The sequence below is a fragment of the Ixodes scapularis genome, unplaced genomic scaffold (assembly GCF_016920785.2).
Source record: "Ixodes scapularis isolate PalLabHiFi unplaced genomic scaffold, ASM1692078v2 PGA_scaffold6__148_contigs__length_123643588, whole genome shotgun sequence".
Classification (NCBI taxonomy): Eukaryota; Metazoa; Arthropoda; class Arachnida; order Ixodida; family Ixodidae; genus Ixodes; species Ixodes scapularis.
This window is the reverse complement of record NW_024609881.1, coordinates 119222654-119366832: the sequence shown is the minus strand read 5'-3', so window position 1 is coordinate 119366832 and position 144179 is coordinate 119222654. Positions and strand designations below refer to the sequence as shown.

General features: G+C 43.9%; 3 protein-coding genes across 4 annotated transcripts; 1 reads left to right on the top strand and 2 right to left on the bottom strand.

Annotated features, from left to right (window-relative positions):
- Positions 1-64750: 64750 nt before the first annotated feature.
- On the top strand, positions 64751-80351 carry LOC120844544. 2 transcript variants are annotated; one of them, XM_042286110.1, is made up of 10 exons: positions 64751-64909; positions 65065-65111; positions 68849-68887; positions 70809-70844; positions 72360-72453; positions 76064-76209; positions 78144-78191; positions 78283-78318; positions 78843-78981; positions 80258-80351. In XM_042286110.1, the coding sequence occupies exons 1-10, from the start codon at positions 64837-64839 to the stop codon at positions 80260-80262; spliced, it is 663 nt and encodes a 220-aa protein (XP_042142044.1). In that variant the 5' UTR covers positions 64751-64836; the 3' UTR covers positions 80263-80351. The 2 variants fall into 2 exon arrangements, with proteins under 2 accessions (XP_042142044.1, XP_040072303.1); XM_040216369.1 differs by lacking the exon at positions 80258-80351 and having other exon boundaries at positions 64782-64909; positions 78843-79066.
- Positions 80352-94310: 13959 nt separating this feature from the next.
- Positions 94311-105360, bottom strand: LOC120844543 (beta-1,3-galactosyltransferase 5-like; the record flags this gene model as incomplete). Its single annotated transcript, XM_040216368.1, has 2 exons — positions 94311-95378; positions 105322-105360. Coding segments are annotated over 2 exons (1107 nt in total), but the record flags the coding sequence as incomplete, so codon positions are not given.
- Positions 105361-134700: 29340 nt separating this feature from the next.
- On the bottom strand, positions 134701-135798 carry LOC120844539 (beta-1,3-galactosyltransferase 1-like). The gene has a single exon (XM_040216364.1). The coding sequence runs from the start codon at positions 135796-135798 to the stop codon at positions 134701-134703; it is 1098 nt and encodes a 365-aa protein (XP_040072298.1).
- Between the last annotated feature and the right edge of the window lie 8381 nt (positions 135799-144179).

Genomic DNA, 144179 nt, shown 5'->3' with positions numbered 1-144179 from the left:
CACGCCCGACCTTTTGTGGATTGTGCCACAGCGGTGGTATACGAGATTCCGCTTTCGTGTGGGCAAGTATATATTGGTCAAAATGGACGCTGTGTTAATGACCGCGCACGGGAACATGAATTTTCAATCAGGAATAAAGGCAATACACACTTGCCAACTCACTGTGCCGACTGTGGGTGTGAGGCGCGATTTCAAGAGATCAGGGTCTTGGGTAGAAGCATAGATAGCACAGCCAGAGAATTGATGGAAGCTTTTTATATAAAGACGGGACGTGACTGTGTTAGCGGGGATACGCTCCATTCGTCACATGCGCACTCGTCACAGGACGATTGGTCACAGGACGATTCGTCACACAGGAACATTCGTCATAGGATGACTCGCCACGCGGCCAATCGGTCCCAACAATAGTTCGTCCCCCCAATTATGTATTGTTCAATTTGGTTCGGGCGGACAAAACGGCTCACCTTATATCTTGCTATTTCTTTGGCTTCTCAAAGGCGAAGAATTGAATTTGTAACAAATGTTTGAGCTTCTGGTTCGGTCCCGAATATTGAATGTTGGTTCGGCCTGACAAAGTGGGTCACCTCTTATCTCAGCACGTCTTTTGCTTCTCAAGGTCGAAGAATTTGTAACAGACGTTTTAGCTTCTGGGTCTGTCCCGTACGGTGAATGCGGAGGCCATATAAGAGCGACTATTGTTGGACTCAGGCTACACTCAAAAGGATGGAGGTGATCGCAACAGAGAGAGGTAGAGCCATGCAGCTGCACGAGGGGTACTCGTACACATGCAGCAGAAAGAATTCCGATACTTATTGGTTTGCTCGAAGAGGTGTATGCAAGGCCAAAGCAAAAACTGATTTGGCTGCCAGTCGGATTATTGCTCGTTCAATCCAGCAACTTAGATCAACCTGCTGAAGACTCGTAATATGGTGAAAGGAAAAGCAAATGAGTATTGTAAGATTAGTTTTTCTGATCATTGGTTTATGTCACAGTGGGAAGTCGTGAAACTTCTCTCTTACTATCGTCCCCTGCCCGATCGATGTGACCAGTTGCCCACATGACGAGTCATCCTGTGACGAATGTTCCTATGTGACGAATCGTCCTGTGACCAATCGTCCTGTGACGTCGTCCTTTTCTATTTTTTTTTGTTTCCTTTTTCTTCTGTGTATCGTGCTGCGCATGTCCCTTCTGGATGTTCGTGGTCGATCAAGCACGAATAAACTAGTTGATAGTTTGCGCTTGTCCGTGTCTACTCGCTTGTGATTGTCCCTTGTGTCGCGCAAAAAACCTCTAGACTGAACCAAGTCTCCGCCCCTGGCACCCACGTCCTTGAAGTGTCCCTGCTGGTGCGCGCTTGCATGTTTCTCTCTCTGATGAGGAACATCTTCTTGCTACTCTGACAAATGACGTCTCGTTGGTTCACGTTGGACTCCCGGGAGCGGGCCTCGGGTGGGCTTCCTCCGGAGCCTGGCTGAAGTTGTCTCTGTCGTTCACCGGACCAGCGCTTTCTCGTTCCTTCGATACTCGTTCCCCTCCTCCTCTTCCTTTTTTTTTTCACACAACACGCCTCGCTCATCCCCTTGTCTTCTCTTTTCCTCTCCGATTCACAATCGTGACAAGGGCATACCCTCCCCCCTCGTACCCTCCCGTCCTCCTCCTCCTCAAGAGCTGCGCTCTAGTTTCAAATTACAGAGATTTGTAAACGTTTTTAATTTTTTTCATCAGTCACTTTGTCTTTCTTCGGCATTTCTTTACAGCGAACCTGTTCACGGCTAGAGTTCCGCGGATTGTTCGTGTGCAGTGACTAAAGACTCTACGCTTGCACCGCCGCACGCGCCGCACGCGCACGCCTTTCTCGTATAAAAGATTCCAAGTAAATAACCAAAATAAAGCGTTGACAAACGCACGTAAATATGCCATTTCTTTTAGGCTTTTGCTTTAGAACAGTTACTGCTGCAGTGGCCGTCACGTGCGGCGCACGGAACAACATGCTCTGCATTCTCCTTCATGCTTGGGTATTTTAGCAATGGGTCTATTCAGTAGACTAGTTATCAATAGTCCTCCTGCGCTGAAGCTTTGAACTGCTCTATACCTGCTCTATGCCAAAGGTAAACGTTCGGCAGCCCTCTGCCTGGTTAGGAGTAGACATGAAGCGAAAAATAGGAACTCTAACCAAAAATTTAATAAACATTTACCCGACGTTTCGGGACCAGTTCGGTCCCTTGTTCACGGGTCTGCTCTATGCAACACTCAGTTCGTAAACGAAAATCTAGATGGCGCTTCGAACGACGGGAGGCGTACTGAAATGAGTGATGGGGGGTACTCCCTTCCGGGCGGTAGTTCCACAACTGAGGTAATCCAGTAACGTTGTTGGCGGCCCAAAGATCCTAGAATGATGTCACAACTGGTCGATTGTTTTTCGTGTTTTCTCGCGTTTAGCTACATCTTCGGAGACAACGATCGAGATATTAGGGTGTTTTAGCGAGTCGTTTTTCGAGCACACGGTTCCAAAACCACGAACGGTGCAGCTGGTCCGTTCCGTGAAACTGTACGTGAAATTTGCCATATTTTAGCGAATCGTGAAACTGGCGCAACCGTGTAAACGATGATGATTATTGCGTTTGAGTGGTGGCGCCATCTTCTGGCAAACGTGTGAAACATTCTGATGATTGTTTGACCGGTGGCGGCATCTTCTAGTAAACATGTGAAACATCCTGCAACGTGTAAATCCGTTGCGGCTCGTGTTTCCGGCGTACTACTGATGTAAACAAGACGGCCGATGTAACATTTGCAGGTCGGAATTTCAAGAACTGTGAAGCTAGATAGGGTAAAAAGTATCTGAACGACCGTAAAGGTATGTGGTCTGTCTCCGTCATCTTGAACTTGAACGATCGTTAACGTTGTGTGCCGTCAAACCAAATGATTTCGTCTGCTCGCGGTCGCCGCGGCAGCTAGTCTGCCCGCAGATCTTAAATATTTACTAGCATGCGCAGTTTACAACGTTCACGATCGCTTACCATTGCGAGCGGTCCTCGAAATGATTTGGTTCAACCCCTCAAATGAAGCAGATTAACAGGAAGGCAAATCGCCTCCCGCTGTACTAAGCCTAACGCTCGGCTGGGTCGGCGAAGTCAACCGCCGAACCGACCGCCATCTTTTTTTCCCCCCTGAGTCGTGAACGGTGCTGGTTGCGTTGCGATGACGACTCCAGCGGCCGGAATGGGAGAATCGAACCAGAAGAGCTTCCCGACGCCCCGAACGACTCGCGCGCGCATGCGCAGTGGCGTCGCCGATGCGTTCCACTGCAGGGCGAAATGTTCGTGTGGAAACGACCTGCTAAAACTCCCTATTCAGATTCACGGGACAGAAATACACCAAAATTATCCTCTAACTCGCTTTATTTTTATTAAGAAGTGTTTCAGCTTCCTCTAAGAAACGCGAAACGTGTTGTATTCCGAGCGATCCTGTCTAGTTATTGCTTCGAAGCAAATGGGATCGCGTAATTAATTAATAAAAACATCAAAGAACCAATCAGAAAGCAAGAAGTTCGAAGATAGTAAGCCGCACCCTGAATTTCTTAAGCTCTCAGCAACTATACGAGCATGTAGACCAAATCAGCTCTTTGACGTCATGTCGCTGGGGTGGTGCTGCTGTCAGTACTGCGCATGCGCGCAAACACTTCACTTGTCCCGGATCTGGTTTGTGCGCAGGCGCAGTGCCGGGTCTGGGCAAACGCGGGCTTGTTTGTCTGAGCACTGAGTCTTCGCACACATGACGCGGATATATATATATATATATATATTCTGGTAATTAAGTATTTTTCAATCGCACGTCCCTGGCGTTGTAACGTGGTTTAGCTTGCGAAACATATATTGAGCCCGTCATAAAGTTACAGAGAACGGTCCTTAGGATAATGCCTTTTGTGCCCCCTAGAGCCCCACCCAAACTTTTGTTTACCTCTAATAGAATTCCCGTGTACAATCTACAAAACTAGTAACAGAGAGCTCAATAAGTTAACAAAGTAATTTGCAACGAGGCTCCCTTCCAGCAGAGTATATTCGGTACTTCCCAGATTAAATTTCACTCTGTTTTTAAAAGTAAACTCTTGATATCAATATATGCCAACGGTGTTTCAATCACATAGGTTTTAAACTATGGAACGAGACTCTTGATATCAATATATGCCAACGGTGCTTCAATCACATAGGTTTTAAACTATGGAACGAGATTCCTGTCTCTATTTTTCACTCTTGCAATAAAGTTACCGCCCTTAAAAAAACACTGAAACCCCCAATTTGTTTGTTCTTTTTGCTTGTCGATTTACAAATAGTGTCAGAAGACACCACTTATAAATGGTGTCTTCTGACATTATTTATATTTCGCTACTGCATTACGTAAATTTTTGATAAAGTCGAAAAACGTAACTGCTCGAAACCAAAATCGAAACTGGACTGGGGAGGAAGACGAAATTTATAGGTTGAGAAAGATACCGGAAGTCACGTGGTTGTGCAACTTTTTTTTTTTTCAGCCAACGTTTCGGAGATTTTTAGAAGTCCCAAATATGGGCATCCTACTTCCCGTCCATTTCTAGTATAGAGGGTGTGCCTTCGATGACCCACGACTTTGATTATCTTTGGCGGTTGTGTCTAAGCCATAGAAATCGGCACGTGACCACGAAGAACAGAGTGAGCGCGACTCCAACCGGCCAGTTCATGATCGGCGGTTTTCGGGTGGAAAAAAAACGAATTTTGAGTCGCAAATTGTGTGTTCTTGGTAGTTGGGTTCTCATGTGTAATGTACAAATAAAAACCTTGATGAGCATAAACACCCTGTCAGTGTCCCTTTAAAAATGTTTTCTTACATCGAAAATCTAAAAGTGAAAAAATGTATGGAATATGTCGTCAGTTAAATTTTTGAAAAGTGGGTATTTACTTGTATGAGTGTTAAACTAGAATGGCATCTTGTGTACTTGGGTTGTGTAAGATGTATTCTTTATGAAGGTTCGCAAATTATGTTGTCAGGTAATGTAAACATTTGTAGATTATTATGTGTGTGTATACTGTTTGTAGATACTATATTGACTATAGAGAATATTAACCTTTAAAAAAATTCAAGTGTTTTTTTGTGTATTTTGTGAATGTACTGAAATGTCTATTCGATTTGTATTTCTTTAGAGAGGATCCACGACTACCCACTGTGCATGGATCCTGATGAATGTACATATTGTTACGTATTATTTGCAAAAAAGGAACGAAAGAAACACTGTGCTGCTGTGATCATGACGTCACGTTTATTTCCGGGAGGTCCTTGCGTGTGTAGGAAAAATTAAGGAATTGAGTTTAGACATTCAATGACTGGATTTTTTCCCCCTGCACTCCGTCGTAGATAATAGAATGTTTGTGAACCGCTTTTCGCCTGGCGTTGCTTATGCTTTAGCGTAGAAAGACACGTGGAGAACTTTGATTTCACTTTGTCCAATCGCGCAAGGGTATCACTGGCACTGTCACTTTTCTTTTAGTACTTTACCTCTACTTTCCATTAGCACCTACTGACTAGTCGCTGACAGCCTTAGAAATGCGGGGCGTGGCAAACATCTCATTAACGCTCCGCAACCATTGGGATTGAGCCATTTGCCGAGAATAAGAAAGAGGAACGAATCCCTAAGCAAGAAGGGTGAACATGGCCTGACCGTGCCCCCGCGTTTCTTCAACTGTCACTCATAGATACGCGAATTCATAATAAATCCTTGTTCAACCTACAGCCTGACAAAACGCGGCGCGGGCCAATGGCTGCAATCTATACAGAAGTTGTGTGGAACGACTCGGAAAAGTGCAACGTCATTTTTGTCGGACCCGTGCAGATGACGTCTTCCAGGCAGGCCACTTTTGAGCCACGTCATTCGGTGTACGCTGTCTCAAGATTCTAGCGAATGACCAACCGTTTCCGTGGGATTTTGTTTTATTATTATTTCGTGTATACTCGCGTGAATTTATTTGCTTAGTGTAATTTAGGCGTCAAAATTATTGTTATTTTTTATTTATTTAGCAATGCTGGAATCTCCACAAGGGGCACAAGCAGGATGGTTTTTATTACACAAATAGGGCAATACAAAAAGAAAAATAACACTACAGACACACTACTATTTATTAACAAAATAGTCCTTCTGAAAATTACCTAACTACCAAAGAGAATGTAGGGTACCTAGGTTGCAGCTTATTTTTTTCTTCTGAACTCTTTCTCGTGTTACTCACCTGTACGACACTCCTACTATTATGCTACAAGCGCCAGCTCTTACGATGCACCTCGACTGCACGGAATCATGCCCAGTGGGAGAAACGTTCATATATAAAGCTATAAATTCGAGTTTGTAGCTGCTCAAAAGTGCGCAATATATATATATACCGGGTGTTTCTGCGAAGACTTTCAAAAATCCTAAAAATTAGGGCGATTGAAAAAAGAAGAAACTCTCTTCGGGAACAAACTACCAGCCACGGCGGACGTCAGGAATTGCCAAAAACCTACTAATTAGCCAGATAATTAATTAAAATGTGTTAATTAACTTTTTAATGAGGGGAAATAGACATATGATTCCAATTAGAAAGTTGCTGAGGGTTATCGAAAACCACTAAATCAGTCATTTTCAAAAAGACTTTCGGCCCGTGAGAAGCGTAGTATTGTACTAAAGTTACCACTCGTGGAGCAGGTACAAGGCTGGGGCTAGATAAGAGACGGAAAAATCGCGCGGGCGCCTTATCGCAACCGCTAGCTTTGTACCTGCTCAAAGAGCGGTAACCTTAGTGCACTACTACGCTTCTCACGCGCTCAAAGTTTTTCTGAAAACGATTGATTTAGTGGTTTTCAATAACGCTCAGCAACTTTCTAATTGGAACCATATGTCTATTTCCCCTAATTAAAAAGTTAATTAACACATTTTAATTAATTAGCTGGCTAATTAGTATGTTTTTGGCAATTCCTGACGTCCGCCGTGGCTGGTAGTTTGTTCCCGAAGACAGTTTCTTCTTTTTTCAAACGCCCTAATTTTTAGGATTTCTGAAAGTCTTCGCAAAAACACCTGGTATATATATATATATATATATATATATATATATATATATATATATATATATATATATATATATAATGTTGCTACGATAAAACTTGCCAGAGAAGCAAAAACTGCCGTATGAAGGATTTTAGATATCTTGAACTTGATTAATTTTCGAGAACATTGAGTAACACGGCAACGACAGTGTGCTTGTTTTTTATCATTAAAAAGTGCAAGCACGCTCGTGGAGCGGTGTTACTTTCAACCTTGTTTTCACATCAGAGATGGTCCCGAAGTAGTCACATAAAGAAAACGGCGAATCTACGAAAAGTAGGGAGCACGGAGTCCCTTCTGCAGGAAATCTCAAATGTGCCGCTGAGATACTCGGCTACTTTGAAGCGTGAAAACCACTATTATTTTCTTATTTTGTGGAAATCATAACCCCCCCCCCCCCCCCCGCCCCCCTTCCAACCCTGTGTCGGCCCTCGCCCTCCTGGAGGTGGGCTGAGGTCCCCACGCCGATTGAGTTTGAAACCCCCGGTATAGGAGAAAGAAAGGGCATCATGAAGATTCTCTCAAAGAGCAGTTCGATTTATAGTATTTGACATCAAGTACATTGCGCCCAGTGTACTTGTTGCTTTACTTAAAGTATTTTTAGATGTACTCTAGCCAACAGTGGATAGACCTAAAGCTAGCAGCCTTTGTCTCCACTGCGATCGTCAAATGCATTAGATCGCGGAATTCGTCGAATGCATTAGATCGCGGAATGCATTAGATCGCGGAATTTGACTTCCGCATTCGTACGCGTTCGACGAGGGAAGCGGAGACAAAGGCAGCAAATTTTACATCTACCCACTAATCACCCGAACCAGAGCTCGGTGTTCTCCTCCTCTCCCTCGCTTTCTCGGCGCATTGGAATACGACTATTGTCACTCTAATACTCTCGCAAGCCACCGAAAACGATTAGTTAACAGTCACCGCACATAGAATGCTCATGAACGACCAAAACATTTCAGCGTGGAAAAAAACAATACAAAGATCTACCTGATGAAACGTACTATTCACTAAGATATGCGCTTGACTTTAGCGAACGTGGTTAAGAATTTTGATGCACTAATTATTCGATTAGCTGATTTCCTGTGCCTAGCATGTTTAATAAGATGAACCATTATTAGGGAAAGGGTAGCTTCATTCGTGTTCAACCAAGATTGTCACGGGACGTCTTGAAGTTTAAAGTGTTACCTGCAAGATTTCCCGGTTGTGGCTTTTGAGTGTATTAAAAAAGTAAAGCGACCATATGAATGCTCTAACAAGTCATCATCGCTGCACAATCAAAAATAAGAACGACCAAACCACGCACCCTAAATTTAAGCCTCAGTTTTAGAGTTACATGTGGTTCTCGTTAACTTAATTATCTAACATTCTCGCTAACTGATTTCTAAAAGATTTACGTTTTAAATATAAGAAAAAAGCTTTCATTGAAGGTGTCCTCAAAAACTGCATCAGCCAAAAGTACGTTTCTTGGCAAAAAGCGATGGTTTATGGCATTGACGTGGTAAATGGCGTGAAACTATTTCCGGCTGAATAATAATAATAAAAAAATAATCAGAGGCATTGAGAGTTGAGTCATATCAGGAAATGTAAGTATCTTTATTTATTTATTACAAAAACGATAATAGTTCAAAATGCTCGTACATTAACAGGGATTGAAGGACAACCAGTTTTTTAATGGTGCTCGCCATTTAAAAATGTACAAAAAAGATCTCAATGCCTCACGTAAGATCCGCCTAACAATATGTTTGGACATATGGTAGAAACGCTCATGAATTTAAGGCATATACTTTAACATAAATTAGGACTTTTAAAATATCGTGTAATACATATAAAAATCAACATGCCTGCAATAGTTCCACAGCAGATTTTTATTTTAATTATTTAAAACTTTGTTTTTCGTTTTCCTCGTTGGTCTACCAAGTATTTTTCTAATACTTGTAATACAATATTAGAGCAAGTCAATCTGGTTTTTACGCAAGCACAGTGCCCAGACCTGGCGTGCAAACGCTCATTTGTGTGCAACGAGCGTGTCGGTCTAATCAAAGCATCATTAGTACACAAAACATATATTATATCTTCGTGTTTGTGTCTTTATCTTTCTATAAACTGTGAGCAAGCCAGGTAATCTATGTGATCGATTTAGCCTTAAAGGGGCATTAAACCACTTTTTGCGAGAGTCTAATTATGATAAAATCTCAAACTGTGGGGTTAAGCCTCCTACAAAATCAAACATTACATTTATGCGTGACCGTCATCTGTATTAAAATACGTATCAAAAGATCAACACCAGGTGGCACCATCGTATGAGGAGGGCAGAGCCCTGCCCTTCCTCGTGCAGCGGGGCCGTCTGGTTTATACGTTGGCTCCGATGTAATCGATCTTTTGATACCGATTTGAATAGAGAAATCATCCACACAATAATGTAATGTTTGGTATTTTTAAGGATGCTCAAATTTTATAGATTAAGTTATGACCTTACATAGATATAGAAGAAAGTGAGTGCGGCTTTAAGATGAACTGCATGCAGAAAGGACGCCTCAAATCTTCAGATCCAATCGTGTGTCGCGCGAGTGTTACGTGGGCTTTGGGAGCGCTACAGTGACGCACCGGGCGCGTAGTGAAGGGAAACGTTCAAAACATTGAATTGGCTGGATTCGCTTGCAGCGTTCGCTGTGGGTCAGCCTAAGGTGAAAGGGGGCATAGCAGTACGCATTACCTTGTCGTAGTGCAAGGCCGTAAAGCGGGATTGCATTGCATAGGAGCAATCTAAACTTTCAGAAGGTCACTCTTTGATAAGAACGAAATTAAGCCCTCAGCGACAGTCAGAGGAGGGTATTTTTAGGTTCAAAGCCTCAGTGCCTCGTTGGAGCGCTAGAAACGTACCCCAAGCTAAGAACCTTCATATTGCGAGCACACGTTTCTGACCGGCAAACTTGAAAAACAAGGCAATCAAAACAGTTTCAGGGTCACAATTAAAGTCATTTCCGATCGCCATCTGGCCCGCGTGCGTATTTCCGATTTCTTGTTTTCGTTGCGTTTTGCACAGAATGTCTGACAAAAAAGCTGGATGTCGTTCAGGTACGAACGAATACGACAAATATTTCTTAGGGTCACTTTTTATTTAGCTTTTATCACGATGCGCTGAAACGAATTCTCATTGCTTCATTTTATTTCTGCGCGAACCAGCAACGGCTGTCATAAAGACCAAATTATGTTTCAGCAGGAAATCAACATGTAGATAATAAACGTCCCATGCAATTATATTCCATGATAGAGCTATATATATTATCACCTAGCTTCTACTGACTCAAGTAGTAGCCTTCACTGGAGGCGTTCATTAATCTAGCGAGCTTTTGATGAACTAAAAGAAAAGAAAGAAAAACAAAATTTCTTCATTTCCACGTTAGTAATTTCCCTTATATGAACGAATAGATAACCAAACATTTTTATTGTATATAAAAAGCGGTCAATGAGTGAAAAATACAACTTTATTCAGTAGATGCGTAGCCATGATTTCTAAATGTATGTGGTTGGTTTTACTGGCCTCCGCCTGTCTCATTGCGGTCGGCGTTGAGGGAGCGGCTCATAGCTTCCACGCAGCTTCGCGGCGACATTCTGCGACAGCTCATTACAATAACATTAACCCACGTGGCCCACCCGCCACGCCATTTGGGGCGACAATCTGGGGTTACTTGTTTCCCCAAAAAATGCTAAACATACCTGTCTGTAAAACAATTTACCGATAAAACAGCGTGTCAATGAAATGATCTGTCAATGAAACGTCGTTCGATGAACTGTTTGCCACCGCCAATGCGAGGCGCCTGCCAGTAGAATTTCGTGGATAATGTTTTCCACCTGCGGGGAGATTAGACAATACAGTCTAGAATCACCCCGGTTCTTGCTTGCTTTGTAGTCTTCTGAGCTGTATAAAAGCTTAGAAGTACGTCTTTATATTTCGCAGATCGCTTGCACGTTTGTACTTGTCTACGGACGATGTTATGTTTGATGAACATCTAGGCGATTTAAAAACAATATTTTGTGTATGTTTTCCTGCCTGTTTACAAACTGTGGAGTACATTTTCTTGTTTTAAATAGTTTAATTCAAATTGGGATCTCTTAAACAAGTTTGAGATATCCAACCTTCTAGACGGTACCCATTGCAGGCTAGCGAATAACTTGCCTGGGTGCCAGATGCTAGCTTGAGAGCGATTAATTACGACAAACATTGGTCAGCGAAGGTAATGCCGGGGCTATGCTTCTGCTAGAGCAAGTGAGCCAGCCCTGCCTTTGGTGGCTTGATCGAGTTTGTCTATTTGCTTTTGCGTGATATATTCATTAGCATACTTTAAAAAGAGCTAATGGTGGCCAGTTATCTTGAACTTCACGACGACTTGGTTGAGGTTGCGGAGGAACTTCTAGCCCATTGTGAGCATAGCTCTTCAGTACATCGCGATGCTACATAAACGAGTGAACGTATATAGAGTCTTGAACGTCGTCAACTAACGCGGAAAAGACTGGAGTCGTCGCTATAGTTTGATTACAGAGAATGTTCGAGAAAGAGCGGTATGCGTGCGGGGGGCATATCTTTTTCAAATAGCAACTCGCAGGCGGATAATTTTGCATAGATAAACGGGACCTTTGGTAAGTGGTTTTTAAGTACCGCTAATCATTTGAGCAATTGCATTCATTTTTGTTTTGTTTAAACTTTATTTAAAAAAAACTGGAAGCAGCCCTTCATTCCAACAGTCTTTTAAACTTTTTCGTGCACGAGGTGCTGCTATAAAGGCATTTGTATTGTAACAACTTGTATTGCCCTCTACCAGTTTATATTGCTTCAAGCTGTACCACTTGCGTTACGATTTTGAAAAATAACGGCAGTATAAGTAAAAAAAGGAAATAAATAAAGGTGCTTCGATTTAGTTGAGAATAAAGTGAACCCTTTCTTGACCGACCTTTTTCCTTGTTTTATTTTGGAATAGTACAAAGACTAAGTCAATGCACAGGTGTTCTTCTTATTATCTAATGGCAGCGCGTGCAGTGTTTGGAAGCTGTGCAGATTGACAAGGCATTGAATGGAAATATTGATGCTGAAATTTTGTTGCGTTTCTTCTATTCGGATTATTTTGACGCATTCGTTTCGACTACATTCCGGCAGCCTCAGACTCCGCACCGGAAGTACTCAAGGCTTCTCATCCCATAAGTGCCACTAAGCTTGTGTAAAGTAAAAAAAACAGCAACAACAATAAAATAACAAAAAAAGCACACTGTAACTGAACATTGTTGCACTATCCGTTCAACTAAAGTTACTTTTTTTTACAGCTGCAGTCTGGGGGATTTTAAGTGTGGGACCACGGACCACCCATGGTTCCACGGACGACTGAAATGGTGGCCGGAACCAGCGTTATCAGACGTATTACTCAGAAAGTCAAATAAATATTGAGCAACCTTACAGCAGCTTCCCTTGGCTATAATATATAAAAGATTTTGAGGTCGAGTTCTCAAACTTGACCTTCCTCAAGTCTTGAGAGTCTTCTAAGAAACACCCAAATTTCTTGTGAAAATGTATGTATAAAGTTTATAACTATAGCCAATTTTAGCCAGTGGCTGGCCGAAAGTCCATGGCCGGTGGCTAGCCAAACGTGAATGGCAAGGGGCTGGTCAAAAGTGAAAGGCCACTGGCTGGCCTAAAGTGACTGGCCAGTGGCTGGCCAGTGGCTGGTAAAAAATAAATGGACACTGACTGGCCAAAACTGAATGGCCACTAGCTGGACTAGAGTGTCTGGCCAGTGGCTGGTCAAAATAAATGCGTATTGACTGGCCAAAAGTGAATGGTCAGCGAGTGACTTAAGGTAAATGGCCAATCACCAGACAAGGACCAAAGCACTGCTATTGCCAATCACTTTGACCAACCTTGGGCCATCGAAAATCTGGTTGGCCATAGTGCACTTTCCAGCAATGGCCCATTCACAACGTGCTGGTTGAGATTACTGTTGTTTTCTTTTCGAAAAGATAGCACTGAGAATACGTCAATGCACACTGGTTTATTATTATTATATTATATAACCAGATCATGTAGAGCGTTTTCAAGTGGTCTAGATTGAGAAATCATCGAAGGAAAATATTGTGGGCAAAAAGTTGCCGCCTTTCAATCATTTCGGGTTTATTTTCGCCTGTCCTCAATTAACATTTTGGCCGTTTCAGACACTGAACCAAAGTTACTTTACAAAACTTGCACGTTGGAAGAAAAGTTCTTGTCCTCTGATTCCAATTCCGATAAGTGTTGGAAGTCTCAATCGAAAGAGCCGGCACTCCGGTTGCCACTGGCACTCCGGTTGCCGCTATCAATGGAGTGCCGACACGCGAAGCGACGTCTCCCAGCGTGTGACTTGAGCAAAATATCGAATTTCAAAACTATAAATAGCCCCATCTAAGTGAGCCATGGTGCGAATAAAACAAGTAGAGTTTTCCAAAAACAGAAAAGACAACAAGAACTCCTGCGTGTACGTAGTTTCGCGTATAGGCGGAAACTTTTAAATGTATAATCGCCGCCGTACGTGTGTGGCGGCGTCCGTCAGAGTTAATGTCCCCTAACCTGGAAAACAACCCAGTCATTTATAATTCTAAATACTCATTCATAATGAAGCGCGTCTGGCATTAGGATAGTAAAATACTGATGGGGCTGAAGACGTTGGGGTGCGTTAGAGGCGATAGCATATTTTTAGAAGCAGCGACCTCCAAATAGATTAGACCTGTTACACGAAACGCATGCGCATGCGTGGAACGACAGAAATCAGAGGTTCAATAAAAAATAAAAAAAGTTAACATCCATGTATCATCGAACCGATGACCTAAATATTTTGAACCCGTCACTCGACCATTGTCACCATCTACTAGTTAAGAAAACTAAAGTGCTGAATTTTGCTGCGTCACTAAAGATGGCCACCGTACAACACATATTGAACACGACTACGGCGTCAGCGTTCGGCTAGGATTCGTGTTTTCACTGATTCGACACGACTCCTAGCCGAGCATGGAGTCGTGTCCAATCCCTGTCCTAGGGTGGCCTGTCATTTCATATTAGTGTATTTATTACTATTAGTGTTCGCATTGAATGTCGGGATAAAAATCCTATTACTTGCATTCTCGGATCACCCCTTATGTAACCAAGAACAACTTAACAAAATACTTGTTTTCGGAATTTTGCTTCCATTCGTACAGGTGAGGAAAACATGTCGCCCAACGCTTTTAAAGTGTAGTAGGCGAAGAAGTGTATGGATTGGCTCAGGCGAATTCATACCGACTAGTTAGCCTGAGCTACATTGAAAACAGCATAACATAAAGCATGAAGCAATACAAAAAAAAAAAATGCAGTCCAACACAACGCAGAGATTCTCAATGATGTACGTCTTCGTCCATTCTCTATCCAGAAACTAAATTATGTCGAAACTCATATTATGTGACTGATCACTACCACCGTTACTTCTGACATTCTCATAAACCCTTTCCTTCCTCAATGACCTAGCCAAAAACTGCTAGCCACCTAAAGGCCACGAATCACCATTTTCTGTCATCTTTTCTTAACCAAAGAATGGAGCGTTTATCGAACTTGGTAATGCGGTTCTGGTAAATTCTTAGTTTTGGGAGGTATTTTTGGACGTGATAACGCGATCGTGATAGTTAGCTGGAGTCAGTCTTGTACACGTTACTAAAAAAAAAGTAATCGATTACAATTACTATTACTCTTGGCTAAAAAGTATTCGATTAGATTACTTGATTACTCGACGGCAAAAGTAATTGGACATTACTTAAAGAAGTAATCGTTACTTTTCAGATTACTTTATTGTGTGAAGACACATCTTTAGCAGAGCTCTGATCTTTAGTGCTCATAACAATAAACTACTTCCAACCTATAATTCATATTTGCACAAGTACTGAAGAAGAAAAACTGGCTCCCTCTTCGTGGTCGTTCCAACTTCACAATACGGACACAAGCATAGAATTCGTTTGAAGACGTTTAATGATTTGGGCGTTCGCCAGTGTGTGCGTGTGTGTGGGGGGTGGGGGGAGCGGAGGGGGTTCTAGATCTTGTTAAGCTTGAGCAAGGGTTGTCGCTCAAAGTTTGCGTCGCTCATTTTATTATTCACATGTGGATGAGCTCGCATGTTATACAAAAGAGCAGCAGCTCCGGGATTTGAAACGGATCATGTGTAGTATCCATTAGCGGAAGAGATCGCCCCGACCACTTCTCAACTCGAAACATTGCTTGTCACAAGGACCACGTAGGGGAAATGGGGAAATATTTCAACTGCCTTTGTTATATTTTACATCCGCTTTAGGCTTTCTTCGGTTCTGGTTCTTCTACGGGCTGCGAGTTGGTACCCTGAGCAGGATTTTTTAATTCTTTTATTTCTGTGTGTGTGTGCGTGAGGGGGCTAGTTTGAAGGAAGGACTCACAAAGCTACATTCTGCTTCCTCAAACTTCGCCCTGTATGGCCTTTGTCACGCGCTGTGGCTTCCCTGGGGCTTCCCACTCCCAGTCCCAGCTCGAAAAAAAAAAAACGGACATTCCACAGAAACTATACATAGAAAGAGATTGACCTCGTTTCCTACAGCGCCGCAAAAATCTTCCTTTTTTTTCCGTGCGAAAAAGAAAAGCAAATTTTATATTTGTCATTTTATAAAAAAAAGGCGTGTGCCGGGGGGGGGGGGTCCCGTAGACAAATTGTAACGGTTACAAGTAATTTTATTACTTCAAAAAGTAATCAGATTACTCTTGTGATTACTAACTAATAAAAGTAATCAACTGATTACAAAATTACTCCAAAAAGTAATCGATTACAAGTAATTTGATTACTTGTAATGCGTACGGTACAAGTCTGGCTGGAGTACAGTCTACCCAGGTAGCACAGACCTTCGGGCCAACATTTCGTTGTTGTCTGCCGAGGTAGAAAATTATGGTGCGGGAAAGGTAGACGCAACAAAGCTGCGCAAAGGAGCAACAGTTTTCTTGCAATCGCGCGACAATGTTGTAGCAGCAGTCATACCACTGCAGAAGTCCCCGTTTGTGAAGCCCTGCAGCGGTGTGGCTCTACCGTCAATTGCGTCATGTTCACAACAGTTACCGATACTGAAAAAATCTATATAAGCCCATATGGCAAAACCATTAGGCTTAATTTGGATTTAGATGGTTTCATATGGCTTAATCATACCGAGCCATATACTATACCCATATGGTTCTGTATGGTTGCATATGGCTGAACTATACCAAGCCATACCATACACGTATACTTCCGTATAGTTATATATCGCTGAACCATAACCAGCCATAAGATACACATATGGTTCCGTATAGTTGGATATGGTGGCCCATACAAAGCTATATTCATTCATATGGACGCTCATAACAGTACAATGCTCAAACGTATACGTCCATATAACTGGAAACATTTACACCATATAACCGGTATGAGCTGTATCTACCCATGCAGCTCCATATAGTAAGACCACAGAGAACCATATAACCTCTGTGGTACGTTGGCTTCAGTAGCAGTGGCGCTACGGGCGCTTCGAAGGAACTCCCGTTTTCGGTCAAACGCTGTTCCTCAGTCATGGGCGTTGAACTTCAACATTTTGGTAGTTAAATGGGTGCACGTTTTTTATCACTTTAAAACACAACTCCAATAACGCACCGATATGTTGCGTCGTGGGCAAGTTTTACTCTGGGGAACCGGGAAAGCAGTTTTGACGAAAGCAGTCAGTTACAAACGAGAGGAATCGCAGTAATGTCGCCGCTTAAATCACTTTCACTGGAAAATCTCTCTGAATTTCTTGGTTTATAAATATTTTGAATATTGCCATATTTGAGAGGGATGGAGGATATATGTATATATAATGGGAGTTTATTTTTCCAACAAAGTACAGGTTGGAGGGCGGCTTGGAAAAAAAGCTGTTAGCACAGCTTGACTGGTCCCAAGCCCCCACGACATCACGACATCAGCAGCGGCAGAACAGCGAAAAAAAAAAAGAAAAAAAATCAACATTATTTTACACGGAAGAATCATTTGCACGTATATTAGAAACAAAGTCGAGCTCTATAAGAGGACACGTCCGCAGTGTTTTCGAACGCAAACACATGAAATACACCCACAAGAAAAACATAACCGGGGTGACGTAATACAAGCCCCTGCCAGGAAGCCTTTAGCCTCAAACGGACCGGTTTAATCGGGAAGCTTCGGCAGTCGCTGCCAGTGTTGTCAGGTCTACTGATTTCTCTGTAGATCTACAGATTTTGGAAGCTGTCTGCTGATTCACTGATAAAAAATAAAATCTACCGACATTTTTTTTTTAATATATAAGAACACAATTTTTAAGGGCATACCCGTAGAAGAACGGTCAATTGTCGCGAAGTAGGTTGCAGCGCACTTTCGTTGACAATGCCGGTTTTGAAATATGCGATCCGAGATATATGTTGAGACGGGCACTGCAGAATAACCCCTGAAACCCACGAACGAGAAGGAAGGTATTTGTGATGATTCAACATGATGTGACACTAGCTTTCATTTGTCTAACCGAACACTAAACGCATCACAAGAATCTTCGGGCTTCTTTGAAGAAATCGCTTGTTGCTGGCCTTTATGGGTAGGACTTCTCGAACGAGATACCATTTACCACAGAGCCCGCAGGCCGCACCACACGCCAAACAAGTTCCGGAAGCAGGCATTCCGAAATTGTCAACGGCTGATGCGTCATCCGTCAAACCGCGCGAGCACGCTTCTGTCATTCGGGAGTTTTCGTAGACCGCGTTTCCCCCCCCGCTAAGCGCTCCGCCACGAAGGAGTGGCTACTGCGCCTGCGCACCCATGGGCTTGACTGTAGAGTTCCGGGTATGGTAGCGCGTTGCGGAGAGCGTTGCGGGACGGCGAAAACGCTCTACGAAAACTCCCTAGTAACGGAGCAAAGAAAGCGGAGTCAAGCGATAAAAAGTGTACGGTTGGTTGGTCCGGCGAGTGCTCATCTTCTACTACACTTTTCGTTTAGGTAGAGAGGGAAAAAAGGGAAGGAGTAGAAAGGCAGCAGCTCCTTCAAGGCCAGAACGGGGGTGCGCTCAGAAATCAGGGCCATCCCAAGAATAAACACAACGAGTGGATTTGTCACTTGTTTCCAAGGCTGATAGAGCAGTGGACGCTATGTGTGACCTTGGGCTTCGGGTAGGTGACGTGTTCTGCCTTATCACCAGCTTCGAGACTGTAGTCACGTGACCTTAACCGGAGGCACGATTGGCCTAAAGCACGAATAGCGTCTACCCTGCTGTCAATACTGAGTGAACTGGATAGCTTCGTGAAGGCCAGCTTTTGGACATCCAAAGAAGGTGTCCAGCTTAAAAATTATCCAAAATGCGGCAAATTTGAAGATACTATGCTTTACGCTATTGCTGGTGCGAGAAGTAGCCGCGGCAAAGCCGTTCCAGGATTGGAAAAGGTAGCGATTTATGGTGGTCAGGCTAAATACGGCCACGGAGTAAAAAAGGCTTCGCAATGCGTGGTGCTCCGAGCAAAATGTGCGGCCTCCTTCTCGGCCGCTTTTATCGTGTGGACAGAGCCGACCAAGGAAGCGAGCCAGCAGGCGGATCTGAGGGATTTCCGAGGTGTTTCATTTTCGATGAACTGTCAGAAAGAGGAAATAAAAAGCGATAGAGCGACACAACAGAAGAGCTACGATTGTTGTTATTTCTTTTTTGAAGATTTCTCTCGGCTGCTTAGGGGCTTGACTCGTATCGTACTGGCTTAAGCAGCTTGGCCGTCAATTGTATTTAATTACATTCATAATTATAATTTACTTAGAAAAGAAGCAAAGATTAGTCTTTTATTGGATAAAGAAAGGACATTCTATAAAATTAGCTACGGTAATACAACTCTGCCGGGGTTTATTAGTAGAAAAAAATTGTAATAAAGTAATACCAGTTTTTTTTTTTTTTTGCGTACGCTCGTTTTCTCTAATGGAGCGAATTACTTTTCAAGCCTTTATGGGGGTTTGAGACTGGAGAACATAATTGTCGGATACGAATACCTCGTCTCCACTCGCTTTCTTTCTAGCGTTCTATGTGCTACAATAGATGGAATGGAGGGTTATGTGGGAGGAAGTTATTCTGATGATCTTTTGAGGGACCTTTCTTCAAACTACGTTTGTTTTGTTGTCGTTTTGATTTGTTTTTAACCGTGGTGTCTGTTTACGTCTACGAGGTAATTAGGATTCCGCTTGCCTGGGAGGTTATGTGACAAGTCGATAATATAAATTCTGTAATCCTTTGCCTTAAAAAGTGAAGTTTTTTAGTTTATCGCAGAAACACAACAGTTCATTTTCGATAACAAATGCAACCAGATACAGTGTTGAGATAAAATCAATACATCGTAAATGCATTATACAACAGAGATACAAAAGCATGTTTGAAGATTTATCTGGATACAGAAATAGAAATACTAGAAAGTGTCTCGCCATACATTTGTATCGCGATAGTTGGCAGCCCTGACCAAAAATGATATCAAAACCGACAATATAAAATGTACCTCTCGCAAGCTGAACCATTCCGATTTCCACGTCTTATTTCAGCTGCAACATAGAAAAAAAATGACTCACATCCTGAAAACTTTTAGCAATTCTGTTTATGGGATAGCTCTTTCACCAAGTTTACTGAGCTTTTCAATGTATAATCGCGGCCTTTCATTCACACTTTCTCGCCGCCATATACGTGCATGGCGGCGTCCGCGAGAGTTAGTATCCACTAACCCGGAGAACAACCCGTTTCTTTTTAACTTTAAATACTCGTCTATATTGAAGCACACCTGTCATAAGGATAGTGAAATTGTAATGGGGCTGAAAAAGCTCGGGTGCTTTAAGTGCGATAGCATTTTTTGCGGCAAGCTCCTCCAAAATATGTCAATCGGTAACACGAAACGCATCCGCATGTACCAAAAAACAATAATTAGTGGTTCAATTAAAAAAAAAAAAAAACATTTAAAGACAACCGAACCAATGACCTCGTTATTTCGAGCCGGACCCTTGAACACTGTCTCCATTTCTTATATCTTTAATCGGACCCTCGAACCCTGTACAACCGGGGAGACCTCTGAAGCCATAGTTATTCTGTGCCGTTCTCCACTTCTTATCGCGTCCATGAGCAGGATCAGGCACTTCCAAGACATGGCGAAGTCTTCAGAATGCCTCGGAAGAGGAAGGAGCGGACGGCGATAGCTCGAGAGAGGAGGCAGTATTTTATGGAATAAAAATATACTTTTAATGTTGATTTGTCCACTATCGGGTGCGTCGCATTTCGGTAAACGTAACATAGCCTTCATAGAAGACAAGCAATACTATAGCATTTCGACGTAACCTGCAGGGAGGCACGGCAAAAGCTCTGGCATACTTTTTTTTATTAAATTTTATTTTTACTATCTAACTGCAGTTTGTAACGAACGTGCCCTGTTGAAATTGCTCTCGGTGCAAACAGGAAAAAAGCCCCTCAATTCGGCTGCTCTTCAACTAATAAAATGTTCGCCAAAAACGTTTGAAAATGTCGCTAATGTTTATCGTTCTACTTCCGCTATGTAACGACTAAATACAAAAGACAAAAGATAGGGCACGTGGGTCTCCTTCCATGGATGTGTCGGACTTTTAGTCCCGCCTGTTTCTTTCTAATTATAACTTAGAAACTATGGCTATTGTCGTTTGCGTCATAAATTTCATCACGTGAAATTTCAAACAGAACCCGATTGGCTCCATGCGCACGTCACTCAATGACGTCTTCTGACGTTTTTCTGTGCTTTGTTTCGCGTTTGGTAGAGCCTGCCTGATAATTTTAGTATAAATAGGAGAGAACGTTTTTTGCGCTTAGCAGCGAAAAGGAACTATATTTTTTTTTTCAGGAATCAACGTTGAACGTTTTATTCTTGCCACCGAGAATGAATTCTGTCGAAGTCGCTATTCTTTGCCTTCTCTTCATCTGCGTAAATCGCACCTCGGCTGCTGGAGACGGTAATTCTGTCTTATCTTAACTCCCTTGACTGCTACCCTATCGAAGGACGAAAGATTTTATGCCTGATTAGTTCCAGAAACAAATTAACACTTCTAAAAGTAATATAGGGTGGACATATATTTGTTGCTCGATATTTTAAATATATCACTAGAGGCAAGAATGGAAGAACGCAGTAGTTTTACCTACACATAAATCTGGCCGCACTAGAAAGAAGACAAAATACTCACAAGGTTTCAATAGAAACTAAAGCTAAATAAAATGCACACGTTTAAATGCAATATACTACGCTTTCCCAGTTTATTAAAACCAGATTTTATGCCATTTCTTTCAGTGCTTGGGTCCAGCAGGTGATCTCTGTACTTCAAATACCGTGAGTAAAAGACCATTATACAAGTGCTATGAACGTTGGAGAACATAATAGCGCTTCACGACAGGGACGAAGGGTAGGAACGAGACAACACAATGCGCTAACTTCAACTGGTTTAATCGTCAGAAAATCAAAGGTGTAAATACTCTGCATCATCGCGCCATTCAACCAATCCCAAGCCACGCCACTGATCGCAAGAACTGTATCTCTTTGTCTGCCAAATCGATCGACGCCACGCTGACACATCGATCCCCGTAGTTTCTTATCAGGTCCGCCTCTATAATTTCCCTTACCGTCTTATCTCTATGTTTTCTAATGACAGTGCACAAATTAAATTCAGGTTTGCACCCACAGTCATGGCAGTGCATCGGCAAATGACCGTCACGCTGTTCGCTCACTTTTAGGTTGTGCTCGCGCAATCTGTCATTTAGACATCTTCCCGTCTGTCCAACGTACGTTTTACCGCACGTCAGCGGGATCTCATAAACGACGCCTTCTGCGCAATCTACAAATGGGCTGCGATGCTTCTTCACGCAGCCAACCGGTGGCTTGCGGTAAGGGTCCGTCATTTTGCACAACTTGGCAAGTTTTTCGGGTGCAGAAAAAACCACCCGAGCGTTTAGGCGGTTTGCTATCCTTTTGAGATTGCGTGCCGTTTTGTGCATGTAAGGCACAACCGCCACTCTTTGTTTCTTTTGGGCCACATCCTGGTCTGGACTCGCTACTACTCGTAGCTTCTTTAAAACCTTTTCTGCAACCGACACCAGGAGCGTTCCCGGGAAACCGGCAGCCACCAAGCGTTCTGACTGCTCCTTCAGACCTGAAGGCATCGCATGATGACACGACCTTCTGATGGCGTTCACAAAGCACAAATTTACAATTCCTCTCTTGACAAGTTTTGAATGGGATGAATTGAAAGGCAACAGGGGCTTATTTGCTCTTGTTGGTATTTATAACACACATGTTGCTCCGAAAGTGTGAGCCTGATATCTAAAAACTGTATGACGTTGTCCACAGGTACCTCGTGCGTAAGCTTGAGAGGATCTAGGACGGTACTAAAAACTGTTAAAAGGCTGTTCACCACCGAGGGAAAGTGAGAAACGTCATGGGGAAGAAAAACTAAATAATCGTCGACGAATCTAAAAACCTTACTACCATTAAAGTCATTCAGGCGTTCCGAGAGAACCCTGTCATGATGGGCTAAAAATATATCGCTTAAAACTGGAGCTAGACACGAGCCAATACACACCCCTCGTTGAAGCGCTATTATGTTCTCCAAGTTTCAGTACCAACTCGCCCAAGAATCCGCATTGCTATGAACGGTTCTCATTTTGCTGCCAACGTGCACATTATCAAAACGCTTCACATAATACTACAGAAGGCAGAATCGTCTACATCCTATTATAATCTGTATTTACATATGTGCAAAAGAAGGACCTAATTAGAGAAGATGCTGAGCGCGTCTGGTCGTTGGCTTGTTATGCTGGTGGACATGCTGCCGATCTTCTATTCGCGTAACAAGAAAGCATTCTGCTCTCAGTGGCTCGTGGCACGCTTGTAAGGGGGCACAGGACCCCCCCCCCCCCCCCCCGCCCCCATCCCTAGGGGAATCTGTGTTCTTCAGGTTCCCAGAAGATGAAGCGACGATAGAGTTTAGGGAGTGGCGTTTGGTGTATGGCAGGATATGGATGGGATGAAGGCGGTAACGGTTTAGGTTTCTCTACCCTGGCAAATTGCGAAGGTTCCTGTTCCAGGTGTACTGCCTTGAGCCGGTGTAGTGAAACAGTGTCTAGTCGATTTTCGATATAAAAGACAAAAAGTTGTTTTTTTGTTCAAGGACCTCAGAAGATCCGTTGTTCGATCTTTGGGGAGTTGTATGTACTGCACCATGGCGAACAGAAACGTGTGTCGCAGTGCTTAGGTCTTCGCGGACGCAGGTTCAAACGGGTTCGTATGGTCTGGTGAGAGTAGCACGATTCTCTTTAATGAGGTCGCGGAGCTGTTTGGCGTAGCTAGAAGTGTCGGCAATGCGAGTGACTGCAGGTGACTGGAAAAACTCGGCCGGAAGGTGAAGTGTGGTTTTGTAAACTAGGTTAACTACAGTGCACCTGAGGGCTTGCTTTAGTGCAGTGCGCAAGCCAAGAATTACGATAGACAAGAATGCACGCTAGTAACCTGAGTCGTCCTCCTTTTTAAGGGATATCTTTCGTGATCAATAAAAGCGCTCGACGACACCGTTGACGTTGGGGTGGTATAGTATTGTGCGAATTTGCAATAAGCCCCATAATTTCAAGGTGTCTCGGGACAAAGCCAATTCAAATTGTGCTTCTCTGTTTGTGGTGATGGGGGACGGCACACCAAATCGGGCGATCCAGCCTCCTACGAGGGTCTTCGCAATAGTCAGAGATCGATTTGGTAAGGATATACCTGTACCCATCTGATATAGGGAGGTTTCCCAAGAGACATGAATGATGACAAAACGGGTGGTGGGTGCTACGAATGAGGCAAACGGGTGACTCTATGGCGATGCACTTTGGACGTTGGCACTGCAGGCACGTGCGTGATAAATCTAAGACATTGTTTATCCCATGCCATAAAACGTTGGGAAATAAGGTTTTTAGTTGCCTAGATGCCTGGATGAGAAGGGTAGTGCAGCGAGTCGAAGACAAGGCAGCGAAAGTTAGAGGGAACTAAAGAACGAGGCAAGCCAGTGTAAATTTGGCCTACGACTGCGGAATCACACCTGGGGTATGAACATCCTGAATAACCAAATTGATATTGCACGTATTTCGGGGTCGCCCAGCTGTGCTTTTGGAAGATTGTTGTGATCCGCGTCAGAAGGGATGGCGTTTCAGCCGGCGTTGCATGACAGCGCATCTGCAGTGCGTTCTCGCGTCCCATGAGGTTCCTGATGACGCTAGTAAATTCAGCAATGAAAGATAGACACCGGCTTTACCATGTGGAAAGTTGACTGGTGGTCGCTTTCAGTGTGTAGGTGATTGATTGCCTTGTGGTCGGTCAACATGTAAATTTGACGATATTCAACAATGCCTGAAATGTTGGAAGGTCCAGTAAAATTCTAGCAGCTCGCGACCAAACGTATCGACGCGCAATTCAACTTGCGCCAGCTTTTTGGAGAAGAACCCAAACACCTGTCACACCCATTCCACCCGCTGTTGTAGAAATCCGCTGATAGCGACGTCGGAGGCGTCGGTCATGACGGAGAGTTCCGAACGAGCAAACAGGTCTACCAGAAGAGCAGCGTCAACGAGAGACTTCTTGATTGCACCGGATGCACTTGCCGCGTCCGGCGTCTATTGCAGACCGATGGATTGGGGCTGGCTGCCTCGAAGAAGATCACTGAGAGGTCGGAGGACGGACGCGAAATGATGAAGAAAATGTTGATAGAAATTTACGATGGTCAAGGAACACGCACTACTTCAGACGCGAAGATGGCGTGGGGAAGTTTTTTACGGCCCCTACACACACAGCGAAAAAATACACCCCTGGACGTGTAAACCGTTGTCCCAGGGCGGACTCCCCAAATGGTGTTCGTTTTACACGCGAGGCTCGGTGTATTTCGTTTGCACCCGAGGTCTCGTGTAAAATGAACATCTTTGAACGTGTACTTCGTTCTGCGATCACACGACTAGGGGTGTTTTTTTACAATGGCGGCCGTTTGACGCAAGACGGGTTCTACGAGCGAGGCCCAGCGCTTTACACGGCTTTTCGCCGCAGCGAAAGCGTAGTTTGCACGTGTTCGTTCGTAATCGTCCATACGTGCTGAACTACCGCAAGCATTCACCCCCAAGCGCCGACGCCGTATCCATTACGGCGATTACGCGACAGTGGGAGCGACCATCGACTGCATCCAGCAGCGTGCTTCCCCATCAAGCAGGTCTCGTTCGCGTGGCGATTCAGCCGATCGCCGAGGCCTCAAGCCGGTTGCATTGTCACCGACGCCGGGTAATTTCCACAGCAGTTATCTTTTCGCGACCACAGACATGAACTTTATTGAAAAAGCCCGTTTGCCGCGAGCGACGACGAATAGCTCCGACACCGACCCTACCCGACCGGCGTTACCGACGTCCCGCTCACCTCTTTACCGCGAGCAAAGTTGTACGCGACGTTTCGACGTATCCACTCATATCTCGTGTGTACGCAAATTTTGCGGCTTTCCGGGTACGAATCGGCTACCGAAACGGCCAGCGAACGAAGACGAACTGAACGCCGGCGCTATGCGCCATTTAAACACGCGGTTACTTTTCTACTAGACTGTAGCTATGTGGTGTGGTTCCTAACACATACATGGACTATGTACAAACAAAGCTAAAATAAAATTGGGCGGCTGCTTGCGCCACCTAGTGAGTATGCGGAAAACTACAAAAATGAAGGACATTTTGGCATTTGAGGAAGTGACACGCTCGAACACGGACGGCAGCATACCAACATATACATCACAGCACATACCACAAATCAACATACAAGCATCTACATACACAAACAACGAACAGAGACACTGACAACCCGACACTCCTACTCGATTACGAGAGAAACCCACTCGGTATATATAGCAGACTTTTTGTTTCAAACGAAGGTCCGGTGACCCCCCCTGTATTTTACATGAACGTAACGATATTACACAATTATTACTTATATAGTACGGCGACATAAATATAATTTGGGAAGGTACAGATTTCTCTTAGTCTAGATTATAGCTAAAAGACACCCTATATTAAAAAAAAAAAAATGTTTCGAGCTAGCCAAAATGTAGCAAAATCTGGTTTCGTTTTCGGAAGTTCGAGCGCTCAAGGCTGGAATGCGCTAGCGAAGTGTGTGCTTGCTTCTGTCAAACTATAATGCGTTGTATGACGCTCTCAAAGCTGCTGGCTGCAGCCCCCGTCTTGGTTTAGGGTTTGATTTACACGCGCTCCCGTGGAAATGAAATTATGCGCGCTCGAGTCGATATTATTGACAGCGTGAAGTATAAACCGAATGTAAACGATTTTGCGAGCGACGAGAACAGCGACGGCGACCCGCTTCGCTGACGATCGGTCACTCGCGCGACGACGCAAGCCGCATGAAAGCGGAACGATGTTTTCTAGAAATCCAAAAACCGAGTGACGCGACGAGCGATAGTAAGAAATCTTCGTAATACGTCGCTGACTCGTCGCTGTCGCCGTCGCTCGCTAAATCGCTTTATGCAGTTCAGCCTTTATACTCACGCTAGTGCCGACCTGCATTACCCGCTGAGCCCAAGCAAGCGATAAGGATATTCAAATATGTCACAACAGTGGCGTGCATTCGCTAAGAAAACATATATCTCAAATTCCTGTAGTTTGACGTCGGGATCCGTTACTTGTTCTGCTGTCACCTTGGCGAAACGGTCACTAAAGAGAAACTAGTCAGTTTGTTTTATAAGAAATTATAAAAACCTTATCTAGCCACTGTTATGCACAAAGGCACTCTGGAATTTCATATAATTAGTTTAGAATAAACTGAACACAATCGGTAACTTAATTTTCCAAGCATAATAATAAAAAAAAATATTAGAAAACAATGTATTTTTAAGGTGTTTCAAATAAAAAAATTGAAAAAGGAGCCTTATTTCAGCTGCACTATCACGTAAATACTTTGGGAAAAAAATATCTATTGAGAAGTAGGTTTTGCAATCTCTAATTTGCTTCTTTCAACTTTCCAGTTACTTTATGCATACTTGCAGATTGTATCCTGACAAATCTAGACAAAATTGTATAAAAAGTAACAGTCTATATAAAATTTATAGCTTAATTAAATTCACATTTGTTTGATAATGTTCAATCTTAGATATGAGTTTTAAATTTCACATCTATTATTACAAATGATTGAATTACATGCTGCTTGATGCATGCTGTGCCGCCCCCCCCCCCTTTTAAATATATATATCCTGTATATTTGCTGGTTAGTTGTTGTAAACCTCTTAATGTCGTGTTATTTGTTTGTTGTTGTAGGTGTGTGAATGCATATGTTGTACCCCACTCCTACTTGGGCCTTCAATGGCCAGTAGTATCCTCTAAATAAAATTAAAAAAACAAGTGAGCAGTAAAAATCTGGAAGACAAAAGTAAACACAGAGCCGTGCAAAAAGGCATTCAGTATATGAAACAGATACAGATATGGGCCTCTGGCGGTCCATCGGTTCAGCCTCCACACCGCCTAAAGACGGCAGTGTTGCAATATTACGAACCAGCGCACAGGTAGACAGTTACCAAAAATCCAAACACAAAAAACTCACATCAGCGCTGTGCGAGTGCATATTTTTGTGTATTTGGATTTTGAGTAACTGGTCTACCTGTGCGCTGGTTCGTAATTATGCCGTACCAACTCGCCCAATCTGCCGTATTAATAGTGTTGCAAAATACTTAGATCAACTATAATGCTAATGACTGCAGTGTATAAAAGCAAGCTACTCGTCGGAACGAGCTTGACGGTACGAGAATAAAGAGAATGTTTTCACAGTTAAACTCAGAGTCTGTTGCACCGTCTCTTACGTCCTCAAGATCGAAAGTGCTACAGATTGGTGACCTGGACATGATGATTGACTCCGAGCACCTGCTATCCAGGGGAATGTTCTTCGTGGCCAAGGGCACGGCAATGGCTCTGCCTTTTCGGACGAAAATGCAGTAGGCACATATTCAACTTTCTCAGCCTCCACATCTGCAGCGCCTCCGCAACCACCTCTGCTCTGTCGCATCTAGCACCGGCATCTCCCAGCAATGGGCTGCGACCACCTTGCTTGCCCCACCGGCTTGGCAAGTGAATATTCATCGACATCTTCACACTGTTCACAAGGCATGTTGCTAGCCGACCAGGGTCTCCTCATCGTTGCCATGTCAGGCATTCGCTCTCAGTTCGGTTCCTCATCTTAGGGGATGTTGCATTGGCCCCGCAGTCGGCCGGCATCCCCCTTTCAGTCCGAGGCTGTACACTCCAAACTGATCGAGCCGGACTGAAAGCACGACAGGGTCGATTTCCCCCGCCTGCTGCCTCATTTCCTGACCTCGGCGTCAACTACCATGCACGGCTTCCAAACGCTCGCTTTCCTGCTCTCTAGTATGTCATCCTGCTTGCGGTACATGTCAACAGCAACGACACCTCTCTGGAGCCGCAATCACTTCAACAAAATCGTGCCATTCCTCACAGTGCAGAGCTGAGGGCGATAGCTCTGCGGCAGTCTATCGGTTCAGCCTTGGCATCGCCAAAGATGACAGTGCTACTCATACTCGTCACCACGAGCTCAACGACATGAGAATAAACAGAATGTTTTTATTGCTCGGAGTCGGTCGCAGCATCTTTTCCGTCCACAACATCGTACACTCTATAGGTAGTAAGCAAGAGACACACTTCAGATGAAAAGAACAAATGCTCAGATCACACATGCCGCGGGTGTCCAAAATTATCCATCATGTTGAATATTGTTTTGGTTTTTTTAATTCTAACAGAAGACAAACATCATTATCGCGCAATCAAAATGAATACTTACGAAACACCTAAGTCGCAGTGTAAGTGCTCATCGCTGAGCTGCGGCTGTGGCATATATGTATTTATTTAAAAGTGCACCGATGATAAAACCTTCAGGTTTGGCAACAATACCGAGATTACAACGGTTGTTGTCCATTATAAAATACAAAAGAAATAAAAAATACCGGAAACAATGCAAGGTACAAATCTGCACAACAGGCTTCCGAATTCAACTACTTCGTCGTACTGGAGTTTGTTACAGTAATAACAGCTTTGGATGGGCTGTGAGGACAGCATTCACACTGAACTGGGTGCCTTGGTGACTATCACCAGTGTTGAGGAGTTGCCACTCCAGAGTTGGAACGATTCCGCACTTCCACAACCCTGGAATCGAATGCAAATAAAATGGTGGCAGCACTGGAATGGAATGGGAATGAAATTAGTAGTTACATTTTGCCCAGAATAGAGTAGGAATGGAATAGGCTTTGTTCTAATGCGAGCTGCTTAGATGCCGTCAAAGGGGCTTTCGAAACGGCATTATTGCACTTAGGTAACTGAAGGTTTGGTTATCTGACTGCTTATGTTCTTTCGAGGATGAAAGTGGCAACCCCAGTGAAGCAACCCAAACTGTAGAGTTGTAGGCTGACAAGGGCAATTTACTCGATCTTAATCCAGGGTAAGGGTTTTGCACCTCAGCGTTCCAAAAACTACCCGTGCCCAGCACTTTTCAATCTGTGTTGTCACGTGACACGACCCACCGGAGTAACTCGGATCTATTTGGGTAAGATTTGGAACACAGCCAAAGTGTCGTTCCTGGTGCTGCGAGATGCAACCATAAGGCTGTTGGGACCATGTGTGATTACAGCACCAGTTGCAGGCCACCAGGCAGGGACAATGTCACACCGCCCGCACTTCGTTAATACACGTGACTCCTCACTTATTATGTATCTCGTAAAAGTGGAGGACATATACGGTTCTTTTGTGGAAAAGATGGGCGACTTAGTTTTCCTCTCTGTTACGAGGCTTTTACACCTGGTGGTGCGATCAATATCTGCAGTGCCCCCATACCAATTGCCACTAGTGCTATGTGCAACCAAAGCTCAACTTAGTAAAATCAATGATTGCGGGTAAGGTTTTGAATTTTGCAGTTGTCTACGCATTTCACAATGCCAGCTTTACGCCGACGTTATTTTCCGGTAACTTAGTACTAGCTGTCAAGTGCCATTTTCACAATTGGGAGGGATTGAGAGGAATGGAATGCAGCAGTTCAGCCATTCCAGGAGTGGGAATGGGCCCAGTTTTTCCTTTCCAGGAGTTCAAAGGAATGGAATTAGTATTAGAAAATTCCAATTCTCTGCAATGGAGTTGGGTGGAATGGGGAATCTTTTGTTTGTTTGCACGCCTAGAATGTTTGAGATGACTCGAGAATCTTGTTTGTTCGAGCTCGGAACCTTCTAGATACCTACGGGCTTACAAAAAGAGCCTTGCATGGCTGCTCGAGTCAGTCGTCCTTTTGTCGCTGTCAAAGTATGTGCGGTCTTTGTTACTTTGTTTCTCGGCACAAGTTCGCTGCATTTAACATTGATCTGAAGTTTTATTAATCAAGTTTGTTTTTGTTCATGACATATTGGTGGATGTGCAGGGTAACGCAGTCTATGCCCATAAAGCGTACCATCTGTGAACACGATAACTCTGAAGACGACGATCGTGAAGGCGACGTCCTTGAAATCATCCGAGGACGACTCCAACTCTGACACCAACGACGACCTCAACTATGGCCTCGGAAGCGACCCGGACAATGAACTTGACAAAGCCCCTGGCTACCACACTTAGACGAAAACATCATGACGACTTCTACGCTGATGATGAAACGGACGACAACTCCAAAGACCAAATCCGGCTACAATGTCAACAACCAACCTGACAACGGCCTCGATGACAAACAGTCTTCAACAGTGGTGACGAGACTGATGACGACACTGATGATGACCCAGGCGAAGACTCAAACAATTTCATGGAAGACGATCCCGACTACGGCTTTGACAGTTATCCAAGGGCAATCCGGACGATGACTTTAAAGGGCAACTCCGGCCAAAACTCGAAATTAAAGAAATTACTGGTATCGCTGTAGTGACACAAAATACGACCCCAGCCAAAATATTACGTCCGTGGGATGCCGCATTCTCAACTAATGCCGATAATAAAAATGTGACCCGCCGCGAGCCGCTGTACCTTAGCGGTCGGCTAGCGGGTTGCCGATCACTAAAGCAACATTGGGCCGTGACGTCAGTATCGTTCTTTTTTTCCTCCAAGCGTTACGCGGAGTGCGCTTCTTTGAGCCGCTACCACCGCTACTTGGACTTGTGATTGTCATGTTTAGCCATTGCTTTTATCTGTAGCCCGTGTAGCTTCGGTATAGCCTTTTGTTTATTTGCTTGAGAGGACTCAAAGACTGGTTTTAGCGAGCAACTCGTAGCGCCCAAGACTGCCCAGCTGTTCCTCGAAGGATGCCGAGTAGAACTTGTAGTGCTGTGGGCTGCTCAAACAACCCGCTGCACAACCCGGAGGTGCTTTTTCACAAGTTTCCAACGTACCAGAAATTGAAGAAGGTGTGGGTAAACGCTGTTCGACGAGTGGACTTTGGCTTTTAAGCGCCCAAGGAGAAAAGAATGCAAAAACAGACATGTACAGCCCTAACGCAGCAGCCCGTGCCGGAAAGCCTCAAAGCTTCGTGTCTGTTACTGACCCGCAGCGCGAAAGCGAGAGGGCACCCAGTACTGTACTTCACTGGCAGCGCGTCGTAGAGCAACGCCGCTCCATCCACGGAGCCCCGATGACAATTTAGGCCTAGCGACAGAGTACGGAAGACTGCACACACGGGGACAGCCGCTGAGTACGGTACTGAACGAGTTCACTCGTTTTCCAGTCGCTACCTTTTGGGTATACTAGCGACAAGTACGGCATGGCACACGCACGGCGGCAGCGGCCGCCGAGTACGGCACTGTACGAGTTTACGGGTTTTCCAGTCACTAGCTTTTGGGTATACGCACTAACTCTTCCTACATGTGCTGGATAACTACCACATATACAGAATTAAAATAAAATCAGCTTACCTCCTACCTTTAGACGGCTAGCGCAACAGAAGTAGCTGCTGATCAACCTGCATACTCGTTGAACAAGAACGATCCTGACGTCACGTTCACATAGCGGCTGATTTCTAGTGCTGACAGGGCCTCGAGCGGCTAGTTTCGGTTTTGTTGGCCGTGCCCCAAACAAAACTTTGAGCATGTAGCGAATAACCTCAGGGTTATTCGCTACATGAGACCCAAGTTGTAAGTCGTTGGCCAATGGCACATCAACATTGTCACGCTGCCATCTGCGACCCGTAGGCGATTCACGTCTTCCGACTCAACTGAACTAGGTATGCTCGGTAGGACTGTGAAAATCTGCTATTTACGAGACTGTATTTTGACCTAGTCTTGTTTAAGCTGTTAATTTAATTTTGTGCTGCATAAAGACGATGAGTCTTTCACAAGAGGGGAGTAATGCCACGTGCAAATAGCCGAGTCAGCAGCGTGATCGACTCACATGCCGCTGACCCCGCCAGCGCATGTCCTTCTTTCTATTGTTTGCGTGACTGGAATGATGAGACGACTCTAAATTTTTTTTGTTCGAGCTCAGAAACTTCTAGATACCCACGCGCTTACAAAAGTACCTTCGCTTGGCTGCGTGAGGCAGTTGTCCTTTCGACACCATCAAAAGTCTTTGTTAATTTATGTTTCTCAGCACAAGTTCGGCGCATTACACACTGATTTTAAGTTTAATAAAGAAGTATGTTTTTATTTGTGACAATATTTAGATGAATTTTGATAATTCAATCTTCTGATATTTCAAACTAAAGTGCGTGGCTTCCAGGGCCTGTTTGCTCAAGCGCTAACCACGGCTAAAGTTAACCGCAGTACCTAGGAGAGGGATTTTGAAATCATGTGACTGGCTCGGCAGGAATGCAGGGAAACATGGCGGTGCCCCGGTGAGTGAGCGCCGCTCGCTTTGAAACTAATATGCCGTTGTAGCTGCAATATTGGGCGCGTTAGTCAGCAATGAATGGTGCCAGAGGCTTTCGCTTTGCCTTACCTCATTTAAATCGCAAAGCATGAGCATATGACCTCGCCGCATTTTTTAGATAGTCTTTCGATTCTGGCCATTCCTAAGCCTAAATGAATGCGATAAATGTTAGCATGGCAATGTCTTTGGAAAGTGGATTGCCTTGACTCAATCGGCCGGGTATTAATAGCACACAAAAGCAGACAGCGTCCCAATAGACCATATTAGACCTTTCTCTAAATTTCCCAAGCACCGAGGTGCATGCTACAAGTGTAGTTACACGCGTTGCACGTGCTGGCGTCTGAAGTAGTAACTGTTCTAAAGCAAAAAGTCTAAAACAAATTTTGTCTTGCACGTGCGTTGGTCAAATATTTATTATGATTATTTACTTCGAATCTTTTATAAGAGGAAGGCCAGTGCGCGCAGACCGCAGAATTATACTTCCAGCGTTCTTCTCGATGCTTGGGTAATTTAGAAAAAGGTCTATAGGGATGCTGTTTGCTTTTGTGTGCAATCAATACCCGACCGATAGAGTCAAGACAATCCGCTTTCCAAAGATGTTGCTAAGCCGACAATTACCACATTCATTTAGGCTTAGGAATGGCCAGAGTCGAAAGACTATCTAAAAAATGCGGCAAGAGCCTTGCTCATGCTTTGTGATGAAGTGAGGTAAGGCAAAGCGAAAGCCTCCTGCACCATTCGTTGCTGACTAACGCGCCCGGTATTGCAGCTACAACGACATATTAGTTCCAAAGCGTGCGGCGCTCACTCACCGGGGCACCGCCACGCTTCCCCGCATCCCTACCGAGCCAGTCACGTGATTTGAAAATCCCTCTCCTAGGTACTGCGGCTAACTTCAGCCGCGGTTAGTGCTTCGAGCAAACGGGCCCTGGAGTTTGAAATAATAAGAGTCGACTGTAAAACACCATTTTTGCTACCCCAACTAGCAATTTATTTTAGAGTAATTTCTGGAATCTTTTATTCAGACCGAACACTTCTTTTTCAATAAGCTTGTCGGCATAAAATTTAGACTATTTTTTATAGCCTAAACGTAGCAAGCGTTCAAAACAAATACAACCTAGTGCATCAGATACACAGAAAACACAATATTAGCAAATGCTACTTTTATTGAACACATCTGGAGTTTCTGTTGGATACATACAGCGCTGTGAAGAAGTACACCATTCTTATATGAAAATAAGCTTCCCACCAGTGAAATTTCTCAAGTTGGACAGCCTTGTTGTAAGTCAGGCACGTTAAAGAGAACCCTGCCCAAGTTTTCATAGACACTCTTACGAAGTTGTTTCATCCGTACAATAGCGACTTCAAGGTATATGTGTAGAAACTTCCCAAAGTGCAAACATTATGTGAAGAAACTGCATTTCAAAGTTGACGTCCTCGCAACCCCCCCTATCGGTAGCTGCTCTACCGGCAACAATGAAAAGAACTATAGAAAGACCGCTGAGGCCACATAACGTAAGACATGGTGTCCAAGATTCGCCATGGACAGCATTGTTGGTAGTTGGACTTGTTTGTGCTCACTCTTTTACCCAGTCTGTCGATTGACAGCTATTTAGAGTGCATGATAGGAACTATTTGTGCTGTAGACATAAAAACATGTACATGTTGCCCCCCCCCCCCCCCCCCCCTTTAAATCTGGCAGGCGAGACCACTCGAAAATGTTTGAGAGTAGCTGTGTAGAACTGACATGTTCTAACATTCTGATGACACAATTATTCATATTAAAAGGTATGCTTAACCGAAATTCGAAGCTTGCAAAACAACACTGGGGCGGTAGGCGGGACGCTGCAAAACCCCCAAAACATCACACATAGAGCATTATTTCTAACGGATGGCCGTATTTTTGGAAACATGTGGGATTCAACAAGGCCGACGAGACATGTGATGTCGCGATTCTCATTCCCTCTCCTCTAGGCTTCATCCCCTTAAGCAGGTGAACCGAAGCGGGAATGAGAGAAGCGAGGCCGCTTCCCCTCATTCTAAAGTGTACCAGGAGAAGTATGATGTCACATTTCTTGTTTGATTGTGCCCTTTCCTTTCCAAGAATACGGCCATCCGTTTGAGATATTAATGTATGAGTGATGTTTCGGAGTTTGTAGAGCTCCCATTCAAAGCTTCCGCGGCCTTATTTTATGAAATCCAAATTTTGGTCCAGCATCCTTTTAAACAAGCTTTTTCAAATATTAGCATAATGAACATACAATTGGACAACTTGCTAACTCACAACAGCATCCTCCCGATGATGCCGTACAAAGGTTCTGTCACACGCACCAACCGAGGGGATTGCTGCAAGTCCATCCACCCTCAACTTTTAGTCACCTTTGAGACTGAAGAACTGCTGTATGAGGCCCGTCCAGCCACTGCGCACACAAAGAGAAACACGGGAAATAACACTCAGTGACGAGCAAAGTCTCTGGGCGGAAAGCCCTCCATGACAAATGAGCACTGTTGGGTTACGGCAACGGCGTAATACACAGGTTCTGCTTCTTGGATGCCTTTACCGCTGCGGTGGGTGGTCGTAGCTAGTCGTAGCAGATAGTGTCACGTTTGTTGCTCGTACCAAAACACCAAAGCCATGTAGTATTCTTGTTGCCGAAGTTCATAAGCCTACGTTCCCGGTCTACACACACTACACAAAGCCAGCCATGAGCAAAGCTAGCTAACCCCGTTTCTGCTTCGGCGACAAGCCGCCAGGGCGGTGACACCGCCGCTGAAACTTCTGCCTCGGCTCTTCAAACCAGGGCCCCTCAGTGCACAAGCATGACACTTGCTAGGCTGCTCTGCCTGTACCAAGTGACACGCGCCCGCATGTTCCCTCTCATAATTCTTCTGACTGTACGTGCCCCGTATTGTACACGGCCATACTGTGCACATGGCGAAAGTTCCCTTTTGAAAGTGCTCCACGGTCGGCTTACAATGCTGCGAACACATAGCACATGACCACTATAGGTGACGACACTTGGGACACTTGCCATCCGTCGTTGTGGCGCAAAGTCGCTTTCTCAGTCGTCCTCACAAGGGGCGAGGAAAGGCAGGCACTGCATAAAAAATCAATACATATTATAACACTGGCTGTGGCAAACTAGTTTCAAAGATGATACAGTCATGTCTTCTTAATATGGACACCTCCGTACTATAAAAAGATTTTTTTTCTATAATGTAAGGTGTTTATATGAGAAAATTAAATTTAAAACAAAAATTGGATAACAAGCATAACCAAACAAACAGTTTATTCAGCTAAAAGATAATGAGATGTGAGTTTGCTCTATCGCTTTAGAGCCGTTTAACATGTAGCACTACTGTCGTTTACAAGAACAGATACCCAGGCTGTAAAGTGATGATCGGCTGAATAGCAAAAGATGTTGCACTGTATGCACAAGCCGGATGTAATTGACACTTAGCTGCCGGCAGTTAGGATCCTATAATCTTATGATCGCAGACGGGAATTACATCTGGTGCCTACGGCTGGAATAATGTCTCGCTTCGTAACAGAAAAAGCACAAAAAAAAACACAGGAGGGAGAAACCGGGTGTCACAAATTCAGGCTTCTCTTCATTTTTTTAAATACTTTTATGATATTTTTTTTGGACCACTTTAAGTGTTGGTACGGTCAAAAAGGGGGAGTGTGGTGCCACTTTTAATCTCAGTTCGTCCCGTCGTAGTTCCTTTCTAAGTCCCCAACGAATTTGCTCGTTTGCGGAATGGGTTTTTGTTAACGGGCGACGTAGATCATCCCAGGTCACAGTTTGTGGCTTTGACCTCGCGGACGGAGGGGTGCGTATGCTGGCTCGCGTATGGTGCCGATTTGACATGCTGGGGCGCCGCCGGGATACAAAGATGTTTACGCTGGCTAGCACGCTTTTTGAAGGCGGCGGCTTTGCTCAGTCTGCCGCCTGTCGTGTTCTATGTATCGGCGATAACTGATGTTTTTGGACTCGTACGGGGGAATGGATGGGCACATATGTTTGGTTGTCTGAAAAATGTAATAGGTTTTGCCATTTGGGTCGTTGCTGTGTAGCTTTGTTTTTCTTGAAAGTTGACTGACCCGAAAGGCGGGGAAACGGGAGGTTGGTCGGTAGACGAGCCTATAAAAGGGGGTTCGGGAACAAAGAAGGTAGTCCAACCCCAGAGCTGGCCGGGTCGCTACTCAACGTGGTTACTCCCTGCAGATGAGTCTTGGAACGTGTAATTTTTGGCTTCTGCCCTGCCTGTCGGACAAGTGTTTGAGTTTGTTGTGCTGAAGCGTGTGTGGCTGTGTGGTGCGCGGTGTCGACCTCATCAAGCCTCTAATTGGACCGCTGGACTTCGAGACGCCGTTCTTCGGCCGACAACTCCAGACTACGGACTGCTCTGGACTCGGCACCTACCGGAAAGCTAAGCCTGGTTTTCTAGGACTTGTCTACTGCATTCTCTGGCTCTGAAGTACGAATTGTTGAATGTTGGGAAGATTTTTACACAGTGCTACTTTCTGTCGCGACTGTTTTGGGGGATTATCCCATGTGTGTAGCGGTAACGTTCGAGCTCCATCTCGGTTTGCTCTCGTTGTTAGTGTCGGGTTTTCGTCACTGTTTTGTTGGCTTATTCCGGTTTTATGAGCGTCGAGTCTTTTTAGTATTAGTTTCTGGCTCGCAGGGCTCCATAGCTTTGAGCTGGAGTGTGGTTTGTGTTGAGTGCTCTATTGCCGTGTACAGCTTAGTTTTTCACTTTATTAAATCTAATCTTTTGTTTGCTCATCCTCCTTGTGTCATCATCTTTCTCTACTGATTATACACCAGGCGTGGACCTAGCGCTAGTCAATGGTCGAACTTAGCTCTCTTGTTCTTTTCCCGTAATTTCTCGTTTATTCTCAGAGTGGATCATTGAATTATTTTTATTAATTTGAACCCCACTCCGTGACACCGAAACAGATGGGAAAGCACCACAACGTATTAAACTCGTCGAACATTAAATGTTCTTGAATTATATCTCACCCATGCTTGCTACGTGATGAAGCCCAAAGGTTAGTTCAATGCCAATCAATATTAAATGTCTTTAGATGGGCACCTGCTGCCCGATCATGGCCTTTATTGCAAAGCACTGTTCACACATTTGCGAGTCCTGCAGTGCCTTGTGGAATGGTGGGCGATACTTGCCGTTCCGCAAGGCACTGCAAGACAGATCAGGCTCAACTTTTGAATGTCGACGTGCTTACGGAATGCTGCAGCAAACCAATCATTCGCCGAGGGAAAAAGAAAGGAAGCTGCATGCCTCCGTGTGCTCATTGCCAGTGTTTTCTGCTCTGCTATGTACCCTGCTTGTGTGCTGTGATTTGCAAGCCAGCGCGGGATATATTTCCTTGATTTGTTTGTCTGTTCAGCTGTGCGAGGTTGTGATTGAAACAACCAAGAAGTATAGACCGCCATTCTTTTCATCAAGCTAAGGCTTCGCTCATCCGAACCGGGGACGATGACTGCTGTTGTTTACACGATTTTCGACAGCTATGTGGAGTGGCTTTGTGTTTAAAATTGCAATCCTAAGTGCAAAAAGAAGTTACCGCAGACTATATTATTAAAGGTTGATTTCAACTGGCAGGCTCTGGCTACAACCACCTTAATATTCATTCAACATTGTTTGCATTTCTACTTACCCGTGATCGCTTCATTTGCCAAACACGTTAGTGGCCGGTCACCTTACCAATGAAACTAATGTGCTGGTGTCTCCGGCGAAGAATTCCCTCAGGGCTACATGCAATGCACAACCCAGTTTGTAGCCCGTTGTGACTGAAAGCTTTCACACTGGGGAAACGTTGTTGTCACAAACGCAGTCAAAGAATGCGATAGGATTGAGGGAACAGGGGGATTGTCCAAGTTGACTGACTGCATGAGCATATGTTTCTATCGCCACCGTGTTTCCTCCACGCAGGCGACGGAGAAAACGATATTAGAGACTCCTCGCGCTTGCCAATGCCGAGTTTCTCTAAAACGTCGAAATACGAGACACCCAGCAGCGAAGTGTCGATATTGCCGGAGAGAGCGGCGGGACAACGATCAGCGCAGGATCGCGGCTTCGCCACTCTTATGCGACGGTGTCTTCGGTTTCCGCTCTCTGCAGCTTCCACCGGGACGCTAGCCGTGCCTAATTGTGCTAGCTTTGAGCACCACAGTTCATAGGGTTCACAGCGCCCGAGCGAAAGCTCGCGCAAAAGAACCGGCGAGCAGTCGAGTCGTTTCCAATCGACGGGGTGGCTAAACGCCGGTTGTGTGAATCGGGCTTAACGCCTGAGCCGGCTTGCTCAAAGCAAATCTAACGTTCTTGAATGTCATGTAATAAAAATCTGAGACGTGCTACATTCTATACAAACTTGATAAAAAAAATCAAACACTCACCTTCGGCTGCTACGTCCGCCGTACCGCTTCAAGGCAGAAGCAACATGGCGCTCGACGTTTTGGGGTGTTGGGCTGGGGTGTTTTCAGTGTTGCTTACACGCCTAGTCGTGTAAACCGAAACCGAAACACCAATTTTTACTACCCCAAGTAATTTTTTGACGATTTATCACTAGCAGAGCGTGTAAAAATGTGCTAACGAGTGAAAATGGGGTGTAAACAGGCGAAATATTACATTTTCGCTAACAGTGTACTATAGATCAAAGAGATCGGATACCGTAGGAGTCAATATGATAACCACGGAACTCCAGCTGCGAGTCTCCGAACTTACACTTCGCTTTGTCGATGGTGAGACCATTTTCTGAAAAAAACATTGAAACTGGGTCTCAAGATGCTAGTGATGCTGTTTTTCTCTTGTGGTTGACGTTAGCCAGCGCGCGCTTTAGCTGCTACTAGCGGCGAGCTTCCTCGCGCCGTACGCGTTGAGCGACCAAAGATAGGGGTAATAGCTTTCAGCGCAGCAAGAGGCGCAATGCCGAAGCTTGGGAGGCGCCGAGCTAGTGGCGTATTGGCGATGTGCGCGATCAAAAGCCTCGCTGTGGTCGCCCTTCCACGATTGGCCGAATGGTAAAAACCTTTGCTGACGTCATGTCAGCAAAGGTTTTCTCATCGACAGAAATAAGAGGAATGTAATAACTTCAATTTTGACGGTGTTGGCAGTGTTGGTTTCAGAGCGCAATGATCTCAAGCTTCCGCCATGCTAATTATAAACACCGTCGAACTTGTTCTTCATAAGGTAATGACGTCACGAGAGGAAACCATAAGAAGGCGCCACCAAAACATCTCGCTGCTAATACACATGGGAGTAGGCCACACAGCCTCGCCCCCAGGCTCGCTTCCAGGCGGCGCAGCCTGTACCGCGAGCCACGCGCTCCTCTGTTCGTATTTCATTTTAGAGCGCAGCTATTAAAGGGTAACTGCAAAGAAAAAAAAGTTTTTTTTTAAATAGCCTAATTGGGACAAGCATGTCAAAAAACAATTTTTCCGCGAGAAAAAACATTTTTTACAGCAATATTTATTGCGTGAGACTGATTTTAGTTTCCGACTATTTCGCCCGTTTTAAATCGCGCGCCACGAAGTTGTGATTATGTGACGTCAATCCCAAAAGGTTCTCATTGGCTAAGAGTTTGATTGACAGCTTAGATCTTGGTTGTTAAACCTTTGTTATTCGTTGCAATTTCCTTTTGAGCGGCATATTTTTACGTTTAAAGAATAACCCATGTGATGAGAGTTATTATTCTTTACAAAAGGTTTACAAGACGGGCACTTCCGTTTGGATTCATACAAACAAAAGCTTCGCCATCTTTCATGGCCGCCGAAGTCTGCTCCCGCCTGTCTCGCCTACCTCGACTAATCGTTTCGCCGAAGTGATCAGTGTTTCGTCGTTTCGTGCTGACCCAGGTGCTTGAGTGAGACTTCTTGAAGTGAAGTAGTGTGTGTTTAGCAGCTGTCGCAGGTGTTAGTGATAGGGAGCGACGCGGGGTTTTGGCTTTCATAGCGCGGTTCTTTCGTTTTCCTCTTTGCTTGCTTAGCGTGCTTTTTTTTTTTTTTTGCTTGTTTGTGCGTGCAAATGCTGACTTTTCGGAGATGTTAGATGCGTGATCCCGACAGTGAGCCTTCCAGCAGCCATGTCGCCCCGAAAGGAATGCTATTTGGGTGGAGGCAATCGGGCGTTCGCGTAGCGACAAACGTGTCCAGTTACGTTCTCGTCATATCGCTCTGGAGGCCGTCGAGATTCGCCCCGTGTGCACCTAACGTCCGCGACTAGACAGAAAATAAAAAAAAGCACTATGTCCACTACATAAAAATGGTCTCAGTTCATGCATCTGTAGGCAGGTACGAAATCGTGGCCAAATTTATTCACACCGCACGATGCAACACGTCGCTGTGCAAACGCAGTCCAACACGAAGCATAAAGACGGCAGATTTAGGACAACAATGCGGAGTCCATTGTTCAATTAAAACGTAGTAATTTTGTTGAAAACGCCCGCAGCTTTTTACTCACGGAATGCGTCGGGAAACTTCCACATTTTGAAACAGAACGAGGCAGATTTATTTTTAAGAACGCTCCCAGCGTCCTCCCGGACCAGTTTGACTGGATCAGCTGACGACGACGGGACTTAACTGGTTGAACGTCAACCCCACAACAACCAATTTGCGCTCCGTGTTAGCACCGCATTACACACACCACAAACGTTTCAGCTCTGTCTCATCGCCGTGTTGCACCAAACGGAACGAGATCGCCGAAACCAACGCAGCGCTGTCGTGAACCTTGGCTCGTGGTTGCGCACTCGTGGATTCTGTGACTCCCTTCGCTTTGAAAGCGCGCACGACGATTACGAACGATACTTTCCATCTTCCGGGAACATCACAGGGGCACTTCTCCGGTCACGTCTTCGCTACATGTGCTCGCAAACCGCGTCAAACCAAAAAAATACCACGGCCTGGCCGCCTGGCGTGGTTGCCAGATCTTGCCGGAAGTCGAGACGCTGCGTCGTTCAACTCCGCAACGCAAGGAGAGTGAGGGGCGGGGCGTACACCTCTTCCGCGGGGGGTCGAAAGAGCGGGAGTTTCAAATGTGGAGAAATTCTGACTCTACTAAATTACGTCCTGTGGCGTAAATATTGATAAAAAAAATATTTTTTTTCGCGGAACATTTGTTTTGTGACATGCTTGTCCCAATTAGGCTGTTTAAAAAAAAACTTTTTTTTCTTTGCAGTTACCCTTTAAGGCCTGTCCGAACAGGCTACTGCAAAAATCGTCAGTCCCCACGACTCCTGCAAAAATCGTCAAAATTGAAGCGTCCGGTAGTCGTCGGTCGAATGTCTGCCTGGATACCGGCCAAGCCAAATTCACGACTTTCCTCCTCACCTCCTCCACTTTTCGTCAGCATTGGCAGGCGGCGTGTGGCGTCAGATTTGACGTCACACGCCGCCTGTAAATGGTGTGCCTGATGCCTGTCTATCTCCCGCGGCTCACGAAGTCGCCGACCTTGCTACCGCCGTCACCTCGGCATGCAGGAAGGCCAAACAGGTCCGGCTTCGGGTGGATTTGGGAGATTCCTGCGTCGAAGCGCGCGTTTCGCCCGCCCCGGCTCAGCTTTCTTTGTCGAGATCCACATTCGTAGCTCGAAAAAAAAAAAAAAGTGCAGAGCACAACACTGAGACTTTAAGTTGTACGTAGAAACACTGAGAACTCAATATATCATTTATTTGATTAAACCCCAAACCAACCAGGTTTGTTTTTCTATACCAGGTACATTGGGAAAAAGAGCCGCGGGAATCCGATCCAATCCACAGAACTGCTGGAAGATGATACGACCTTAAACACGACGCGCGCTACCCTGGCTTGCCCCTTCACACTTGAGTCTCTCCTTTCTCGTTTTTGGCACTTTGAAAGCGGCGGAAGTCTTGAGCGATTGACCGACAGCCAACAGAGCGTGTGAGTGGCTCTCCGGACCCATGTGATGAGCAGAGCAAGGCTGCCGTGTAGGTAACGAGGGGGGATTTGACGGGGGGAAGTCCCCCCCCCCCCCCCCCCCCCCCCCCACCGGCAGATTTGACAGGGGGAAATTTCCCCCTGGCGGCCGGAAGCGGAGCGCCGCACGATTTGTCGGAGTCGTGCGTTTTGTAGTATCCTGTTTGGACACCCTTTTAAGGCACGACCACATTGGCCTCGCGGAGGCCTGCGGCACGGCGGATGGCGCTGCCGTTTGCCGACCCAAACCAGTTTTCGGCTTCAACGGCGCGGTTCAGAGTTCGGCGCCGCACGCCGCAGAAGAGAGGAGCCAATGGGAAGTGGCGTAGATAGTGACGTCGCGATGCCATGGCAACGCTCAAGCCGGTCCTCGGCGCGTCTTTCACGTTCCGAAGGACGTGTTTCGTGTCGTCTGCTCTCCCTATTTCCCCCCGATGCCTTCCCCAACCGAGCGGTTCCTTGAAACTGTGCGACTGTTTCCCTTTTGATATGACAAGACGCAGCCAGACTACCTAGATAAGGACGCTAAGAACAACCGCTGGGAAATTATAGGAGAGGAATTCGGCATTACAAGTGAGTTTCTCCGTGGCACTTGTTGCGTGTCGTCTGTGTTGTGACGGATGTCGTGTTGATTTGGTGAAACTTTCGAAAGTAGCCTTCATCTCTGGCGCGCCGCCGGGGCAACAAAGCCCCGGCGGCGCGCCAGACCTGTCCTGTCCTTCGGTGTTTCGGTAGAACCAACTCGGCCGGACCCAAAACCTGCGCCTCCTTCCCTTCAGAGCGCGGCGACGTCGCAAGATCAACGAGCAGCATAGGATAATCACATTCACGCTGATCACCAGGTCATTATGGACTCCTACCATGTAGGCACGAGTGCGGAACGAAGAATGTAACGAAGAGCAGACGACGAAAGAGCGGGAAATTCGACGGGAGGCGCGATCTCGGGATCCAGTGCTGTCACGTGACGCCTGCAAAACGGAGGCCAATGTGGACTCAATTAAAACTTGTTGTTGGCCTAGTTGGTTCATGACGCAGTCTACAGGTTTTTTGCGCGACACAAGGGACAATCACAAGCATCTACTCGCTTGTGATTGTCCCTTGTGTCGCGCAAAAAACCTCTGGACTGAATGTGGACTTCTCGCGTTGGGACGCCGGACGGCGGTGCCGTTCACGCCAGTGTGGTCAGGCCTTTAGGCGACCGCTTCTGGCTTGAGCGGCGTCGCCGTCGCCGTCGCCGTAACCGCGCGGTGCATTATGGGTAATGTCCCATAATGCACCGCGCGGGGAGGGGGAGGGGAGGAGGACGGGGAGGAGGAGGGGAGGGGGAGGATAATGAGGAGGACGAGGGGGAGGAGAGGAGGAGGGGAGGAGGAGAGAGGAGGGAGGAGAAGAGGAGGGGAGCAGCTTGAGGAATGAATGAAGGAGGAGGTGAAGGAGGAAGGGAGGAGGATGACCAGGTGGAGGAAGAGAAGGTAGGAGAGGAGGAGGAGTAGCAGGGAGGATGAGGAAAAGGAAGGAGGGGGTATACCCTCCCCTTAGTACCCTTCCCTCCTCCTCAAAAGCTGCGCTCTAATTCGGCGTTACAGGATGTTGTAAAAGTTTCATTTTTTCCCCGATAGTACACTGCATTCTTCGTGACATGATAGTGTTCTTGTTATCTCTTCACAAAGTTGATTTGATGATCCGTCATATGTTTCTTTAATTATTTAAGTTTTTCGCAACACGTTATTCAGAACACGCCTTACACAACCCATTGCACTTCACCCAAAAAATAGATGATTCCGGATATATCATGCCCATAAGAATTCCGTCATAAGCTGGAGATTTTGACCGAGCAGAATGCTCCCCTAAGCAGGAACACTAGGGTAAAACAAGCATGATTTGTTAAAAACACAAATATGTGCTGGTTTTTTTTTGTTTTTTTTTGTCTAAAAATATTTGAGAATTGAGTATGAGTTGTAATAACCATGAAACTAAACTGAAAAATTTAAAACAAAAACTTAACACCAATTATCTTAACTGAGCATGCGAATGATATCACGTTTTCGCAGTTCTCATGTTTGTCTTTTGTATGCACCGCCCTCTACCGCGCAACAATAAGACTGTAAAAATTTTGGCTGTAACTTTCATGTCGAATGTATGCTAACCCGTGTTAGAAAAGGCAGAAAATCTACTGATTTAAGTTTCCTAATTGATATTATTATATTTAACTCAACACAAATTGTTTTAATGATGTTGGAAGTTAAATATCTAAGTCATAGGTGTCGTACTATAAATTTCTGTACAAAAGAATATTTACTTTGACGTGGTGATACTATATTGAAGTGTTTTTTAGAAGCAAAATATGAGTGGCATAATATAGAATACAATTTACCTTTAGAAGCGACTACTTTGAATTGGACTATTTTCTGCAAACATGGTAACCCTACATGCGTCACACACACGCCTGACAAAGCATGAATTAGTGGAAAACTGTGGCATTGCTTCATTGAGCACAATCTGTGGTGTGATCAAGATAGCCTATAGACTATTAGCCCACAATGTTTTCAGATGAAAAAAATTGGATCGGTAAAAGCGAGAAAATATTTTTCATCTGAAAACGTTTACTGATTTGTTTTTATTTATTACCTTAAAAAACATGCAGTGCTATTTGATCTACAAATTCTACTGTATTGCTTTTTGAAACTTGTAAGCATCTAAAAATACTCGAAGCCGACATTATGTTCTCAAATTTTGCGAAATCTTAAAGGCCTGTTCATTAATCTATCATGTGTATCGTCATATTTTGTTTCTACTTTTCAATTGCAGGAAGGAGCTGTGAATTTAATTGGAAACGTGGCATTGGTAAGTCTTGCAAAATATAAATTGACGCCGTTTATTCCTTCAATATGATTACATGCAGACTTCGCAGATTTGAAGTTTGACTACAACACAAAGCCTGGTTGCACAGTTCATTGGGCTAAAAATCAGTTTGCACAAACATAAATTTGGTTTTATGATATATACCGTTGCCAAACATTAAACTGAGAAGCAAACTTTGAGGTTACAAAGATGATGCCATGCGATGAGGCTAACGATCGCATATCAAATGATACTGAAAGGACGTTTAACAAATAATGTTGAAGCAATGAGGTTTAGGTAATAAAATCTAAACATGTCAACTTGAAGCCACATTCAGAGGTGAAAACTTATGATGGTAAAGAACTGAACCTAAAAAAAAAGCTGTTTTTTCATGTGCGTAATTTGTTCGAAATATATACAGCATTCAAAACGAGATTTGTCCGTCCTTGAGAGTTTGAATCTAACAATATCATGTGTTAAAAAAGTTAGGAGGTTGTAGCATCCTTTTGTGAGAAAAGACACAGCAAAATAAAACACGTTCATCAAAGTCACTACGCAGAGATTAGTTGAAATGCGAGTGCATACATTTTTTTGCCGTCTTGAACTGACTACCAAGGGACGGTTGTGACAATTCAAATAATAGTTTATTGTAGATTTTTATTAAATGTTTTTTCTTTATCATAAAAAAATAACATAACTTTGTGATTTAACTGTGGACATTCTCCAGATGGCTCTCCGACCACTTTCCGACAACTTTTGCTGTCTGTTTAAGTATTGCAATTTAAACGTCTCTTATCTGATATACTATATGTGTATAAACATAAAAGTCAAAGCTACCGGCTCGCCCTACCTGCACTCTGCATGTTTCCGTATTTAATAGTCACAGCTTCTCAAGCTCACAATCTTGGTACTCAATCAGGTTTACGTTTTCCGGTGTCTCTAATAAGAATGGAGTGTCTAACTAAATGATCATGTTTTTAGGTGTATGTAGCATTTGGAGATCACCAACCGGAATCTGAGCCGGAGAGGACTGAAGTTTTGAAAACTGTTCTTGAAATGCACAAGTTTTAGTATGCTGTTCAAAGCATTGTACAACTTTCTAAAATGTCTTGATTCTTCTCGTTCATCAAACAAAACAAAAAAAAAACACGATATTTTGGGCATGTCGCTTATCGCACTCTAGGGCATGCACATTCGTTTTGTTGGTTACAAACAAGGGGATGGCAACGCAAGTGCGTAGGGTTTGCTCAAAATGCTTCTTTTTGTGTGTGTGAACAGTGTGCTCTGGAAGGCATCGGGGACCTCAATGTTGGATCCCAGCTCTATCTGATTTTCCAGTTTCTGGATCTTGCTCTGGAGAGAATCGGCCTCGGTAACAGATCAACCAAATTTTCTTTAATCTACCGTGCATGAAGTTGCAAACAAGTGGTGTGATATATCATGAGCTCACCAACCTACGCATGTAAATTCCTCTCGATGTCCATGAATTGAACGCTTATGCTGTACAAATTCCTTCCTAAAAATTTTGTCAGTGACATAATTGTAATATTAATATTATCTGCCTCAACGTGGCATTTTTTATTATATTGCGTGGCAAAATAATAAAAAAATGTGAATATGAAATAATCCAGGCCGATCGAGTGGGATGATTGTTACGAGGCCTTCGATCGATGATTTCATCTTCATAAAAAAACTTCTACTCGATCAGCACAGATAATTTATCTGCATGTTTTCGGTTATTAACTATCATAATATCATATCTAAATATGTCTTGAATACTATACCCATATCGTTATGAATTATTCTTGAATCTTACATAAAACACATTTTTAATAGAACACTGAGCTTCGTAAATGCACTTTATTAATATCAACGATAGGTCTTTTAGTGCTAAGGGAATAAATTACCACTTAGCAAAATATATCGAGAGTAGATACGACTGCAGGTTTGTGAGAATATTAAAATTATGATAAAACTCTCAGCAAACATTTCAAGACTGGAGCTCTTTTGAGAACGTATTCACGGCCCAATGGTTCGCTTACCCTGTTTTTACGTTGGTACACATAAAACATGTTTATAGGAATACAAACAATGCAGGATAAACTCTATCGAGTATTGAATTTTCGTAAGCGTCCCTCCGACCATTTTGTAACCTTAATAAAATCAAGAGTAAAAATCTCCGGGAGGTATTTCTGAATTTGTGATCTTTTGTGATCTTTCATGAATGAAGTTGGCAGTGCATGATTTAGCAGATACTATTCTTTTATCGCCGCCATTAGATCAGTCATTTTAGAGCTGATGTGATTGGCCACTGGATGCGTCCAATTTTTGAAAGTACATATCTTGAACTTGCATGTACATGAATGTCATTCAGAATTGTGAACTTCTGTCTGAAAAGAAAACGGTTAGCTAGAATTTAGTAGTGTAATGTAAGTATTTAGGGTGATTTATTTGCACTACTTTAGGTGTGGATCTTTGGGTTAAAGTGATGAACAAGAAGTATGAAGTCTCAGTTGAAAGTCAATGGCGTGTGTGTCTCTGTTTCTCCCTGTCTGTGTTTTGTTCATTTCGTTCTAGCTGACCGTTTTCTTTTGTATTATGTACCAACTAGCTCAACTTCCGCCTGTTATTCGTCTGTGTGAATCCGCATTCGCCAAGCTATTTCCGTCAGCTCCGATCGATAAAAAATTGGTCATGTTATATTGTCCCACTTAAAACAATGTGTTATCCAATACAATACGTATGCGACAATTTTATGTTTAAAACGCTGAAAATAAAATAGCTTTATCATAAAATTGTATAATGTTCAGTGGTTCAAGACAACTTTCCATAAATGCATGCTTTATAGACATAAAAGACAATATTATTGTTTGCTCTACGCCATACCTACGTAGGTGCAAATATCGCCACTTAAAAAGTTATTAACGACAAAAAAAAACAATGCCTTTTATGTGCAGCCTGACAGGCAAAGTATGGCACACAACTACCGTCAAACATTACAATGACATCTGTGCTTTCTACCAAAAAAATATATATATATAATATGGTAAGTGTCATATGGATTTCATGCGGTATTATGAGATATAGGTCGAACGGGTCATACTTTTTTGTTGCTTCTGTTTTTCATGAGAGTGTGAACTTGTTTCTGCTACGCATGGTGCTCACTTGCATCCTTGCAGGCATAGGAAAGGATCTGATCAGTGGACTCTGCGGTCTTCTTGCAAGCCTGCTGGGGACGACTTGCAGCCTTACCAACCTGGATCAGACAGCACTGTGCGCAGATCCCCTTGTTTTGAATCTTCCGAGCACCCTTGGGATTGGAGCGGTACGCCCCTAATTATCATGCTCTTCATCACTGCTCACTTTGTGGCAGAGCTAATAAGAGTACCATTATCTGAGGCCTAATGCGCTTGCGTAGTTTTCTGTTTTCTCTTTCCTGGTTTAACGAGTATGGAAGCAGAGATAAGGACGTGATACTTGACTGAACCTATGCCCACTAAATTTCATTTGCTGATGAAAAACAGAACATATTGTACACAACTGTATGAAACAGGCCAAAGCAAAATGGGGAAGTAAAGAGGCGGCAAATGTAATCTGTAGAACATACGATAAACAAAATCTAGTAGATATTGCATTTATAAATTCAAAGGGTATGTGTAATAAACATTGAGTAATTTCTCAAATAAAAAATGCTCAAATAACATTATCCTTAGTCACACAACTATTACGCGGCACAACGAGACATGCGACAACCCTTTCGAGACGTAACGAGACAAAATGATAAAATATCAATAAATCAAGAAACAATATTAGCCAACAGCAATACACAATAAACAATATTTAAGTGATATGTTACCATAAAATATCACTTAAACCGGAAATACAATTATGTCCCCGGCTATTAGCAACATAAGAAATTATTACGAAATTATAATTTAATCATTTTTTTAAGTATGCTACATATAGTGACCATGCTGTGCAACACAGTATTCGCATTGAAATATGAATTCTTTGCAATATATGAACCTTTTGTAATTAATATTTTTAATTATAAACGTTGTATGAATCTATGTGTTATTTGTATTATTAAAGTTTGAGATATTTATTAAGTTAGCGTTGGTCCACCATAATTGCCAATGACCGGCAAATTCTCGATGCAGACAAAATAAGTGAGAGCGGAAGTCCGCAATTACACATAAACCGTTTTTATCACAACTAGGCTTGTGTTAGTTATTCACGAGCGAAGTCGTGTTTACAGATTCTAGCAATTTTTATTGCCATGCTGGATAAAAGTTGCGCAGTTCCACTCTGTTTTAACCTGCACCTGCTCTCAAACTGAAGGATAGCGTTTTTTCCTGAAGTCGTTAGGTGGAGGCCCGTGGACAATTAAAAGCGTTTTCATCATGTGTGCCCGGTTGTATCAGTGATATCCTGATACGTGAATCATATTGCAAAAAAAATAAATTTTAAAAAGTGCACCGTCACGGCGCTCATCACCTTTGTGCGTTTGCTCCCAGTGATTAAACCAATCAGGCCTAGCGAATTTGGCGCGATGCTGTGCTTACTTTTTGCGTGATTGGTTCAGCGATAGCGTATCCACAACGACCACGAGCGCCATGATGAGGCACTTTTGGCGCTGCTTGATTGGATATAAAAGATCGTAGCGTCGGCTGCTGTAGGGCCTAGAGTCAAGCGGAGTATACACCAACTCAGACTCTCTGACTTCACATCGCTGCGGTGGCGCTTCTGTCGCCACAGCGCATGCGCGGACGCTTCAGTCATCACGTGGGCTTAATGTACAAAGAGTTGGTGCACAGACCAAATAGATGTTTGGTTGTGAAAATACTTTTTGTGTACCTTTTTTTTTTACTTTTAGTCTTCACTCTATGCTCTCATTGCCCATGGTATACGTACAATGTTTCTATATGCCTGCCTTTTCCACAATAAGTTCAGTCGGTTAACGCTTGACCTGCCTGTTCTCCCTTGTTTGTATCATTTGAGCTATTTCATTTGTACCTAGATATGCACCAACTTGCTTCCCTTTACTTCCTAAAACTTCTGGATTACAACCCCTCCCCCCCCCCCCTCGGCTCGGTCATTGCGATAGCAGCATATACTTAATAGGAAGCGCCAGCAAGCAGGAAGAAATTCACCTCCCTCCTAAGATACCCTTGCGACATTTGTACACAATTATCAACGATGACCTTCGAATAATGCAACATAAAACTAGCAGGTGGGCACGTTTTTTTGGAACGGGAAAAGTATTCCCACCCTCATTGGCCACAACTCTCGCCATCATTTAGGGAAAGTTGAACTTTCCGAATTATCCTCTTGTGTTATTTACAACTTTCATTAACAATTACCATAATCGGTAGTCATCGAATAAAGTCCCGAACCGCCACTTTGTTTTCTTATTGTTTCCTTTTTTGTTCCAGTGCTTTGGGACGCAGTTTCAAACCTGCGACCAAGGAACACTTGTGACTGTACGTAGATACATTGTCTTTAATTTGTCATCTCTTCAATCAACAGTTAAATTAGTTCTAATCCTACTCTCTGTATTGCTCTGACTTTACAGCCAAAACTTGTGGAGATTCTTTTCAATGTTATCCTGGTGAGTGCGTGGCTTGGAACGTTTCCCATGACGGTCGAAAAGCCTAACAATACACGAGTAGAAGTTTCCCTTTTATTTTAAACGCATGATATACATTTGTATTCAAACTGTCCGTAGACTAATGGATCTTAATTAGCGAAGTTAATAAAGGCTATGGTCACTGACAGCTGAAGAAACTCAGGACTTATAATCTTCATTCTCCTTGTTTTGTAATTCTTTTTTCCGTTTTTATATTGTCTACTGCTGCTGTGTCACTCGCTGAGAAGCAATAATAAGATGCACAAGGCCCACCACGCCCGTTGTTTCTTGTGCTGTCAGCGACTACAGAGCGTTTCACGGTAGCCTACGCGGAGCGCAAGTTCGTCTGCTGCTTGCGCAGGGGTTGTGGTGACGTCAGAACGCCGAGCTCTGATTGGCTCAAGGCAGCTACCATTAAGGTATATTCCCTACCCTTCCAATCAGGGCCAATCAGAACTCGATGCTCTGACGTCACAACAACCTTTGCGCAAGAAGCAGAAGAAAACTTGCGCTTTGCGTAGAAGTAGCTTGTGCCAAAGCACCAAAAGTATGAAGCCCGTGCTAACTCGTAAACGACGTAAAGTATAAGCGCGAAGGGAATATATTTTCAAATTGAACGCCCAGCTAAATACCTTCTAGGCATTACGAGCTATGAGCATTTTTGTCATCGTAGTTAAATATTAAGTATTCATAACAGAACTGAAATGTCGACGTGCAGCATTCCTAAATGGCAAAATCCTTGTTTTGCAGTGTCTTCTGGGCAACCTGAGCGATTCTAATCTGGAATCCATTTTGGGAAATATTGTCTGCAGTACTTTCAATATTTTAAACGATATTCTCGGGACGCAGGTCATCACGACATTGATCGGTGGGCTTCTGAATATAAATTGTAAGTGAACTTACCTTTCTTCGTATAGCTTAAGGTTTATTACCTTGATGCAGCTTAATTGGGTACGCAGCAGTTCATACAAGAGTGATGTGAATGTTTAAGGCATGGTCTATTTAAAACAAATAATAGTCAGCCAAAGGCGTGTGGAGTATTCATTTTCGTGCAGCGCAATTATTTCACGAGAGCGACTAGGATGCGCGAGTTAAAAATCTCTGTTTCCGAAAATTTCACAGGGATGAAACAAACGGTAACTTTTTGTAGTTAACATGGTACCTAGCAATATGTTAAATTTAGCATCGACCTCTTAGTGTTTCTATTTCTTTTCATGAATACTCTGGTCTGCAACTTTTTATGATAGCGAGTTATATTCCAAAATGCTCTGTGCTGTTGTTATTTTTAAATTTCTAGCTTCTACAAAGGTTTCTATTTCAATTTCAAATATCTTTCATCTTTTCTAATGCTTCATGTCGCATTATATCAGCGAATAAATAATACATATAGATAAATCCCCCCACCCTTTGTTAAGCCACGTTTCGAAAGCGGAGACACGACGCATAAGAAGTTGTGGGTTTTGATTGACCGCACATTTCAGCGTGCCGTTAAATGTAGAATAGGATTCGGTTCTAATATTCACATGTTTGGATACCTAGAAGAAATAATGAATAAGGCAAATAAAGACATCTCAAGTTTTTTTTTAACATTAAGGCTAATTAAAAGGAGGTATTGGCGCAAGGGTTGAACAACATTTCAAGGACAACAATAATTATGATAAAAGTTCAAATTTTTATTTCTTCTTTGCTCAATTGACAAATCCTTTATTTATTTTTAGTCACTACTGAATTTAGGCGTTGATTTGCGTTTTATTTATTATGCCAATTGTAATAAACCGTTTTGCTTCATATTTTGTCAAAGAAAAAGAGCTGTTTTCAACATTGGCCGATCTGATATTTTTCATTCTACACTAAATTGGACCTGCTTTTTTCTCATGCGTAACAGTAATTCACTGAATATACCATGCTTTTACCCCTTTACGAGCTTAAAATTATTAACTTTAAGAAAATACAAAAATTAACGAGTTTATGGGACGCGTTCGAACTGCATATTTGACGTGAAGCTGACCACTTAAAACCATCGGAAACAGAGGGAAAAGCATGTCCTTATTTTTGACCATGATTAATTCATTATATTAGTGAATTTGACGGCTTCTTTTTTTTTGCAGGTTGAACATGGCCATATAAACAATAAGTAGTGGTCAAGACGCAGCGAATGTTTTCAATGTCACCAGAAATGAACAACGAATCTTCTACTAGGATTGCTCAGTCTATGGGTCGCGATGCTTTATGTTTGTATGTGCTGCTCTTTGTTGTTCTCCATTTTTAAAAGTGGCAACGAATTATTGAATAAAGGTATTGCTTGGTTGAGTCAACGTCATCGCTGCATTTTTTCTTTATTGTTTAACGCTTCTTACAGTTCTCACGGTACATGAAATTCTTTTTGAGGTGAATGTGTTTCGCAACAATAGCAAAAGAAACCGAAGTCGTAGCTTAGTATGCTAGCACTCTTTTTGGGTCGTGACTCGTTCTTTAGTGTTGCTACCGGCTAATGTCCCAATCTCAATGGCTACGAAGAGATAATCGGATTCGCTGAATTCTCTATGACCAGCTGCGTCTTTTAAGATGGCAGTGACCAAAACAACGCAGGTTAGAAGGTCGCGACAAGCATGAAGACATAAACAACTCCCATTTCTAAGCGACCGTCATTTGGAAAGGAATTAGCAAAAAGGCAATTAAAGGAAGATCCATTGGTGGATCATTATGAAATGCATGATCGTGACCCCTGTGAAACGCCACACACGTCCTCCTCTGGGACACGCTATAGCTGACCGCTTCAGTTGTTCGTCTTGGCTTTCTCTTTTGGCTTTCTCAATTGCTTCCTCTATTTTTCCCGCCTCCTTTTGGCTCCGTTGCGCGGTCAGTATTCATGTTTCCCAAAGTATGACGTGTGTGTTGTTTACCAAGGGTCATGCTAACGCATTCCCTAAAGATACACCAAAGGGTCTTCCTTTAATCCTCTGCCGCCTACTTAGACCAGCGCACGCCGGTACTTGGTTCACACTCCATTTTGTAGCACAAACCAAGGCATACGCGCTCCGCACACCTGCAAGTTCACACTTGCCCCGGCATCCGCGCGCCCCCATTGGCTTCCGCCTCGTGACGTCACCTCCTCGCCTTTGTCCTTGACAACTCTCCTCCTCCCTACGCGGCTCGCTTCCTTTTCCAATGTTTTTCCACGGACGGACGCAGTCAGCTTTTTCCTGTCATGTAGGTACTAATGCTGACGCATTACAACTTGGAAACGCGAGGGAGCATCAAGGCAAGCGAACTGGCTGTAAATATACGCGCCGAAAACCCAGGTGGACGTTCATAGCCATTTGACAGAGTTCGAAACGCAAGGCCTAGCGGCTCCAAAGAATCTTATTATCACTCTGCAACCTATCAGATTGTGTCATTAGTGAATATAAATGCCAGAGCACCAAACCCCAAATACAAGCGTGAATATAATGGGGCACACCCCGTGTTGCGTAAGCTGTCATTGAGTATAGTATATCTTGCCTTAGGTATCAACCATCGCGATTCAGCATGGGAATGAATAACATAATTTTAAAAAAAAACTTGCCAAAAAACTATCACAGTGCGGCTCAAATTCCAGGCGTTATGGTACAGACTTTCGCTGTACTCATTACAAGTAATCAAATTGCTTGTAATAGATTACTTTCTGGTGTAAATTTGTGATCGCTTGAATACATTTAATAAAATGATTGACAAGAGTAATCTGCCTACTTTTAAAAATACTAAGATTACCTCTAACCGTTTCTAAATTTCACTCCCATTTTCGATGGCGCCCTTTGTTTCTATGGAGAAATCCTCAAACCTAGTTTCCGGCAGAAAGATGTTTACCAAAAATTGGTGAATCATAAAAATATGTGACTTTTAATTCGGCCATTGTAATCTAATACTAGACAGTACATTGCCACATCAGTAGTAAAACGGGTCGTTTTAAAACTCAAAAGTAATCGCAAAGAGTAAGGTAACTTTGTCAAGAAACTGTGAAATACTTTTCCTCTCGATTAATAAAGTAACATAATTAAATACTTTTAATCAAAAGTAATTGTAATTGTGATCCATTACCTTTCTTATTAACGTGTACAAGACTGAATACTATTAATATACAGAACGTATGGGCGCACCTGAGCTGGTGTGTACTGAACGTTTTGAAGCAACCCGAAACTGAGGAATTACGAAAGTTGACACCAAGAAAAGAGAGGAAGAATGTTTCAAGGAAACGTTCTCTTTCTCTTTACTTTGTGTCAACCAAAGTAGTTCTATAATTATGATTCAGTCACTCAAAGGGTAAAATACATAGGGTGTGGCTTATCACATTCAGGCTTTTTGATTTGTGATTCGTTCTTTGTCATTCTTTGGCCAATGTCGCCATCTTATTGGCTGTGGAACGATCACAAGAGGCTAGGAACTCCCAGCGCCCTGTGGTTCGCAACGCAAGGAGAACAAAGTGGACTCCAAAAGCGGGGCCGACGGAGATCCCACCTGGTCACCCCACATTGGTTTCGATACTCAGGGCCAAGTCGGCCCGACTTGGGCTGCTCATCGAGCTTCCCTCGTGGGACCCACAGTTGGCCTACTTTGGCAGTCCACATCGACTTCCCTCGTGAGAGCTGCAGGGGGCCTCCTTGAGCGACCAATATGGTTTGCCCCCGCGGTACCCACGGGGAGCCTACTTCGGCAGCCCACGTGCCCCCCCCCCCCCCCCTGCACCCGCCCCCTTCGTGGGACATGCAGGGGGACTAGTTGGGCAGCATACCTGGGCTTTTGTCGAGAGACCCTTAGCACAAAGTGTGCTCTGAAAGGGGCGGGGGGGGCGCGACGTGTGTTCCCCGTCCTTTTGGTCCTTTTGGGCAGCCCACCTGGGCCGCCTAGGGGCATGTATGAGGGGCCTACTTGGGCAGCCCACAAGGTCTCACCTCGTGAGACCCACAGTGTGTCTAATTGAGCTTCCCACAAGGGCACTCATCGTGGGGCCCACAGCGGGCCCTCAGGCGCCCTGGGAACCTCAGGGCTGCACTGGGAACATAATTTTATTGGGTTCCCATGCGACCAAATGAGGTTGCCCTGGGAACCTCATTTCGTTCCGGTCATCTCTTTATTTCCTTACGGTGTGGGTATACCGAATTGAGCATGCCTCACTTTCCCCGTGTGCCTACTCGAAATATTACAACTTTGATAGGTCAATAAAACGTCTTGAGCAACCACATAAAAAAGTAGACATTTAAAGTGTTAAAAATGAAACAAACAAAACAACTGGAGATTTCTTTATACAATCCTGTTGGGCAGGCGATCGGGATACATAGCCAGCTTGAGCCGTCTACAGACACCTGCATTTTAGAACAGATACGACAATCTGATGAGAGTGTTTTGAATTCAAACTCAAATTCAAAACTCTCCATAAGAAATTCCTTCTCGCATAAAACGAACTTCTGAACATACACGATGAGTAGAAAATTAGTAATAAAGTTTAGCAAGCCTAAGATTTCTCACTCACGGTTGACATTACAATCCTCGGTGATTTGGTATTAAATTCATTTGATCTCATAAATTGAACTTCCATAACCGCCATAAATATTCTCAATATTAGCGGAAAGTGCCCTTTGTGAAGTTTTACGGGTAGTTCAAGTTGGGAATGCCCACGCTTTGCCCCCTTGAAGCCCCTATCGATGCTAACCTTGCCCCCGTATTCGCGTCCCCAGCTCGTTGCTCGTCCTCTCGCGGCGGACACAGGAAGCATTCTAGTGAGGAACCCCCGTTCTCCTGCTCAGCGGGCACAGCGCAACAGCTCGTGGTCACGGCTCGCGAAATGTCATTACCGAATGCAAACCTTCGGTAATGACAGTGTCCCAATGTAGTTCTGCAGCCGATATGGGATTGCACTTTATTAGAGAGTTTTAGTATTGCATATAGAATGAAACGCAACCGCTGTGTGTTTGTTTTAGAGTTGTGTGCTCCCTGCTGCGCATGCGCGTCCTTGCCACGCTCCAGCTCAAGACCTTAATTTCGGACTCCGCCCACGTGCAGTGTTGAGCACGCAACGCTAACGGAAACAGACAGTGCTTGCGTTCGCTGGTGTACGCAATACTAAAAATCGTGACCGTTTCACTGGTGTCCAACACCGAAACGTTCTGGAGTAGGCAGATGTGCAGCTGGTAGCTGTTCCTTCGAACTGGAAAGGCTGAGATTGGCAAAAATGACGGTGCGTAAAAATGAAAGAAACTAAATATTCTGAAAAGATTCAAAACTAAAAAAAAAAAACTCCCGTTCCTTCCTTCCTATTTTTTTTTTTGGGGGGGGGGGGGGGGGGGATTTGGTGCGGAAGACCGAAAAACAAAGCGCTCCGGTCATATAATATTTTTTTTTATGACTTTCCTGATGCGAACAAGGAAACTCGGGTGCAATCAGAAAAAGCTCTTATAGGTCTGCGTCTCGCATGGTTAGGGATTGAACTTTTATCAATCGAAAATGCGCACTATCTTGGTAGGTAAAGTCAGCAAAAGCATCGGCCAATAATTGTAAAACTGTTTTCTTGGAAAGATAAATGGATGTTTTCATCGAACGCCTACACATTTATAGGTACACACTTTTCTTTGAGTGCAAACTTTATACCTTCGGTGTGTATCCCTCGGCGGAAGAAAATCGAATTCGGAAAGCCTCAACAACTGTCTTTCAAGCTGCGTTTTGAAAAGCTAACACAAACTAAACACACGCCTTTTGCCCCTGCCCTCAGCACTGAGCACTTGCAGCCTACGTGACTGGACACATAACATCCTGAGTGCGGGCGTGAGCAAGCTCCGGTGCTTCATGGCGAGGTGCGCTCAAGTGTCAGATCCAACGGTAGAGTATATGTTCAGATCAAGGTACATTTCGAGTGCATAGGTGAGCGGGCACCAATGCCTAATGGCGGGCTGCGTTGAAGTATAAAATTCCATGCGTACCCAAAGTAGAAAAGAAAAAGAACAACAGCCGACTGAGTCATGCACGGCTAATATTATAACATTCCACGAGAAACATAGCACGGCACCCCGTGAAAAATATCCTCGTCGAAAGACCCATGGAAGAGAGCTCGATCGCGTCAAAGGGAGGCTGACTCGTATAAAAGTTGCACCCCGCGCCCTTCGGCAGAGTAGAAATCACTCGCAAAATGTGCACATAAAAAACACACAAAAAAAAAACAAAAAAAACGCCAAACTCACACGGTATCAGCCAATTGTATCTGCTGTTGAGTCCATTCAGAATTATTCCGCTTGTTTCATTCTTCCAACCTATCATCGCACAGCCAGCGTCACTGCTATGAAAGCGTCTCTATCCTTACGTAACCAATCTTTTTGTAGAAAATTATATTGTTTAGGTCGTTTTCATAAGATTTATCACTCTAATCCCACACTTCGTGAAACTTTATCTAGAAAACCTTCTTACATATCAAATGTCAAATCTTGCATATCAAAATAGAGGCGTGTGTAAAAGACGCGATTCCCAGTACAACGCCGACGTACACTTCGCACGTTTCACTTTTGCCCGCTTCCTTCTTTCCTGTATCCTCTCCACTTGTTTGCCTTCCCCAACTTGACTCCCCCTTGCAGCTTAAGAAAAGGGGAGTGCTAAGAGGACAATCTCCCTTGCAGAAAACCGAGGTTGTACGCCGGTCTTTAAGGGGTTATAACTGTCTAAACATGTGAGGTGATTATGCAGAGAGGTAGCTACAGCGTGTGTCTGCATTCTGTACAGATCAGAATCTATTTGATCACTCCTGTTTTCCTTTCAGAGTTAATTGGAATTCGTAAATAGACAGCCCTCGTATTCGAATTACTTGCGCTAACAGACCCATACTGCGTTCGCGCTACTAGGGTTCTAGCACTGTGTAAAATGAAGTACATAAAAAGACAACACACAGCTGAAAAGAAAAAAAACTTTAAACATGGATGATCACATAAACATTTTACCGTTTTAGTGGATACCATAACATAATTGAAATGCCGGCATACTGAGTCGGCAAATATTCAAATCCTTTTATTGCATTGCCCACTGGCAAGCCTGAACGACAACAGTTTTCGATCTATCCTGTAATATATATTGTGCAGTCTCTTTACTATAATAGACAATATTGAAGGGACCCTGATTTTTACAAAATGGCTGAACAGAATTTTTAAATCGAATTGTAAGTGAAATTACCTTTTTTCGTTATTGCTGTTAAGAGTGCAGGGCTATTTTTCTTATGTAATAGGCCAACATGAAAGCACGGCAAGCGACAAACATAGGGGACAGCCTCTTTCTTAAAGGGCTTCCCACGCAGGACGCGACTTGTGCCGCGTGAGAGGGTTGAGTGCGGCGTGTTATGCTGCGAAAGGCGTTGGCGGCGGTGCTGGCGCAAGCTGAGCGGCTCTTCGTGGATCAACAAGTGATTACGTTTCGGGTGCGTATATGCATTTGTTAGATAACGAGACCAATAATTCTCAAAAAAATTAAGGACAGCGAGGTGAAGATAATGAGGTGAAAATTCGTCTATAAATTTACATATCCTCTGGGTACGGAGGTATTGAAAAGTGTAGTAAGCAATTAAACAAAGTAATATAAAAGTATTTGTAAAAAACAGTCATGTCAATTATTAACATTGTATTTAAAGAAACTTCATCAGGGTATTGATACTAATCATACGGGCATGCGGCTCCACTCTAACGATGATCTAGATATGTAGGAACAGTTATAGGCTGAGGTTCGACAATGACGAATGACAACATTGAACTGATTATCGATTCGTAAAGAAAGGTAATAGGCGTCAAGGAGTTTTTCTCTGAGGATAGGATTAGTATCTTATATTATGTAGAAAAGACACATATGAGAGAATTTACGGCGCAACGAAACAAGTAGTAAAGAGTGGTTAGTTTTCGCATATTATACGCTGACTGTACGACCATAGCTGCTGAGCATAAAGCGAGTCACACAAGTTTGAAGCGACGTGGCAAGGAACTTGCCAAGAATGGCCTACCAGTGCGACAATAGGCGATATAAGCCGTCTATTGTATTAGGCTACATTTAACCTCATTAAGGAAACTAAAGTTCAGTTATTGCATATTGTTACGTGAGCAGTGGAACGTTAAAAAGACACTGACAGGGTATTGATGCTCGCCAAGGTTTTTATTTGTACATGGCACGTGAGATCCGATCTGCCCAGAACACAATTTCCGGCTCGAAATGTGTTTCCTTTCCGCCCGTAAACCACCGATCGAGAACTGGCGGGTTTGAGTCGAGTTCACTCTCTTTTTCATGGTCACGCGCCATTTTGTGAAGGTTTAGACACAACCACCAAATATAATCAAAGTCATGGGTCATCGAAAGCACACACTTAATAATAAAAATAGAAACATAAATACGATACTCATTTTTCGTGGTTTCTAAAAAGCCGCAAATACGCTGATTGAAAAAAAAAAGTACAGCCACGTGACTGCCTACAACGCTCTCCTCCTCCATATTTCTTCTTCCTCCCCAGTCCAGTTTCGGTTTCGGTTTTGAGCAGTTTCATTTTATTCTTCTTTTATTAAAAAAATAGTGGCGCTGTAGCGAAATATTGATCGGGTAGTTATCTGACAACCATGTTAAAATCCTGTAAAAAAAAATAAAAGCGTATTTTGGGGGCTCTCAGTGTCCCTTTAAAAGTCACTAAGAGACGAAGAGACGCCGAGCGTGTCCTACTTCGACCGCGCTTCTTGCTTATCGATTCTTTGTTCGGCGTTCTTATCGCCTCCTGCAGCAATCTGATTAGCTGCGGAGCAATAATAAGATGTACGTGACTCGCCACGGCCTAGGCTTCTTAACCCGTCCAGGAAAAGTCCGCACCAACGCCTGTCCGCCATTGCTTGCTCACGTATTTTGAGCTCGTATTGGACCCGAGTGTGACGTCAGCGTTCGGCGAGGACTCGGATCCAATCGTGCGCCTCGTGTCCAAGCAATGGCAACTGCCAATGTTGCTTAATGGACTTTTGAAGGCTGTACGGCACGAGAGTGCACGACACGAGAGCGCCGACGGGAAGAGCGCGCAGCAGGAGAGCGCCACGTCACGAGAGCGCGTGCCATTAGAGCCCGCGTCACGAGAGCGGATGTGCGCGCCTTGAGAATGATCGATGTTGGGGTCCTCAAACACATGTTTCCTCGGATCGTACGCTTTACGTCATTTTATTGCCGTTCCGTAATATTTAAAAAAAATTCAAAGACTAAATGATTGCTTGAAACCGCGGACGTAGTCTATTATGCACCTTTGGTCGTACTCTTCAACTTGCTTGCTCAAATTCTTCGCTACGCGAACCTAGGTGGCCTTGCTGCTCCTTTGAGGCCCTCCACGATGTACATCCGCCAGCTTCTGCTTTGTCAATCTCTGCTCACTGTGAAATGCGGCCACTAGCTTGTACCTGTCGGGATGATGCAGCCCCAAGGACTTCTGAAATGCAACGTGCAGGACTGGACGTGATAGTTGGTCTGCGTTGGACACGCACATATTTTACCGTATATTGGTATCTACAACGTCCACCAACCTTGAAAAGCACATATCGAAGACGACATCCACAAGGCACAAAGCCCTACTTTAAACAAATATCGTTTTAATAAAAGAAAAAAAAAACGCCATGTATGTGAAGAAAAGTAAAAAACACAGGCGTGCTGGTGAATGATATGTATAGTAACCCTGAGACGTAGGAAAAATGAAAAAAAAAAAAAACGGACAAAGGCTTTGTTGTACTGGCCGTTTTTTTTTTTAATTTTTCCTACATCTCAGGGTTACTATGGATGCCCTGTATGTTGCATATAATTTACAATATGTTGGGAGCTAACTTACGTGCAAAAAACTGCACTAGCCGAGAAAACGGGGTCCACAGGGGTACTCCCCTTGTCTCATATGTAATGATAATGATAATCTTTATTGGCTCAGGAGAGCCGTGGCATCGCGGAAAGGTGACAGCCCGTACCATGGAGGTCCGCGGTGCCACGTCTAGTGACAATGATTATGAGATGGTATGTACAAGGGGAGGACGACGACGTATTGATGACTGGTGCTGACGATGTGTAACAAAGCCCGCGGGTGAGGGCGCGGGCCGATGTTGCGGGCGACGTGGGCCCAGTGCTTCCCAGTGGGCTGCTCGCTGGGCCGGTCCCCCGTCCAGCTGGCAGAAGTGTCCTGGCAGGCTTTCCAGGGTGGCGTCCGCAGGCCCCACCATGCGTTGGGGCTGGGAAAGCCCTGGCGGCCCGGCGGTGACGAAGGCGCCATGCATGATGAGGACGACCCGCTCCTCCAAACCGCCGCGCGAGTCCTGAAGGCCCGGTGACGGCCCAGGCGAGCAGGCCAAAGAGCCAAGGCGACCCTCAGCGGGCCGTCCGATGTACATTCTTAATGGTGAAGTCCTGGCACCTGACGGTGCGGTCTCTCGCTCCGGTGAAGGCAGCGGCTCCAGAGGGGTGGCCCAGTCGAGGTAGACGGCTGCCGCCCCCGATGCATTCATGTCCAGACTCTAGGGCCAGAAGCTAGTGCTGCGGTCACCCGGCAAAGCGGTCTGTTCACTGACGTGGAACTGGCGATACCAACTTTTACGAGCCGAATTGATAGTCGAGCGATACAACTTATTAAAATAACTAATGTACTCATTAAAGGCTACATTAAGACAATCAAGTTTTTTTGGGGGAATGCTGCAAAAGCGCAGTAAATTTTTTTTGTAGTCTTTGATACGCACATTATCTATTTAGTACGTTATACCCAACAGCTATCAAGCCGCTTGTAAAAGCTGGTACCGCCAGCTCGACGTCAGTGGACAAAATGACGAAATGTATAGTTTTGAGGAGTTACATATGGGACAAGGGGAGTACCCCTGTAGACACCCTATTTATTAGGAAATATGTTTGAAGGCTCCAGTATCGATCATTCCTAAGGTGCGCACATGCGCTCTCGTGGCGCGCTCTAATGGCACGCGCTCTCGTGTCGTGGTGCTCTCCTGTCGCCGCTATCGTGTCGTGCGCTCTCGTGGCTCGCTTTCCTTGTGAAAAGGGTATATTGCCTAGAATCAATTGCCTATAGGTAAACGGAGAGCGCATACGAGATAACGGGGGTAATTCCCAAATTCCGCAAAGGAAAACTTTAAAAAATGACGATAACGTCTTGAGTGCAAAATGAAACTCTATACTCACAAAGAAACTCGTGTTTATCGGTACCATGATTTATGAGAGAAAAAATGAGTTTCTCAATAGTCCTTCTCCTTCATAACGTTTCAATATTAAATATTGATTGCAATTAATAGTAACTAACACATGTTTTACACCAATATATCGGTCGCGAATATTTCGAATAAATATTATAACTTTTTGATATATAGATATTACGACCAAAATATTTCCGAAATATTTTTCTTAAACGGTGCTTCGTTCCCTGGAGCGAGTGTCCTTTTTGGCTGAATTACGGGTTATCCAAACCATAGAACATGCGGAAAATACGCTTGTGCTGAATTCTGGTGAAACCCAAGCAAAAACCTGGCAAAGCTGCAGCATTGCGGATTTGTCGTGGTTTTTAATTGCAACATCGTAAGAAATAACCTTTGCATTCTGAATTCGTTGTTCGTTCATTTTTTTGAAAGTTGCTATTAGTGAGTACAAATTGATGAGCTTGTGAGTTTCCAGATTTTTCACCCTTTCCAAGGTTCTGAATCTTTTGCACTCGAAAGCAACTATGTTTTATTTGTTTCAAATTCTCCTTTATATTTGAGCCACATCTGTCACAAGACACGAACATGCCTATAAAACCAGGGTTTTTGTTTTGTTTTAGTTTTGTTTTTACCTCAACTTTATAATTACTCTCAAACTTTTCCGCAGTGGTTTCTCATTGTCGACGTGGACCCTACTGAGTGAATAGAATCAACATTAAATAAAAATAGCGTAGAATTCCGCTGACATTGACCTGATAAAAGTTTTATCTGTAAACATTCCATTTGAACGTGAAGAGTTTTACTGGCAATATGTTATAAGAAAAAAATTAAAAAAAGGTATGCCACGTGTGCCATTTTTATGGGCGTATAGCATTGTTAGTCTGGCCAGTTTATCATTAGGTTTATATTTAACCCGCGAGCTATCGCTGCTTCCTGTTATGTATCACGAATCAAACATGGGAAATGTGAAAGGGCACCTGACTGACGCCAAGTAAACGTTACACAGCAGTGTTTCTTGTTTGTTTTATCGTTTTGTTGAGCAGTTCACCATGAGCCTTTTTTAGATAAATAGAGATTGAATTAGCGCCAAGCCATCGAGCCTACCTAGAGTTTCGCCAAGAGAGAAAATAATCGAAAATTACATATTTTAGTAACCAAACATGAATTCCGCTGTAGTCGCCACTTTGTGTGTTCTCTTCCTCTATGTGCATCAAGCCTCGGCTACTGGAGACAGTAAGGTCATTTCATAAATTTCTTACCTTCTAATTACGATTCATTATTGCTTTATGAAGGATGATTACGTCTTCAATTCTGTCTTCCTATTTGTTTTGGAGCTGTGCTAGTTTTGTCTTGATTTTGGTTTTATTTGTGTAATTTCTTATTTACAGGTTCTTGCCTCAACTTTACCTTCTCAAATATCCTGGGTCTGGGAAAGGTATTCGTCTGCCAACGTATCGGCTTGTCAAAGCACCTAACTCATATCGAATATTTTTTTTAAATAATTTTTTAGGGACATATATTTAGTGTTTGGGTCCGTAGTTATTACATTTCAGGATTTTATCAGCGTAATTCGCTACAAGTTTCTAAACATTAGTTCTTGAAGCAGATACATGTATTAGGCTCCTACAGTTAAGAACCGCTGTAACCCGTCCACATAGCGCTTTTTACCATTCACAAGCAGTGGCGTACAAACTTGTTTTTGAGGGGCGGGGGGCAAACCAGCCCCTCCCCCCCCCCCCCCCCCCCCCAGTGCCGGGGGCGGTTTCCTTGGTATCCCTTCAGCGCCGCCGGCCAGTGTTTGCCCTGCCCAGTGGCGGCTGTTTCAGGGGGAGGGGGGGCCAAACACATACCTTGCCCCCCACTCTGAGAACTGGGGGGGGGGGGGGCAAGCGCCCCCCTTGCCCCCCCCCCCCGGTTGGTACTCCCATGTTCACAAGCCTAACCGAGGTAATGTTTTGTGACTCAGAGAATCAACGTCTTTCAGAGAGTAAGCCTTTGGTGTTGCTGTAATACCGCTATAATATTACTCAAAATACCATATTGTCTACTACTCTACGATAATATGTTGATGACAGCCGCAAAATACTATATGAAGGTACTGCGTGGTGCACAGTCATAATAATTAGCCAGTATATAAACCTCGAGTTGAGACAATCCGTAACAATATTGCACCCATTTTGTGAAACTTTCAACAAGCACATCTGTATTTAGCTCCAAATCGTGATAAATGCTATCGCACAAATGAAGTAACAAAAATCGAGGCTCAGTATTGCCCTTGGGCATCAAGAATGAAGGTGCAGTCTTCAAAAATCCACAAGATTCATTTGCCGAGGCAGTTTATGCAGTAGCGGACCCACTGTTGTAAGCAATGCATTACCAAAAACATAGCGAAATACGCTCCTTGTTACTGAAAATAAAAGGAGCACTTTACCGCTACCATTACTAATAAAAACTGACAAATTTTACCTTTGCGTTACTTCTTTATTGTAAACCGAAATATTTTACTTTATTGACGTTGAATGTATGCATATGCGCCATATTTCAAGAAATATTATGTTCATGCAGACGCTTAACTAAATTACTTACCTCTCTTACGGTTTTGATTCTACAGGTATATGGGATGAGTGCAAGAATATATGATTTGGAGCTTAAAACACACAAAAAATCAACTGTTGTTTTTTGGGCTTTGATAAAAACATGCAAAATGTAACGTAAGTATACATTGCCCGTCACGCGAAATAAGTGGCTTAAGTATGTTTTACGGTGCTGTATTAAAATATAATTATTATGTTGTGGCGTTTTTGAAAAAATAACGCTTCACCTGTAATGCAGTTGTTTGTAACGTGTTGCTGCCAACACTGGGAGCGCTAAAAATGTATTGGCCAGAAGCACTTTATTTTTTAGATATAAAATAACGCAGGTTTGTGTATTTATTCACACCACAGACTATGGGCTTAACCAAAACGAATCCTGTGCCGCCGCCTGAATTTGCCTCGTTGAATGGGTCTTTCGTATTGTTCGAAAATTTAGGACAGCTGGATAACGATAAACAATACTTCTTGAGAAAAAAGTTTCGAGCGTTTTGGTAGCAACGTCGAAAATACATTAATTTCAACAAACAATGTTTCGACTATGATTATGCCAAAGTAGTGTTCGATTCTGGTGACTTTCTTTTTACTCCCGCTACCCTACTGAAAAAAAATTATATGAATTTATTTCTGATATGTTTATTGGACACCTATTTTTTGTTATTTCATATCAGTTTCATATGTCACGTATCAGTTTCAGCTAGGCTAGGTGGCGCTAGCTACCGCCCAATTCATGTGCTACAAAATGTTTTTATTTTCTCCCGCCACCATGTAGATACATTACGCATACCACTAGATACATTACGCATACCACTAGCGTCAGCTGAACATATACGTTGAGCAATACACATACATAGCACAACAAACATCAATACAACAGCACACCATACGATAGCTACCTCTTAGGTCTGCGTTTCTGCCTTTTATACTGGTCGTTTTGAAGGTACGGCTTTTCTGGGTGACCATCTAAGCAATAAATAATATTCGCAACATGTTGATTTATTTTCAGTAATGTCATACCTCTGAAAGTATTTTTAACGGCTCAGTTGATGAATCTCTTAGTGGAAAGTAAACCCCAATGCCGTAATTATTTGAAAGCCAATAAATCAAGTTGCTCCACTGCAGTTACAAGCCACATGTTTGCTTGCCCGCACGGCACGTCTTATAATGAAAAAAAATTATATGAACGTATTTATGATACCTTTATTGGCACATTGCAAATTCTGATACGAAAGTCATAAAAGTTATCAGCTAAATCACATATGAACTTGGATGCTGCATATCGATTCTCACACGCCACATATCAGTTTTTGGGTATTTAATATCAGTTTAATATGTCACATATTGGTTTTTGGATAATTAACATCAGTTTTACATGTCGCATATCAGTTTTGGGATATTTCATATCAGTTCCTATATCGATTCATATAATTGTTTTCAGTAAGCTAGCCCAAGTAGCTCAGTTCTTTGGGTCAAAAGTTGTTGGTTATTTTGGTCTGGAAATGTAGAAAATGTTAAAAAGCCCGAATGAGCAAAATTTGAGCCAGGCTGGATCTTCTTTTGTCCAGAGCCTGGGTATCTTGGCCCTAATTTGCCAAACAAAAGTTCTTCACCGCTCGTAGTTTTGCTGTCGTCTGGAAACTTTGGGCCTTGATTACCAAACAAGTTCCCGATTTCGTCTTCACTGCTGCTTCCTCCTTTCATAAGAGCACGTCTGGCTCAAGTGTGGCACTTCTGCTTCTGCAATTACATGGCGTGCCAGAAAAAGGATGGCAACTCCGCAAAAATATATTTGTAACAAACTAACACCTCGGAGTAAAAGCGTACTAGGTTCAATTCCAACCATTAGAATCGCCAAGGTTGCGCCAAGTTTAGAGTTTCCCTGGCGTGCTATCTGACGTTCCTTATTTTACGCATTTCAATGTGGAGTGTGTCAATAATAGTTGCAGACATCTTGAGGAATGCAGGGTGTGACGTGTCCCGGTGTTTTGTTGTAATGTCAGCAAGCTTATTAACGCTGCGGAGCTAAAATTTCCGTATTGGACAAGCAAGAAGTGCGAATATTATGAACGGCGCCATCCATTTCCTTTTAAGTATGGGATTATAAAACACTTAAGGATGATTTTATTTTGCTGCGTCATCATTTTGTTAAATTCCGAATAAAAAGGTGACTAGAATATTTTTCTTTTTTTTCTTTCACTTTTCATGTTCTTTGATTAATCACTGAACACGTGTGAAGGCCTTCTCGTCTATCACGAATGTTGGGTACCGACTCTTCCGTTAATCAGAAGAAGCAAATTATATTGCCCCAGCAATGTTGTATATATTTAAACTAATGTTTTTCACACACATTTTGTATTGGCGAACTACAAATTAAAGACGACGTCCCCAAAAGATGCACAAGATCTTAATACGAATCTTAAGTAGAGCCATATTATAATAGGTATTTTAAAAGTAAGATACCAAGTTTTCCCAGTCGGTTGGAACATTACTATATCATTGTGTTTAATTTGAATGAACACTGAAACAACAAATATTAAACGTCCTAATTTATAAACTAGGTTCTTGTGTGAATTTTTTTCAGTGCTTAGGCCCAACTGCTGACCTCTGTACTTCAAATAGCGTAAGTAAAATTCTATCAGTGATGTGTGACGGTTATAATTTTCCTGACAACGAGTGCAGTATCAGTTCGCTTAACATAATATTATGGAAGGCACAGACGTTCACGTACCATAATAAAATGTATTTACGTATTTACAAAAGCAGGACATAATCAGCGATAAGGCTGAGCGCGCCTGGTCATCGGTGTTTTCAGCTGGTGCACATGCTGCCGATCTTATATTCGCGTAGCACGAGAACACACTGCGCTCGGTGGCTCGTGGCATGCTTGTCGTAGCGTCATAGATGCTGCCTATCCTCCTCCTTTAAGGAGTCTCCATAGTTCAGGTAACCACGAGACGGGGTGATCATGAAATTTAGGGAGTGGCGTTGTGTGGATCGCAGGATGGGTATGTGAAGAGGGTGGTAGCAGTGGCAGTGCGTCTACCCGTGCAAGTTTCGAAGGTTTCGGTTCCAGATGTGCACCCTTGAGCCAGTCTAGTGAAACAGTGCCACGTCAATCCTTGACATCTGGGACGAAAAGGTACTTTTCTGTTGAAGAATATTAAATGGTTCATTGCAAGGTGGTTGGACAGGTGAACGCACCGCGTCATGGCGACGGAAACCTGTGTCGCAGTGCTTAGGTCTTTGGAGACGTAGGTTCGAATGCGTTCGTTTGGTCTGGTGAGAGTAGCTCGGTTCTTTGTGATAATGTCGCGGAGCTGTGTGGTATGGCTAGAAAGGCCGGGGATGGCTGTGGCTGCAGGCGCTCGACGTGACGCCAGAATATCACTAAATCAATTGTTGTAATATTAAATGCCGCATTGCCTTTTTTCTGTGTGCTGAACCAAAAATAGTTTTTTTAAAGACGCAATGAACTGACTAAATGAATGCGCATTTCATTGTTTGAATGAATGCGCACGCGCAATGTGCAATGAATGCGCATTTCATCTCGCTTAAAATTTTATGTAAAGATTCGCCGTATGTTTCTTTATTTATTTAAGTTTTACGCGACACGTTATTCAGAATACAATTTACACAACTCATCGCGGTTTATCAAAAAAATAATGATTCGGGATATTTTGTGCTCATACGAATTTCGTCGGAAGCTGGAAGTATTTTGACGAGCAGAATGATCGCCAACGCTTGGATAGTGTGATTAAACAAATATACAGTGCAAAAAAATTGTTATTGAAGTTTTCTAAAAAAACATATTTAACACTGCACTTTCAGTTCTAATGAGCTTGCAACTCAAACTGCATAATTAAAAAAAAGGACTGTTCTGTCACACCAAATATCATAGATGAGCGTATGAAAGTACTCACCTTTCTGCAGTCCTATTTGTCTTATGTGTGGACAGTCATGTACCATGAAACAATGACTCTCTGGAAATGTAGGCTACAAATTTGCTTCATATCAAATGTATGCTGAACATCTAGGTGCTAGAAAAAGCAAACAAGCTCGCTTAAGTTTCCTAGTTAAACTGTAGAACTAATTTATGGGTGTCGTACTATATTGCTTCGTGTAATATAACATTTATTGTGAAGTGAAAATATATTTTCACTTCACACGTCACACAAACGCTTGACAAGCAATTAATAACTACAGAACTGTTTGCCATTGTGGTGTTGAGCGCAATATGTGGATATGTTCAACGCACCCAATAGACTATTAGTCATAAAATGTTTTCAGATAAAAAATAGGGTTAGTTAAAAAGAGAAAGCCTTTTTCTCGAATCAAAATTCTATTGGTATTCCCATCCATGAATTGCCCTAAAAAAACGTGCAGTGCTATTTGATCTGGAAATTTAAATCGATTATTTTTACACACTTCTAGACAATTAAAAACTCGAAGTTTATATTAGGTACTCAAATTTTGCTAAACATGAAAGACCTGTTTAGTAATCGAAGATGTATCGTCATATTTTATCTGCTTTCCAATTGCAGCAAGCCGCTGTGGACCTAATTGGAAACCTGGTTTTGGTAAGTCTTGCAAAAAATAAAATGACGGCGTTTATTGCTTCAGTATAATTATATGCAGATTTACACATTTAAAATATGATTACAACAGAAGGCCCGGCTCATTGTGCCAAACCAGTGTGTTTCTAATGAACAGGTTTGCACACACACCAGGTTTGTTTTTAAAACATAAACTGCTGTACAAGCTTAAACCTGGAAACCAAACTTCGAGCGTACAGAGAGGATGCCATGCGATGAAGCTATCGATCGCATAACAGATGATACTAAAATGATGCATCATCCAATAATATTTAAGCAATTAATTTTAGCTAAAAAAACCTAAACGTGGCTACTTCAAGCCTGATAGATAGGTGAAGACGTAAAAGGGAAAAGAACTGAACATACCAAAAAGAAAACTTAAAACAGTTATTCCGTGAGTGCAATTTGTCTGAACTACACGGAGCCTTTATAGGAAGGTCTTTCCGCCCTTGAGAGCTGGCATCTAATATTTTAATGTCTAAAAAAGTTAGGACGTTGTGTCATCTTTTTGTGAAAACAAATATTGAGACATAAAAATATTTTCGCAAAGACACTGCGCAGATTGTAGTTGAAATTCGAATTCATACCTTTTGTACCGTCTCGTATTGCGGAAATGCTTCTTTACTAAGCTACTTAGGCACTATTGTGGTAATACTATTATTATTATGCCGGCGACCATGATAAAGCGTTTATCTTTCTCATAAACGATTCACATAACTTTTTGATATAACTGTTTTCATCCCGCGGACGGGACTCCCGCCACTTACGAACGACTTTTGATGTTTGATTAAAAATTTAAATTTAAATGTTTATTTTTTTGTATACTATATATGCGTGTAAACATAAAAGACAAAGCTACCGGCTCGCGCTACTTGCACCTTTCGCAGTGTCTGTGCACAAAATAAATGTTTCCGCATTTAATAGCCACAGCTTCAGAACCTCACAATCCTGGTACACAACCAGGAATGCGTTTTCTTGCGTCTCTAATAAAAACGGAGTGCTTACAATACGATGATGTTATTAGGTTTCTGTAGCATTTGGAGGTCACGCATGGCGGTCCTACCAGCTGACCTTAATGCTAAAAAAGTTCGGCATTATTTTATTTTTTTTCAATTTGCTGAAACTGTGTTCATGCGAAACACGAACGGGAATCTGAACCGACTGAACTGAAGTTTTGAAAACCCTTCTCAAAAGGCGCTAGTTTTAGTATGCTGTTCAAAGTTTTGTACAGCTTTCTAAATTGACTTGACAGGTCTTCTCTTCCATACATTTAATAATAAAAGAAAAGGCTCACAACCTTGGGCTTGTAAATCGGGCTCATACTGGTGGGGTCATGGGTCCGAACCCCCTTGGAGGTCATTCGGAATCTATATATTTGTTTTCGTTTAACCCCTTATAACTCGATTTTTAACGCATGCGCATACGTCGCGTTGAATACGTTCAGAGGGATAAGAGCGCAAGTACGTAGGGTTCACTCATAAACGCTTTATTTGTCAACAGTGTGCTCTGGATGGCATCGGGGACCTGAATGTTGGGTCCCAGCTCTATCTGATATTCCAGGGTCTGCTGGTTACTTTTGAGAGACTCAACCTCGGTAACGAATCAAGCAAACTTTTGTCTATTCTACTGTATATGAAATTGCAAAAAATGGTCATATATATGTGAAACATTGGCCACCCGCTTAACTGAAAACGCTAGCTAAAATGCTCGATGCGCAGATTTAATACGTGTTTTCTGGCTGTTATATATATATATATATATATATATATATATATATAGGGTGTTATATAAGCTTTACACATCTGGTTAAAAAAAGCCATGAAAGTTACACTTATGTAGTTTGTGCAGGTGAGTTATATGGCCAGGGGGACATTACGTAGGTGGCTAATTTTTGCGATAACTCGGCTAATTAGTTGAAATGCTTTAATTAACGTTTTTATTAGTGAAAATAGATATATGGTTCCAATTAGAATCTTACTGAGCGTCATTGAAGACCACTAAATCAACTTTATTTAGAACGACTTGGACCTCATGGGAAACTCGGGGGCGCACCAAAGTTACCACTCGCGCAGCAGGCACCAAGCTAGCAGTGGCAAAACGCGGATGATTAAATTATCATCGCGGTCCGCCACTGCTAGCTTTGCGCCTGCGGCACGAGTGGTATCTTTGGTGCGCCCCCGCGTTATCCACGAGCTACAAGTCGCTCTAATAAAAATTGATTTAGTGGTTTTCGATGACGCTCAATAAGTTTCGAATTGGGACTATATGTCTATTTTCACTAATCAAAAAGTTAATTAACGAATCATAATAAATTAGCTGACTTATCGCAACGAGTAGCCACCCACGAATGTCCCCCTGCACAAACTCACCTGCACAAACTGCATAAGTATAACTTTAATGGCTTTGTTTTAAACAAACCCGTAAAATCTGTAAAAAATAAACAAAAAAACAAAAAAAACACCCTGTATATGATAATGCAGTGAGTGCGCAGGTGAGCTGGTGGATGTTAACCATTTTGTTCTTAGCCCGACACTGAGGCAGGAAAAGAGGAAAGTATATATATATTTCCGTCGAATTTGTGCAATTTTTCAGAAAGTCGTAAAATGGTGCGCGTGCCTTCTATCGTTGTGCAATTTGTTGATTTAATGTTTTTCGATGATGCTGAGCAATTTTCTAATTGAAACCGTGCCCTTAAACGCAATATTAAAAAAGTTAGTTACGAAAAAATAATTAATAACTTAATTATCCCAGACTTTAACAACTTTCTAAATGGGCCCCTGGCCCAGGACCAAAACGACATAAACCTTTTTTCGTTGCGATGAGTAGTTTTTGTAGGAGCGATTTGGCTTGCGTTCTCTGAAACACCCTCTGTGCGTGTGTGTGCGTGTGTGCGCGTGCGTGCGTGCGTGTGTGTGGGCGTGCGTATGTGTGTGTGCGTGTGCGTGTGCGTGCGTGTGTATGTGTTTGTGTATGTGTGTTTGTGTGTGTGTGTGTGTGCGCGCGCTCACCGACGTCAGCATGTAAATTCCTTACGATTTCCATGAATTGAAGGCTTCGGCTGTACAATTTCCTTCACAGACATTTCTCAATTACATGATTTGACATTTTATTATCTGCCATAACGTGAAATTTTTATCATCATGCGTGACATCTGAACACAAAATAATAAAAAAATAGGAAGCAAAATTAATCGTATACCGATCGAGTCGGATGCTTCGTAACAATAGATCCAATCGATCAGCACGGTTCAGTAATTTTCATGTTTTCTACTATTAACTGTCATAATATATACATTTCAAAATTTAATAAACATCATAACCATATTATGAAGGAATAATCCTTCAACCTCACGTAAAACATATATCTGTATAACATAAACACTGTTCTGCTTCGTAACTACACGTTTTTATATCAACAATAGCTTTTTAATTGTAATGTTAATAAATTACCACTCAGCAAAATATATTGAGAGTGGACGTGACTTTAGTAATGTGACAATAATAAAATAATAGTAGTCAAACCCTCAGCAAGAGTTGAAGACTGCAGCGGTTTTGAGAATGTATTCACGACCCAATGTTTCCCTTAATCCTGTATCTACGTATCAACAAATAGAACGTTTACAGAGGAATACAAACAAGAACAATCACTAAATAATGTAAGATAAAATACATCGAGAATTAAATTTTTGTAAGCGTTCTGTTCATTTCGTAACCCGAATAGAATTGACAGTAAAAATATCCGGGAGATATGTTAAAGCTGAGCTTTGATAGATGATGTTGGCGGTGCATGATTTAGCAGATACAATTTTTTCATCACCGCCACTAAAGCAGCCATTTTAAAGCTGGCGTCATTTGGCACTGGATGCCTCTGACTTATAAAAAGAACCCATCTCGAACAGTTCTCCGCAGCTTAGAGGCGCAAGCACTGACTACGCACATCCACACTTCCCTCCAAGCGGGCATGCGAAACCATCCGCCACTTACAGATCACACAGAATGACTCCCCGGCCACCAAGGCCTTCAGGGAAATGAGAGAGCACACGCTTTGGCCCGCGACGGCGAACCTCCGGACCCCCCGACACACTGCCCGGAACGATGCCACCCATGCGAGGACCGCTCAGAACATCACAAGAAAAGAAATGCACACATGGCCAACTACGGGTCCCAGCGCTGCAAGCTCCCCTCCCCTTCCTCTTCCCACACCAGACGGGGGGCCTCTATCATCCGGATGGCACAGACCCTTTCTCTTCCTTCGGAGGACTATATCCACTTCATGCAACAGGCTACCCCTCCATTGAACAGACAGACTGATCTTGCCCCAGGTTCTCAAACTCCCTTACCAGTCTCTCTCCCTCCCTTCTTCCCTTCTCAGTCCCCTATTCCCGGGCAAGCGGGGTTGCTCCCCCGAAGGATCTCTAAGCGACCCAGTGGCCACTCCTCGTAGCCCACATTGAAAAAATAAGTCCATCCTCGGACGCCAAACCACCGACCCCACAAAGGACGAGGACGGCGCTTCCTCGTCCACCGATGAAGATTGAATACGACTCAGGCTTGAGTTGTGTTATAAAGTTTATTCTCTCTCTCTCTCTTTATCTCTTTATCTTGAACACGCTTATATATGGATGTCATTCAGAATTGTGCAGTCTGTCTCCATCCATGTTCCGCAAGCATTCATTCCACTCCAATCAATAACAAACTCGTCATATTATAATGCCCTACTAAAGCAATAAGTTACCCCATAGTACATATATGTCATATTTTTATTGAAACTACCATATGTAAAAAGGCAGCAAATTAAGTCGTTTTATCCGCAGATTTTTTAATTTTAAGTGGTTCGAGACAATCTTTCATATTTTATTTACGTGTTATAAACATAAAACACAATATCGACGGCGACCCTACGCCACGTCCATTTAGATGAAAGTATTGCTATTTTAAAATTTCATAAACTCTAGTGAAAAAAACAATGTAATTTATATGCAACCTGACAAACAAAGTATGGCACACAATCACCGTCGAACAGGACAATGATCCGTGTGCTTTCAACTGAGAAAATGCTTATGATGTAGTATATCACGTATGAATGTCATGCGCTATTTTGAGGTATAGGTGATAGAGGTCATAAGTGTTTTGTGGGGTTTTTTTTCAATCGGGTGTGAACTCATCTGTTTCTCCTACGCATGGCGCTGACTTGCATCCTTGCAGGCATAGGAAAGGATCTGATCAGTGGACTCTGCGGTCTTCTTGCAAGCCTGCTGGGGACGACTTGCAGCCTGACCGAATTAGATCAGACAACATTGTGCGACGAACCCCTTGATTTGAATCTTCCGAGCGTCCTTGGGGTCGGGGAGGTATGCCCGTAATTATCATTCCTCCATCACTGCTCACTTCGTGGGAGAGCAAACACGAATACCCTCATATGTGGCCTAATGAGCTTGCGTCTTTTTTTATTGATTTCCCAGGTTCAGCTGGTAAGGGAGCAGATATAAGGATGTGGTACTTACCAGAACCTATGCGCACTAAATTTCAGTTGCTTATGATAATCACATAATATTGTACGCAACAGCTATATCAGACAAATAGAAGCAAAATGGGCAAGTTAATAGGCAGCAAATACAATAGGTACAGAACGTGCGAGAAATAAAATTGGATACATATTGCATGTATATTCGACCAAATTTCTGTGGCCGCATTTGCGCAATTTATGATATAAAAACACTCAATATGCAATACCTTAGTCGCACAACTCTTGTTGGACACAACTAAACATATGACAACTCTGACGATACGTTACGATATGTTACTATAAAATCTCGCTTAAAACTGTAATACAGATATATCTCCCGGATATTAACAACCTAAAGCATTGGTACAAAATTACAATGCAAACATTTTTTATAGCAGGCTACATAAAGTGACTATGCTGAGCAGCGCAGTATTTGCATAAAAATAAAATTTTGCTGCGAATAGAAATCTTCTGAAATTATATTTTTAGAACTAAAACCTTTTATTGGCCTCTGTCTACCTTCGCATTTTTTAGAGTTTGAGATATTTAGTAAGTTAACGTTAATCGGCCATAATAGCCTGTGACCGGCAAACGTTGAATGCAGTTCTGATAAATGAGATCGCAAGTCCGCCATTCCGCACAAACCGTTTTTATAACGATGGCATTTTTGTTTATTATAAGCGAAGCGACGTTTAAAGATTCTAGCAATGTTCATTGCCATGCCGGAGCGAAGGCCCGTAGTTTTACAGGACGTTAAATTGCACATCCACTCAGACAAAAGTTTAGCGTTGTTTCTAAAAGACGTGAGGGTCAGGCATGAGGACATTTAAATGCGTTTTTATTTTGTGTCCCCGATTGTAATTAGTGCTTCCGTGATACGTGGATTATACTGCAAAACTATGAATTTACATGTTTACATGTGCGGCTTTAATTATACTCGGTTTCGCTTGAAGCCTGAACTCATTCATTGCTACGAGCCGATGAAGTCAAACAAGCAGCGCCAAAAGTGCATCATCATGGCGCACATCAGCTTTGTGCGTTTGCCTTCGGTGACTAAATCACTCGCGCATAGCGAATTCGTCGCAGTCCTGCGCTTTTGTATACGCGTGATTGGTTCGTTCGGCGATTGCATGTTCACAATGACAACATGGTGATGATGATGATGAACATTTCGCGCAGCCTCAGTGGCTGCGTCAAATCGGAGCGGCAGATACGGTCGCACTTAGAGTGAAACAAAGTATAAACCAAATAGACCGTTTGTGGTGAAAATATCTTTCTATCTTTTCCTTTTTGTCGTTACTCTATGCTGTCATTGCGCATTGTGAATACGGTGTCTATATACGCCTGCCTTTTGAACAATGTGCGCCAACCAGCGCAGCAACGCACTTCGCTTTACTTTGTAGAAATTTCTGAATTACCCCCCTCTCCCTCTCTTTGGCTCGGCCATACGATAGTAGAGTATACCCATTAAGAAAACGCCAACAAATACGAAGAAATTAATTTCCTTCCTAAGATACCCATGCGTCATTGGTACACAGTTCTCAAATGATCTCCGAATGTTTCAAAACGTAAAACTACATGGTGTGGATGCTTGTTGTAAGGCAAAGGGGTTCGCACCCTCCTTGGGCGGGAATCTTACTATTATTTAGAAAAAATTTATTCTTCAATATTAACGTTTCGTGCTATTTACAGTTCCTATTTACGAATGAAAATCTGTAGTAATAGAATCAGCCCGAGAACCGCCACTTTGTTTTCTTATTGATTCTTTTTCTGTTCCAGTGTTTCGGGACGCAGTTGCAAGTTTGCGACCAAGGACAACTTGTGACTGTAGGTAGATACACCACCATTAATTTGCCATATCTTCGATGAAATATAAATTAGTAGTAATTATACTTTGTGTATTGATCTGCCTTTGCAGGTAGGTCTCGTGGAGATTCTTTTTAATTTTATCCTGGTGAGTGCATAGTTTGAAAAGTTTTCTATAACGACCGAAAAAACAACAACATTAGAATACACCTGTAGAGTTTTCTCATTTTATTTAAACACCCTATATATGTTTGTATTGAAACAGTTCGTATACTAATGGCTGCTAATTAGCGAAGTCGGTTCAAGAATATGGTCACTGACAGACGAAGAAACGCTGGACGCGACCTATGATGTTCAGTCTTCTTGCCTTGTATACAAGTAGTTCGGATTTCGTAGTTGCTACTTTCGCTATAACAAGATGCACAAGGCTCCTATAGGCTAGCGTTTCACGCAAGCCTATAGGAGTAACTTCTGTAAAATAACAAAAAGTAAAGTTCGTGCTAACTCGTAAGGACCATAAGTATAAACGCGAAAGAAATATATATATATATATATATATATTCTTTTTTTTAATTTACCGGCCAGCCAAATAATGTTAAGACATTACGAGCTTCAAGCATTTTTATTATTTTACGCGCAGCGTTTGAAAATGGGAAAATCCTTGTTTTGCAGTGTATGTTGGGCAAGCTGAACGACGCCAATCTGGGGTCAATTTTGGGAAATATTGTCTGCAGCATGTTCAATATTTTGAACAAGATTCTTGGGACGTCCTTTATTACGACGCTGCTCAGCGGTATTCTTGGTATAAATTGTGAGTGAAGGTACCTTCGTAAAGTTCAAGGTCTATTATCTACATTCAAGTTAGTCGGTTTCGCAGCAGTTCAAACTTAAGAGTCTTGTGAATGTTTGAGCCATGGTGTACCTAAAACTATTAATTGCCAGTCAATACCAGCCTGACTTATTCATTTTCGTGCAGCGCAGTCATTTGACAAGAGTGATTATGATCCATGAGTTAGAACTTATTGTTTCCTAAAACTGCACGGCAATGAAACAAACGGCTCCTTTCTGCGTTAGCATTGTACCTTGCAATATGTTCTAATTATCATCGACTTCGTAGTGCTTCAACGTTTTCTGGTGTATTTCGCGGTGTGACAATTTTTATGATAGCTGCCTATATTTCAAAATTCTTTCTGTTTTGTTATTTCTATATTTCTAGCTTTTATAACTGTTTTTACTTCAATTCCATATGTCTTCCTTTTTTTAGAATGCTTCATTTTGTTGTAGACGCGCGAATAAATAATATAAATTAATAAATCAACAACTGTTAAACCATGTTTAAAAGCGGAGACACAAATTATGTGGAGGGGTTTTATTGACCTTACATTGCAGCGTACAGTTAAATCTAGAATAGGACGCATTATTCACGTGTGTCGATACCCAGGAGCAATTATGAACAGGACGAATAGAAACAAGTCCAGTTTTTTTTTTCGGATCTTAAAAATATTTAGAAGGAGGTGCTTGCGTAAAGGTTGAACCACATTTCAAAGACCAGGCTAATTATTTTCAGAATTATGATTTTTATTTTTCCTTTGCCCACGTATCTACGATTCATCAACATGCGAGGATAAGACATTAGCAGGCTTACTCGATTTAGTTCAAACGAACAGGACCAATCCTTTTATTTATATATGTTTCATATCCCCTACCGAGTTCAGGCTTTGATATGCATTTTGTTTGCTACACTAATTGGAATAAACCTTTTTACTTTACATTTTATAAAAGAGAGATATGTTCAGGCTTAACCGATCTGATAGATTCCATTTTACAATGGACTGTGGCTTTCTTTTCTATGATTTGCAATAGACCACTGAATATAGCAGGCTTGAACCTCTTCACGAGCTTAAAATTACTACCCTTGATAAAATGCAACACGAAAGTGTTTATACAACGCGGTTCAACTGCATATTTGACGTGAAACTGACCACTGAATAGCGAATACCACCAAAAACTGAGGAAAATCATTTGCTTATGTTCTAGCACAAGTGATCATTTGTAATTGATAGTGTGAGAATTTATGTTTTCCACAGGTTGAACATGGCCATATGAACAATAATTGGTTGCCAAGACGCAGCGAATTTCTTCAATGCCACCATAAATAAACACCGAAACTTCTACCATAACTGCTCAGTCCATGGATCGCAATATTCTATGTTTCTGTGTGCTGATGTTGGTTGTTCCCTATTTGGAAGAGTGGCAACGACCTTTTGAATAAAAGCATTACTTGTTTGAATCAACGTCATTCTTTAGTTCTTTTCTATAATATTAAACGCGTCTTACAATTCCCATGGGACATGAACATCTTTTTAGGGGAATGTGTTCCACTGCAACAGCAAAAGAAGACCAGTGCATGACTTGTGATGTTCGTGATTTTCGCGTCGTGACTCTTTCCTTGGTGTTCTTATCGGCTAATTTACCAATTTCACTAGCTGCAAAGAGACAATCAAATTTTCGCAAATCGCCGTGCCCAGAATTTTTTAGGATGTCATTTACATTAACAACGCGCATCCGATCTTCACGACAGCGACAATCACTTCAAAAAGTTCATGCTAAAAAAAAAAAAAAAGCTTGGACACGCGAGGGAGCATCAAGGCAAGCAAGCTTGAAATGTCTGAGTAGTGCAATTTATAAGGATGAACAATAATATTTGCCTTACGGGAGAAAGAGAGAACGTTAGCTTTGGTGGGGCTTAAAAGCTGCGAGTTTGTACAGCACCACAGGCGAATCGCATCAACATCGTTTAGTAAGAGTTCACAGCCAACAGGCGTGCGGATACTACAATAAGTTTTCACGTCGTCAGCGAACTGCGGCATCCGCCAGTTACTAAGACAAGTTATTAAAATATTTTAAAAAATCAAATATTCGATCTTTGTGGTACTCCGAAATGTATCATATATTGACATTATTGGCATTCCAAATAGAATATCATATTTGAGCGATGGCAAAGGCAGATGTCAAACCAGTCACAAAGGTCCGAAGAAAGACCCATATTAAATAGTTTCGTCAACAATGTATTGTGATCTACGAGGTCAAACGCTTCAGAACATGAACAACATTAATCCTGCCCGAGGACCAACTATAGGCCTTGCGAACTCCAATAAGGTTACAAAGTTAGCCTCAACTGATCACCCTCGACAAAAACCGTGCTGATTTTGACTGGGAATTGGTCTAAAATGAAACCTCAGACACTTAAAATAACTTGCTCAAAAACCTCGGAAAAAGCAGAGAGCAGGGCAATTGGTCTGTGAGTATCGACACACGAAGAGCTTCCAAACTTGTGCCCTTGCACATCCAGAGCATTTTCCCATGACGATGGAAATGCATTTGTCTTTAAGGACATGTTAAAAATATACTGCATCAGGAATCCCCTACATTAATTTTGGGGCGTTTTTTATTGCCAAAAATAATCAATTGTCAATACAGGAATTGTCATAAGAGGGAGATTTTCAGGACAAGAGGTTGTGTTGTTAAACAGGGGAACATAGCTCTCTACTATAGAGGAGAAGTGCTTAGAAAATGAATTGCAGACACTCAGAGTCAAAGACGTGACCCTTCAGAGTTATAGCCTCAGTTGCACTGGATGGCCTGCTCTACCTAACATGTTCTCAAAGTCCGTCTGGACCACGCCACAGGTCAGAATCAGTGGGGTCGCGCAATAGGCGTTTGTCTTTTAATGATTCGCTTCATCATAGGGCGATACTCCTGGAATAAAGGGTACCATTGGTGCAAGCAACACGATTAATATATTTTCTGGTAATGCGATATCAATGTCAGTTCCCGGCGAAGATCATTTCATTTAATTTCTTTCGCCTTAAAGGCACAGTTATGGCAATACATAGGGAGGGAAGTTTATTAACATGAAACAACAGAAGAACGAACTAATGGAGAATAATACAAAGAAAGAAAAAATAAGTGTAGTAAAAAGTTATACAAAATATAAAACAGCAAAATATCACTCACATAAGATGGGTTTATAGAGCACTTAGGAACGCAGTAGAGTCGTTAATGGTAACTATATATGATGTCAACTGGTTCCATTTGGAAATGGCGAGAGGAAGAAAGGACTCATTAAAGGCATTGGTCTTACCAAAAATTTGTTTGATAGCGCTGGAGTTATTGAGGCGTGATGATATTCTTTCTGGGGTGGACAGCAGAGAGTCCTTGATGTCTGAGCGGTGATAATACATTTTGTAAAGGAGGCAGGGTGGGGAGAACTTCCTTCGATAGTACAAAGGGGTCTGTGAGTATGGACACACGAAGACCTTTCATATTTGTGTGAGAACAACCAGAGAATTGCACCTCGGATTGTATACTTCACCGATATAAACCTCTCCAAAGCAGATTAAAGTAGAAGTTTTGGCTAGTTGGTATTTCATGATTAAAGATTAAAACAGCGCAAGGACACGGACAAGAACGAGAATATAGACAAACAGCGCCTTGTTTGTCTACCTTCTCGTTCTTGTCCGTGTCCTCGCGCTGTTTTAATCTTTAATCTCCAAAGCAGACTACACAACATCTGTCAGCCGAGAGACGGCACAGTCAACATCACCACTTTTAAAAACAGTGTTTCAGTCAATATATAGTTCAGATGCACGTGCAGTAGGAAGTAGTTAGCACGAGCATAATCAAACACCGAAGTCTGCATGCTTGAGTTGATAGTAATTGGAAAGGAGACCGTTAGTGAAAAAGGAGGATGCCGCTTGCCGATACATACGCCGATGGTTAAATGCCTGTCGACCTATTTAGCCCGCCCTATTGAAACGTCGGGCTCCTAACTGTTTAGGATGTGGTTTTGATGAAGGTCTGTATTTCCAAAATTTTTGACCCAACCAGACGGAGTTCCGTCAAACGCGTTTACGTTTAAAACGTGCGTCTGTAAATATTCTTCATTTTGCAGTAAGGCGTCTTGTATGGGAGAATTTAAGAGAATGCCATTTATTATCTCTCTTTTTGCAAATTTAGTGTATTTGCCTTCAGACCGATTATGCGAGTAGAAAGTCCTTTCTGGGACGCCCCACAAAGCGGTGTTTCGCACTGTCAAACAGCGAAAAAAAAACGCACGTTTCGGCTGACTCAAAAGATGGCGTATTTTCGAGTATCGTCCTCCCGTGTCGGTCTCAAGCGGATATGTGAACTTAATACAGTCATATTTATTGATGACAATAAAAAAAAAGATTTCTGCCTGAAGATTTGACAACATAAATAAACGATATAATAAAACATATAAATTATAAGTAATGCACCCCACATCATCTAAATAGGCTCTGCAAATCTTTTCCGGCGTTTTTATCCTCAATAGGCACGGCACGTCTATAACTGATTTGGGAGAACCTTAAACGCAATTTCTATTTTGAAGCTGATTTAAATACCGTATGTGTTCCTGACGCATATTAAACTTCAAAAACATATACAAGTATGTTTCCTCTTTTAAGCGATGAACAACGATTTCATGTGTCTCTGGGTTGGACGAAAACAAAGTACACAGTGGCGCATGGTGGAACTATGACGATTGAGCACGCAGCCCGACAGAAAGTGTCCAATTAAGAAGCTTCAATTTCGAGTAAAGTATGAAATACCACATTGTTTCATTAAGCGGGCCAAGCACCTTCGTTCAGACTGTCCTTCGTTCAGAGCATCAATTTTGCAGTAAGTATTATTTTGTACTGTTCCTTTTCTTCTAAACTCCTGATGATGTGCTAGCACACGTTTTTTATCTTCTCTCGGTTAGCATTCTTGACCACATCGGCTTGCGTCCATTTGCTCAATTTAGCGAGCTCCATAATCTTCGTAGTCATAAATTCACGTTTACAGTACTGATCGAGTCCTTCAATACGGTACTGGTCACAAAACTTTCCCGTAACGCTGTGGGAAAGCATTGCACGCTGTCGAGAACGGCCGCTACGCTGTCATACACTGGAGAGCTTCGACGGACAGCTTAGAGGCTTGTTTTTATGTGCAGCAAGTTTGCTTCGGCGCCGTGCTGTGCAGTTTGTGTTTGTACCTTCAAATATTGTGCCAATGTCCAGATTTATGTGTTTGGTAAGATTGAGATCTCGGCACGCTTGCAGTGAAGGAGCTGATATTTTTTAGCAGACATGTCGTCTGCAACGTGAGTAAAGAGGGAGGGTTAAACTTCTAGACAGTGTCATTCGCCGCTGAAAACAAGACGCCGTCGCGTCGCCTGCTTCTAGAACCGAAGAAAGGTGAACCGTCTTTTACGCACCCTATGCTGCGGGTGAAACGATAGAAAAAAAAGTTGCATCGGGAGCTTCCGCAATTTAAGAAGGGACGCAATTCACGACGCGTTCTTCACTTGAAAGAGCCGATTCATCCTCGTACCACGAAACCTGATATCCATCCGCGAATCAATAAGCACTCAAAACGAGCACCAACATGGTCGTGAGACATCTCTTGCCATTGGCGGGTAGGTAAGAATTAGTTCTCATCAAGATATGGCCCTGTTCGGGCAAGTGAACCGGGTAAAAATATCTTGTTGGCCGAGAGCGCTATTGTCCGGCGCAAAGCACCCCCCCCCCCCCACCCCCCCAGTAGCAGAACACGTCGGGTTGGGAAGGAGGCGGTATGGGCCTGGACGGGATACTGATACCGGCCAGTACCAGAAACGCCCCAAGGGGCGACATCGGGCCGGGCCCAATGCCGGAATCCGGCCAGTACCGGGAACTTATTGGGGCACCGGGACGTCGGGAATACGGGATGTTAACATCCCGTATTCCCGACGTCTTGGTATTTCAATAAGTTCCCGGGTTCCTGGAACCCGGGAACACCACCCAATTCTGGAACCCGGGTTAAAGAATTTGGCGGTACTGCAACTTGCGCTGCTCTGTTGTAGGGTGACGTACCGGATCGATGGTGTACAGGTCCTCCGCAGCTGTATAGCATAGATCAGGGGTCTCAAACTCGTTTGAGTGCGGGGGCCAGCTGCCCAAGCCCCCAAAAGGTCAAGGGCCAATGTAAAGGGGGGGGGGGGGGGGAGGAGGAACTTTACGCTCTTGCTTGTCACACATCTGTTGGTTTGATTCATTTTGGGTACTACTTTAGGCTCTAACCTAATGTAATAACACGAATTAAAATGACTCTGCGTCACCACCATGCACCATTTTTTTATAGAACAAAATAGTGCGCACACTGTGGTTCTCGTTGCTAAATTCATCGGGAATTATTCAAACTGAAGATGATTTGAAAAAAAAAAAATATTGCTTTATGCGACAGTTATTGCTGTCCGGCCGATTTTATAGAAGCAGTTCGACAAAATACTTGTATTTTTATGGTGATTTTATTGAAGGCGAGAATTCTAAGCTCATAGCTCTATCTTCGGCAATCGCGGCTGCTGCTGAGCGAGAATTCTCGCAGAAAGTAAAAAAAAAAAGCTGGGGAGCAAAAATTAAAACGAAGCAATGTGATAATATTATAAGAGTAGAGCTACTTATGTAGCATAACTGAATCGGTGAGATTAGATTATTATGTTGCATGCAATTTCTAGCGCTCAAGACATGGAATCAACGGCTCGCACCCGGTTACTTGCGGGCCGTGTCCCAGCGAGTCGCGGACCGCATGCGGCCCGCGGGCCGCGTGTTTGAGACCCCTGGATAGATGCACACCACTGTTCCTAATGGAGCCACGAAGACGTAGCATAGTTTTCGACCTCTTCAAATTACCATAGCCTGTGAACCTAAAATAAAAACAATTATCACATCGAATATTTTTTTTTACAAAATATAAAAAATGTAATCTGCTTCATTGGAGTTCATAGAGCTCACAAATTGGATGTCAAGTTCGTTTTATTATTACGGTCTATATAAAAAATCTATGCAGCGTTCAACGGCTTCTATCATGAAATTAAAACATGCTTCCCTCATTTATGATTCAGTAGACAAATGCACACTGTTACGAGCCTCATCCAAATTAAGATGGTCAGGAGCGTGGATCTTACAAAGCATCCCTGGATTTTAAAGTGACAGATTCCACTTCACGGGCTATGAGCTGTGGTAGGCCATTAAATTCTATCGTCCATGTGTCTGCTTCTGAATACATTATGCAAAAAATATATCCAATTAGTACTTGCCTCTTCCAGCGTTGAGATATATAGCAACGGTGTAGACATATGGAAGATTCTCTCCGAACTTCCTAAAAAGGTGAACGTTAATAGTTCATAGTTCATATTATTTTTTTTTATTAACGTAAGTCGCTCTTTTGTTTATTGGATTGCACTCATAGCAGTTGTCCAAGGGATGTAACAATGTAACATGCTACTGCTGTCTTGATTTTGTGCACGCTCCAACTCGTATTGCCAGCTTCCCGTCCCAAACCCTCGGCTGCGGTGACGTTAGAATATGACAAGGACTTCATAATACAGCAAACTCTGGACTGATTGTTTGCGAAAAAAAGAAAAAAAAAATAGTTCCTTGCTGACTGAAAGGCGGACACGACAACAAGGAGAGCAGCTAACAATGTGCTCGAGTTGGAGCGCATTGAAAATGACCTTTCAGTCAGAGCGATGGGTTAGGGGAAGTCATGAAAACACAGTGGAGAAAATTGTAGAGTGGCCTTTCCGATTAAGGTCTCTAGTACTTCAGATTGGTTTCAAATGCGTAATATTTATATATTGTCTTCATCGCTTTACGGCAAAAAGATTTTCAATAAAAAAGCAAAGGCAAGCCTTATAGTAAGAACATGGCTTTGTTCACTATAATTAATTACACTCCCAGGGAAAAACCAAAGCCCATGAATTTTTGTGATCGAATACCTTTACAGCTTGTGCGCGTTTGCTGTAGCTTAAATGGTGGGGAGAAAGACAGACCTATGAACTGATTTTCGAAAACTATAACCGAGTGCACTATCTGCGCTGGCGAAAACCACGCCAAAATGGGCATTCGATACTCGTTTATTTGAAATTTCAAAACATCAAAATCTCCCCCTCCCCTCCACCCGTCCCCCCCCCCCCCCCCCCCCCCCCAAAAAAAAAAAAAGTATTTGGCCGCATGCTTTAACAAATATGGAGGGTTTGATCTCTCGAAAAGCGAGTGTGAAAGTTTCTCGCTGCAATCTACTGAAGGCGCTCGACGAATGACGAGGTTAATAATGTCTATAGACACGAGAAAATCGTCCGCTTTGTGACACCATCACCGTTACACGTCAGTGTCAAAACGCACTGTGCATTTTAGGTTCAGCATACTTTCTGCCCGTCACTCGCCGAGCTCTCCTCGCATATTTCAGCTATCAGTTTTCTCAATTGCTTTGCCGCTTCATATTTCCTGAAGTACACTTCGGTCATACCTTACAAAAACGTCGTACGTGGATTGCGTTGCTAGATGCGAAAAACGGTGGTCACAAGATTCATACAAGATACAAAAGACGCGGTCTTGCGTGCAGACATGACGAGAGAATTAACTGAGGACGCACCTCAAGCAACTTGGAAGCATGTGTACTCTATACAGATGTATGCTTCGAACATATATGCAAAAAAGTACTTTTTATTACCGATCCAGGGACTGAACAGGATTCGGGCATATAACTGCGGACTGTCTGTGACCACGCATTAAGCCTCGTGACAATTTTTACGAAGCCAGACACGTACCGTCACAATTTATCAAAAATGGCGCTGTTTGTCGGGTCGGTCACATGATTGTTTACGTCTAACAATAAGTAGAAGTAGAGCTACAGCATTGAGAAAGCCCTGCTGCGGCGGTGGCACAACTGCGACGTTTACGAGACAAGAAGCTTCAGCGAGTGAACACAATCCGACAAATCTTTCGAAGTTGGCTGTGTGTGACGGTATTCACGGAACGCCATATGATTGGTCGGTGTTCGCGGCGCCGGCTCAGAACCCGCTCCTATCTATCGTCGGCCAACACCAATGATCATGATTGGGGGAAATGCGCCCGTATGAAACGTGCATTACTCCCAGACAAGACCCTTCAACTTTGCAAAAAAACAATACGTTCTACCTGGTCCTTGGCATGCGCTAGGCACAACGACAAGCGATATGGTGTCCCGTGAATAATATTGTAGCATACAAGAAAGACATCGTTCTTCCACGGTGGCTGTCAAACAAAAGGCCCAGCTATTTAATCAACATTAAGCTATTCAAAAGTGGTGGCCTGGGCAAAATCTTTACACCTTCAGCTCCGAAATCAATGCTACCAATAATGATCCTACATCATTCGCTATGTTATGAAATTATCTATGTCCTTTACAAAATTAGACCAATTATACGGAGGTGTAGTTCGCACTAGTCGAAAGCCAATTTTCTATGTACCATATCACTTCACAATCTCCCCTTTTCAGTTTGAAATCACTATTCAAGTACGAGATTTCTCGTACTGCCAGAGACAGACCTCCACTTCACCTTAAAGCCGGAACTGGTGACGCGCACATGAGAAAGCCTGCTTCTTCGCCTACACCTACTCCCAACACGCGAAGAGATCGGTGACCGCAGACCCTCCCGATCGCTCCGACGTCTGCAGCAACTCCTTGGCGAGGGGGCCGCATCACTCTAAACATCACTGTTGGAGGAGTTATTTATACAGTGAATGCCCAATAACGTTTGTGTGGTGTTAGTAAATACATAGGACTTCCAGTTGCCCACCCTCGCACAACTTGCCGACTCAGTTATTGGGGTCGACGCAACACTGGCAGCAGAGCTTCGACAGACCCAAGAATATTCAGGATCCCTTGTGGCCTAACGACCCAATACCTCTCCACGGAGCTGCATCAGCTCCGACACGTCTTTCATCGGGAGTTGGCAGGGCTTCAAAACAGCGAATCTGACGTTACGCTACGTACTCGATCAACTAAGCGGAAACCAGCCACTGTTCGCGGTTATTGAAGCATACTCCTCACATTTGGGAGTGTGCTGGTACCATCAAACATTCAGAAAAAGGGCCAGAATCGGCGCACCACTTTGTACTGCTGCGGACGACACCAATACATACCCTTAAAATTGACGATTGGAGTTGGGACATATTTTCACAAACCGCTATATTGGGCAGCGTTTTCAATTAAACACGGGCGCTGAAGCCAGCGTTTTGTCTGCATCATTCCTTCCACATTGATCCCGACTAACGCATTCGTCTCTACATGCTGCATATAAATCACCCTTTGCTATCTACGGTGAGCAATTTTAACTATAAACATTGGTTAACAGTAAGTTTTTTGCTGGCAATTCTTAGTAGTGGACGTTACAAGCCCAATCTTGGGTGCTGGTTTCCTCCGGCATTTCAAACTCCTTCTTGACATTCCAAAACAGCGTCTGGTAGACCCTACAAAAGACCTCGTGGTTCTAGGAACACCACTTTCACTATCCAATGAACGCCCCAGAGAGTCTGTATACGATCGCAAATTCTGGAATAATTGGGTTGTGGGGATATTTATACAGCGTGTAGTTGGTTGTACTTGGCAAATTCTGGACTTTCCGCCTTCAAAGGGTTGTTAAAACGAAATTTTCATGTCGCAAAATAAGGCCGCAGAAGCGTTGAGCGGTACGCTAAGAACTCCAAAACATCACTCATACATCGGTATGTCAAACGGACGGCCGTATTTTTGGAAAAGAAGTTCGCGATCAAGCGAGGACTAGGACGTCAAGATCCTCCTAGAAGTCTGAAGAATGAGAGCAAGCGCCTTCGCTTCTTTCCTTCTCGCTTCGGTTCTCCAGCTCGAGGGGACGAAGCGAAGGGGAGGGGGAATGAGAATCATGACGTCACATATATCGTGGGTCTCGTTGGCGGTGTTCAGTCCCGCCCTTCTTTTCCATAAATACGGACACCCGTTAGAGATATTGCTGTATGAGTAATTTTGTTTGGTTTTGCTGCGTTCCGCCTATCGCTCCAGCCTTGCTTTGTGGGCTCACACTTTTGGCTCAGGATCCTTTTAACTCGTGCTAAGAAAATTGATCACCCGATTAAACATGACGCCAACCTCCAAACTGTAACTACCGGACAACTTGGGTTTCCTCGTTTAAGCCACTTGTATGGGGATCGCTTAAATGTCAGCGCAACAAAATGTTTTCCGTATACTTGACATGGGAATTATACGACCGTCGTGAAGCGCCTGGGCACCGCATGTACAGATGTTGCAGAGAAATACTCCGGAGATTGCTGACTTTTTGGGGTTATTATAGCGCCTTGAACAACATCAGAGTATCCGATTGTTACCTAGCCCCCACATCGAAGATTTCACAGCGTCTCGTCATGGCTCCAACATCTCCAAAATAGACCCCCTAAAGGTGTACCATCGAATTGCATTGGGACCACTCAATAGCCTTAAAACAGCCATCGCTCCTCCATTCGGTCTTTTTGAGTATGTGAGAATGCCTTTTGGCTTGCGAAATGCAGTCCAGATGTTTCAACGTTTTGTCGATCACGTGACTTGAGAAATTCTAAATTGGTTAAGGACATCTTCCCTAATGAAAACGCCATTTGTATGAGAAAAGTCTTGTGTATCATAAACACATATGAATCATACAATATATATATAACCATTTTAGAACTATATAATAATTATATAATATATATAAAAACATATAAGAACCACATTAGGACTATATAACAATTATATGAAATATACAAGAACATAAAAACATATAAGAAATTTTCAAAATTTTTTTATATGGTTCCTTATATGTTCGTTTATATCTTATATAGTGCTTATATAGTTACTATATGTTCTTATATATCTTATATGATTTATAAGTGTTTATTGGACACAGAAATGAGATTTTTCGATAGGGTTGATCCTCCTCATTTACACTCTTGACCAAGAAGTACACTTCGAGGGTCTCGAATTTGTTTTCTAACGCCTTGATGATTACGCTCTCATAATCAATAAGGACAAGTGCGAGTTTGGTGTGACTTAGACAGATTCCTTGGCTACCGCTTGACCAGCACGGACTTGAACCACTCGACACCAAAGAAGACGTCCAGCACTTCTCTTGGCCTTTGTATTTCGACGTTTTTCTTCGACGTTTTTTCTACCTTTCGTTTCTGGCACAAGTTCGCCGATTAAATCTTTATTTTCAATTTACTATTCATCGTCTCTTAGACTTCAACAGTGATAATATCCGATCCGATCTCTTCAACGCTAAGCGAGCGCCTGCTGGGCACAGCAGTGAAAATTGTGAACAAGCAAAATGCCTCGTTCCTGCCGGACGATACTAACGAAAATTTTTGCTTCCACAAGTGAAGAAATATGCCACAAGAATGGTTGAAATCGTCTCGAATTCACATCCAAATTGAATTCTAATAGAATATACATATAAATGGAGCCGTTTATTACATAGTAAAAAAAATACCAGCTAAGGTAGAAGTGTAATTTTTCCCTGTTTAGAATAATTTGCCTGGAATTCAGCGATACCGATTAATCCACTAAAGATTGCCGAATATTCGTTTCAAATGTTTAATCGACGCCAAGCGCTAATTAATTTCCTCTTGTTAAAAGACGTTTAAAACGTGAAGGCAGAAGCCTAAACGAAACCTCCTAAGTACGTTCAAAATCGGAGCGGTAAGCTAGAAATCAAGAAAATAAAATAATAAAAAAAAAACATTGTCAAACGTTATTTGTATTTTCGAAACTTGCAGTGGGACACATTTCTGAGATCCGAATAAAGACAATTCTTATGGGTGCCTGCACACAGCATTGAGACTGGCTCCCCGATCGGCTCTGTTCCTTAAGAGGTACGGGCTTCAATTTAATTTTTAAACTGTGTACTACTACAGCCACTGGCAATTAAAAAAAAAACGCCGTGTGTGAAGGGTCCCAAGAAGCTATGATCGATCAACCGTAAATAAGATTGCTCATGAGCCGATATATACCCCGAAGGACGACCCAGGAAGGAAGAAGTATATGGTTATGGTAGGCCCCGCCGTGCGTTTCTTCAACTGTCCGTGATTACACCAATAAAGTTCTTCATGTAATCGACCAGAAACTATCGCTTATCGCCTTTACAAAGCAGTTGTTTTAGATTCAAGGATTTACACTAGGCGTTTGCCTCACGTGTAGATCAAAATGTATATATGCGTAGATCACATGCGCGAATGTACGCTCAACCAAATGGGGAACCTCCAAAAGAAAACACCTTTGAGAGTAAAAAATTATTTTGTGAGATTGTCAGAACAGAGCATTTATATATCATTAAGACAAATCTTAATATTTTTCGAAGTACAATGTTTTCCAAAATTGCCTGGTTTTACGATAGACCAATTTCTCACTTGCTTGGAGAAAATTGGGTTTCATTTAGGCTTTCATATTCATGAATAAAACCAGTAACAGCAGAGTCACTCACAGCTCATTAATAAAGGTCATAGTGTTCACGCCTCTCGCTTCGTGGACTGTTCTTCGCGTTCGCATTGGCGAATTCCGCATCTCATTGGCTACGGAATGGTAATAAGATACTTTGTGCTGGCTACGTTCTGCGTTACTAAGGCGGTCGGTGCACGACTATCCCAAATTAGAGAAACCAAGCCAAGTCCGCTGTGTGTTGTCGTATCGCGTCCGGTCTTTCATTATGAAAATGTTGCTTCTACGAATGAAGTCCTTTGCTGCAAACGTCTGAGGAAGTTGATCAACGCTTGATTGTGCTTGAGTTAACACTTAGCTTCCAACTCTCCTGTTTGCTACTAATTCACAATCTTCTTAAGTAAAGCCAAGTCAACATTAAGCTACTGATTATGTATCTGTAACGTGTAAAGAACCAGTCCTGATCTCGTGTAACCCAGTGTCACAATAAGTACGCCGGAAGCCCTGTGATGAATTAATCACTGTGTTGTTCCTTGTTGACCTTCGCATAATGGTTTTCTTTAGGAAAAATGAAAGACGTTTAGAAATCTCTGTAATGCGAAATTAGAGAGGTGTTCTTGAGGAGGAGGAAGGGAGGGTACGGAGGGGAAGGTATACCCTTCCTCCTCCTCCTCCTCCTGCTCTCCCTTCCCCCTCGCTTCCTTCTCTCATCCTCCTCTCTCTTCCTCCTCTCCCCTTCTCCTCTCTCTTCCTCCTCTCCCCTTCTCCTCTCCTCTTCCTCCGTACCCTCCATTCACCCTCACATGTACCGTCCCCTCCTCTTCCTACGCCACCTCCCATCCACCACCTCCATGCCTTTCCCCTCCTCCTCCTCCATACCCTCCCCTCCTCCCACAGTTTCCCCACTGAATTTAGCTGGAAAATCGACGCCACGTGACCTCAAGACCAATTCAATTTCCCTGCTAAATTCAACGGGGAAAATGACGTCGCATGACTTGGTGTCACGCCACCCATTAACAAATTCAGTTTCTCCGCTAAATTTAGCGGGAAAATTGACGTCACGTGACCTCAACACCAACTCAATTTCCCGCTAAATTTAGCAGGGAAAATGCATGAGGCCCCATGACTTTGTTTAACGTCCCCCATAAACAAATTCTGTCTCCGCTAGATTTAGCGGGAAAATTGACGTCACGTGACCGCAACAGCCATTCAATTCTTCGCTAAATTTGGCGGGAAGATTGGCGTCACGTGACCTCAACACCAATTCAGTTTATCCGCTAAATTTAGCGGGGAAAATGACGTCACGGGACCTCAAGATCAATTCAATTTCCCCGCTAAATTCAACGGGGAAAATGACGTCACATGACTTCGTGTCACGTCACCCATTCACAAATTCAGTTTCTCCACTGAATTTAGTGGAAAAATTGATGCCACGTGACCTCAACCCCAATTTGATTTCCCGCTAAATTTAGCGGGGCGGTTATGCCGACCGCGACGGCCACGCTGACGCCGACGCCGACAGCGACACCGCGAATCACGGAAACAGGCGCCTAAGAGCTGCGCTCTAAAAAAAATTCCCGCACGATTGTTTTTGGTGGGAAAATTATCTTGATAACACGTTCAGGTGCATTATATGTTGTGTTTCTAACAGATAAGATAACGACGAAGTGAAACATACTGAGAAATCTTCCACCATGCGCATAGTTATGGGTTTCTGACATTTGGGATTAAGATACGTTCAGACGTATTGAGACAACCCACAACATGCGTTCAGTTATCAGTCAGCGTGAAAGAGAGCGCGTTACGTATGCGATCATTACACGATACCTTTAATCAGCTTTTTGTCTTGTTGACAGTCGCTGCCCTTATAGTTTTGGCAAGGCCTTCAGAGGTTAGCCTCCACGCCAACACACGGAGCTCGTGATGAGCTAAGTGACTGAACATCCGCTTTCCCAACGTCACTCCCCACCAGTCGTTTCCCTCGTATGCAACTAACTTTTTAATATCAACTAGTTGAACGCCAGTCTTTAGAAACCCGTCGCCGGTAACGTAGACATCGTCAATAGGATGGAAAGGAAGAGAAAACGAGGCGTTGTAGAGTGATCGTAGAGCGCTCGCATTAAAGAAAGCCGCACCACCGGCACAGTATCGCGGAAACGTCTTGTTGGGATAAATCTTTTCAGGTATATACCACTTGGATTTTACGTCCCTTATGACTGTCACGTTCTCGTACACTAAACAATGACATTCCGGTTTTTGTGCTTGGGGACGTGTACTAAGATAATTCATTAGCATTGAAATGTTTGCCGCCATGTCGTCGTCCATCTTTAGAATGTACTCCACCGCCGGACAGTTCTCGATAACCCATTTCATGCCGTAGACGAATTTGTAGGTGAGGTTTCTGTAGGCGTCTCTGTAGGGTAACACCACGACGTCGCCATGTTGGGACGCCTCTTCTTCCACTTGCTTTGCGGTGTCGTTGTCTGAAGACAGCCCGACGAAAAACACGGTCGTCCAGCGGTAGTACGAGGAAAAGGTCCCGTTTTTCAAGCACCCGCGTATGATCGCTCGGTGACGAAAGTGTCCTGGTGCCGTGTGAATAAAAAACAGGTACCTTGGCTTTTTCCTGCAAGCCGAGGCCGTGTAGTGGGCATCTGGAAGATGACCTGTGTCTTCCACTGGGAATGGCAGCTCCTCGTAACCGTTTCGCAGTATCTCCTCTGGATTCCAGAAATTGGTGGTGTTGCAGCTTGCGCTGCTCTCGTTGAGGGTCACGTTTCGGGTCGACGGTGCACAGGTCCTGTGCAGCTGTAGAGCATACATACACATCACTGTTCCTAATGCAGCCACCAACACGCAGCATAGTTTGCGACTTCTTCGAAATACCATAGCCCGGCGAACCTGAAAAAAACAAACAAAAAAAGACAACTCACGTTGTGTATTTCCTGTACGAAAATTAATATATGTATAGTGCTCTCTATATAGGAGTTTAGAAAGAAGGAACTTTGTATTTCGAAGGGCCGTTTTTTTTTTTCGCGGTAGATGACACATCTATTGAGCGGTCAACGGCTTCGATCATGAAATAAATACATGCTTCATGCATTTCTGATAGAATACACGAATGCACACTGTTACGAGCCTCATTCAAATTAAAATGGACAGGAGCCGGGATCTAACACAGGAACCCTGGGTTGCAGGGTGAAAGATGCCGCTCCACCGGTTATGAGCTGTAGTGCGCTACCAAACTCGGTCGTACATGTTTCTACTTTAATACCAGGGCTGCCAACGTGGAAAGATAAAATTTCCCTAGAGGACGCCTGAAATTTCCCTATTTTTGCCGAAATTTTTCTTGCTTGCCCGAATAATTATATAATACTAAATATTTGTTGTTTTCTACATCACTTACATTTTTAGTGTGAGAAATATGTTATATTCGGAGCGCATGTTCGTCCACTTCTTGCGCAAGGGTTGCGATGATGTCCGATCGCAAAGCTCTTGTTGGCTGGTTGAAAAAAAAAAAAAAAATAGGGGGTAGACCTTAACGCATTTAGCATTGTAATCTATCCACCTTTTTTTTCGGCTGAAGCCAATCAGAGAAAAAAAACAGTGAGTGAGCAGGCGAGCTGGTGGATGTTGATCATGATGTAGAAAACCCGAGACTGTGGTAAAAGTAGGCAAACTTGCTCGAACAACTTGGCCTTCTTCGACCAAGTTTCCCTGCTTTTACCACAGTCTCGGGTTTTATAAACCAATCAGAGCTCGGCGTTGTTCTGACGTCACCGCAAACCCTGCACAAGAAACAGACGACTTGCTCTACGTATAGCTTTACGCCTTGCGTAGGTTTCGCAATAAATTAGTTTATCGGGCCAAAACCGTGGCCAAAGCAAATCTCTCGAGGGGAATTGTTACCGGAAGGTTCAAAATGACGTATAAAACCCTCTCTTCGGCTTATATCTTGTGCACGTCATCAGAACATGATATTGCTTTAATAACTTCATTAGCGCTTTTCATAATAGTCAGTCCAAGTCAAAATGTGTAACACAAGCGAGAGTTCTCAAACTCGAATACACGGAAAGCGACGGAACTTCACGAAATATTATTAGTGATGATAAGTCTATATCTCCAGACATTGTAGTATTTCTTTTTGAATTCAAGGTTTTTCTTTCGTTTTTTTCTTTTGAGAGGGCACAGCGGCGCCATCAGAATCTTCCACTTGGCTGGTAGCTTCCTCCAAATTTTTCAGGCGGCGACAAAAATTGATTTGGCCCAAAAAGTGTGATAAATGGATGGGAGCCAACAGCTGTACCGTTTGTGGTATCTTCCGCCACCTAGCGTAGTACTCATCGGTGTTTCCAGATGGTCGCACCACAAACACTCAAACGGCTGAAGGAAATAACCCAAAGGTAGGCAAAGCCGCTGAAATTCTATGTTATCTAGAAAAAGGAACCATGAAAGACCTATAGATTTTCAAATATTTACTGTGCCCAAAATTTCCCTCAAACTAGCTAGATTTGCCTTATTCCCACATAGACCTAAATATTACCTCGATCTGGTAAATTTGCCTCGAGTTGGCACCCCGGTAAATCTGAATGCGAAACTAAACAAAAAACAAAAAAACACTATATTTGATTGATATTTGCCTCTTCCAACTTTACGATTTATTGCACCAGTGTAGACATATAGGAGATTTTTTCCAAATTTTCTGAGCAACTTAACGTTTAATAGTTCATACCTCATATGTTTAGTTGTTCCTTTTAAGAGCGGTAGCTCATAGGCGCCCGTTTTCAGGTTGAGCGGCGACGGCGTCGACGTCACCGTCGGCGTCGGCGTAACCACACTAAATTTAGCGGGAAAATTGACGTCACGCAATCTTAACACAAATTCAATTCCCCGCCACATTTAGTGGGGAACATGGCGTCACACGACTTGGTGTCACGTCACCTATGAACAAATTCAGTTTCTCCGATAGATTTAGCGGGAAAATTGACGTCACAAGACCTCAACAGCAATTCAATTCCTTACTAAATTTAGCGGCAAAAATGGACGCCACTTGACCTCTACACCAATTCAGTTTCCCCGCTAGATTTATCGGGGAAAATGACGTCACATGACTTGGTGTCACGTCACCTATGAACAAATTCAGTTTTTCCGCTAGATTTAGCGGAAAATGACGTCAAATGACCTCAACACCAATTCGATTCCTCTCTGAGTTTGGCGGCAAGATTGACATCCCGCGACCTCAACACCAATTCAGTTTACCCGCTAAATTTAGCGGGAAAAATTACGTCACTAGACTTGGTGTAACGTCACCTATTAAGAAATTCAGTTCCTCGGCTAGATGTAGCGGGATAACTGACGTCATGTGAGCTCAACACCAATTCAGTTTCCCCGCTAAATTTAGCGGGGAAAATGACGTCACATGGTTTGGTGTCACGTAACCTATCAGCAAATTCAGTTTCTCTGATAGATTTAGCGGGAAAGTTGACGTCAGGTGTGGAGGAGGAGGAGGGGAGTGGAGGATGTGGAGAGGAGAGGAGGAGGAGGAGGAGGAAAGGAGGGTAGGTGGAGGAGGAGTGGAGAGGACGGTGAGGAAGCTTGGGAGAAGAGCGTGTTGGTTTAAGTCATGGATGAAGAAAGAATAAATTCTTTCTTCATGACAACACAACCACATATGAAAGATGTGGTTGTGTTGTCCCCGTTTTAATTGTTTTATTCTTTCTTCATCCATGGTGAGGAAGGAAGGGGGAGTACGGAAGAAAGGAGGGGAGAGGGCGACGAGGAAGGGAGAGGGGAGGAGGAAGCAAGAAGGTAAAGGAGGGGAGAGGAGGAGGAAGGAAGAGGAGGAGGAGCGGAAAGTAGAAGGGGGAAGAAGGGAGGAGAGTAGGAGGAGTAGAGGAGAAGAGGTGGACGAGGAGCAGAGGAGGAGGAGGAAAGAGAGAGGCGAGGAGGGGAGGGTACGGAGGACGGGGGGCATACTCTTCCCTCCTCCTCCTCAAGAGCTGCACTCTAATTTCACGTTACAGAGATTTTTAAACATGTCACCTTTTATTTATTAAAGTAAATCGCTCCTTTGTTTATTGCCTTGCATTCACGGCAGTTGTTCATGTCGTGTAACGTAAGTGACATGTTACTGCTCTTCTTATTTTGTGCACGCTCCATCCCGTATTTCTAGCTTCCCCTCCCAAATCATCGGGTGTGATGACTTTATATGACAAGAACTTCATATTACGGCGCACCCTGGACTGATTGTTTGCAAAGCAAAGACAATCAATCACTTGACTGGAAAGCGAAGAAAACAAGGGGAACAGCTTACAATGTGTTGGAGTTGGAGCATAATGAAGAAGACCCTTCTGTCAGTGCGAAGTGTGACGGGAGTTCAAAAACATAGGGAAGAATCTTCTAGATTTGCTTTTCCGAAGAATGTCTCGAGTCCTTCAGATTGGTTTTAGATCGGTAGAAATTGACCGATTCACTTCACCGCCTTACAACAAAAACGATTTTTAATTAGAAAGCAGAGGCAAGCTTTTAAGTGAGATCATGGCTTTGTGGAATAAAATTAATTCCAGCCGGTCAGAAAGACCAACGCTCATGAATTGCTGTGATCAAATACCTTTAAAGGCTGAGCGTGTTTACTGCAGTTTACGGTGTAGGGCGAGAGACAAGCCTATTAACTAACTTTTTAAAAATTGTATCGAATGAACTGTCTGTGCTGATGAAAACCGCGCAAAAGTGTGCATTCGGTGCCCTTGTGTTTGGAATTTCAAAACCTCAGCATGCACAAGATGATTGCGGCCGTACCTTTGAAGAAATATGGAGGGTGTACTTTTCGGGAAAGCACTGATGAAAGTTAATAGCTTGAATCTACGGAAAACGCTCGACGAATGACCATGCTGATACTATGAATTGGCCTAAGAAAGCGTCGCTGTAACACATCGTAAACCGTCATGCCCAGTGTCACAACGCAGTCTGCATTTTAGGTCTAGCATATTTTCAGGCTCGTCACTCGCGGCTTCCCCCCTGCATATTTCGGCTAATACTTCACAGCGCACAAAAGACAACTAACTATAAAATACAAACACACAAAGAAACAACTTTCACGCAGCGCTGACTGTCAACTCTGGGATATATTAAATCTCATCTTAGTTGTATTTTACTCTAACGCACTAAAAAGAAGAAGAAAATAAAGATTAACTGAGGAATGTAACAGAAGGAAAAAGAAAAAGATAAAAAAAGAAAAGGAGAGAAGAAAGTAAGTAAAGGAGGACAAGGAAATAAAATATAAAAGAAGTAAAAGAAAAAGAAAATGAAAGAGGAAGGGATAAAGTCCGGCTACAGTAAAGGTCACTAAGTAGGTTTTCCTAAATAATCTAACTCTTTTTGGAATAAGGTAATCGACGGCGTATTAACACATAATCCATCTAGCAGGTCTATGCTAGCGGCTTCGATAATTTCTCTAGTCAGTTGGTTCGTGCTTCATTCCAGTACTGTGCAATTGTTTAGAAGGAGAGAGCATCCACAATCTCTGCAATGAATGCCCAGGTGATTTGAGTTTGCGTTAATGGCGTTGTTGTTATGTTCTCGAAGTCTATGGTTAAGACAGCGACCCGTCTGCCCTACGTAACGCTTCCCACAGGTAAGAGGGAAGAATAGATGACTCCTTCTGCGCAGGGAACGAACTTAGTCTTGTGGTTTTTGTTGCAGCACTCTGGTAGAATAGATGGCCCATTCACCCGCTTCCATAGGTTGGAAAGTTTTTGCGGAGCGGAGAAGACTACGTCGATGCTGACTCTTTTGGCTACCTTTAACTTGTGGGACAGGTTGTGAATATAAGGAACTATGACAGGCCTTGTGGTGCGTCCTCTTTTTATGTGGTTAGTGGCTTCTGCTTGCTTGACCTCCCTAAGCAGGCATTCAGATACTGCAATCGACAACGACAAAGGATATCCTGCTGAAACCAATTGAGGTATTTGCGTTTTGATGCTTTATGGGTCATGTGCACGCAAGTTTGTTTAGAAGAGTTTTTTTTTTTTTTTGGGGGGGGGGGGGGCAAAGTTTAGCAAAGCCTCTTTTAACAAATTTTGAATGTGCGGAACTGTCATTAAGCAGTGGCCTTTTTGCCCTCGGTTAGTAAGACCAGCAGCTGTGACTGCTTAAAAAAAACAGTTGAAGGTCTAACAATTATATTGAATACTTGACCGGAAGTTCGTGGGTAAAGTTTAACGGATCAAGGCATTTCGGCCACCAAGGAGGGGAAAATGCTATCGTTGCTGTCAATGAAAACCAAGTAGTCATCCACGTGCCGAAGCACACTCACTATTTTTGAATTATCAAGGTTTTGCTGTAAGATTCTGTTGTAATAGGCCAGGAAGGTCACTGAGCATAGGAGCTATACAGGAACCTAAACATACTCCAGCCTTTTGTAAAAATGTTAAGCAATTTCAGGTGGCAAACGTAGCATGCAATTAGGTTGATATTAGGTCCTGGAAACTTTTGATAGACACCCCTGCTGCATTTTGGTAGGATACGACACCAAAGGAGGCAACACTGTTCTCTATGCACATCAGGAAACGATCTTGAGGTAGGGCATAATAAAGATCCTTAACGTCAATAGAAAAGTCCATGCGTCTTCTGTCCTTTAGCTCTTGGAAAAATTGCAAGACATCATCTGAGCTCCTAATCAAATAAGCATATTTTATGTGAAGAAGATTTAGTTTTTCTTGGAGGAACATGAAGATGGACTTTTGCCACGTGCCTCTTTCAGACACAATGACCTTGAGGGGGCAATCGGTTTTATGTGTTTTTGCATTGAAGAAATTCTCAAGGATAGATAGTTTACTCCGGTTAATTTACGAACGAAGTTGCTTCGGGCCAAGCGAATTACACAATTGCTTTGCTTGGCTTTCGATTTTACTTAAGGAAATGTCATGATGGCACTGGAAAGCGGAAAAAGAAGGAACTTTTGTGCTCATGCATTAAAACTTGTTTGGCGCTAACGCCTGTGCAGCCCCAGAGTCCGTTTTCCATTGTTATCATGACATTTCCTTAAGTAATATAAAAAGCCGATTGTTATGTGTGTCGCTTTTCGGGAACGTGTTCAGTTATTACATATTGCGGGTGTTCCCGGAACGCAATAATGTTGATAGGTGTGTCCAGTGCAGGCTAAGGACTAGCTCCTATCTTTCGTCCGCCAAGAACAATAATCTTGATTGGAGAAAATGCGCATTGAGCGCGTATGGTTGTGCATTAGGCCCAGTCAAGATACATCAACTTGGCAAAAAGACTAATGGTTGCTAGTTCTTAGCAAGCGCTGCGAACAACGACCGACACTATAGAGTCCCATGAGTGCGCTTGCATCAGCCAAGAGAACTTCTCTTCCACGGCGGCTGTCAACGAGAAGGACCGGCTATTTAATCACAATTAGATTTTCAAAATTTTGACCCGGACCAAGCCTATTCACCTTCAGCTTAAAGCTCACGGCTACTAATAATGATTCACCATCACTGACTATCTGATGAAATCATCCACGCCTTCAAAAAATTGGACCACCGATCAGGAGGTATAGCTCGCACAAGTCGAAACCCAATTCTCTACGTACTAAATCACCTCTCAAACTCGGTTGCTCTCTTTCGTGGTCTTCCCTTTTCAATCCAAAGTTGTGACCTAAGCACGAAATTTGGTTCCCGACCCGCCAGCAACAGACCTTTTCTCCACCTTGAAGCCGGACGTGGTGACGCGCGCGTCAGAAACCGAGCAACCCACCTACACACACTCCTAACAAGCAAAGAGATCGGTAACCAAAGACTCTGGTAACTGCTCCGAAGCCTGCAACGACTCCTTGGTGATAGGACCGCATAATGCGACACATCACTGTTGAAGGACGTATTTCTACAGCGAATGCCTACTAACGTTGGAAGGGTATCAGCAAAGACGTCTGACTTCATGTGGCCCGCCCTCGCATAGCTGGCCGATTCGGTTATGGGCATGGCCACACCACTGGTAGCAGCGCTCCGAAGACGCAAGGGTCTTCATTTTGCCCTGTGGCCTCACCACCCAAAGCCTCTCCACGGAGCCGCATCAGCTCCGACACGGGTTTCACCGCTAGTTGACAGGAAGTCAAAACAGCGCATCTGACATTACGATGCGTACTCGCTCAACTTAGCTGCCACATGCCACCGGTCGCAGTTATCGAAGCCGTCGACCTCGTCACATCTGAGAGTGTGCTCGTACCATCAAAATATAAATATCGACTTTTAAAATCGGCGATTGGAGTTGGGACCTATATTTTTAGAAACCTGGACAACGTTTTCAATGAGACGCCGGCGCTGAAGTCCGCTTTTTGCAGGCATCTGACCTCCCAAATTAATTCCGACTAAAACACCCGTTATTACAGGCTGCAAATAAAGCACCCCTTGCTATTTACGGTGAGTGAGTTTTAGCTATAAACATTGAAATATGGCGAGTTGTTCGCTGGTAATTTTTAGTCGGGGCCGCTACACACCTAATCTTCGGTGCTGATTTCCTCCGGTATTTCAAATCTTTGTTGACATGCCGAACAAGCGTCCAGTAGACCCTGTAACGAGCCTCGTGGTTTTCGGAACATCACTCTCGCTATCTAATGAACGCCCCAGTGAGCCTGTACACGAAACGCTACTTCTGTACTTTAAACAAACTTCTAACAAATTCAGCACCCGGTAAAACGTGACGCAAACCTCCAAATTTTAACTACCGTACAAGCTGTGTTTGCTCGCCCACGTAAATAGCACCCGAATTGCTTGAATGCGGCGCAAAAACGTTTGCTCATATACTTAATACGGGAATTATACGACCCTCGCCAAGTACCATGGGCACCGCCTCTACAGATTGTGCAGAGGAAGACCCTCGGACATTGCCGACCATTGGGGTGATAATTGCGCATTGAACAACTCAAGAACACCCGATCGGTACTCACCCCCAATCATCGAAAAATTCACAGTGTCTCTTCATGGCACCAGCATCTCCAAAATTTACCTCTTAAAGGCATATCGTCAAATCGCAGTGCGCCCACCCAATATTTCTAAAACATCCATCGTCCCTCTATTCTGTCCGTTTGAGTATGTGAGAATGCATTTTGGTCTGCGAAATGCAGTCGAGACGTTTCAATGTTTTGTGAATCACGTGACTCTAAAAATTAAGAGTTGTTATGAACAACTTGATTCTCCTCATTTACAGTCCTGACCAAGAAGCACACCACGAACATCTCGAACTTGTTTTTTAACGCCTTGAAGATTACTCTCTCATAATCAACAGCGACAAGTGCGAGTTTCATTTGACCAAGACAGATATCCTCGGCTACCATTTGACCAGCGTGAACTTGGACCACTCGACAACAAAGTCAAAGTCGACGCTCACTTCCCTCAACCTCTGTACTTACGCAAATTCCAAAAAAGAATCTTAGTTAAATCACTTCTACATTCGCTTCATTCCTAACTGCACTCAGTTACTCAAACTGCAAACGGATCTCCTAAAAGGCGTGCACGCCCCTTCCACAACACTCCAGTGGTTCCCGGAAACAGTTCAAGCTTTCGACAAGGCCAAGCAAGCACTTTCCAACGCCACTGCAATTTCCTCCAAGGCCGAGTGCCCAACGCAACATCATTGTCGACGCCTCAAATACTGTAGTTGGTGCAGTTTTCCGGCAGGTCATGGGAGCAGTCTGGCGGCCCATTAAAGGGGTACGGAAACAAAAATTGAAATATTCATTTTTCGTTCGGAAATGAGTCAAGCATGACGGATAATAACCGTAGATGATAATCGCACGTTTGTATTTTGAACGACTGGCTACATTTTTCGTTCCAAACGGTGCACTCGAGCAAGCGCTCGAAGAGAAGCAGTCGGAGAGCGCTATGCGTCATGTGATATCCGACGCAAACAAAAACAGAAAGAAAAGATTCCCCGCATTCGTGACGGAGCAAGGCTGGCGTGGATATGAGCTTTGCCCTTGGTGGCGTTGTCAGCGTTGTGGTGGTGTCAATAGGGAGTTTTCGTAGACCGCGTTTTCCCCTCCGCTATTCCCTCTCTAACGAAGAAGTTACTACTGCGCCTGCGCGCCGATAGCCTTGACTGTAGAGTTCCGGGTATCGTAGCGGGTTGCGGAGAGCGTTGCGGAACGGCGAAAACGATCTACGAAAACTCCCTAATAGCGTCAGCGCGTTACAACCGAGCCGTTCGAAGTGGGTGACGAGCGTGTGGCTGGTCCAAGGAGCACGTAGCTTCCACAACACTGTCAGCTTGGGGCTGAACGGGGTGAGGAAAGCAACTTTTGTTCGAGCTTTGAGCGACGGGCTAATTTTCTAGGGGGGGAATGGCTGTGTCGGGGTTGCACGAACGAGGGTCCGAGAAAGAGGAGAGCTCTTCCTTTCCGTCCTTTTGGACCGTTTGGTACAATGCGAGATTTGTGAGTTGAGCTAGGAGGAAAGCTAAGAAGGAAAATGTTGAAATTCCAAAGAGCGGCGCTGCTCCGCAGGAATCTGCTACGTCACGACTACGTAGCAAGTTCCTCAACGTTGCTAGATTACCTCCCAAATAGACTCCGCATGCATCCACCAGGTGCACATTGAAAGAGCGTTTATTTAGCTTTAAGATTAGTTTTCTTGTGCCTTTCAACGGAAGACTGTTGTTTTTTAGGAGGGTGCAACATGCAACATATTCAAGCTAGAAAATGAGTGCTGGAATTTCGTTTACCTACCCCTTTTAAATTAAACAAAATTGACCTTGCAGTGTGCCGCTACATCACCTTCGGCTGCGAACTTCTCACAATCCACGTTTCAAACACCTCTTAGGAGGTCGGTATTTTTTTCGTACTTACTGACGATAAGCCTCTTAGAAACGCCTTGGCATCATCCTGGGATAAACTCTCCACGAGAAGGACGCCACAAGTCTTGCGTCGAGGAATTCACCATAAACTCCGTCATGTTAAGGAATCCTGCAACCCAGTAGCAGGCGCTCCATCGCGCAAAACACCCACCTTCCTTTGTAATGCTCTGAGATCTGACATTAACTTCAATGCTACGGCTGTTGCGAAGCAGAGGTACGACTACATTAGTTTGTTCAGTTCCTCCTCCAATCGCCTGCTGCTCAAAAGCATCACAATACCACATTGTGATCAGCCTCTCCTTCGTTATTTCTCCGCTGAAGTGCTGCGGCTCGCCGTCCTTTCGGCATTTCGCCCTCAAATGTTCGACACCCCTCAAGGGTTGTGGCTTCCAGCAATACAGGCGACATAATGCCTGGTTACTTAACGTTTCCTTTGACATGGCATAAATCAGGATGGGACTGAATGGACGCAAGCATGCATAGGCTGCCAAAAATTAAAAATTAATCGACACACTTCCAAGCCTTTTCGAGAATTCCCACTACCCACCACCCGTTTTGATAACGTTAACATCAACACGGTCGTTGCCTGACCACCATCACTGAATAATTATTTAAAGACACGTTAAAGGCCACCTTTTAGACACATGTAGTGTTGTTGTGTTTGGTAAGTTCTGCTGTGGTTGGCCAATGTGTAATCTACCAATTTACACGTTAACCGCAAGCCTGTCGAATTTCCAATATCACAACCAACAACATCGCAAAGATTTTTATTATCGGATCCGTCGCAATATTTGGTGTGCCCTCCAGCAAAACAACTGACAGGGGATGACAGTTTGAGTCGTTCTTATATCGTTCTTTCATAGAGGTCCTCGGGACATTTCACATTCACGCATTTTTCTACTTTCTCCTCGCCAAATGCATGGTCGAAAGATTCCATAAATCCCTTAGGTTTTCACTCAAGGCACAGGGAGATTTCCTGAATTGCTGGCTGGAGTCTCCCAGGGGAGTGTACTTGTGCCGCTGTTGTTTATAATATTCACAAATGATAACAAACAATGTACACAAAATGTAAGGTTTCTTTCACATGAGGACGATACCGCTCTGTTTATTAAAGGCCAAACAACTACTGAGATCAAAAGTACGGCTGCATTTGTTCTCGAATACCTACACTTCCGGACTCAAGTTAATGGGCTAAAAATAAACAGACAAAACTAAATGCGTACTGTTTAGGCCACGGAATCGTAACGTTTCGTTGCCTTTAAATATCAAGACGAATTCATCTTTAGAGATTGTAAAATCCGTAAAACTTCGTGTCATTTCTACTGAATCACTTTCTAGGACTGAACACGTTGAGTATATCCACTGGAAAGTTTGCAAACCGATAGGAATACTATCTCAACATCGTTTTAGGTTTCCCGCGTGAGTGACGTTGCTCTTGTATTATTTCTGATTTACACAATTTACGTGAACCTGGTTCACGTAAATTGTGTAAGGTATCACCTGGTTTGGGAAAAAATCAGCGAAACAAAACTTAGCAACACTTCTTCTAACACAAAAGAAAGTATTTCGCATAATTAAAAATGTTTCTTTTTTGGATTTTTCTGAGGAGCTCTTTCTGAAAGAAATTAAGTTGTGACGATTCATTTATACAACTATCGTTTGACGGAAGTCTACAGCATGGCAATAAAACAAAATAACTTTTTTCTTTCCCAACTGTCGGGCTTGGTAAGAACAAACCAGACGTATAAAACTAGACATAGCGAGAACTGTTGTGTGACTACTCTCCGTACTAATTATGGATTAACCTATTCAAAATGTACACTACCGTCGCTTTTAAATAAGCTCGAACTGAAAATATTGACATTACTACCAAATCAAAGGGTATTTTAAGTGATATGCTGTTAGAAACAAAGTGGTAACTACTTTTTTGTAGCTAATCAATGTAATAAGGTGTAGTATCTTTTTTATTTGTTTGCTTGTGTTGTCTTAAATGTGTCTGCTGTTTTTCTGCACGCGGGGTAGGGCCTCATAAAGTAGCAAGCCAGGCAGCGTTTTACCCTATCTCCCTCCTTGTCCTTTGTATATAGAGAAAAATAAAGAGATTATTACTATTATACAACCCTTCATTCTTTTTGGACTCGGATCAGCGGTCAGCGGTCAGCTCAATTGTAGCCCCGCGGAGCTATGGTACTATTCTGCGTCTTCCCGGCGTTTTTTTGCTCCGGGCGATATAAAAGAAACTGTGACCCACCCTGCGAACCACGCGACCAAACTAAAAGCTGCCATGCGCCCTTTAATCCGCGCAGTTTCACAGAGACGACAGGAGCAGTCACCGATAGATGTGCGACAAGCTTTCCAAACGTCCACAAGCGTTGTTGTACGTAGAAACGTCGTTCGAAATCCGAACGACGTTTCGGATTCCCTGCTGCTTAAACCTGCTCTCCGCCCCGCGCATACAAAGCTAAACACCTTTTCTGGGCTCTCATTGGTTGGAGAGACGAGTGACGGGTGAAATGATCGATGCAAAAATGTTTCTCCGTGACGTAATAGTGTTTATATCAACACTATTTTTTATGTTTGAGAGATACATACTTTAGATAAAGTCATTGTTTTAAAAAAAATCCCAAGATTGTTTTTCCGCTTCCACTTCAAACGATAACAAACATGGCGTTTGCGGCGTGCTGGACGAGCATAGCGCGACGAATTCGTTTATATTTATGAATTCGATTTGTTCTCCGTTCATCGAGATGGGCAGAAGAACACCTTTTCCAACCTAGTTTACAGCAAACAACTGTCGCAAGTACGCGCTTCAGTAGCGCTGTGCGGGAACTTGGGGTCGTAGCGGGACTGGCATAGGCCTAACGTCCTACGTGAATTATGTTGTTTGATATCTTGCTTGATTTGTACATACCTTCGAGCGTGTTGCTGCAGAATGAAGATGTTGGTTCCCGTAAAAGCGGCCCCTGCCTCTCGTTGAATTGTGCAGCCATTTTGACTGTAACCATGGCGAGCCATTTGGCTCCCAGAGATAATCGGGCGTTCGGCTCGCATCAGGTTTGTCTACGTTCCCGTCACTTTGTTTCGAAGGGCAAGTAGTTCAATTAAGTTTTGCAGTGCACTTAGCTTACCAAAGCGAACATTACAGCGAAGCTGTTTATGGCTAGGGCTTCGTGGATTTTTCGTGTGCGTGACGAAAAAACTCTGCGCTCGCACTGAACCTACCAGCCGCAAGTGCCGGCGTCTGGAGCAGTAACTGTTTTAAAGCAAAAGCCTCAAACAAGTGTCATTTTGCACTCTCATTCGTCAACACTTTATTTTGTTCAGTTACTTCGAATCTGTTATACGATTTCTCAAAATTTTGGGGACCGCTGACTCACCTGCTGGCTTCAGTGCCCCTATTGGGCAGGAGATGGAACTATAGGGGACGCTTTATCGAGGTTGTTGTCCCCACAGCCCCGTGTTTACTAACACGGCATAACAAAGAAATTGAACCTTGTCATACCACGGCCTGGACACGAGCGCTTCGCTCTGACCAATGCTGGCCTTCGAATCATCATCTTCGATATCGCTGATCAAAAACAAACAAGAAAATTCGGTTTGTTGCCCCCACAGCTGAAGCATGCCGCTAGAGTCGTTACTGTTCGATCTTCTCCCCAATAGCGGTCTCCAAAAATTTCTTCGCGGACTTCAGGCGCACAACCCATTAAACGGGTGAAACGCGAACAATGCATGTAGTTGCAGAAACCTTAGTCGAAATATAAAGAAGCTTTGTGACCTTTCAACACACCCAAGGCGGGTAGCGCTACGTTGCGATAAAAATCTTTCGCCACCGCGAGGGGTGCAGCAGTCCGCAGACGAATCGTTTTCATCGCAGCTCTGTGCAGCCCTTTTCTTCCACCTGCCACATTTCCACTTCCGTGCGCCATATGACGGGGAAGCCGTGCGCGTGCGGCGCGAGCACCATTCCCTGCATTCTTCTTGAAGCTTGGGTAATTCCGAAATTTTCGTGTGGGTGACCAAAAACTCTACGCTCGCACCGCTCCCTCTTTGTCGTCGTTCCAAGCCCCCGCTTGCGTGTCTAGTTTCCTTTCCTTCCGCTCTCCCGGGTGGGGGGGGTCCTGGTGGTCCCGTCGCGCGTGTCTAGTTTCTTCCGGCTCCTCGGGGCGGCGATAGTCGTCCACGCGAATGTATTGTCACGAATGACAAATGATGAAGCGAAGAATAACTAAAGAAACGAAACGTTTAATGAGGCGAACTTGCGCCCAAATAACAGTACAGAAAAAGGATAGCGTCGCAGGCGTCGATGGCGGCGAAACAGCAGGATCGAACGATAAGGCGAGACTGACTCCGGCTTGGCACGCGGAGCAGCTTTTGTACACGCGTGGGTTTCTGGAGCATTCGGCGTAGAAGGTTCGACGGTAGAACATTCTAACCTCGAATCAACAAGACGGTTCTCGAATTTACCAGAACATCACATTCTAGTGTCAACAAAAATGTGTAGCCGCGTCCAGGAATCGAAACCTGGCCTTCTGCGTGAAAGGCAAGCGCGATAACCGTTAGGCCACGGGCGAGCTGTCTTTTCGGTCAGCTGCGCTCGCGGCAGTATAAAAAAGAACCAGAAAGACAAGTTGCTGTTCTCTATTTTCATTTTCACTTCTCTCGCCGTAATGGGGAGGCCCCATATAGTCTGGACTCGCGAAGAGCAACGCGCCTAGAATGGCAACGGCGGGAACGACAACGAGAATGTCAGCGACGGCGGCGCGTGGCACTTGTGTGTGCGTACCTTTCGTCACGATGACCACCGATCAAGAAAATAGATGTGTTCGCATATTTACTCAAAATTTTGTGCCACGTCTGTGTTGCGTGCTAAACAGCTTCGCTGGTCCTCCGCCCTTATAGAGTGAAGTAGCTCCCATTTTTTTACGTCGCGTGTTAATTGTGCGTCATAACGCTCAGTTACCTTTCTCGCGCATGCCATGTGAAAGGAAATAACAAAAACAGTAAAGCTGAACTGACTGCATGCGTATTTTGTGGATTTTTTAGTCCCCTCGGTCGTTAATTACCGCACCTCGACCGACGCTGACAGACGCTTGTATTGGACCATGGCTCGTGAATGATGGAACGATAGAACGCTGCTTTCATGGTCGCGTCTTCTGAGCGCTGCAGCCGTTTTTAGACGGGGGAGAAATAGCAGACGGTTGGAGGCGAAAGCGGACGCCGACGCGCAGCTTTCGTGTCAGCGTCTCATGGGCATTGTAGTCGACGAGAGACGGTGGTGAAATAGCAGACGATGCCGGAGGCTGCAGCGGTGCGTCTGCTCGCACGACTAGCAGGCGGCAGACTAGACGCACCGTAGGTCGCGAAAGAAAGACACTAGGCTTGTTAGCGTGTTCAGCCGCGCAGCCAAGCCAATCCAGTGGTAATGGTAAGGCCACTTCACTGGAGCGTGCCCTGACCTCCACATAAATTGCGTCTCACGGTGTAAATTTAGCGTGAATATATTTTTTTATTGTTTCGTAGAAAATTAGCAAAAAAATACTTGTCCCATTTATGTTGTTTAAAAATATCTTTTTTACAAAATTCAGCGTTTTTTTAAAGGAAAGCTGAAGAAATTTTCAAAAGATCGCAGAAGGGAGCGGAGTTCTACAGACCGGCGCGTTGTTCACAACCAAGCCTGTGTTTGCACACACGAGGTGCTCTGCGTGTGCCCAGAAACCAAATTCGCGCGAGAGGATGCGTTGACGAATGCACAGCCCTTACAGCAGCACCACCGCAGCGCCGTGACGTCAAAGAGTTGTATTGGTGTATAGATCTTTGTCGCGTTGAATTCAGTTATCGCACTTGTCTCAGAGCGATTATAGCAGGTGTGCTGGATGTAATAATAATAATGATAATAATAATAATAATAATAATCTTTAGTGGCTAAGGAGAGCCGCGGCACCGCAGAAAGGCAACAGCCCGTACCATTGAGGCCCACGGTGCCGCGTCTAGTGAAGATGATTATGGGATGATATAATATACAAGATGAAAGTGATGGTGATTAGGATATGATATGTACTACAAGTGCGTTAGGCCTAGCAGCAATCTTCGTGACGGTGGTTTTCGCGGGATGCCATGGGCTGCTGACTCATAGAAGGCCGGTCTTGAGCGGTTTGCGGGGGCTTCTTGCATGCCCGGCTTGCAGATGAGCTGGCCGAATGTCCTCCGACCGCAGGGAGTCCAGCACGCCCACGGTGGGCTTCAGGGGAGGTAACCGGTGTTGACCGGGTAGCGGTCTTTACGGAAGACCGCTACCTTGAAGTCTTCCAGCTTGCGGTCGAGCTTGTAACCGAGCAGCGTGAGCACCCTGTCGATCGAAGACATGGTGTGTGCCAATAGTCTGGCGGGCTTTCTGACGATGGAAAAAATATGTCTCACGCTCCAGCTGGCTTTCTCTTCCTCTTCGCTGGGCAGACTGTTCAGTGTTGACCCATGCTGATAAAAAGAGCACGCAGGCAATAGACCGTATCTAGTTTTTCGCGAGGTTTCACATCTACTGTTTGGCTTCAAGATAAGACACTACGAAAATGATTAGACGCATCATAAAAAAAAAAAAAACTTCCACCGCCAGAACGTTTCGTGCGTTTGAAAATTGAATTCTACCGGAAACTGTAAAATACTTCGAAAGCCCATTGGGTTCCATACAAAGGTCACAGATTACAAGACCACGTGGCGTGTGTTACAAGACTCGGAAGGTGGTTACGTCGAGCCACGTTGCACATAAAGCGGTTACTGACATTTTCAGCTTCGCAATTCTTCGCTAGGAGAGCGAGAAGGCAACTGTGTTTGAGTTCGCGGCTCCGGCGAAAAAAGAAGGCGCAACTCATCGAAAAGATACTTGGCGTCCAAACCACATGTGGAAAAAGAAAGGAGCGCAGATCTGAGACAGGACAAAGAGAAACGTTGCAGCCAGTTTTCTACACGTTCCTTAAAAAAATCAATCGATTACAATTACAGTTTCTATTGTTCAAAATGTATTAATTGATATTACTTAGTTATTTTAGGAGAAACGTAATTTGACCGTTACTTGTAAAATAATCGTCGCTTACCGCATTACTTCAGGTTTCAAAAGAAGACATATTTCTGCCGGCTTAAAAGTTGGTCTTTTTCGCACTGTCCGTTATTAACCTATTAGCTTAGAATCCCGGATTACACACAATAATGACCTTCTCAATCCACCAATTCTTGAAAAAACATGCTTTTTTGGATACTGCAGGTTTCCAAGATTTCTTCACAGGAAAATTTTGGATAAAAAGGATTCCATTAGATAAGAGAATGAGAATTGGAACGGTTACGGGGTAATTTTCGAAATTTCAAAAGTAGGCAAAATTTTTTTTGTGATTACTAGTTAATAAATGTAATCAATTAATTACAAAATTACTAAAAAAAATAAGCGATGGCAAGTAACTTTATTCCTTGCAATTCGTACTGTACATGTTTCGTTGCAGCTGTTGCAACATACAACGCCCGAGCCGAGAAGAGTTCCGGCATGAGAGAAATCGTAATGGTCATAACAGTAAAAAAAAATAAAAAATAGAATAGTTCGCCACGTACTGCTTTTGCAATATAAAAGTTCAACATGTGAGTTGTCAATCGCAACCATCTGGAAAGATGCGAACGGGCAATGATCCTATGGTAAGTTTAACAACGACTTTCAAACTTTGTTATGTCAAAAACATGTGTGCTTGCTGAATGGTCGAGGCGAATCTCAGCTAACCTGACAATGTTTGCCGACTAAATGAGAGTCGACACCATAACACGGGCCAAATTGTCGCGCTATATATATACAAAAACTACCTTTTTTAATCTTTATAAGCAGTCACGTTTCCTAAAGTTTATTGAAAATGCATAATCCATTGAACTTTTAATTATCTTGAAGAGAAGCGTGTGAAAAGGTAAAAATATTTTTCTATTATTTTGACCATCAAAAAGCTTGTTTAATACTTAAGACGAAGTTTTCCTCTCTCGTGGAAATAGAGTCAATAAAATGAACACCGGTTGGCAAAAAAAGAATTAACATCATTGTATCTTTTTTGATCATACGAAAATCTACATCAACATCCTGTCACCTTCAGAGGTGTAAGTGCACATGTATATGTGCAATATAGCTGTAGCTTTGATTTTCCACTACGGGCTTACAGGCGTGAAGAAAATAAACAACGATGTTTTTGTGGATCTGGGGACAGGGATTGGAGCAACCTGTTGCCGTGCTTCGCAGCAAGATGAAAAATAGTTCGCTTGAAATTGAAACTAAGCAAAACAAATCATTTTGGGGTAGCGAAACAAAAAAAAAAGTATAAAATAGGCTCTTATAGGCGGGAAACGGTAAGTTAGGCTCAAACGCCGAAATGAGCATTTATAGGCACTATGAAACCACTCGTAAAATGCTTTTTAACTGATGATTCGTGCTCATATATAGATAAGAAACAATAGGGACCAAAGGAACAAAATAGACATTTGCCTAAAGATCTGGCCACTAGTTGTTAGATTAGAATCCCCGGATAACACACTAATGATCTTCTCAATCCACCGGTATTTTAAAAACATGCTCCTCTTGAATACTGGTTTCCAAGATTTCTTTATAGAAAGCTTTAGAAGGAAAAAAAGGACGCCATTAGATAACGGAGGGAAAACAAGTAGTGGTTATAAGTTATTTTCCAACTTTCAAAAGTAGGCAAATTTTTCTGCTGATTTATTTTTAATAAATGTAATCAAATGATTACAAAATTACAAAAAAAAAGGCGATTGCAAGTAACTTTATTCCTCGCAATTCATACCGTACACGTTTCGTTGCAGCTGTTGCAACATACAACGCCCAAGCCGAGAAGAATTCCGCCATACCGCATTTGAAATACAAATGTTCAACGTGTGAGTTGTCGATCGCAACCATCTGAAAAGATGCGAACGGTCAATGATCCTCTGATAAGTCGCAAGCACAGATGTTCAAGACATCTGTGCTTGCAGAGTGGTAAAGATTAATTCCAGCTCATCTGACAGGGTGTGCCGAGTAAATGAGAGTCGACAGCATATCACAGCCCGATTTGTTGCGCTATCACAATAAGAAAATTACCCTTTTCAATCTACGTAACCATTCACCGTTGCCTAAAGTTTATTCAAAAACAAAATACATGAAACTTTAAAAAAAAAATTATCTCGAGAAGAATAAGCATTTGAAAACGTAAAATATTTTATAATCTTTATTTTGTCTTTTAAAAAGCTTGTTTAATACTACAGTTGACGTTCTGTTCTTTTATTGAATGAAATTCAGTCACTAAAGTAAACAGCAGTTGGTAAAAAAACAAAACATCAGCGTTTTGTTTCCGATCATATAAAAATCTACTTCAACACCCTGTCACCTTCAGATGTGTTAGCGCACAGGTGCAACATCCATGTAGCTGTGGTTTTGTACTACGGGCTATTCATTCATAATAACTCTCTCTTCTTTGTTGCGCGTAGGCAAATTTATTGACGATTGGTTAAAAATTCTAAACTAAAACTCCGGATGTTTCATTATGTCCGTGTGTTTTCACAGAACACCTTCTGATGCTTACGACGCTTTAAGTATAAAGCCCCGTTCACACAAAATTCGCGTTTGATTAGGACCGAGTGCCTTAATAGCCTCTAAAAACCCTTACGACGGGAGCACACACCGACACGTTGGCGTAATCTACGAGGTAATAAAATTTACAGGTGGGATAGTTGGTTACACACCACAAAGATAAAAAATAAAACCCAAAGGTCAAGTACAAGTGGTAGAACAAAAGAGGACATGCTGTCGCTTTCAACAGAGGTTTTAATGCGAATAGTTGAAGAGAAGAAGGAAGTATGGATCTGATAATTAGACAGACAAAGAGATAATATATGGTTAAAAAATACAAAAAGAGGTAATAAAGTAAAAGAAAAACAGACAGGTTGACGTAATTTATGTGATTTTTGAAAACTTCATTTTTTACACTTTGTTTTATACGATAATTACCTCTTTCCGTCAGTTTAATTATCCCATCCCCGCATTCTCACTGCGTTTCCCTTCTAATGCAATAAAACGCCAGTTGATGGTAAGCGCTCGTCCTGTCTTGTTCTACTCCTTTTCCTCCTCCTTCGTGCTTTTTTTTTTTTTTTTTAGTATCGTGATCTATCTCGGAGCTGCTTTTCGCTAGAGCGGAGATTTCTCTGGCATTTGCGAGATTAAATCTCGTGCTATCTGTTGGAAATGGTCGTTTTGTAACATTGTCAAACGTTTTTCAAGAAAATAACTACAAAATGATGTGGGGGAAAAAGGAAATATTCGGCAACTACGTATACCGGGGCTACCCGAGAGAATGCGCAGCGCCAGTGTGTTCTCTCGTGGTAAGGAATCTGAAGAGATTTTAAGGCACACGGTCGTGAGCAATCGGAACTGTGTGGACCAGCCTTCATAGAAATTTGGTATACTCGTAGATACATACCCACGATAAGCAGGAAAATTGAGTGAACATGGCTCGAGGACGTTTTCGTTTTAGTTTGGTGGGCATTTTATTTTCGCCAGGAATAACTGTTTTTTTTTTTTTCGCTAAAACTTTTATTCCATTTTGCGTGTTTTTTTTAAGCGTGTATTTTACTTTTGGCTGCAACGTTTTGCTCTTTCGACCATACAAGCTACTTAATAAAATAAAGCTTTCGAAGAACGCACCAAGGCCCAAGTGTGTACGTGTTAGATAGATATCGCTGCCAGCAACACAGTACGGCTTATCTAGGTTTCTGTTGCGCACAACAACAATACCAACCAGACAACAAAACCTGCGCCTACACGCCCCCCGCCCTCTTTAAACTTTGCCACTATACTGTTTGGGGACAACTTTATGTGGAAATGAAAAGACAGCTCGGGGTTGTCGGGGAGGAGGGGGAGCTAACGGCTCTAGCCTGTTTCAAATGCAGCGACTGTGAGAAAAAAAAAAAAAACCGGTGCGACAGCCGAACCGACGCAGCGAGTGCGATCGCAATGTTTGGTTTCACTTGCTCCAACCAGAGCCGTTTGACTCCAACAACCGCGCCATTTCTGTCGGAGCGGCCGGCGCTTCTGACACGGACGCGACACGTTTGACTTTGTCTAAAATACAACAAAAACGTCTTAATAACCACAAATGTTTTAGGAATGCAGTATGTAACTAGAAATTTCTAATAATGAGGCATTAAACCAGAAGCTTTTATGTGTCTACATTTATCTTCTAATACGCAGCTATCGCGGATGAAAGCTGGCTAATGAACGGCTGGTTGACGAGAAAGCGATCGGACCAACTCTGCGGCAAAATACCGACTCGGTGGAAACCAGTCGCAAAGCCGCTGCGACAGTGCGACTGCGATTTTAATCGCACATTTACTGGAAGTCGCAACGATTTCGGGCGAAAATCGCAGCATGTGAAACAGCCTTCTGGCGTCAAGTGTTTCCGGTCTTTTTTAGTTTCCGTCTCATCTCGGGTTTTGGTGCGACACGACAGATACGAATTTTCTACAGTTCGTCTCTCCGCATGAGGATCGCGGTTGGGGCTGAAGATTCGCGATCCCCCAGCACGTAGGTCTATCCGCGTCTCCTTTCTTACATTTACCTGTTTCTACACACAAGTCAGCACCTTGACTCAAACACTCCGACAAACTTGGAAGGTAAATTTTACCGTGATAGATCCCATCGAATCCTACATGTCTTCCGACCGAGGCAGATATATACGGCGTCGATCAAGGAAGTGTCATTAATTTCATCGGCGCTGCAGTTTTGAGGTCATCGATACGTAAATTCTTCTGGTGTTGAAAAAGCATAGCGCGGGAGCGATATTTAAAATTGGGGCACACACACGCTACGGCACGAAGCCAAATCCTACTTGGATCGCGTTCAGTTACCGCTAGCCAGATATGTACAAGTGGCAAAGAAAACGTAATAAAGTTAAGTTACTTAGCATTCGCCTCAAAAGTAATTTGGGTAGAGTAGAAACTACTGAAATGAGAAGTGATTGAGAAAAGTATTAACTACCGTAAAAAGTAGCGAATCATTTTTGAAGCTTTAGTATTTTTTTATTTTTTCTTGTTAACAAGAAAGTGTAAGTTTTAGTCTGTTAGCGAAATTCTTTCGGCCAAATATAAAGCGGGTAGTGTTTTCACAAAAATGATTTAATAGCTGTTTCTGCTTTTGCGTGCCTAATTGTTTTGTACTTATTTCTTTTTTGGTCAATGATGTGCTACGAATGTATCATTTCTACTTTGAGCTTTAGCACTGCCTGAGCTTGATTTTGCACAAAGTGTTTGTTTGTTTACACTGTTGCGTAAAGTGCATCTAAAATGTACTTGAAGTAAAGAACAAAGTAATTAAAGGGTTATGCACTTTGTAAAGTAGTAAAAACACCAGGCGCAATTAGCTTTCAGTAAAGTACTATAAATTCAACGTACTTTATAAGTATACTTAAACAACCGGAAAGAATAAACGCAAATTCAAGACGAAAACTGACGCGTCAGTTTTCGTACCGAATTTGTGTTTATTCTTTCCCGTTGTTTAAGTGTATTTACCAACACGCTCATTTTTAATGTTAATGTTTCTAAGTAAAGTTCATGCACGTTTTAACGCAATCTTTCATGTTTTCATTCCAATTCCCTATACATGTCTTTTTTATAATGAATGAAGCAAAGTCGCGACACAGTCGTTGTTTCACTTTCGCTGACGACCCATTTAACAAAATCAAATTAGAAGGCACTTGTTCCTATCGGTCTTATAACCAGCATTACTTCAGTAACAGAAATAACCAGATGACATCTAGAAAGACGATAGCGCGTTTTCACATAATGATATCTCATTTTTTGTTTTCAAAATTTGGGGAATCTATTTAGATATCGGGAATTGCACTTTCCTCGGAAAGTACCCCAAGATACTTTAGTAAAGTACAAGTACTTGCCCTGAGAATGTGCTTCAAGTAAATTATACGTTTTCTAAACCAACTAAAAATGCTTTAAGTACCATGTGCTTAAAATGCTTCACAACACTGTTTTTTTTTTTTTTTATGTAACAACACTGAGGAAATTGCCAAGGTTTCACGAACGACCTTCGAATCTTTGAAAACCTGCATATTCTGAGTTTTGGGAGGACCGTCAAGTATTGCAAAACGCGCTATCGTCTTCGAGATGTCCTCTTTTTATTTCTTTGAGTGATGTAATGGCGGTTAAAAGACCGATATAAATAAGTGCCTTATAACTTGATTTTGCTGATGTTTCTTATAGAGTACATTAAAGAAACTCAACTGAAACTCACTGGTAATTTTTGCAAGGGATGTCATCTTTGTGTTGTCGTTGCAGAGCGGGTGCTGCATTTCGTTGCCTTATTCGTGTGAGGGTGCAGTGCGTACACTTCCTGTAGTGGGCGAGAATTTCTACATTGGGGAGAAGCGAGGACAAGCCCTTCCTTCGAATGCGTCAAGTCTCCTCGAGCTTCGGGACACAAAGAAACGCCAGTCTTCGGCACTAATCCCGCAGTTACTCGGCCGCCCTTGCGACGTGTCTTGTCTGCTCCTCACGCCTCATAGCAATGTGGTTGCAGTGAGAGGCTCGTGAAAATTTTAAGAGGTGTCTCGAACCGTCCAAACACACCCTCCCCCCCCCCTTTCCGCCTCTGCCTGCGCCACATCCTTCCTCATTTTTGTAAATATCAGCTGATCTTCTAACACCTTAACTCTTCTTGTGCAGCAGTTTTTGTTGATAAGCAAATGTACCATTAAAATTTTAAAGTAATTAACAATTTGAGTAGAAGTTACTCGTAAGAGGTAATTAGATATAAACTACTAATTACTGCAATAAAAATGCAACTGAAAGTTACTGAACTACTCACAAAAGTACTAAAACAACAGGAACTTGAGTAGAGTAGTTAAACCACGTATCCAAGGGTCGGAATTCAGCCCAGGGATCCTGGGCTGAATTCCGACCCTTGCTCGGTTACACCGCTGAGCTCGCTAACCAACCGCTATGTGGGAAAAATGGAGATTCCCGGTTCCATCTGTCTCACATGTGCGTACGCATTGCACACCACTTGCTTGGTTCCTTTTGACAACTCTTGGTTGCCGAATTTCGCGGGAATCCTACGAGGCGAACAAGAGTGCAACCTTGCGGAGGGTATACGGACGATACACTACCACAAACGAGAAGGACGCCATGTTTGTTTTGAAGGGAACTAGAAAAATTGGGGTGAACTTAAACCGAGAAAATCTGAACGAGCTATAAAAAAGATTGTTTTATGTTTTGCATATACGGCACCATATAATAAAATTGTGAAACCCAAGTTATAACTAACCATTTTAAAATTTCTAGTGGGTTACGTTATACCCAGCAAATTATGTTTTGTTGGACTATATTTAGCTCCGGAGTAAAACGGCGTAGCTCGGTGTATGTAGCTTCAGCTTCATTGCCACAGAAAGTTGTTCATGAGTGTAGTGGATCCACTCAGAGCCACCCATGTCGCGTCAGCGTCGCCACCAGCACGTCTTGTAGCGTCCTACGACGACCGAAACGCCACTACGCGGCGACGCCGAGACGCTCGCGTCTGCCACTTTCCAGCGACCCTTGCCGAGCTTCGGCTTGTTTGCCGATGGGAACGGGTAGGGGATTCACTAACATTGACTTCATGGGCACGCCTTATTTTCTAGCTGGTATTGTCAAGACACGGAACTGAATAAAAACAGCTGCGAGCAGTGTCGTCATTTCTTAAACATTATTGAAGTGATATTAAAACTTGCAACCGTTCGCACGGCAACCTCCGCCCTTTTAAATTTCTACGAAAAGGATGGGAATGTGTAAAACGAAATAAAGTATATATTTATTTGTTTATCTTCGGAGTCCGAAGGCATTGCAGAGGGTAGTAGAGAATAACATTAAAAAAGAAAAACAATATATAATATAGTTGAACAATAAGGAACTGGCAGTTAGCGAAGGTTGTATGAAGGGCGTAGTCAATAATAGATGTGAGAGACACGGGTAAACCAAACAGGACGCGTTTCATGAAGTCGCAGCACTTGCTGTACTGCAAGTGAAGGTTCTTCTCCGACTCCGGTCCGCTTTGGCAGATTTTATTTTTTAGCTGGCGGGAAAGTTGCTTTCCGCATGCGGCCTAGGACAAAGACTTGTAGAGTGCTCAGCACGTAAGTCCGGACAGCCACTCGAACATTCTGATGGCTGTCGTCAAGGCGACCGCCGCGTCGTGCTGGAATGTTGTGCTGGTTGTGTCGTTGATGTTCTCAATAAAAACGTACACAGGAGCAACAACTATCACGCGTTTTTCTTTCCATGAGAGGCAACGGTTCCGTCTTCTTTGGACAGCACTTCAAAAAGTCTAGTCACTAGAAGTTTTATGAATCAATTATGAATTAACTGTGTACGAGTAGCAAAATATATACATGAACGTTGTTACAATATTCAAGGTGTGAAGAAAGAACTGATGACGAGACTGTTAGCTGCACTCGAAGATTATACGGATACTTTTTATGAACCAATACCAACACGAAACACTGCGACGATGCGTAAGGCTTAGGAATGGTTAACTATTTTCTACATGTGCTACACTTGCAGTGCGGTTATAAAACAAATAATCAGATACATGCAAAGTGTCTATTCATGTTTAATTTGAAGCACCACCTCAAACTTGCACAATATAGAGTAGTTTAGTGGGGTCCGGCACTTCAATATGGGTTGGTGTTTAGGACTTAGGCTTCAAAAAACAAGAACATTGCGTATGTAGTTTTTTTTCTCGTAAAATTTAAAAACTTGCGAATCCATATCATTAATGTAGACATATGCAATGCTATACAACCCCAATGCGTTACCGCGCTCAAAAGTAAACTTTGGCAGAATAAAAGTTAGTGTTTGTTATTGTCAGTGCCACATAACGACAGGCATAAAAAAGGTAACTTGAGGTATTAAACCCTCGAGAAAAGGCAGACGTCGGCTCCCTCGTGTGTTACCTGTGCCGGCTAAAGACGAGAGCTGTTCACTATCGCTGCTACCCGTTAGATGGCTTTGTTGTTTACTACCATATTGTACGCTATGATCATATAGATCTTATACAGTCACCGACGATATAAAAAAACACAGGAGAGCGCGTGACCAAGGTCTGCCGCGCTATCTATCAGAAAAAAAGCTTAACCATTTCAGCGGCTGTTCAATTTTTGTCGTCCCTCTCCGCTTGACCTGCTGTCGCTTAGTTAATGATTATTTCTGCGCCGAATAAAGAGGCCATCCGCGTTGAAAGGCAAATTTAAGTGTGCCTGCAATGGCACATATTCACACGACTGAGCAATATTTACGCTGTTAGACGCAATTCAGGTAATGGTTATGGCCCGCTCTATAAGCCCCCTCCCCGAATCAATTGCATCACCCGTTAATTCTGGATTGGCTTGCCTGCTTGGCCCAACACGCTAACGAGTCTGGTGTCTCCCCTTCCCGACATCCGGCGCGTCAAGTCCGGAGTCTGAAAAAGCCTGCTAGTTGAGTGAGCAGACAAGCGGCAGCCCCCGGCATCGTCTGCTATTTCACAACCGTTTATCGTCGTCTGCGATGCCCTTGAGACTCGGACACGAAAGCCGTGCGTCGGCGTCCGTTTTCGCCTCCGTCCGTCTGCTATTTCACCTCCGTCTAAAAACGTCTGTAATGCTCTGAAGACGTGATTATGAAAAGCGGCGTTCTAGCGTTTCATCATGCGCGGGAGGTGGTCCAATATAATCGTCTGGCAGCGTCTGTCGGTGTGCGATAAAAAAAGACCTAGAAAACTAAAAAAAAGTAACCAAGTAAATATTTGGTCATTTCAGCTTTTATGTTCTTGTTTTTTTTTTTTCCTACAAGGCATCTGCGAGCAGTGTTAGGGAGCTTCATAACGCACAATTAAAACCTGGTCTAAACTTATTCGATTTGGCAGGCCAGGGGTACTGCAAAACTTGAGAGCTGCTTACCTTTCGAAGCTAAATGACGGGAACATATCTGGACTAGCTTAATGCGAGCCGAACGCCGGATGGCCTCTAGCCAATGGACCTTTTTCACATGCCGACGGCACCAGGCGGTGGCTGCATGAACTAAAAATCTAGAATTGACCTACCCGCGCTACCAATCGATAATGGGAGCTACGCTACCAGTTCCTTCGCTCTCTGAGCTGCGGCGCGCGCCCAGCGCGACTTTAAAAAGGCGCATCCGTAGCGTCCACCCAAACGTCGTGTTTTTCTCTCCGTCCACTTTCGTTTTTTTGTGTAACACAATTATATATTCTGCAATTACGTGTTCTCGCGGATCCACTGCCTCCTTCCAAATTTCCTCGATTTCTCGTGCCGACTTCCGCCGCTTGGCATCGGGCGCTCGCGCGTGCGCAGAACGCTTCTCGGAAAAGGTCCATTGGCTCGCATATTCTTACGTGTGTAGGTGGTATTAAAATAGTTGCAATCATGACTGCTGCACAATTCACAGAGTAGCACGATCTTTTTATGGGAGTTAACTTCTTTATTCGGCATCAACACGTGCAAAAGAAAGGAATCAAGCCAGATCGATTCAAATACGGACTCTATGTTCAGGCCAGTCCCGTAACGAAAACAAGCATCCGCACAGCGCTTCTAAGGGCGCCTACTTGCGACAGTTGTTTGCTGATAACCATGTCGGTTGATAGGATCTTTCTCTAAGCACCTCTGTGAACTCAAAACGACCGGCACTCATAAATTTTGGCAAGCTCAACGTTCTGCTCATTCAGCCCCTTCAACACTGTGCAGACACCGGAAGTCATGTTTGCTAACGTTTCACACCAAACCTGAGAATATATTTAAAAACAATAATGACCTTATCTTGATTATTTTTATGGAAGAGCAACGTCTGCCTTCGTTCAGACTAGTGATTTCGCATAAACTTTTGTTGTAAGCCACCGCCGTTGATAGTATTTTAACGACGTCTCGTCGTAGCTGCTACATGAGATTCTGGGAAGACACCGAAGCGGGTTCAGACAAGAAATTATTGTCTAAATTACATCAAACGTAACGAACGTTCATTCAGGTGTTCATGTAATTTTCCACTGATCTTGAATGTCAATCATGCTGCTATAAAAAAAATAGCCCCGAGTTCACATTCGTGGTTGAGCTCTTAGTAAAGTTTTGGCTCCTCGTTGCATGTAAACAGCTTATATTTTTTACGTGCAAGGGCCAGCGTTATTAGGAATGGGCCTTGGAGGACACAAAGATCTTATCAAATTCAAGATAATTTGGTAGAATGTATTGATAGAAGTGCAGGAGTCGCTAGTGAAAGTCGCATACACTGTACTCTCAGTAAAGGCCTCAAAACTGCTTATGGTGGATCTGATTATTGCGTTTCCTCCAGAAGTCACGAGAAAGATGTTGAACGCAGTGCAGACCAAACTGTTCAAAGCCCCACCAGCAAACGTGAAAAATACGATCTGAACCCTGCAGGCATTTCATAATAAAATTTTAAAAATACCAACAATAAACATTTTCCTTTTTTTTTTTCTTATTTCAATCTTTCGTGATACAACAATGATATTTGCTTTTTCTCAAAAAAACATTTCGATTCTTCCAATCACGATTTATATTTTGTAAATACATTTCTCTTTCAATATTCAATTTTTCCCGTATCTGTTCATTCACCTCTCTTTCTGTGCGATAACGTTTAAGAGCGATAAACGCTCCCATCGATTTTAATTGACGTAAAAAAACCACAAACTTTAAAAGTAGCCTGTGAATTCCGTTTCTTGCCAAACACAGAGGCAGAAAATCACGCCGAACAATACAAGGACCCCAACAAATTGACTAAGTTCAGAATACGAATACATCTGAACATGCGACGCGCGTAAGGGTAATGATCAATTGAAGCACCTTTCTCGAAACCGCCGCCTACATCGCATTTTTCATCTAACCGTATTCTAAACTTTGTCCGTCAAACGGTTCATACCATTATGACCTTTACTAGCTATTTTCCGCTTCCTGTCTTAAAGTGAACTTACAAACGGCTTTGAGAGTCCGAAATCCGGTGTTTCCTCTTTCCTTAAAGAACTTGAAAAAGCCGATCGCCTCAACGCACGATATGCAGCAAGCTTGGTGAATGAACGACGTTTACAATTTTCTGTAAAGCGAAATTAGAGCGCAGCTCTTGAGGGGGAGGAGGAAAAGGTACGGAGTGGAGGGTATGCCTCTTCTCCCTGCCGTACCCTCCCCTCCTCCTCTCCTCGTGGCGTTCCCTTTAGCAGGAAATTTTCGCTCAATTCCCCGCTAAATTTAGCGAAACTTTCCCCACTACTTTAGCGGGAAGTTGAGCAAACTTAATCTTCAATCTTGCAAATTTTTGTAACCTCCGTATTCACTAAACGCTATTATATATTGCTGTGTTCATATCTCTAACTAGATTACGTCTTTTCTAAAAATTATTTTGGAAATATATTAATTTTTCTTTACTCAGAATATTGCTACACATGTCTGGAGAGTGTCATCGAAAGCTCTATTCCGGTTGCTGTCGCTGTTATTATACCGTATCCCTTTAACAATCAAAGTTTTCTTTTTTCACTTGTTCTGTATGTCCATGCTTACCGTGAGCGAGTTGAAGAATCCTTGCACAACACGTGTACAGAATTGTAATTAGAAACAAGTAGCGGTCAGTCTTTCGTGTTTGTCATCGCACTCAGCTGATGTTTCAAACGTATAACCAACCTTAGTATTACTGGTTGTCTATTCTGGCAGATTGAGGTGGTCATCTTAAAGGGTAACTGCAAAGAAAAACATTTTTTTAGCAGCTTACTTTGACAAGCAGATCACAAAACAATTTTTGTGATCTGCAATATTTATTGCGCGAGTCTGATTTTAGTTTTCAGCTATTTCGTCCGTTTTAAATCGCGTGCCACAAATTTGGTATTATACGTCACGGTGTGGTCGTGCGATAGCAACTCTTCTCATTGGCTAAGAGATTGATTCACACCTTAGATCTTGGGTGTTAAACGTTTGTGATATGTTGCCATTTTCTTTTGAGCGTCCTATTTTTTACGTTTAAAGAATCACCCATGGAATGAGAGTTATTTGTCTTCACAAAAGGTTTACAAGACGGGCACTTCCGTTTGGACTCATACTATAGCAAACAAAGCTTCGTCATTCTTTTCATGGCCGCCGAAGTCTCTGCTCCCGCCTGACTCGCCTAGCTCGACTAGTCGTTTCGCCGAAGTGATCAGTGTTTCGCGGTTACCCAGGTGCTTGAGTGAGACTTCCTAAAGTGAAATAGTATGTGTTTAGCAGCTGTCACCAGTGTTAGTGATAGGAAGCGACGCGGTGTTTTGGCTTCCATAGCGCAGTTTGTTACTTTCATTTCCTCTGCTTTTTTGACGCGCTTTTTTTTTTTTTTCCTTTTTTTTTTTTTTTGCTTGCGCGTGCAGATGCCAATTGTCTGCAGATGTTAGCTCCTCTAAAGCGGCGCCGTTGCTGTGTAAAGTGATCGCGATGATGTTCGCGACGATGATCGCGATGATGAAGTGATGAGTGATCGCGACAGCGAGTCTCCCAGCAGCCATGTCGTCCCGAAAGGTGACAGAATGAATGGCTAAAGGCAATCGCTGTTCGCGTAACGACAAACGTGTCCAGGTATGTTCTCGTCATTTCGCCCCGGAGGCCTTCAAGATTTGCACCGGGTGTACCGAACTTCCGCGACTGAGACACAGCTGTTACGTAAAAAACCTGGCAGAACCAGGTTATTACGTAACAGCTGTCTGCAGAAGCCTTCGGACGTCCGAATTCTGCGTTAGCCGACAGATTTTTTTTTTCTCGGCTTCCGAACCATCTTGCGTAAATTGGTTTAAATTGAATATGTAGAGTACCGGCCTCTTTCTACCTGTAAAGTGTCAACCTCCCACAACGAGTGATATTCTCTCTAGAACCTGCGACGTCCAAAATGTTTTCCCATTGAGTAACGGTGCCGAATTAAATTTCCACATTTTATTCCTATGCCACCTTTGTTTGGTATAACAAGTTTCTTGTCAAGTTACGGTGGTGGCCTAGTATCTGTGTGCCCAAAATGAGCACTTCGCATAGCCAGGGTATTGCAATACAGCTGACCCATAAAGAAAAATCGAAATTCCAACTGAGTGAAGCATGCGATACTACTTTAGTTGAATACTAAATATTTCTTTCCCTGAGAAAAGTTATCACTGGACTAATCACTATAATCGTCCAAGCAGTCTTATTTTCCAAAGGATAAGCAAGGAACAAGAATCAGCTGATTGCTCTCATTGAATGAAGCCGACGATTCTATTTTTGTCAATAAAACAAGTTTCACACCAGCTCTATGTCGTTTAGCTCCATCGCCCTCATCCGATATGTGATCTGGAGCACGACTGGGTTTAGGATGCCACCGAAAAAAGACGGCGTGCTCCGTGATGCAGCGGCTACCAGCCTTGGAGGCGATTTCCAGAAGCTCTAGGCAGCAGGCGCACTCGCGGGCCGTTGCAATTAGCTAGCACCGGACGCAGCGGCACCTGGTTGCATGTAATATCACAAGAGCCAATAGCACCAGTACACTAACTTTTTTTCTTTCAGTCTTGACAAACCAATGCAGTTCAGTAACACATGATCTATTCAGTGGGCACTTCGTTCAAGCATGCGGCGTCTCGCGCGAGGAGGTAGCAGCGACGCAGTCCTTTTTCCCGCCTATATGAAGAACAGTTGGAGTTCAATTACCAGCGGGTGTCGTCCAACCGCGCCGAAGGTTCGCGAGGCTCTCACTGGCAGCCGCTCTCCGCGGCGTATCTGGCGTATCTTCGACAAGACGCACCGGAAGTCGAGACTCTGAGCACGTCTTGCAACTCCGCAGCCAAGTCAATCCAAGAGAAAATCCAGGAGAAAGGGGCTGGGCGTACTTCTCCGCTTGTCGAAAGAGATGGAGTTTCAAATGTGGAGTGGTTGTGACTCCGACCAAATTAAATCCTGTAACGTAAATATTGCTAAAAATATTTTACCGCAAGAGTTGTTTTGTGACATGCTTACCCTAATTCGGCTGATTAAAAAAAATCACCTTTTTTTATTTGCAGTTACACTTTAAGAAACTACTACAATGTTTTCAGAAACAGTTCTTTGCAGCATTTGAGTAGTTGCCAGGTGGACAGATCTTAGTATTCATTCCATTTCATTGACCTTAAGGGCATCCACAGGTATATGAGGGGGGATTAAAAAACACATAATGCACATATGTTATCATTCAACAATAAAAATAACACAAAGAAATGAGTCCCGGTTGCTGTCGGTTAAGACATGGTCAGTAGAATTATAATAACGGATGAGGCGAAAAAGATAACTAAAACGATTAAAAATATACATAAACGATTTTGAGCTACAACTATGACGTAAAATACAAGTCAGTGTCAGCCGTCCTGCAATTGTTCGCATTAGTCTTTAAATAAAATCGCATCATGATTGGTTACAATATGAGTAACTTGCAAGGTCTGGAAGGTGTACTCCCAGAAGCATTTACACAAAAGCGGTTTACAGGAGGGTGTTGAACCAAGCCTCAACCCGAACCGGAAAAAGGATGAAAACTATTATTATTGACCAAACCGGAACAAAACTGATTTCAAAAGTGTAGATTAGATGTTCAACGCAAACCGAAACAAAACCACAATCTTATATGGAAATTACACTAATAAACCACAATCTTATATGGAAACACTAAAAAAATTGCAGCCTTAACGGTGTAAAATTAGTTTCATAGACACACACACCCGCAATAAAACATTCGCGGTGGTAGCTTCAGTGGCGCAGCGCCGGCTAAATAAACGAAAGCGAAGTGGAGACACATCCCATAGTAACAAAGAAATTAACTGCATTTCGCACTTAGGGGGAGCTCAATTTGTGTGCGGTGAATTGGCGGCTTTAGCTTACTATATCTGAGAACTACGGAGCTATTATCCGTGTTTGATGTATAGTTAAACAAAACTCCTTAAAAACAAATTGCAAACAAATGGGTTGTTTGCGGGTGTTTGTTCTGCAGAGGAAAAACTGAGGGCGCCATCATGAAGGCTGAACAGGAGTGAAGCCACCAGAAGAACTCGAGAATTGCGCCGTGCAACGGAAAGTCCATCGCCCGGTAGTTCTGAACGCTGCTTAAGGAAGTTAGCTTTTTTCCATTTTTGGAAGGTAGCATGCAGCCGGTTCGACGTGTTTTTTTTTTTTTTTTTTTTGCGTTTTTGTATAAATATTTTTCAACTGCCTTTTGCTGTTCCAATGGACCTTTTCCACTTACCGACGGCACCAGGCGGTGGCTGCACGAACTAAAAATCGAGGAAGTGACCTACCTGGGCTACCAATCGATTATGGAGGTTACACTACCAGTTTCTTCGCTTTCTGAGCAGCTGCGCGTGCCCAGCGCGACTTTGAAGAGCGGAATCCGTGGCCTCCACCCAAACGTCGTGTTTTCCTTTCCGTCGACGTTCTTTTTTTGTGTAACATAATTATATATATGCTGCAGTTACGTGTTCTACTCGCTTATATACAACCTCCGTCCGAATTTCCTCGATTTTTTGTTCCCGCTTCCACCGCTTGGCATCGGGCGCTTGCGCGTGCGCAGAACGCTTCTCGGAAAAGGTCCATCGGACCCCCCATTACCACGAGTCATTCCCCAACTATCAACGAGGCTTCTGCTGTTACGTACACGTCATCTATCATGGAAAGGAAGCAGAAACGACGCTTCGTAAAGATCTCGCAGCGCCTTAGCTTGGAACACGACGCCACTCCTTTCAAGGTGCGGCGGAAACATCTTTTTTGGATACATCTCCTGAGATAAGTACCACCTTGAGCTTGCGTTTCTGGCGACGCACGCTTACTTGACGACCTTGCAGTGAATATGCAACGCGTCTGACCTGAAAAGCTTTTCTAGATAGGTCATTACTACTATTACGTTGGCTGCAAAGTCAACGTCTAACTTCACGATGTGCTTCGCGTACGGGCAATCCCCGAGGGCCTATTTAAAGGCATAAACGAAGTTGTGTGTTGGGTTTGAGTAGGTGTCGTTGTCCGGTAACACCACGACGTCCCCGTGTTGGTAGGCTTCTTATTATGCTCGCTTTGCAACAGCCTTGTCTGTTGAACACACGATGGTCCACGAATAGTGCGTGGAAAAGGCTCTGTTTCCCGAACAGCTGCGCATGATTTCTCGATGACGAAAGTGTCCCGGGGACGTGTGAACAAAAAACAAGAACCGTCGATTTTTCCGGCAGAATGAGACTGTAGAGAGGTCTGTGGGGTGGGAAGATGACCTGTGCTTTCTAATGTAGAGTGTAGCCTATCGTGTTTCATGCGCGGTATGTCCTCCGGGTTCTATAACTTATTATTTTAGGAGTTCTTTAAATTTCGCATGAGCAAAAACGAGCCGTTTCTAGGTGGGGTTAGAGATGTGTGCAGCTGTGGAGAGTGGACAACGACTAGTGCTCCTAATGCTTCCATCAATACAAAGATCGGTTTTTGAAATCTCCCCGGGGCCATCGACTATGTACCTGAAAGTGAGAAATTCCAACTTTTTTTTTTTTTCCTTCAAAGCCCAAGATTGCAAACATCACGCTCCCGACAGATTCAACGTCTTCTATGTAGATATTACACAGCAGACTGTAGTAAGGTATGAGTTGCTTTCTGGTCATAGCCCCGTCTGTGCTATATACGTAAAAAAAGAGATCTCCATGTTTTTTTATGCTCGATATTTGCATCAAAGCTACAATTTTTGCAGCATTTGTCAAATGTTAAGAACTTACGAGTAACAATCTGCATAGGCTGTTTGCATGGACACATTCAGTATCATATTAAGACGTTCTTTCTGCGCAAGGCGACATACTTTATATATAAATGTAAGAAAATATTATAAAAAAAGTTCGCATCTCATATTATGGTATGGTTGTTTCAATGTCCCCTCGTAATAAGATAACAGCAAATATCGAAGGCTGTCTGACTTATCATCTATATGAATAGCTTCTCTTCCGGCGCATGATACATGCTCAGTTATAACGCTGAGTTTTGGTTTAATTACGAATTGATTCTCAGGTGGCTGTCTTGCTCCTCTACTAATGACAGATTTTAGCAAATCTTATCCTATGATTATAAGAAGGATAGAAGTTTACCTTGGGGATGACGAAGCCTTGAGTAGTTCACCAGTAAACCAGATGCATTCTGTTGAAGGGCACTCGTATCCTCTGCAGCTTTCGCTTTGCTAAAGTGAAAAGAGCGGAGGGTTTCGCAAAGGGGGGAGGGGATCTTGTACTGCTTTTTTTGTACCTGTAACGGACAACAAACTACAGCGCAACCAGCGACTACATTTTGTGGAAACTTTTCTTTCCGTCTGGTTATTTGCTCAATCATTTCGGCGCTTGAAACTACTGCACATCTTCCAGACACATGGAAGTCGACTGTGGTCGTAGTTAAGGGCCTCGCCCACCACACACGGCAGATGTGATCCAGAGAGGAAACGTTAATTTCAACATCGATGGCTGGCAGTACACCGACTTAAAGCAGACGAGCATATCGAACAATGAAAACACATCCGCATTTCGAGTGCAGACGGCAAATATCTTATGAAAGTATAGGAATATCTTTTTAGGAATACAATACTAGAAAGGCTCTTCTCAGGCATCATGGTCATTTAACAGCACAAGTTTCGGGTGGTTTCACTCATTTCCTATAAGACTGATTTACGCTGCGGCATAATTTTATGCGAAATTAAAAAAAATGTCTTGGACTCTGAGTTGTACGTTTATCTACCTTACTAAACTCAGGCAATTGTTTTAATGCGTTACATTTAGAACGCTCATTTTGACGAAAACTCAACGGTGTCTTTCATTTGTCAGCCACAGGGAGAGAGAAAAAAGGAGAGGGAGAGGGGGACGCGTACTAAGCTCCCGTTGGCCCGAAGCGCTGACGTCAGCACCCATCAACCTCTCTCCCTCCTTTTGCCTCTCTCCCCGTACCTGACAAACTGAAACACACCGCCGGGTTTTCGTAAAAACAACCCCTTTGGATTTCGTCAAAGTCACGCTCACAGCAGGCGCGGAGCCAAGGAAGAACAGGCGCCGCGCAACACCCCCTAGATATCAAAGGCTTAGTGGCGAATGAGGTGGCGTCATCAGAGAAGGCCAACCCAGGACACAGATTGGAAATGAGTGCCGTGTCACCGCTTGGCTTCGAGTCGAGTTTGAACTTTGAGCCAAACGTTGGCGTAATCGGCGTGTCCAATCTGGGCCCAGCGTTGGCCTTCTCTGATGAAGTCATCTCATTCAACTCTAAGTACTGCTTTCTTATCTAGGAGGTGTTGCACCACGGCGCGGTGGAATGACCTGGCGCACTAGCGAGACTAGGGTCAGCGGCACCTGAAGCGGTATCCCGCGTGCCCTTCCCCCCTTTTCAATGACCTGAACGTTGCAACCGCTTGAATGCGAAACCACGCACACTGGATAGATGTTGCATTTAATAGGTCATTGGAGGAATATAAATGCTGATCTCGCATGGTGTTGCATTTTGCTGTTTTTTTTTTTTTTATAGTACTCAAATTAGACGCTCCGCGCAAGACATACTCGCAAGATGGTCGCTCTGCATGTCGGCTGCTCTGGCGGTAGTAAAAGATAGGGCGTCGGCCTTTCCTACTCTGACTTATAACGCTTTTCACAATCGAATCCATGTAATGAGAGCTTATAGTTTAATGAAGAAGTTCTCTAAAGTACTTCAGGTTCTGGATCTGAAACCGCCGGAATGTCGCAAAAGCGGACGCTTAGTCCTCTCATGTTACGATATAATACAGGACAATAATGCTATATATTCTTTCAGTGTGAGTCAAAGGGCTGTAATCGTATGGAAACATCTCATTTCTGTGGGAAATATCTGTGTTTTATAAACACATATGAATCATACAAGATATATAAGAACAAATAAGAACCCCGTAAGAACTATGTAAGATATATAGGAAAATATAAAAACCATATAAGAAACTTGTGAGACGTTTCCCATATAGTTCCCATGTGGTTCTTATATGTTTTTATATATCTTGATTTATTCTTGCGTGTTCATTGTGCACAGAAAATTTCCTATACAAATAGTTTTTTTCACTAAGGAAAGGCAAGAATACAAGATCAGGCGTCCCAAAAGTGCAATGTCACGGGTACCCACTGCGCTTGATTAACTGAGCCAATAGTAGCTAACCCACCAGAAATGGGGACCGTAGTGACATGCCTCTTTTGGAGCTGCCTGTTTGACCCCATCGACTCCTTGAATGGGCTAAGCATTCACCTTAGGGAAAATAAAGTGGTTCATACATACGGTACAGCGCTACCTCCGCACTATTAAGGCCGGTTCTGGCATGCAGCAAAGCGCTGATGTAGCGTTGGTCACGTGTCGTCAGCTATTTATTGTCCGCCATGAGCAACAGTTTTGACGGTGCGATACAAAGCTGGGGAACGCTCCCTTCGGCACGCGCTTAGCGCGAGGTCAGCGCTTTGCTTGTAGCGCACCGCTGCATGTGTGAACAGGCCTTTAGTCAGCGCTGGAAATAGCGCTGACCTTGCTTATGTGGTGCTGACTTTGGACTATGCTCGTGATAAAGTGCAGATACAGTGCTGGTTCAAATCAGCGCAGCATCAGCGCTCTTCTTATGGTGAATTCGGGTGGTCGCCTCTTTCCTTTCACCTTGGTTCAACAGAGCGCCCCCTCTTCGCCGCCAGAGCTACTCTCGATCCTTTGCAGCCGATAACAACTGCTGGGCTTAGAGCGCTTTCACATTCTCGGACCAGTCACGAAAGTAAAACTTCTTAACATTGAAATTTGATTTACAAAAAATTACAGCGTGCGATGGATGATTGAGCAAACTTTGCGCTTGCAACGTGTTGGAAATAACATATGTGATGCACTATAGACTGATCTACACATCAGTATGTAAAAAATAGAAACAATTAGAAACCTGCTCATCGAAACGCATCGAACACCAAATTTTGGAAAACGTTGTCAACTCATCGGGTTTTCAACAGTGAACGCGCTGCGATATCGGTCATGCGCACGGCAGAACAGGCCAATATCAAAAGATTAATAAACCGCGTTTTCCTCACTGCAAAATGTCGTGCAAGCATCGCCCACAGAACATGGCATGTATCGCCACGTGACACAAATCACATTCCATTACAGACGGCTCTCCCTTTATTTTACGACACAGACCTTTCAACGCACTCTTACCAAACCTAAAAATCCATTGAAGCGTACACAAAATCCAGTAAAACGGCGGCGAGCTCTGCGAACTGTTTCTTGATCGGTTAGGCCTAGCGGGTTCACCGCCGTGAGACGGACGATCTCGCAAAAGCACGGGGAATAGTTCCCACGTCAAGTTTTCCTGTCACGGGCACAAGGGCATGTCGTCCCGTCCGTTGTAATTCTCGCATCGTTGAACGCACAAGCACTTTGTAGAACCAGATATCCATCGCCGTCATGCCTGACTCCGCACACCACCGCAGACCACTGCCGGTTATCGTCAACAAAACCACGCGACCCCCGTCCAAGCACCACGTGACGCCTGCGCCGCTCCCCACTCCGGCGGCTTAAGACGGAGTGCTGCAGAGCGCTCTAAAAGGGAGGGGCGCACTCGGAAAGAATCAGCCGATCAGGTCACCGCACTCCCTTTCCACCACCCGATCTCGCGTGCTCTGGAAAGAGCGCTCGAGAGCGCGCAGAAAGAACCACGCGTACTCGCCATTAGTATTGCCTTAGTGCTGCGCTGTGTGGATCAACCGGCCTTAACAGTGGAGCGCAACCAAGTTAAATCCCTAAGAATTCCTGATTATTCCGAGAGATTTGCGCTTCAGCTAACACGAATGTACTTACGTTGAGCTAAGGTTCAAACTACGCTCGTATACATTAGGGAAATGAAAGGACGGGATAGCCTCCGTGCTGTTAATTTTGATAAAAAGACGTGCCAGCCACGCGAGGTAATAGCAAAAATAAGTAAGCGGTTCTACGAGCTACTAAAAATTGCTTTATATATCTGTTCATAAAGTTCTAGGAAATCGGTTAATTTACCCACAAAAATGAAAATTATCCGATACCTTTTTCGTGCGCAAGTCCTTCTGGCAATATTATCAATCATCTCATTCTAAATTTCTTTTTGCCGAATACGGCACAAAAGTTAGTCAAACCGCGATAATATTACTTGGAGTTCGCCATAAATGTAAAAATGTATGGACCATGAAGGCATCCTTCACAGCGTAGGTTTTTGTCGATGAGATTTTTTTCTTGTTGACGGACGAAGCCGTGACATTGGACACTAGGCATCAACAAACTCGACTGTTTACTTACTCTTGCTTCAATCATTTATTTGTCATTTTTGTTCCTGGAAGTCTAAAGATTAATCGTCTTTGTTTTCTTTTCTGCCGTTTTTTCCGTGTCAGACTTTCAGAAATAATTCTCCACGCCAGTTCGCTAAGCTCGGGGTAATATAGCTGACTAAGCATACTTTTTCCCGACGTGACACCCGACCAATCGTATCCGGAGAAGGAAACTAACTTGTTAATTTCAATTAGTTTCACGCCAGCGATCAAGGACGAGTCACCGGTAACGTACACATCGTCGATTGGGTGGAAAGGAAGGTAAAATGAGGCATTGTAAAGACCTCGGAGCGCACTGGACTTAAACAAGCCGACACCACCGGCACAGTACGGTGGGAACATCTTCTTGGGATACGTCTTTTCGGATAAATACCACTTGGATTTTACATCTCGTACGACGAGCGCGTTCTTGTACACGTTGCAGTGACACTCTAACTTTTCACTTGTGGAATGCGCCCTCAGATAGTTCATCACCATGGACACGTTGACCACCATGTCGTCATCAAGTTTCACCACGTACTCCGTGGACGGACAGTTCTCGATGGTCCATTTCATGCCGTAGACAAACTTGAAGGTCCGGTTTGTGAAGGAGTCCTGGAACGGTAACACCACGACGTCGCCATGTTGGGCCGCCTCTTCTTCCACCTGCTTTGCTGTGGCGCTGTCTGCGGACAGTCCAACGAAGAAGACGGTGGTCCATCGGTAGTACGTAGAGAAAATGGGATTGCTCAAGCAGCTTCGCATGATAGCTCGGCGATAAAAGTTACCAGGCGTCGAATTAACGAAAAATATGTATTTGGACCGCTTCTTGCACGTGGAAGCGGTGTTGTGGGCCGTGGGAAGATCACCCGTGTCTTCCACTGGGAAAGGCAGCCCCTCGTGTCCCAAGCGCAACACTTCCCCAGGGTTCCAGAACTTTCCACTGCTGGAGTTTGCGAAGTTCCGAAGCTGGACAGCGTAGCTGAATGGTGGTGCACAGTTTTTGTGCCGTCGTAGTGTGTATATATATGTCATCGTTGCTATTATAGCAATGAGAATCCACAATAGGCCCCGATATATCCGATATCTTCGATGCGCCATCCTCAGTGAACCTGAAAGTGAAAAATTATCATGTCGTGTATTTTTACTATAGGTACAGCTGCGTTTCGAGATTTGTGTTTGTCCTTTGTCCCCTTTGTTCCCCCTCTCCAGGGTTTATTATCGTCACAGGAATACAAACGTTATATTCCAGTTAAATTATTCCTTGTTGGAAAGCATTCCATAGAAATATTACTTGAGGAATGGGTCTCAACTTTATCGTAGCGGTATTCTCAAATACGAGATATTTATATGCCTCCATGGCAACAACCCCGCAATTTCGCAGTCGTCTTGTTGGTATTTGGGCCTGGTTAATAGATATACGTTGCTATATATAGACACTTTTTTTTTTGAAAACAGACTGAGCAGTTATACAGATGTTTTCTTATTATAATGGACGACTTACAATATGGGCGCCTTTGGGGGGGGGGGGGGGGGAGAGATGGATATGTTCTTAATTATGAGGCATGCCTGTATTTATATCTCTCGTCAGCATTTCTTAAGTATGAATTTTTTTGTGCATCTGTATAACGCACTTTTTTTAAAATAAAACTGATCAGTACAAATCATTGGGCGAGTTGGTACTAGGTATTCAAAAACATGGTAGCGCTTGAGAAGAAGAAAAAGGAGGAGACAGGAAAACGCAGCGCTCTGTGTTGTCCGCCTCTTTTGTCCTCGTTTCGAGCGCTTCTACGTTTCGAGTATTTAAAAGTTTTGCATGAACCCTTCTTAAGAAAAGACTATGGTTTTATAATAAACTTAGAGCTTGAAACTGTTATGTTCCGTGTCCCTGAACAGACATTCATCTAAAACTAAACGTATTCGTAATATGTTACTGCTTAGAGCGCTCAGCACCGTAAGCAGAAAAGTAAAGGCTCTTTCACAGGTTTTCAAGCGACGAACAAATTTGGGAAGTGTATTTTTATAGAACTAACTAACAAGCATACTCTAATTTACGCAAATAAACTCAATTAAATAGACACAAAAGGAGCAAATTCCTGCAGCTCACATATTTAGAAAAAACGTACTACTGACCCTTTAGTAGATTCTTGATTACTTCGACTGTTTACTTCTCTAACCGTAACGCGTGACTTTTAAAAAATATTTCCATCTGCTTGGAGGTCACATTGAAGCATAATTTGACGGATTTACTTACAACATTACTAATGTATCCTCAGTCAAATCTCGCAACATATAAGTACGGAGCTTCCTATGTTAGTTTGGTTCAGAAAACCACCACCTTTTAGTTTGGAAAAACAATCGGTAACTTCACTTCCATTAATTTCGAAATATGAAAAAGAAATCTTATTTTACTCTTAATTGAAGTGAAGCTGAACCCGAATGCCAAGTGAGAGAATAATTTAGTGTAACCCAGGTGCTTTCAAAGGGATGTGAGCAATTGGTCCAATGCCTAGCATGTTCAGCGTCCTCGCACTCTCATTTACCAAAATGATTCAAAATTGCTCAAGCAGTGAACATTTACATTCACTATCAGGATAGGTTGGAATACAGTCAACCGAACCGCGTGGTTTTCGGTTCATGCTGCGCAGCCTGGCGATGGGCCAGCAGAGGTTTCGCATACGGAGTAAGACCAGGGGTACAAGGTGTCATGTCCAACTCTGATATGCCTTTACTCTGATTTGCCTTTGCCCGTGGTGTCAGAGCTTTGTCTTTGCGTGCCGCAGAGCTGGCGACCCTTCGCAGTCCAGCAGCAGCGACAGCCAAACCCCTGAACTTGAGATTCTGGCTCTACGTGCTGTGCAACTGGAGTTAAAACACCCTGCCATTAAAAATTGAATCAGACGTAGTAGGCGAAACTAATCGACGTCGGTTATTGTGAATGGACATGTTTTAACGCTAATTTTAAGCAGCGAAATACGAGCGGAGCAGCCCTCACTAAATATCGCAGATCACGGACACATAAAAAAACATTGAAATTCTGGGCGGCTTTAAACGCTTCCGGATTTAACCAGCACTAGCTTAACTTACATCCAAGGGGTGCCAATGTAAAGTTACATTTATTATCGGCAGTTAAACTGTTTCTTCTAGGCAACAAAGGCTGATTCCCTCGCTCTATTGAAGTGTTACAAGTCAGTAGGCAGGGCCGGCCTTAAAGCAGCAAGCGCCCTGGGCAAACTGCAGCCGTGGCGCTCCCCCCCCCCTCCTCCCCCCCCCCCCCCCACTATTTTTGCACCCAACACCACGTTGTTTGCAAACACGCCACAGTGACCCAGCGCGAATGGTCGCGATTTTGTCGTTGTCAGTCGAAAACCACATCCTAAAAACGAACGACGTTCGCAAGCATTGAGAGTTTTGTCGGCACCGGGTTCAAAGGTTCAAGAATCAATTATAATTATTTCTTTGAATAACCAAACTTCAGCTGTGGGTCTCTCAAAGGAAGCTAACGTCTGATGAACAGAGAAAACAAAAGCACAAGTTAACCATGTCAGGTACCCTAGAGGGCAACCTTCCAAGCCTTCAACATCGCAAATAGGGCTACGTCTTGCGTCATATTGTCACGAGTGGTGACCAATAAACAAGAAATAAACAGGGATAAATAAACGTTTAATGTGGCGAACTTGTGCCAAAAATAAAAGGGTATAAAAGATAATAACAGAGCGTCGCGGGCGTCGAAGTCGGCGTAGCAGCAGAGTCGAACGCTGAGGCGAAACTGACTCGACAAGGTAGCGGGCGGCCTCTTATCTAGAGTGTGTCACTATCTCGAAGATTCGGCGAAAGCGGCTCGAGCGTCGCGTGATCGGGCGAGAATGAACACGCACTTTCTAGAAAACAAAAGCAGGAATAAATGATAGAAGTTACGTGCGGTACATGAATAGACGAGAACTTTCTGGGGGTCCGTGACCGAGCGTTGCTTTCTCAGCCCTGCGCGCGGCATTATCCCCCCCCTTTAAAAGTGCATCGTCCCGATGCAGCACAAAAACGGAAAACAAAAAAACAAAAAAAACAAAAGGACAGCAGAATTGCTAGCCGGAGTTCACAGTCCACAGTTCACTCGTCGACGAGAGTGGAGAGTCCTATTGTTCGTAATACGGCTTCAGCCGGACGACATGCACCACCTCGGGTCGCGGCTGACGTCTTGCAGATGGGCGCGTTCCGTCGGGTAGAACTTCGTAGTTCAGATCGCCGAGGCGTCGGATGATCTTGTAGGGCCCAAAGTAGCGCTTCAGCAATTTCTCACTGAGGCCGCGGCGACGGATGGGCGTCCATACCCACACCCTATCTCCGGGCTGGAAGTGGACGTCCCTGCGACGAAGGTTGTAGCGGCCGGCGTCGACGCGTTGCTGGTCTTGAATCAGGAGTCGGGCGAGCTGGCGAACTTCTTCGGCGCGTTGAGCAACCGCCTGGGCGTCGTCGCTCTCGTTGTCAGATGGCTCATGGGGCAGCATGGCGTCCAGCATGGTCGTTACCTTCCGACCATGTACCAGCTGGAAAGGGGTGAATCCAGTGGTCTCTTGAACCGCCGTATTGTAGGCGAACGTGACGTAGGGCAGCACCTCGTCCCACGTCTTGTGCTCTACGTCGACGTACATAGAGATCATATCGGCGATTGTCTTGTTGAGTCGCTCCGTCAGCCCGTTGGTCTGCGGGTGGTACGCAGTTGTACGACGATGGCTGGTATGACTGAGTCGGAGGATTTCTTGGGTCAGTTGTGCCATGAACGATGATCCGCGATCTGTAATCACAACTTCTGGAGCGCCGTGCCGGAGGACGATGGACTCAATGAAAAACTTGGCAACTTCCACAGCAGTCCCCGAAGGAAGAGCTTTCGTTTCGGCGTACCGTGTGAGATAATCTGTGGCGACGATGATCCAGCGGTTCCCCGACGTCGAAGGCGGAAAAGGACCAAGTAGATCCATTCCGATCTGCTGGAAGGGTGCAGTTGGAGGAGAAATAGGCTGCAGGAGTCCGGCCGGCCTCGTCGGCGGTTTCTTGCGTCGCTGGCACTCGTGGCATGATCGTGTGTATAGGTGGACGGTCTTGGGGAGCTTCGGCCAGTAATACTTTTCACGAATACGGGCCAGTGTCCGGCTGTAACCAAGGTGTCCGGATGTCGGGTCGTCGTGGCAGGCTTGGAAGATCTCCTCTCGAAGGTCATTCGGGATTACCAGCAACCACGGTGTGTTGTTGTCGCCGAAGTTCTCTTTGTAGAGTACACCTTGTCGGATGACGAAGGTCGGCAGTACTCGTGAGAAGACACGTGGCACGGTACTCCTGCCCCCTTCCAGGTGCTCGATTAATGCGCGCAGCTCAGGATCGTCCCGTTGACGTCGTGCCATATCGTCGGTGTTCACTGCTCCTAGGAAGCACTCGTCGTCATTGTCGTCGCTGGAGCCGGAAGGTGTTTCGACGGGGGCTCTGGACAGGCAGTCGGCGTCGCTGTGCTTGCGGCCTGACTTATAGACCACTGTCATGTTGAACTCCTGTAGTCGAAGACTCCATCGAGCGAGGCGTCCTGACGGGTCCTTCAGGTTCGCAAGCCAGCAGAGCGAGTGGTGGTCCGTGACTACACGGAACGGGCTCCCGTACAAGTACGGACGAAACTTCGTTATTGCCCAGACGACCGCAAGGCATTCTTTCTCAGTCGTGGAGTAATTTTTCTCCGCCTTGGACAATGTCCGACTTGCGTAGGCGATGACTCGCTTGATGCCTTCTTGCACTTGGACTAGTACTGCGCCCAGTCCCACGTTACTTGCGTCCGTGTGAATTTCTGTTTCCGCATCCTGGTCGAAATGTCCAAGTACAGGAGGAGTCTGGAGTCGTCGTTTCAGTTCGTCGAATGCCTGCTGTTGCTCCTCGGCCCATTCGAACTTCTCGGCGTCTTTCGTGAGATTCGTAAGTGGTGCGGAAATCCTTGCGAAATCCCGAACGAAGCGTCGATAATAGGCACAAAGTCCAAGGAATCTTCGCACGGCCTTCTTATCTGTCGGCACTGGAAATGCCGCGACGGCGCGAGTCTTTTCGGGGTCTGGGCGGACGCCTTCGTTACTAACGACGTGGCCAAGGAACTTCAGTTCGTCATAGGCGAACCGGCATTTTGACGGCTTGAGTGTGAGTCCGGCGGTCTGAATGGCTTGAAGAACAGCTCGGAGTCGTCTCAAGTGCTCGTCGAAGTCAGCTGAAAATACTACGACGTCGTCAAGGTAGACGAGACAACTCTGCCACTTCAGCCCTGCCAGTACGGTGTCCATGACACGCTGGAAAGTTGCTGGCGCCGTGCATAGTCCGAAGGGCATCACCTTGAACTCGTACAGTCCATCCGGCGTGACGAAGGCTGTCTTCTCTCGGTCCCGTTCGTCGACCTCGATTTGCCAGTAGCCGCTCTTCAAGTCCATCGACGAAAAGTATCGAGAGTGGCGCAGCCGGTCTAGAGTGTCGTCGATGCGGGGGAGTGGGTAGACGTCTTTCTTCGTAACCGTGTTGAGCTGCCGGTAGTCCACGCAGAACCGAAGAGTTCCGTCCTTTTTCTTAACCAGCACGACTGGAGAGGCCCATGGACTGCTTGACGGTTGAATTATGTCGTCATTCAGCATCTCTTGAACTTGCTGATGGATCACCTCCCTTTCCTTAGCGGAGACTCTGTACGGCGATCGATGCACAGGGCGCGCGTCGTCCTCGGTAACGATGCGGTGCTTGGCAACCGCGGTCTGGCGCACCTTCGATGACGTCGCAAAGCAGTCGCGGTATTCGGCGAGGAGGTTAACCAGCTGACGCCGTTTATGGTCCGGAAGCTTAGGGTCAATGTCGAGCTGCGCTGGCGACGTACTGTCTTGCTGGGGCGGCGAGGATTCGTCAGCAATCGCGGTGATTTCGGCGGGGTTTCGGAGTTTCTCGACGTGGCCCACGGCTGCACCTTTCGTGAGGTGTTGCGTTTCGTATCGGAAGTTCGTCACGAGGGCCACAGTCCGCCCATCCTGAAGTTCGGCTACTCCCCTTGCGACGCCTATGCCTCTTCCCAGGAGCAATTGGAGGCTTCCCTCGAGAAGAACTTCGCCACAGGAAGCTTCATCGATCCCGACAAGTACGAAAACACTCGACCGCGGTGGTAGGTTTACGTGGTTTGCGAGGACTCGGACCGTGGGTGACGTCGCTTGGGGTTCCTCCGCTGGTGGAGCTGGTTTTCGTAGCGTCAGCCGGTTTGTTCCGAGGTCGATGACGGCGTCATACTCGCAGAGAAAGTCCATTCCGAGGATAACGTCCCTCGAACAGTCTTGCAGAACGACGAACTTGACAGGGCACGTTTCACCGTGGATCTCGACGCGAGCAGTGCATCTCCCGACTGGTGTGATGAGATGTCCTCCGGCGGTTCGTATTTGGGGTCCTTCCCACGGCGTCATGACTTTTCGAAGGCGGCGGGAGAGCCTCCCACTCAAGACTGAGTAGTCTGCCCCGGTGTCCACAAGTGCCGATGCGTCGTGGCCGTCGATTATAACGTTTAGGTTGTTCGACACCGATGCAGGGACGTCGTTGTGATCCGTAGCGCCGAGAGAGTGGGAGCGCTCCGTCGTTCTTGGAGGCTCTTTACTACGTTCGTCTTCGGCAACGCCACCTCCAGGCGTTGCCGCACTTAGTTTTCCCGGCGACGCAGGGGAGACACGCTTTCTCGGCGGGGTCGTGACACTGGGGACGCTGAACGTCGTGGCGATGGGGAGCGGGCTCCACGGCGGAGAGACGACACTGGGGAGGGCGAGCGTCGGAGGTACTCCTCAATGTCGCGAGGGCGTTCGCCGTACCTCGGGCGTGGGTCGTTCGGGTGGAAACCGCGCAGCCCAAGTCGACGGTAAGGGCAGCTGCGGTAGATGTGGTCGGCTTCCCCGCAGTGGTAGCAGAGCGGGCGTCGATCAGCCGTCCTCCACACGTCGGTCTTTCGCGGCGCAGCTTGTTCTGGGTGGACGTGCGCCCGATCTTGTTGGCGTCGGGAATACTCCGGCGCTGGAGGCTCACGTCGGGGTGGCGCCGTATACTGGTGAGCTGGGGGCGATGGTCGTCGGGTAACTGCGGCGTAACTCAGCGTGGGCGGTTCGGGAGTGGCGCCGACGAGAACTTCTGGCTGCAGCGCCTGATGAATTTCGTCCCGGACAATCTCGGCGACTGAGGCCGTAGCCGGGCTTGTGGCAGCAGGTAGCAGCTTCCTGATTTCCTCCCGCACGACGTCCCGGATGATGTCGCGGATGTCCGGGATGCTGCAGCTGGACGTCGAGAGGGCAGCGAAGCCGGGAAGTCTCTGGTAGTGCGAGGCCCGTGCGTGAAGGGCACGTTCGATGTTCGTGGCTTCAGTGATGAAACCTTGGACAGTGGTAGGCGGGCTCCGCACGAGGCCCCCGAAGATGTTTTCTTTCACGCCCCGCATTAGGATCTTCAGCTTCTTTTCTTCTGGGGCGTCAGGATCCGCGCGGCTGCTCAGTCGAAGAACATCTTCGACAAAGCTAACGACGCTCTCATTAGGGCCCTGAACCCTCGCTTGAAGGAGGTCTTCGGCGCGTTCTCTTCGGTGTTGGTTGGTAAATGTTCTTCCCAACTCAGCCTTGCATTGCTCCCAGGTGGTGATTGATGCTTCATGGTTCTCGAACCAGTTCCGCGCGGTTGCTTCCAAGGCAAAGTAAACATTCTGGAGGCACTGTTCCGGTGTCCACCCATTATGGCGAGCCACTCGTTCGTACTGTTGCACCCAGTCGTCGATGTCTTCGTGGCTTTCGCCGTGGAAGGGAGCCGGTGTCCGAGGAGTGACGGGCAGGTAGACGACGGCAGGAGCGGCGGGGCTCTGCGACTGGTTGGCCATCGGCGTCTTCCTCGGCTTGGGCTTGTCCAGCAGCAAACCGTACTCCGGATCTTCTCCCTTGGTGCGGCGGCTGGCCCGAGTTTCAGGTTCCGCGCGGAGTGGTCTTCTCACTGAGCCGGAAATCGGACTTGCACTGCGGTCCCTGGGAGGGGAACGCTGCACGGGCATGCGGTACCCCGCACCTCCACCAAAATGTCACGAGTGGTGACCAATAAACAAGAAATAAACAGGGATAAATAAACGTTTAATGTGGCGAACTTGTGCCAAAAATAAAAGGGTATAAAAGATAATAACAGAGCGTCGCGGGCGTCGAAGTCGGCGTAGCAGCAGAGTCGAACGCTGAGGCGAAACTGACTCGACAAGGTAGCGGGCGGCCTCTTATCTAGAGTGTGTCACTATCTCGAAGATTCGGCGAAAGCGGCTCGAGCGTCGCGTGATCGGGCGAGAATGAACACGCACTTTCTAGAAAACAAAAGCAGGAATAAATGATAGAAGTTACGTGCGGTACATGAATAGACGAGAACTTTCTGGGGGTCCGTGACCGAGCGTTGCTTTCTCAGCCCTGCGCGCGGCAATATCCAGGCTA

Bases quoted from the DNA above. Each gene is read 5' to 3' on its own strand.
- LOC120844544 (XM_040216369.1), top strand. From the start codon at position 64,837: ATGAATTCCGCTGTAGTCGCCACTTTGTGTGTTCTCTTCCTCTATGTG. The intron at 64,910-65,064 runs GTAAGGTCATTT...TCTTATTTACAG, and splicing joins AGCCTCGGCTACTGGAGACA to GTTCTTGCCTCAACTTTACC. The intron at 78,319-78,842 runs GTGAGTGCATAG...CTTGTTTTGCAG, and splicing joins TTCTTTTTAATTTTATCCTG to TGTATGTTGGGCAAGCTGAA.
- LOC120844539 (XM_040216364.1), bottom strand. From the start codon at position 135,798: ATGGCGCATCGAAGATATCGGATATATCGGGGCCTATTGTGGATTCTC.